The 136346-nt window shown below is 41.2% G+C and overlaps 10 protein-coding genes and 47 non-coding genes across 58 annotated transcripts; 11 read left to right on the forward strand and 46 right to left on the reverse strand.

The window, feature by feature from the left end:
• The first annotated feature begins 8689 nt into the window (after positions 1 to 8689).
• Positions 8690 to 10219, forward strand: LOC128255114 (general odorant-binding protein 56a). Its single transcript, XM_052984626.1, has 2 exons — positions 8690 to 9314; positions 9759 to 10219. The coding sequence occupies exons 1-2, from the start codon at positions 9255 to 9257 to the stop codon at positions 10116 to 10118; spliced, it is 420 nt and encodes a 139-aa protein (XP_052840586.1). The 5' UTR covers positions 8690 to 9254; the 3' UTR covers positions 10119 to 10219.
• Positions 10220 to 10828: 609 nt separating this feature from the next.
• Positions 10829 to 11330, reverse strand: LOC128255115 (general odorant-binding protein 56a). Its single transcript, XM_052984627.1, has 2 exons — positions 11261 to 11330; positions 10829 to 11201 (listed from the first exon to the last, which is right to left on the reverse strand). The coding sequence occupies exons 1-2, from the start codon at positions 11318 to 11320 to the stop codon at positions 10848 to 10850; spliced, it is 414 nt and encodes a 137-aa protein (XP_052840587.1). The 5' UTR covers positions 11321 to 11330; the 3' UTR covers positions 10829 to 10847.
• Positions 11331 to 12120: 790 nt separating this feature from the next.
• Positions 12121 to 13337, reverse strand: LOC128255112 (uncharacterized). The gene is made up of 2 exons (XM_052984622.1): positions 13158 to 13337; positions 12121 to 12853 (listed from the first exon to the last, which is right to left on the reverse strand). Exons 1-2 carry the CDS (start codon positions 13224 to 13226, stop codon positions 12215 to 12217), a joined length of 708 nt encoding a protein of 235 aa, XP_052840582.1. The 5' UTR covers positions 13227 to 13337; the 3' UTR covers positions 12121 to 12214.
• A 2209-nt stretch (positions 13338 to 15546) lies between these two features.
• On the reverse strand, positions 15547 to 16238 carry LOC128255117 (general odorant-binding protein 56d). The gene is given in 3 exon segments (XM_052984629.1): positions 15547 to 16033; positions 16036 to 16090; positions 16156 to 16238. Coding segments are annotated over 3 exon segments (393 nt in total). The 5' UTR covers positions 16204 to 16238; the 3' UTR covers positions 15547 to 15743.
• An 8977-nt stretch (positions 16239 to 25215) lies between these two features.
• Positions 25216 to 26600, forward strand: LOC128255113 (general odorant-binding protein 56d-like). 2 transcript variants are annotated; one of them, XM_052984623.1, is made up of 3 exons: positions 25216 to 25366; positions 25424 to 26227; positions 26280 to 26600. In XM_052984623.1, exons 1-2 carry the CDS (start codon positions 25310 to 25312, stop codon positions 25787 to 25789), a joined length of 423 nt encoding a protein of 140 aa, XP_052840583.1. In that variant the 5' UTR covers positions 25216 to 25309; the 3' UTR covers positions 25790 to 26227; positions 26280 to 26600. The 2 variants fall into 2 exon arrangements, with proteins under 2 accessions (XP_052840583.1, XP_052840584.1); XM_052984624.1 differs by having other exon boundaries at positions 26283 to 26600.
• Positions 26601 to 28323: 1723 nt separating this feature from the next.
• On the forward strand, positions 28324 to 28987 carry LOC128254713 (thioredoxin, mitochondrial). The gene is made up of 2 exons (XM_052983963.1): positions 28324 to 28601; positions 28661 to 28987. Exons 1-2 carry the CDS (start codon positions 28426 to 28428, stop codon positions 28908 to 28910), a joined length of 426 nt encoding a protein of 141 aa, XP_052839923.1. The 5' UTR covers positions 28324 to 28425; the 3' UTR covers positions 28911 to 28987.
• Positions 28988 to 30066: 1079 nt separating this feature from the next.
• Trnai-aau (transfer RNA isoleucine (anticodon AAU)) lies at positions 30067 to 30140 on the forward strand. The gene has a single exon. It is a non-coding gene; the product is annotated as a tRNA-Ile (tRNA).
• Positions 30141 to 33016: 2876 nt separating this feature from the next.
• Trnam-cau (transfer RNA methionine (anticodon CAU)) lies at positions 33017 to 33088 on the reverse strand. The gene has a single exon. It is a non-coding gene; the product is annotated as a tRNA-Met (tRNA).
• Positions 33089 to 33469: 381 nt separating this feature from the next.
• On the forward strand, positions 33470 to 33541 carry Trnam-cau (transfer RNA methionine (anticodon CAU)). The gene has a single exon. It is a non-coding gene; the product is annotated as a tRNA-Met (tRNA).
• A 567-nt stretch (positions 33542 to 34108) lies between these two features.
• On the forward strand, positions 34109 to 34180 carry Trnam-cau (transfer RNA methionine (anticodon CAU)). Its single transcript has one exon. It is a non-coding gene; the product is annotated as a tRNA-Met (tRNA).
• A 233-nt stretch (positions 34181 to 34413) lies between these two features.
• Trnae-uuc (transfer RNA glutamic acid (anticodon UUC)) lies at positions 34414 to 34485 on the reverse strand. The gene has a single exon. It is a non-coding gene; the product is annotated as a tRNA-Glu (tRNA).
• A 1307-nt stretch (positions 34486 to 35792) lies between these two features.
• Positions 35793 to 35864, reverse strand: Trnae-uuc (transfer RNA glutamic acid (anticodon UUC)). The gene has a single exon. It is a non-coding gene; the product is annotated as a tRNA-Glu (tRNA).
• A 294-nt stretch (positions 35865 to 36158) lies between these two features.
• On the reverse strand, positions 36159 to 36230 carry Trnae-uuc (transfer RNA glutamic acid (anticodon UUC)). The gene has a single exon. It is a non-coding gene; the product is annotated as a tRNA-Glu (tRNA).
• A 195-nt stretch (positions 36231 to 36425) lies between these two features.
• Trnae-cuc (transfer RNA glutamic acid (anticodon CUC)) lies at positions 36426 to 36497 on the reverse strand. Its single transcript has one exon. It is a non-coding gene; the product is annotated as a tRNA-Glu (tRNA).
• A 183-nt stretch (positions 36498 to 36680) lies between these two features.
• Positions 36681 to 36752, reverse strand: Trnae-cuc (transfer RNA glutamic acid (anticodon CUC)). The gene has a single exon. It is a non-coding gene; the product is annotated as a tRNA-Glu (tRNA).
• A 185-nt stretch (positions 36753 to 36937) lies between these two features.
• On the forward strand, positions 36938 to 37009 carry Trnae-cuc (transfer RNA glutamic acid (anticodon CUC)). Its single transcript has one exon. It is a non-coding gene; the product is annotated as a tRNA-Glu (tRNA).
• A 738-nt stretch (positions 37010 to 37747) lies between these two features.
• On the forward strand, positions 37748 to 37819 carry Trnae-cuc (transfer RNA glutamic acid (anticodon CUC)). The gene has a single exon. It is a non-coding gene; the product is annotated as a tRNA-Glu (tRNA).
• A 153-nt stretch (positions 37820 to 37972) lies between these two features.
• LOC128255230 (5S ribosomal RNA) lies at positions 37973 to 38091 on the reverse strand. Its single transcript, XR_008267602.1, has one exon. It is a non-coding gene; the product is annotated as a 5S ribosomal RNA (ribosomal RNA).
• Positions 38092 to 38443: 352 nt separating this feature from the next.
• Positions 38444 to 38562, reverse strand: LOC128255241 (5S ribosomal RNA). The gene has a single exon (XR_008267613.1). It is a non-coding gene; the product is annotated as a 5S ribosomal RNA (ribosomal RNA).
• Positions 38563 to 38914: 352 nt separating this feature from the next.
• On the reverse strand, positions 38915 to 39033 carry LOC128255253 (5S ribosomal RNA). Its single transcript, XR_008267624.1, has one exon. It is a non-coding gene; the product is annotated as a 5S ribosomal RNA (ribosomal RNA).
• A 352-nt stretch (positions 39034 to 39385) lies between these two features.
• LOC128255265 (5S ribosomal RNA) lies at positions 39386 to 39504 on the reverse strand. The gene has a single exon (XR_008267635.1). It is a non-coding gene; the product is annotated as a 5S ribosomal RNA (ribosomal RNA).
• Positions 39505 to 39856: 352 nt separating this feature from the next.
• LOC128255271 (5S ribosomal RNA) lies at positions 39857 to 39975 on the reverse strand. Its single transcript, XR_008267641.1, has one exon. It is a non-coding gene; the product is annotated as a 5S ribosomal RNA (ribosomal RNA).
• Positions 39976 to 40327: 352 nt separating this feature from the next.
• Positions 40328 to 40446, reverse strand: LOC128255231 (5S ribosomal RNA). The gene has a single exon (XR_008267603.1). It is a non-coding gene; the product is annotated as a 5S ribosomal RNA (ribosomal RNA).
• Positions 40447 to 40797: 351 nt separating this feature from the next.
• LOC128255232 (5S ribosomal RNA) lies at positions 40798 to 40916 on the reverse strand. Its single transcript, XR_008267604.1, has one exon. It is a non-coding gene; the product is annotated as a 5S ribosomal RNA (ribosomal RNA).
• A 352-nt stretch (positions 40917 to 41268) lies between these two features.
• LOC128255233 (5S ribosomal RNA) lies at positions 41269 to 41387 on the reverse strand. The gene has a single exon (XR_008267605.1). It is a non-coding gene; the product is annotated as a 5S ribosomal RNA (ribosomal RNA).
• A 352-nt stretch (positions 41388 to 41739) lies between these two features.
• LOC128255234 (5S ribosomal RNA) lies at positions 41740 to 41858 on the reverse strand. The gene has a single exon (XR_008267606.1). It is a non-coding gene; the product is annotated as a 5S ribosomal RNA (ribosomal RNA).
• Positions 41859 to 42203: 345 nt separating this feature from the next.
• LOC128255235 (5S ribosomal RNA) lies at positions 42204 to 42322 on the reverse strand. The gene has a single exon (XR_008267607.1). It is a non-coding gene; the product is annotated as a 5S ribosomal RNA (ribosomal RNA).
• A 350-nt stretch (positions 42323 to 42672) lies between these two features.
• On the reverse strand, positions 42673 to 42790 carry LOC128255263 (5S ribosomal RNA). The gene has a single exon (XR_008267633.1). It is a non-coding gene; the product is annotated as a 5S ribosomal RNA (ribosomal RNA).
• A 350-nt stretch (positions 42791 to 43140) lies between these two features.
• LOC128255236 (5S ribosomal RNA) lies at positions 43141 to 43259 on the reverse strand. Its single transcript, XR_008267608.1, has one exon. It is a non-coding gene; the product is annotated as a 5S ribosomal RNA (ribosomal RNA).
• Positions 43260 to 43610: 351 nt separating this feature from the next.
• On the reverse strand, positions 43611 to 43729 carry LOC128255237 (5S ribosomal RNA). The gene has a single exon (XR_008267609.1). It is a non-coding gene; the product is annotated as a 5S ribosomal RNA (ribosomal RNA).
• A 352-nt stretch (positions 43730 to 44081) lies between these two features.
• LOC128255238 (5S ribosomal RNA) lies at positions 44082 to 44200 on the reverse strand. The gene has a single exon (XR_008267610.1). It is a non-coding gene; the product is annotated as a 5S ribosomal RNA (ribosomal RNA).
• A 352-nt stretch (positions 44201 to 44552) lies between these two features.
• On the reverse strand, positions 44553 to 44671 carry LOC128255239 (5S ribosomal RNA). The gene has a single exon (XR_008267611.1). It is a non-coding gene; the product is annotated as a 5S ribosomal RNA (ribosomal RNA).
• Positions 44672 to 45022: 351 nt separating this feature from the next.
• On the reverse strand, positions 45023 to 45141 carry LOC128255240 (5S ribosomal RNA). The gene has a single exon (XR_008267612.1). It is a non-coding gene; the product is annotated as a 5S ribosomal RNA (ribosomal RNA).
• A 352-nt stretch (positions 45142 to 45493) lies between these two features.
• On the reverse strand, positions 45494 to 45612 carry LOC128255242 (5S ribosomal RNA). Its single transcript, XR_008267614.1, has one exon. It is a non-coding gene; the product is annotated as a 5S ribosomal RNA (ribosomal RNA).
• Positions 45613 to 45964: 352 nt separating this feature from the next.
• LOC128255244 (5S ribosomal RNA) lies at positions 45965 to 46083 on the reverse strand. The gene has a single exon (XR_008267615.1). It is a non-coding gene; the product is annotated as a 5S ribosomal RNA (ribosomal RNA).
• A 352-nt stretch (positions 46084 to 46435) lies between these two features.
• LOC128255245 (5S ribosomal RNA) lies at positions 46436 to 46554 on the reverse strand. The gene has a single exon (XR_008267616.1). It is a non-coding gene; the product is annotated as a 5S ribosomal RNA (ribosomal RNA).
• Positions 46555 to 46906: 352 nt separating this feature from the next.
• Positions 46907 to 47025, reverse strand: LOC128255246 (5S ribosomal RNA). Its single transcript, XR_008267617.1, has one exon. It is a non-coding gene; the product is annotated as a 5S ribosomal RNA (ribosomal RNA).
• A 352-nt stretch (positions 47026 to 47377) lies between these two features.
• On the reverse strand, positions 47378 to 47496 carry LOC128255247 (5S ribosomal RNA). The gene has a single exon (XR_008267618.1). It is a non-coding gene; the product is annotated as a 5S ribosomal RNA (ribosomal RNA).
• Positions 47497 to 47848: 352 nt separating this feature from the next.
• LOC128255248 (5S ribosomal RNA) lies at positions 47849 to 47967 on the reverse strand. The gene has a single exon (XR_008267619.1). It is a non-coding gene; the product is annotated as a 5S ribosomal RNA (ribosomal RNA).
• Positions 47968 to 48319: 352 nt separating this feature from the next.
• On the reverse strand, positions 48320 to 48438 carry LOC128255249 (5S ribosomal RNA). The gene has a single exon (XR_008267620.1). It is a non-coding gene; the product is annotated as a 5S ribosomal RNA (ribosomal RNA).
• A 352-nt stretch (positions 48439 to 48790) lies between these two features.
• LOC128255250 (5S ribosomal RNA) lies at positions 48791 to 48909 on the reverse strand. The gene has a single exon (XR_008267621.1). It is a non-coding gene; the product is annotated as a 5S ribosomal RNA (ribosomal RNA).
• Positions 48910 to 49261: 352 nt separating this feature from the next.
• LOC128255251 (5S ribosomal RNA) lies at positions 49262 to 49380 on the reverse strand. The gene has a single exon (XR_008267622.1). It is a non-coding gene; the product is annotated as a 5S ribosomal RNA (ribosomal RNA).
• Positions 49381 to 49732: 352 nt separating this feature from the next.
• On the reverse strand, positions 49733 to 49851 carry LOC128255252 (5S ribosomal RNA). Its single transcript, XR_008267623.1, has one exon. It is a non-coding gene; the product is annotated as a 5S ribosomal RNA (ribosomal RNA).
• A 352-nt stretch (positions 49852 to 50203) lies between these two features.
• On the reverse strand, positions 50204 to 50322 carry LOC128255254 (5S ribosomal RNA). The gene has a single exon (XR_008267625.1). It is a non-coding gene; the product is annotated as a 5S ribosomal RNA (ribosomal RNA).
• Positions 50323 to 50674: 352 nt separating this feature from the next.
• On the reverse strand, positions 50675 to 50793 carry LOC128255255 (5S ribosomal RNA). Its single transcript, XR_008267626.1, has one exon. It is a non-coding gene; the product is annotated as a 5S ribosomal RNA (ribosomal RNA).
• Positions 50794 to 51145: 352 nt separating this feature from the next.
• LOC128255256 (5S ribosomal RNA) lies at positions 51146 to 51264 on the reverse strand. Its single transcript, XR_008267627.1, has one exon. It is a non-coding gene; the product is annotated as a 5S ribosomal RNA (ribosomal RNA).
• Positions 51265 to 51616: 352 nt separating this feature from the next.
• Positions 51617 to 51735, reverse strand: LOC128255262 (5S ribosomal RNA). The gene has a single exon (XR_008267632.1). It is a non-coding gene; the product is annotated as a 5S ribosomal RNA (ribosomal RNA).
• A 352-nt stretch (positions 51736 to 52087) lies between these two features.
• Positions 52088 to 52206, reverse strand: LOC128255257 (5S ribosomal RNA). The gene has a single exon (XR_008267628.1). It is a non-coding gene; the product is annotated as a 5S ribosomal RNA (ribosomal RNA).
• Positions 52207 to 52558: 352 nt separating this feature from the next.
• On the reverse strand, positions 52559 to 52677 carry LOC128255258 (5S ribosomal RNA). Its single transcript, XR_008267629.1, has one exon. It is a non-coding gene; the product is annotated as a 5S ribosomal RNA (ribosomal RNA).
• Positions 52678 to 53029: 352 nt separating this feature from the next.
• Positions 53030 to 53148, reverse strand: LOC128255260 (5S ribosomal RNA). The gene has a single exon (XR_008267630.1). It is a non-coding gene; the product is annotated as a 5S ribosomal RNA (ribosomal RNA).
• A 352-nt stretch (positions 53149 to 53500) lies between these two features.
• Positions 53501 to 53619, reverse strand: LOC128255261 (5S ribosomal RNA). The gene has a single exon (XR_008267631.1). It is a non-coding gene; the product is annotated as a 5S ribosomal RNA (ribosomal RNA).
• Positions 53620 to 56935: 3316 nt separating this feature from the next.
• Positions 56936 to 59018, reverse strand: LOC128254805 (odorant receptor 56a). The gene is made up of 6 exons (XM_052984115.1): positions 58718 to 59018; positions 58079 to 58509; positions 57799 to 58014; positions 57636 to 57737; positions 57172 to 57324; positions 56936 to 57119 (listed from the first exon to the last, which is right to left on the reverse strand). Exons 1-6 carry the CDS (start codon positions 59016 to 59018, stop codon positions 57063 to 57065), a joined length of 1260 nt encoding a protein of 419 aa, XP_052840075.1. The 3' UTR covers positions 56936 to 57062.
• Positions 59019 to 68744: 9726 nt separating this feature from the next.
• On the reverse strand, positions 68745 to 69566 carry LOC128254710 (general odorant-binding protein 56h). Its single transcript, XM_052983958.1, has 2 exons — positions 69433 to 69566; positions 68745 to 69343 (listed from the first exon to the last, which is right to left on the reverse strand). The coding sequence occupies exons 1-2, from the start codon at positions 69490 to 69492 to the stop codon at positions 69026 to 69028; spliced, it is 378 nt and encodes a 125-aa protein (XP_052839918.1). The 5' UTR covers positions 69493 to 69566; the 3' UTR covers positions 68745 to 69025.
• Positions 69567 to 91180: 21614 nt separating this feature from the next.
• Trnak-cuu (transfer RNA lysine (anticodon CUU)) lies at positions 91181 to 91253 on the reverse strand. Its single transcript has one exon. It is a non-coding gene; the product is annotated as a tRNA-Lys (tRNA).
• A 588-nt stretch (positions 91254 to 91841) lies between these two features.
• Trnak-cuu (transfer RNA lysine (anticodon CUU)) lies at positions 91842 to 91914 on the forward strand. Its single transcript has one exon. It is a non-coding gene; the product is annotated as a tRNA-Lys (tRNA).
• Positions 91915 to 107029: 15115 nt separating this feature from the next.
• Positions 107030 to 107685, forward strand: LOC128254647 (general odorant-binding protein 56h). Its single transcript, XM_052983841.1, has 2 exons — positions 107030 to 107135; positions 107198 to 107685. The coding sequence occupies exons 1-2, from the start codon at positions 107082 to 107084 to the stop codon at positions 107546 to 107548; spliced, it is 405 nt and encodes a 134-aa protein (XP_052839801.1). The 5' UTR covers positions 107030 to 107081; the 3' UTR covers positions 107549 to 107685.
• A 12216-nt stretch (positions 107686 to 119901) lies between these two features.
• On the forward strand, positions 119902 to 126025 carry LOC128254665 (toll-like receptor 7). Its single transcript, XM_052983868.1, has one exon. It carries the CDS (start codon positions 120254 to 120256, stop codon positions 124649 to 124651), a length of 4398 nt encoding a protein of 1465 aa, XP_052839828.1. The 5' UTR covers positions 119902 to 120253; the 3' UTR covers positions 124652 to 126025.
• Positions 126026 to 136346: the final 10321 nt, after the last annotated feature.

Here is a 136346-nt window from a genome sequence, read left to right on the forward strand (position 1 = left end):
CAAAAAGCTTAGGCAGGTCCTGTGGCTTAGCTCACGCACAGGACCTCTTTTCTTTTTTGCGCCACGAAGGACCCGACAATGACTACACTTTAGCGGCAAATTTGTGCGCATTGTCGCCGTATTATTTGCTATTATTTATGCCTTTTCCACTATTTACTTCCTTTCTTAGCGCCCGCCACGCCATTTGCAGGGGGGAGGTATGCAAAAGTGGCCACTCCTAGGCCAGGCCGCAAAAAAACCCACATACACAGAGGAAAATACACTGGGAAAACCACATGCCATGGCAATCCTGGCTGGCTGGTTGACTGACACTTATGGCGTGCTAGGCATTTGCGCTCGGAGAGGCTCGCGTGGATTTTAAACATTTTCACACAACATTCTCATATTTAGACGTCGCCCATCAGCCGGCAGCTGAGTGGAAATTCCCTTTTGCCAACCCGGCGATAATGTAAGCCCCTTTAAGCCCGAAATAAAGGACGCGAAAAGCGGACGCGAATGCGACCGCACCAACAACATGCAACGGCACACGCGACCCCAAACGAAAATCTGTGAAATGTAATTGTTACCATGAAAGCAGGGCCAACCAACTCCCAACTGCCAACTCCCCGCCCATTGTGTTAAAAAAAAACCCTCCTTTTTGAGGGCATTTTAAGTAAGTTTCGCAGTTTGATAATCGTCGGGCCTCAACCGCCAACGCTGATATACAAATTGGCTTTCGCAATGACTTTATACATTTTACGAGCTGCGGTCCTTTTTGGGGAAACGTCCTTTGCCGCTTTTCCGTTTCGCATGTGAGTTGCCCTCTGATGCGATTATAAAGGAAAACTGATGCAGATAAAATTAATTGAATTCAAAAAGCCAAGCCATTGGTCTTTCTCCGTTCGCTTTCTTGCAGAGTGCCTGCACTTGGCTGCCGAATTTGCGCATTACTCTTCTGGGTCATGTCATGAGGAAAGTAAATAGTTACATGGCCACGACTGGCTTAATCGCGAATTAAAATCAAGTTGTTCCACTCGCATTGAGGCTTATGCACTGTACCTATCTTTATTGGCAAATTGACAAAGTTAGAAAAGTAAAATAGTTGTATTGGTAGAACATTAAAGTAGTAAATAATCTTCTGTTGAATTGAATAGAAAAGGCAGTAAAATGAAGTACAATTCGGGTATGATTTCAGAAGAAATCTAATAAACCAAATATTCCGGGAACATTTTAAACATTTGATAGGGAAACCCTTTCAATTTGATCGATTTTTTATAAAGCTTTGAGTTCCGCGTAATTTTTAACAATATGGCAGCTTTATCTTATCGTCTGTTCATCCAACCTTTCATAAAATTGGGCGTACCTGCAAAAAGATTACTTTGTAAAGTATTTTACTTTATCTTAAGAGCTTACTGTAAAGGGACTAATTTTGTTTCAAAACATCATAACAACAATTACCACATTGGAATCCTTTGAAGTAGTGGTGATTTTATTGGGTTTTTTTATAAAGCTCTGAATTTCCATATATAAATAATTTCGGTAACTTTATCTTATCGTTTGCTCACTAAACTTGTCATAAAACTTGACGCACCTTGAAATAGATTAGTTTCAAAATAATATGCTTTAGATGCTTATCTTTAGAGAGAACCTTAGAGGGTTTTCCTCACGTTATTGGCTATGACTAACTCTGCTTCAGGTAATTTACAAGGTCTTACTCATCGCTATGGTCATCATAATATTCCAATATTTGTACTAACAATCACGTTTATCGATTAGCAAGTTATACAAAGACAGATTAGATAGGTGGTATCTTTATAAGCATAGTCTCGATAAGATTTGCACTGCCAATGGTGGATTTAGTTGCCTATAAGAGTTGGCTCCATACGCTCGTTGTTCGAATTAAGCGCAAATATTTGAAAAATGCCACCACCACACGGAGGACCCGGAGGACATGGAGGACACGGGCACGGAGGACCTGGGGGTCATCATGGTGGACCACCGCATCATGGAGGACATCATGGTCATGGACCACCGCATCATCATGGCCCGCCACACCATCATCACCATGGACCTCGACGACCCTGCTGCCTGTGCTGCACAATTTCATAGGAATTTAACAAGGAATTTACCAAAGAAAGTAGTTTTAAGGATTCCCAAGGAATAAATACATATGCCTTCAGCAAATTCGTCTGTATCTGTGTGTGTGTGTTTCAGGATAATAGGCCGCCTAATTAGTGTAATACAGTGCCTCGAGTGCTAAGCAATTAATGGCTGGCTAATCATTATGTGTCACCTCAAAACGCTTTAAAACCTCAAAAGCCGCTGCCACACGGCGTCTGCTTTCCAATACAATTGTACCAATAGTATCTGTGTGCTTTGTTGCGTGACGAGAATGTATATGTGTGTGGGAGTGGGTGGATAAATGGAGGAGGAGGAGGGGGGGTGGAGATCCTGCAGCCACACACACGCACATCGCATTTAAGGTCGGACTGGTCGGCGCTCTAATTTATAGCAGCCAAGTGGATGCCGAAGACCAGAAGACATACAAGTGCCATAAATTCTGGCAAAGGAACACATTATTTATACTGTCAACCGGTCCATATTTCGGATGGGAAATACTCCAGCCTAACCATAAATAAGTGCATTGCCTCGGCTCGGCAGCGAAATAAGTCTTCATTAGCGGTTAAAAGGCTGACTGGTTGACCCACAATGGACTTCTCAATGCTGGTAAATCGCTCCTTCACTCATCACTCTCCAATCCCCTTATTCGTATTCGCAATCGCATTGAGCTGTCGCCCAGCCGCAGAAATGGGCGCCGCATTAAAGCCGGAAATGCCCAAACAACAACAAGGAAAATGCTTAAAGTTCAAATTAAGCACAACAGCTGGCGAAAAATTGAATTGAAAGCAGGAGGAGAGTGGCAACAAAAGCAACAAAGAGTCGCTGCTCCCGGTCACCCAGCCCCGAAAAACCCCCCAAACCAAAATAACGAACCCAAAACTCAACTCAACCCAAGGCATTTTCCCAAGAAGGTAGGGGAAAACAGTCAAGGGAAAACCTGAAAGGAAAAACCGAAGCGCGCTTTCAGGCGATGGAGGCGCGATGTTAGCCCAAACTTCGGGCCATCAGCTGGCCAAGTAAGAGTCTACAAAAAAGAGAAATTATAAGGACGAAAGTTAAAAGTACCAATAAATTGAGTTTTCCCGAGCACACTGCCGCCACTTTTCCCTATGGTGCTCATTTGATGTACTAGGACGCGCATGCGTCGCTATGTTGAGTGAAAAATCGGAAAACCCAAAGAGCGAATTCTGAGGTTTAGTTAGTGCTTCGAACAAGGCTCAAGGGTTTGGTTGTCAATACAGGAACATTTTGATTGTTCTGCCCCACCGATGGCCATAAAATTTAAGGTTTTGCGAAATTGTACTATTTGAATTGCCTTTCATGGCCAAAACAGTTTGGTTAAGTGCTGATAAGGCATTGCGATTATTAAATCAGTATAACAAAGGTTCCTTAAAACTGATTGTCAGTCAGTGTTGTTAAAATTAGATAGCTTAAAAGTTTTCCCACCAGAACTATATCTTAATGTTGGGAATTTTAAGAATAACAATCTAAAATGATAAATGAAACCATGCCCCTTGTGAAACATTTAAACCAAGACCCTTTAAATTAAAATATAATTTTTACAGCATGTTATATTATATTCATGCTCTTCCTAGCGTTAAAAGATTGCAAGATATCTATGAAAGGTTAAGGAATCAAAATACATTACTTTTTCACTTTTATTGCACTTTCCCACACACTTAAATCTCAATATGTATTAGTTGCATTTCAAATCAATCTTAAAAGTTATTTAAAAGTCTCTTATTTCGCAACACCTGAGTTGTTTTTGATGGAGACACAGCGATAATTCCTTTTGTTGGCTCTTGTATACAATTTCCTGGTTTTATTTATTCAGCATTCTTGATTGTTTTTTGCCTTTCCTGCTTCATTTCCTGTGCTTCACATTCACAATGATGGAAAAGTGGCTGCCACTAAAGCTCCGACATTATCCCAAAGTGTGTAATTACGTATGCTGCTAGACGGCCGCCACGCCCCCTTTCGCATAGTTTCTGTCTAGTTGCAGTGCATAAATTATGCTAGGCCAAAGTGCAAGCAAAGTTATGTAGACGGACTACGTTTGTTGGAAAGATTAACGCCTTCGTTTTGTTTTTTATGCGGCACTCACATCGGATGCCCATGCCCCCATACTCGCACACATCCACTGTGCCACAAACAAACTGCAGCGGAAGCTGCACCTCATCGTCGAGCTTTTCCCTCACTTTTCCACCGACTCTGTCACTTTTGGGCGAATGTTTCATGGTGGCCACTTCAGTGCCAACTACAGCGACAATAATACCACCAAAGCAGCACCGAACAGCAGCACTGACAAAAAATAAGTAACCCATCTAGAAGAAAATCAAAAAATGTATAAAATAATTTAAATTTTCTCGAATTGGTAGTGTTACAAAAATATCAACTTTATAAAGCATAACTTTTGCATATTATTTCAAAAGGATTGCATTTTATATTTTATATTTAAATGAATTTTGGAAGTTTACAAAATATAGTTGAGACAATCCACATCATCATATCAATAATATTTCTTGATTCAAACATAAGGTTTAATACATTTTTAACACTTACTAAAAATGATTTTCTTGAGAAACTGGTTTCGTTCAGTGCTATAATCTCAGAATAAGGTGCGAAAGCGAGTCGGGTGTGTGTGTCTGTTAATGATAATGATGACAGTCTGTCGCTGGCTGCACTGCTGCACTTGCTCCTTATGCTGACGCTGTAGGACACTCGACGCGCTAGTTAAAGTTTTAATTTGGCATATTATAGTGGCTGAAGTGGCACAGCAGGCGCTCGTTAAATATGCCCACAGAACACATGGAATTAGAGCCACAAAAACACTGTAAAAAAGGAACCACCGACTTATGGCATTGAACTTAGCCAAAGGAAATGGGTATGAGTGTGTGTATCGACATGCCCGAGTGGCTCAAAATGAATAGTTGAAGTGGCGCTAAGGCTGGGAAATGCAACTGGCTGCAGATGGCGTTTTATGGGGATAATTCTGACTAACTAATTGCGGAATCATAGAATTCAAGATTAATGAAGGTCATTAAAAAGCAGTATTATTTCACTTTTAATTTCTGGTGCTACAAGATTAAGCGGGGAACTAAATAAATAAATATATCTAATATATCTACTCTCTTTGGAAACTGTTTATTTAACCATTGAGTTAATTAAAACTTGTTTATACTTTTTTTTCATGTGCCCCTATACTTTTACTGTTAAGTTCTCTCTCATATCATTGTTTGTGTTTGTTAATCTTGCACAGACTTTTGGTACCTAATTAGATAATAAATAAATAAGAAGTTATGCCAAATATTAAACTGATTTTGAACTTTATACACAAAAACTGATAAGATAATATGGGAATCACAACTCTATTAAGTATTAGGTAGACGCATTCAGCGTGTTTTATTTGTCGTGACAACTCAACTAACTTAAATTGGGATTCCCTTTCAAAACAGCGTACTCATTCAAGTAGTTAATGTAAATTTAATTGCATTGCTGGCAATAAAGTTAGAAAACACGCATCAGAGCGATGCAAACTTCCCCAATTAGTCTAGACTGAGATTTTTGGCCAGAATTAAACTCAAAGTCCAGTGTGGATGTTAATGTTTTTGAGGCTTCCGAACATTTCAATTCGGCCAGTCACATGCTTTAAGCCATTTAGCAAATTATTCGAAACGTGCCTCAACCCTTGAATATAAAACGAGCAAAAGAGGAGGCGGAAATGTAGACGAGAACAGACAGCCATCGAAGGCGAATGGAAATTTTTTGGCAAAACATTTTCAATTCAATCAAACGCCCCTGCACACACACACACACACAGTCCACACATGCTGGCATTTAAATAAAAATAAACAAGGCAAAGAAATACTTTGAAACACTTTTAAGCATCATTACATTAGCAAATTTCACCAATGCCAGGGGATAGGGTGATTTCGATTGAGACGATGGATCCCCAGGACTGCCATAAAAGGACTTGGCGTGTGTGCGGGGGCGTGGCAGAGGCAGAGGCGGAGGCAATAACAAAGCACACATTGCACACCAGCGCGAAGTTCGCTCACTTCCGTTTCCTTTCCTTTTCGGCATTTTCTAATTTCCATTCGCTTCTGTGCTGAGGAGTCGTGGGAAATGTAATTATGGCCATAGGAACCCGCAGAAAACCCTCTGACGTGAGCTGTTGGCCAGCGTTTGGCGTAATTGTCGTTATAATAAATAACTTCAACTGTCCGACACTTGACACTTGACATCAACTGCAACGGAAGCGGCAACAGGAGCGGCAAAAAGAAAATTCCCAGCCCGGCTTTTCCCGTCCCGTTCATGGGTGCATGCAAAGTGCCAGAAAAACATTTACCATTGCCGCATATTTCAAATGCGGACACATGTAAAAATGCTGAAGCGCTGATAAGGACATTAACATTTGGCCAAACACATAGACACGCGGAAAATGGGGCTGGGGGATGGGAGCTGGGGGTTGGGGAAAGCTTCCTTCCGCATATGCGAAACATCAAAAAAAGCGGAAAAACCTTCACCTCGTCGCTTTTGACACGCAAATTTATAACGGCAACGGTGGCAACAAAAACTTGCTGTGGCCAAAACACACAATCCCTAAACCTCCTGCCCTCAAACAAAATGGAGAAGCACAAATTTTGAACGCATACAAATGCAATTTAAATTTACTTATTTAGAACCCCTGGGAATTTCAAATTATTTGCCTTTTCACGCAAATTTAGCGACCATTTTTCTCACAGAAATAAAACTCAGGCAGGTGGGCCTTCGTCGGCCGGGAGTTTTCATAGTTGGGGGGGTTTTCAAAACCCCCGAATCCCCCATTCAACAACTGACATGTGTACACGGGCTGATTCTTGGGCGCAACTTTTTCCAACTCTGTGTTTTTTTTTTTTTTCTATGGGGGCGATTAGAAAATGCTCTACCCCGCCGAAGAAAGTAACCCAAAAGTCTCTGACAAATGCTCTTTGGCCAGCATGTTGTTGCTTCTGTGGTGATTAATGACGGCGAAAGCTGAGCAGGAGCAGGATCTGCGCTGTGGGGATGCCGTGGCAGCTTAATTTAAAATGAAAATTGTACTTAATTTCTAGCTGAAGGGGCGGACTTCGACGGGGGTTTGTAGACTGATTATGCTCTTCATGGTTTTGCTTTGTGCCCTATTGGGAAAGCCATTCCAATGTCAGTTATTGTTCATTAGAAATAAGCTTTAACAAATATTAGATTTTGGCTTGTTTAATGGTTCCGGAAAGTTGTTGCAAAACTTTGTACATGAATTTTGAGCACTTCATTTGGCGTGCATAACTCCGCACTTATTTTTTTTAAATGTTGCCAGCCTTATTTATATATGTTATTTTTAATACAAAATTTGTTAAGAAATAATTTAATAATCTAAAAAAAATCAAACATTTCCTATTCAACATTTAAGATTACCTAAAAAAAAACTTATTTATTTTGAATAATTTAATTTATATTTTGAAAAATAAATTTTAGAGATATAAAAACGGATATCGTACAAAATACTGTTTAAATTCTGCTATGCAGTGAGGAATTAAACATGATCCTAATGAATTTCACAAATAAAGAAAAATATCTTTAGCAATGCTTGGTTTTAAAACAACCAAACCACAGCAAAAATATTTTTCTTTATACCTCGTGCAAATTTAATCATTGCATGTCGAAAAGATGTGATTCCCACCTGTAAACATTTGTAGAATGCTTTTATCATTCGCTCTCCTTCAAAATCATTATTATGATAAAGTTTTCAGATTAAATTTCCTGTTTTTTCCTTGGTCGCATCACTTCTTGCATGTGTAACGCCAGAGTTAAACACCCAAGTCGACTGTCCCCACCACAAGCAAATTGAATTAAGATTACCACACAAGGATTTCAAAGCATTTGCAGAGAAGTCAAACAAGCTTTAGTTTATTATTATTATTGCGTCAGAGCGAAAAGTTTCAGTCACTCGGCTGCGGTCAGGGGGTGTGGGGGGCTGCTTGTGGGTTGGAAATTTTTCAATCGCAATCTTATGGTTTATTTCTTTTGCTCCAAAGCTACTTTATTTTGACAGCAGACAAACAAATGTCAGAATTGAAATTAAAAGGAAGGCGGCGACAGGCAGCAGCAGCAGTCAGTGGAAAACTTGTGAAAAACACGCCCAACTCAAAGCAGTAGACGAAGGTTTTTCCAAAAAGGGGGCTGGGTGTGGCCACCACAGTACGCACAATCCCAATCAGAAACTCCGGATCCGGACCCGGTCCTTGGCTCCGACTCCGACTCCGGCTCCATTTCGATTCCATCACCACCCACACGCAGTGCTTGGCTGACTTTCCTGCATTCCCTTGTTTTCTTTTTGTACACTTCACACAGCGTGAAATTTTCTAAATGTCATTTTGCTGTCATCTCGTGGATAATAAGATTACAACTACGCTGAAATAATAGGATTCAAATGAAAAAACTTTGCCGTCGTCGTCTGTCTCCTTGCGCTTCTCAACTTTCAATACGCGCCACACCTCGCCGCCCCCAGATATATATATTTATATATATATACGTATATCTGAATCAGAATCTCCTGGCTCTTGGCTTTAGCATTGGCTTTGGCTTGGGATCTGCCACCTGGAATGAGATGGGACGTAGTGGAAAGTTTTTGATAGAGTGCCGCGATAATGAGTGAGCAGCCACAACCCCAACTCCCAAACTCCAAGTCCGTCTGCGATTGTAACTCGAGCGACCTCCGATCTCGAGACCACTTGAGGCGTCCCTGTCTGTACCACGTCTGCGTTCTATTTGTATAATTGATTCGATTCCCCCGGCCGGAGAAGGCGGTTTAATGAACCATGCTTTCATTGCGACCATAACTTCAGATTGTCTACCTGGCCGCAGGCCACAAATAGACGAAAGCACTCGCCAAGATGGCAAAAAAAAAAAGAAGTAGCCCCAGCTAGACCAAAGGGAATCACAGAATTACAAAACAAAACACAAAACCAAAACAAAAATCAAAACCCATCAGCTGGGCTTAGATGGATCACTGCCCGGGGCCATAAAGAGAAACCGGCTTCTATTGACCGCGAATGCGGCTATAAAAGCAGCGATCACATCCCAGACCGGTATCAGAACTTCCCCAAACGTTCTAGCAAGTCATAGTTATTCTCAATATGAACTCCTACTTTGTGATTGCTTTGAGTGCTGTCTTTGTGGCTCTGGCTGTTGCCTCGGTAAGTTTGCATCTGAGCTAAGGAAGTTAAAAGGAATTGTAAATTCCTTTCCTCTAAAAATAAGTTGGAGTCTAACCCTATCTTCGAAAAAATAAAATATCAATTGGTTTTTAAGAAGTTTTTGCATACCCCTATAATATACCCATATACCCTTATAACACTTAACTTAAAGATCTTTGATTCGATCATCATAAAGTAAAAAACATGTCTTACTGCAAGCGAATATTGTTTTTTGACGTTTTATTTTATTGGCTTTTCGGTAACTTTGAATTAAAGTTAAGGAAATAAAAAAAGTTCTGAATTCCAATCACATATTTTTCCTCTAATAATAAAACAGATACCCTAATCCTTAACTTCAAAAAAATCAAATATTAATTGGTTATTTTATTTTAACAAACGTTTGAGATTGTATTAACATAATATAACATAATATTTTTATTTTAGCCCATTGAACTGAACGAGGACCAAAAGGCTTTGGCCAAGCAGCATGGTGAGCAGTGCGCTGCCGAACTGAATTTGACCGAAGAAGAGAAGGCCAAGGTCAAGGCCAAGGACTTCAAGAACCCCACCGAGAACATCAAGTGCTTCGCAAACTGCTTCTTCGAGAAGGTCGGAACCCTGAAGGACGGTGAGCTGCAGGAGTCCGTTGTCCTGGAGAAATTGGGTGCCTTCATTGGCGAGGAGAAGACCAAGGCCGCTCTGGAAAAGTGCAGATCCGTCAAGGGGGAGAACAAGTGCGAAACCGCCGTGAAGCTGCACGAATGCTTCGAGAGCTTCAAGCCCGCCGCTGAGGTTAAGGCCTAAGGACGAACAGGAGTTGAAGTTTGGCAAATTGTGATTCATTTAAGAGAAAAATAATTTAAACATTTGTATGCTACATTCGAATATATGCTTTGTCAAATTAACCCATCATTGTTGTTTTACTACTCTATTTTGATTCGCCGTGAAAGAAAAAACTAAAAAGAATATTATGAAATTGATATAAGAGCTAAAAAGAAAATTATAAAATGGATTTACTGTTTCAAATGTGAAACATTTTTTCGGGTCTTGGAATGTTCAAAATTATTATATCTTAAAGGACAATTAAAATTTTATCTTCATGTCTTCAACAGTACTTAGAAGTGTTCTAGCAAACACTGTAACTAACATATATACAGTATAATATTTATATATATAATGTTAAAAAATATTTCGTTTGTAAACTAAATTTACTCAAAATTCAATTAGCGAGAGGACCCAAAAACTTGTAATTTTTCAAATCAAATTTTTAGGTGTCAAAAACAGATTTTTGTTTTGAGCTTATGAGTGGTTTATTGCCTTTGAAAAATAAGTTCAGTGTGCATCAGAAGGGGAAGCCAAAATTTGCCGCTGGTTAATGGCGGATTTCGGGCCCTGATTTGCGTAAGCCGCTTATAATCCATATTCATGAGTGTGCCAGGTCATTCGGCGTTTTCAATTTGCATAATTAAATGAGACCCCCCAAAAGGACGATTAACCGTTGTATGCTTCGAACACTTAAAATTACTTTATTGTTTAGGCATTAATTCCCTTGACCACACATTTTTCGTAGTTGTAGACAAAGTCACAGATATTGGTCGATTTGGTAGCTCCACAGCTAGTGAGAAGGGCCTTCAGTTTGTCGATGGGCAGGCTGCTAAATCGGATCTGGGCGAACTTGAAGATCTTGTCGGCATTGGGCTTTCCATCGTCTCCAAGGAGTCCGAGTTTTTTGTAGACACAACTATGATAGCACTTTACCGACTCCGAGGGATTTGCCACCTCCTTGTCTGTGGTTAGCAAATTGGCATCACCGGCAGCAATGTTGAGCTCCTTGATGCAAGTCTGTTGCATTTGCTTGTAGGCTGCCACTTCAGCAGCAGTCTGACCCTGTTTAAAATTAAAAAAATTAATAAAAAGGATAATCTGTCTTAAAAACACACACTAACCGCTGCCAATTCGCACAAAGTGAAAATGAGGAATACTACCACCAAACAGTTAAATTTCATCTTTACAAAGCTATCAACACCGTCTAACTGAATTCAGCTCAAACAAGTGCTGCTTAAATACTTTTAAAATGTGTAGACTCTTGCCTAACAATTAAGTTATTAATATTATTAAAATTCAATTATTCATAGTTTGAAATTTTTGAGTTGTTAGACCAATTGGCTGTTTTTAAATTTCGTACGCTAGCTGCGTTAAATCATCCCCTTCTCAACTGATCATTCGGGTCAGTGAGCTTTAACTTTGCCTTTATTTACTTTATTTTGTTATTTATTTTGCCCGGTTTGGTCTTTGTTTTCAGATTTTATTAATTTTATGTCAGAGCAATTCAACTAGCATATTACTTTTTTATTTGTTTAATTTAATTTAAAATAATATATATATATATATATATATTTATTTATTTATTTTAGGTTATTGCTTCTTTTCATGTCTTTGTGTTTATGTTACAAATTATTAAATGTATCTGAACAAATGTAATCAATATTTTATATTCCATTTTAATATACATTTTTACATAAACAAGGTTTTTTTACTGAGCCTAAAACTATACCTTACAAATTTTAAATTTCCGTTAAAACAGTTTGAGCCCAATGATTGGCTTTATGTTTTATTAACCGTTTTTTAAGTTAAGAGATTTAAAAGCTAATATACTAACATTTTTATAATAAATTATTTGATATACTTCAAGTGTTTTAAACAATATTTTGTCTATTAAAATGCTTTAACACGTTAAAACTTATATTGTTCAAGACACAAATTTTGTTTATAGTTTAAGAGTCTCAAAAACAACACCAACTTATAGTTTGAATATTTTTTTACACACACATTCGTTTAATTACTGTTTTTTTTGTAAAGCAGACACCAATAAGAAATGGTTTACAAGTATATATAGTTAGCTACTCCGCTTTGGTGGTGGTCACCGCTTCGCCGGAGTGCTGGACGCCGTCGATGAAGTCGGTGCCATCCGGACCAAGTCCCTCGCTCTCCGCCTCCGTCTTCTCGAGGATCTCCCGGATACGCTGCTCCGCCTCCAGGGTCTTCAGGTGGTTGTAGCACAAGTGCAACTTGTAGGCCGCCTCGCACCGAGTTTTGCCCTGCAAATCACTACACTCCTTGATCTCGGCCTTCTCGTGCTGGATGATCGTCTGCACCTGGCTCTTGAAGGCCTCCTCCAGCAGGACATTGTATCTGTCCAGATCCAGGGTCTCGTACAGGCAGCTAACGAAACACTGCAGTGGCTCATTGTGCTTCAAATCGAGAAACGGCATCTGCGAGTTGCCATTAAAGTCCAGATCGCCCAGGTTATTGACATCGCCGATGGATTGCACTGGCGACGGAGCCACATCGTTCTCGCTGTTGTAGTCACTGTTCAGCAGGCTCATATGGAAGAGCTTCAGCTGCGACATCGAGATCTCGGTCTTTCGCATACAGGACCTCAGCATATCCTGGCTGAGCTTGGTCTCTGTCCCATTTGGTGGATCTGGGACCAGGGTTCGGGTCATCGACATGTTCAGCGAGACAGTCATTGAACGGGTCTATAAATCAAAAGAACATCAAACAACCGAATCCAAAATAAATTTAAAACTAATTTTTAAGGAATATTAGCACATCTTAAAATATTCAAAATATAAAATTAGACTTTAAAATTTTGAAATAAATTGAAAGAAAAATATTTAACAATCTTAAATACTTCGTAGACTATAGAAAATTAAGTCTACTTTGTATCTAAATTCAAAAAATTGTTAGGACTCAAATCTTGGCAGCTATTTTTATTGAATTTCGAGTATAACCATGTTGTTGAATGAGTGAAATAATTGAAAAAGCTGGACAAAACATTACCCATGCCACTGGCAAAAGATCACTGAGAATCAGGCAAAGCCATGGCAGCAAATTGGCTTGAATGTGCATCTAAAGAACACTTAAGAAATGTGTATTGTCAAATTTAAAATACTTCTGGACTATAAAGCCTGTTGCGGCTTAACAGACCGCTTTTATAGAAATAACTTTACAGATCATATCTCCTTTTTAATTCCTATTTAATTGTTCTTCAAATCGATCAACAAATCATTTTTATGCCTGACTGGATGCTTTCATTCCAGATACAGAGCAAATAATTCGCCATGCATCAATGCATTGCCAAAAGCATTTGGAGGTGAGAACCCAAATTAGCATTGGCCAAAAACATTCATTTGTCATATACGTATGTTATATACGTTTAATGGACTCTATAATTACGCCAAAAAAAAAATGGCTGGGAAAAAACAACTCAAGCTCAATTTGGTCGATGAATCTACAAAACATTTAAGTGCCGTTCCATAAATCTGTATTAAAAAGCGGTCAGGCAATGGTCTGACTAAGGTTTATTCTATATTGTTTGCAAATTTAATTATAATAATCATTGTAATTATTGACTAAATTGCTTTTATAAAAAGCTTTTCAAAAAACTAAAAAAATGTCTAAATTCTAAATAGATTCTAGAAAATAAATTTTATAAAATAGAGCTGAAAAACAAAGTAAGTAATATTATTTTGTGTAGCAAGACCGACCAATCGACCATCATCTCTGTAAAAGAGTTTATATCTCTATTCCCTGTCAGTTCTATTTACCTATAACCAATTTAATCACATTAGTTTCAACCACACCAACTGGTTTACTTTAACTCCAACTTTCAGTAGCCCTCTCTAATTGACGGACTTAATAAGAGTCTTGCTCTGATAATCAAGAACGAGACCGCAAAATCCCCGACCACATCACATATTGGTCTTTAAGATCAAAGGAACTCCACGTGGACGGACGGACAAAAAGCGAGAGACATCGAACCATGAAACAAGACAGTGGCAGTCACCCCGCAGCGTAGTTTTTATAAAATTAAATTACATTAATGTGAGAACCGCAGGCAGATACCCCATCAGACCATCCAAGTCAAAGCATCGGGAATCAACCCCTGCCCAGGCCATATTCTTACTCCTTGGCCGCCATTGAAAGCCAACTAACAGGAGCGAGACAAGTCAAACAAGGCGGCCAAGACAAAGGCAATGGATGTCGAGCATCAATGTGCTTCTATGTCTCGGTCCATCGCACGCGTGTTGTTTTCTTTGACAAGCCGCCATGGCTGTCTACTTAAATGCATTAGCCCAAGTGGGGGTGGAATCCGGCGATTGGGCTGCCCTTTTAATAGACATTAGTAAACGCATCAGTGATTGCTGGCAAGGCTCGTGGGCAGACAACTGCAACTGAAACGGATGCTAAATGGAAGTGACATGACAGCCCCAGCAGACCAGACCAGACCAGACCAGACTGTCCCCAGGAAGTGACGAAATGAATTATGGACGCCAAGTCCACCCGGGCTACGCTTCAAAGTCCCCAAAGTCAAAGCAATTGTCCCTTATGTCCCACCTGGCCCAGGTTTAACTCGTAAATGCAATTGCGACACGTGCTCAATGAATGTTTAATGATTTGTTAATTGGATTTGGGCTTTTAAAAACCCGGCTCCTTGTGTCCAACTCATTTGCTCAGCCCTCACGCATTCATCCCAGCATTCAGGATCCAGAATTCGGGATCCAGGTCTTTGTGCGCATAAGTTTGCCGTCGCTCATCAATATTTATGCCAAACATGAGCGGCCAAATGCCTCTGGGATCGGTGCTCTGGCCAAGGACTTAAGCCCCTGACGACGGTCTGACATTGGGCCTTAATGATGGCCCACTGTTATGCAAATGGGTGCGTGGCCACCACGCAAATGGGTCATACAGTGGAGCATCCCATCCATTGACAAGTCGAATATGCATAAGTAATTATGTATAAATATTTCGCTCTTATTTCCACTGAGATACAAAAAGAGAGTTGGCTGTGAGGGGTTGAAAAAGTTAGAAAAGTAACTTGATTCAAAAGTTCGTGTAAAGTTCACAGACTTCAAGAAGATAGAGTTTCGGAACCGTTAAAACTGATACATTCTGTTTATACAAGAAAAGGTGTTTTCCATACATTTCATCATTTTACTTATTTATTTTCCTATTGCAGTGTTTGGTCAGCTTTTCGATGTTCTAATTCCATTTTATATATATTTTCATATATATGTCATTCATTTAACATTTTTACCCCGCTGCTTTAATTGCCTACAAAAGACATTGCAAGATAAAAAACAACAATTCCGTTTAGTTTAAGATAAACATTTTTGTAATGCAATTTTTTTTTATAAGTTTTTTTTTTTAATTTAGATAAACTCGGGTGTAAGATTAAGCCACATACTAATTTCTCAACACACCATTATTGGCAAAAATACAATTTAATATTTATACAAAAATTTTGCTGAAGGCAGATGCTTCTATAAGGATTAACATTGGATATGTGTACTTGGTTTTGACAAACTAAATAACAAGTTCACAGACAGATTATCACATATAATAAAAAATTCGCCAGTTGTGGGCTTAGATTTGGGCGCGGTTATTGTGGTAGCACTGGAATAGCTGATAGGCGGTATCGCACTTATCCGACCCCTTAATACCATCGCACTTGGCTTGAACTGCCTTCACAGTGTCCTCTCCGCCCAGAGGGCCCAACTTGGCCAGAACAACAGCGGGCTGCACCTGCCCATCGATCAGGAATCCGGTCTTCTCCAGGAAACAGTTAGCGAAGCACTTTACCTTGGGATCGGTGTCCGCAAAGTCTCCTGCCTTTAGGGCAACGGCCTGCTCCTTGGTGATTCCCTCCTGCTGATACAAAGAGCTCCATTGGCCTGGGCCACCGCCTTCTGTTCATCCGATAGCTGCAGCTCCTATACAACACAATCAAATTATACTTTCAGTACTATATCCCCACAGATCAGTTGAGTTTACTCACGGCAGCAGTGAAGGCCAAAACGGCGGTCAGAACGATCAGAAACTTCATGGTGGAGATGTAGTTGGAAACCCTTTGGTATCGGTACTGCTGGCTTTATTCTCTCAACACCTGGCTTTTATACGATTTTGAATGCAGCTTCGCTAGAGTTCTGTTTTGATTATCTCGTTTTGTTTTCGCTCTACTCCGCTGATCACAGGGTATACGTAATTAAATATATACACGGCCATATATCGGTTAGTTTATTTAAATCGCCGTTTTTATGATTCTCGGTGTTTCGTTGTTGGTTCAAGCCCTCTCCGGCTCTGACTCACTTTTTTGTGCCATTTCGGTTTAAAGTTCACTCAATACTCGGCTCGGCAAACGTAAAAAGTCCATTGCTACTTCCATTGTATCGAAAATTGGCTTTAATGCTCCAGACTCGAGCTCATTATATTTTTGGTTTCTATAATGTAAGTGCTAATTGCAATTATAGATTTTCCACCGATTAATAAATGATGTACTTCCCAAGGGTCGAAGTGCTCAGCGAAGCGTCAACGTCAACCAATTTGGTTTAACAATGCTCGTAACTCCCAAAACCTTAAACTTGAATCACGATTTTACGTTAGTTTTTATGAAGGTGTTAAAAAAATGTGCAGTCAAAGCGTGAGTGGGCAGTTTTTATGTGCTATAAAAAGGTAAAAAAAAGGTTCTCTCTCCATTAAAATTAGATAGGTGTCTAGAAAATTAAATAAATCATCAAAGAAAAGTAATTGAAATATTTGTAGTTTAAACCGACTTTATGGGATCACAGATTTGACTTCTTTGAAACTGATAAGCTTGTGTTTCATCTAAAAAAAACATATTTTTACTTGTTTGTTACAAACAAATTTAAGCCAAAGTCGCTCTTATACTTGCAATTAATTTCCAGTCTCTTAAATTAAAAACTAATTTAGTGGTTAGTACCTAAACCTTTAATTACATATATATGAAATAATTGCTGTCTGATGATAGTTTTGATTCATCAAACCTGTTCTCACTTTATAACATTTTCTCTTACATCTCTCTTTTTTTCTTGTTTGTTTTGGCCAAAGTTTGAAGTCAAGTGCCGGTATCAAAGTCTAAAAAATCCAAACGAGTCACAAAATCTCAAGTCCATGCGGTGAATCTGAACTGGTTTGCTAATTAATTTGTAGCACAGATATGTCTGCTGCTGATAAATAATTAAAGTGGCATTCAGATGATTGGCTGATGTATGTAGATTTATGCATAAGTTTTAAGCGGAACCGTTTAAGTGGCCCAACTATCCAAATTATGGTAATAGAGGCTGTTAGAAAAGTTGATGCTTACGTGCCACAACTTTTGATCATATATTTTATCAATATTTATTGCTGACAGCATCGATAATTCATGACCTACTCAAACTGTGCACCAGTGCCTGGGCTCCGACAAAACTTACCGGAGTAAACTCGTAAATAGTTACGCACGCCAAGGAAAACAAAATGTCAGAGCGATTATTGCGGCCCATCGTCGCCTGCCATAGCAGAAGTAAAATATTTAAATACTAATAAATTCATAATGTCATCGTGTATATTGCTACGGCTCCTATCGGGCGGGGTCCTCCCAACGATTTATAGACAATAATAACTGCAAACACGAAGCAGCGGGTGACTCCTCAAGTAGTTTGATTCTAGTTCAAGGAGCTGGAGTAGTGCTGCCCCCAGCTTTTTTGCCTGCTGCAAAAGTTCGCTGTCCCTAAAAGTTGCCTTATAAGAAAGGAATAAAATTGTTTTATCGCAGACATGATAGAATGGGAGGGGCTGTCGCATGTGGCTCATATATAATATGTATATATATAAATATTAAATACTATATGGCATGCTATAAAAATATAAACAGCACATAAAACAACAATGAAAAACAATGGCACACGTTATTATGTGCCCGAAGAACTGGCTGAAACGGCTAATGAAATGTCATCGGACCCGAGGGCTCAACTCAACCGAACTGAAATGCAAATGTCACGCGAAAAACCATTTGACGACGACATTACGTTGACATAATAATAATGCCGTCAACCGTTGAAGGACTCCGACTTAAAGCCCAAAGCTCTGTTAACAGTCATATGCAAATTTTACGAGCTTCTCATGACCAGTCATAAAAGTCAATTTATTAGCTATGAGAAATTAAAAAGAAAAACAATTAAATAGGTTCAAAGCGTGAATTTGATTACGGTCAACGCTTAGGGAGTTACAAAGGCCTCAATGAGATTCTCTACAGGATAGTTACAAAAAATTCCCCAGTTCTTTTTCAACTGATACATTTTTTGTAATTTTAATTAGACCACAAGCACTTTGTTATTTTATTTGTACACGAAAACTTTCCAAGAGATTTTCTAATTAACACATTTTTGAATGAATGGCAAAGAGGCATAGCCTTTGGTATTTCTTCTTCTGCGAGATCTCTTATTTAATCATTCATTATAATTAATTTATTATATTGCTGTTTATTAAAATAATTATGGTAAGCACAAAAAACAAAATGACTTTAAAAATATTCCAAATTTTATTTTACACTTTTGGCAGTAGTTCAACAATAACCAATTTTAGAATCAGTTCAGCCACCCTGGCCTAACAGTTCCCATTGAAATATCAGGTACATTATGCTCTTGCCCCATTTTTTATGTTTTATAATTACCAAATGATAAAAATCAATAATTTAAAGATAATAAATGCAATCGGTCTCGTTAAGTGGCAGCTTTGTAATTAATTATATCCAATAGCGAGATAGGACCTGCCCATCCCGTACCCTCCGCTCCTGAATCCGCCAGCCTAGTAAAAAGCTACAGAAATTCAATTAGGCTTATCCCATGCAATAACAACACCGCAAGCAACAACAAGAGCTACGGAACAGCTGCAACACCTGCGCAATTAATTAGTGTTTGCCGCATTAATTTCAGAAAATAAAAAGAGATGACCGAAGGTAAACTAAAGCCAAACAGGATGGGACGATGGGATAGGCACCCTTTAGGGTCAAACCCTAGCGAGGCTAATAAATTCAAAAAAACCTCTTGCCAGCGTCCTTGGATTCTCCACAATTGGGGCAGAAATTCTCAATGGGCCGGAAAGGAAGAGAAACACTAAACCAGGTAAATCAAATAAAGCAAATTCAGTTAATTTAAATTATTATGGGAGCACGGCGGAGTGGGCAGTGTATACTATTTGTTGATGAAAAGATGAAATGGAGACTGTAAGCCTGTACAAACAGTGTGTACTCATTTAAGTAAACTAGGTGGATTTTGTACTTATAAACTATTCTTCGTGGGGTTTGAAATAAAAGTTAACTAAAAGTCTTCTATAACAATTTTAAACTAAGGTCTAAAAATATTTTCCAGCTGTTTAAAGAATATGATTTGAAAGTAGGAACCCATGTTACAATATATCGGATAATCTTTTCCCAGGGCTCGCAATAAAAAAGAAAAAGATATCATAATTTCCACTTCTATAATTTGTTTATGATTATGGCCGCATGCAAAATAAAACGCATTTAAGTAATTAAGTCATAAAAAAAATGGCGTGCTGAGTTCGCTTTCCCATAAAAAGCAGTCCGCCTGCAATAAAATGCCAAAAACAAAACAATTAGGCAATTAAATGTCTTGGTATTACCAAAAATTTTCATTTTGGTAACAAAACGCGTCATAAAATAAGCCAAAATATACTCAGCCTGGGGACGGCGAATCATGGGAGTTGGGATGGCCCTAAAAACGGATCACGGAGGGGGTTGGGAAATTATGTGAAAATGTCTGCTCTGGCCTTTTCCAGTGGCATCTGATGTTGTTGTTGTTGTCTCCCTTCTCATGCTCAATAAAAACGCAAAAAGGAAAAGGCGAATGCGTATGCGAGTGTTTTAGTAATATTTATTGAATTCCAGTTAACGAACCCAGAACCGATGGAGCGTTGGATAAGGGACAACAGTGTGCGAAACAAAAGAAAAGGGGGAAAATAGGGAAGGGGGTTAAGAGTCAAGCAAAGCTTACAAAGCTTTTCAACGCACAGTTGCCGAGAATACGAGGACCTCGAGAACCCCTATTACGCCCCCAAACAGCCGGAAAATTCCGAGCTCTGCAAAATGAATTCTTTTGTGACAAGTTCAATTCGGTTGAGGGGCCAGTGGCTGGGAGTTCATATGGAACTCCGCTGCCCCTCCTGGCATACAACGCATCAAAGACGGCCAGGTGAAGGAATGCAGTGCTCGTTCTGTAAGAAATTGAAAATCCCAACCGAGGGGATGTCGCCGGAGCCCGTGGCTCGATGATGGAAAAATGGAAAATCTCAAGCTGCGAAAATCAGCAGAGGCAAACGCGCTGCTTTCGTTCGCATTATTGTCAGGGCGATGTAGAGGATATTATCTTGTGCGCTTGGAATTTTTAATAAACGTTAAAGTTTATAACATTCTCGGTCTGCGTAATCTGTATGCCACATATCGACGAGGCAGGCTATTCCTTACAGCGAGAAAGAGAGACTTCTTGACTCGCTAAACTGCAAGCAAAAGGTAATCCTGGGGCATAAAGAGTCTCACATAAAACCGACTAATTAGGCAAAGCATCTAATTAGACGCACAACAAGGACATGCGTCCTTTGTGCCGCCTCGTAAAAGCCAAAGCCCCGAATGACAGTGTCGCTAAAAATTCTTATCGCCGGCACCAAAATTAAGCCCCAACTGGGGAAGCAACATCAACAACAACAAAAACGACCGAAAAGAACGAGGAAAACCCGGAAAAAATTTATTGTGGCAAAGGTTAAAGACGCGCCATGTTGAATGTGGAAATTGTTTAATCCACTCCAATCCAGCCCGGCAATTACAATTACAGGGCCCGACATCGTCCGTGGTCAGCTGCATGAAATTGGAACTCCGACCGAGGGATACGGGGCGGATGAAGAGGCAGAAGTGACCCCGCCGCTCCCAGAAAAAAAGAACAAGCTGAAAAGATAAGGAAAAACCTATTTGCATTTTATTTTCTTTGTAATTTGATGCTCGATTGCTTTTTTTAGTGTGTAATGAGGTGGGCTGCAAATAGGTTTAATATACACATTCCACTAACACAAGACAAGAGTCCGACGACAAAGTTAAAAGAACTTATCCCACGCATGGTTGGTCCTTTTCCCATTAAGCCACCGCGAATACTTTTGATATGTAAGTCTTCCAAGGCTAAATCGATTTAATTGTTTCTCTATAATGAGATTTGCATCAGTAATTTGAGGCTAAGATTAAAAAATGTTTGTCTATTTAATTAGTAAATAGAATGATGTTCATTTATAAATTGTGTTTTTGAAACTATTATTTCTACAAAGTTTCAAGTTATGATATGTTAATTCATTCCCTTTATATTTAATTTCGCAATTAGCATATTAAAAAAATCAACAGCAATTCAAAAAGAATAAACCAAATATCGTTCATTACCCTTATGGTTTTTGTATTTGTACTTGTCCAAAATAGCCGTATAATAAAGCAGAGCCTGTGGCTGCCATTCGGAAATTTTCATTCCATGGCACGCACGATTGCATTCACAGCAGCCGGAGAATATTTAGGCGCCCTTCGAGGAAGCTGCCATTGCGACGTGCAAATTGATCAAAATAAATTGCATAAAATATTCCATTTACGTTCCCATTCCGAGTGGAGCTGGCCCGAAAATTATTGTAAGCATCTAATGCAATCAGAAAGTGTTGCAACGCCTTGGGGCAGATGGGGCAAAACAATGCGCATCTACATCTACCCATTAATTTGCCTCCCAACTGGCCGAGCAGCGTTTCTGTTTTGAGTTATGCCCGGAATTTGTGATAAGCTATGCGGATTACGGACTGGAAATACCAAGGAAGCTGAGCTTTCTTTTCCGGAACTTTCTTTGCCTGTGGAACGTGAAAGGGGATTTATTGTGAGGGGGATGGTTGAAGATTATTTTAGCAGTCGGGTGAATACCTCTTGCATGCTGTTAAAATAATTAGTGGCAAACGGCAGCCAGGCTGGTTCAACCCCAAAAGTAAAGCTTCGCCAGGAGCAGAACTGCCAAAATTGGAACTGCAACAAAAGAGTTGATTATTTACCCACGTGCACAAAGTTTTCCTCACGTGCACTTCCCATATGCAAATAAATCAGCCAGTCATTAAATTAATTAAAAAGAGCTCTTTCCGTGAAATGACTGTGCGAAAACTTTCATTTGTACCTGGATCCGTTGAACCGAGTATTCTGTTCAGGTATTTTCTGAACCATTTCAACTGCACCAATTGAATTTAAAAGCACTCAGCTGAATCATAAGCCCACAAACGATCTTATCGTGAACTTTCACACTTTATACGCATATTTGTAAAATAATGGTTAAATAAACTCTAATACTGATCTTTATTACTTAATTAATTACTTAACCGGAGTGCGATGAATTTGATAACCATGGTTTTCAATGTAATGACAGGCAAATAATCAAATAATACTAGATAACCGAATGCATACTATACTTACGTAAAAATATCTTTCACCAAAAAAAGTAAGTAATACCATTTATAACAGCTTGAATAAGTGTACTTGCCCTATATGACATTCTTTAACGGCGTAAAAATAATCTTAAATGGTTATCCTAAAATGGGAACAACCCTAAGATGTCTTTCAGTTCCCAGTGGTTTTATTTTTTTCACGGAAACTATCCCCCAAAATGTTGGGGAGAGTTCAACGTACTTGCCCCCAAAGTCGAGAGACCCCAAAGGAATTGCCAGCCTCCAGTTTCTGGTGTTGATGATTCTGTTTCAAATCCTCCCACATGGCAATAAACTGAAGCATAAGATTTGCTAATAACAATGATATAAGGCATTCGTCCAAATGAGTATATAATAAAGCTAATGGAAAATTATGGAGACTGGGGCTTAGACTTGGAAAAGTTTATTTCGGGGGTGACATCACACAGAAATGGATACATAACAGATTATATGAACCGTCGGACAATTAATGGGATGCTGTTTGATTATTTTGCACTCTGACATTCCTCAATATCGGTATGATTAAATTGCACACTGAAAAATTATGTCGAGTGTTGAATTCAAGGGGAAGCAATTTAGCGGGTTCGCTGGGAATGTTTGAAATGGCATTCCGACTGCGAATATTTATTACCTGCGCATTTTGCAGAACTAAACATTATCGGAGGAATGGGTCTTAATGGTCTATTAAGGTGTTTGGCCGGCGATTTAAATGCAATTAAACGGAAGGTGTTCCAATTCTTTACGGCCCTAAAAGTGCTTCAGTAGACTGGTGGGCCTGGTGTTCAATTAAAATAAATGAAATGGCCAAAAAGAGTGGCTCGTAAAAATGATAAACGCATAAAATGGGACCGGGCCGTCATCAATAAATGCCTTCAACTGACATTTATTTATGAACGCTAATAACTTTTAAAGCTTTTCATTTAACTCAAATACAAATGGCCACCGCTAACACTTGATATGAGTGTGGGGGGTGGCGAGGGAAGATGGGGCGAGTCTGACATGTTTTGGCGGTTCTTTTGCACTGCATACACACACACTTGCCCACAAACACAGGAACACAAAATGTCAACTTTTTGCCAACCGAAAATTGTCAAATGCACAGAATTTTAAGCGCCATACATTTATGTTGATGCGGTTTAAAAGTTTTTTAATTACATTTGCAGGAGACCCGAACCACCCACCAAAAAAACAACGACGACAGCAAGATCCTTTCGTCCACCCATCCGAAAAACACATCCACATTCGCGTCATTCAGAGTATATTTTACGCTTTATGATTGTATTTGGCTGTGAGAATGTTCAAAACTCATTTAATTTGAAACAAATTAGGAACGATAACACACAAAAGTGAGTCGTTTTGCTTGTTGCAGAAGCGGTACTCTTCTCCCCCTTCTGGCTCTTATTTTGGCTCTAATGGTGTGTGGTTGTAGCCAAAATATGAAAATAGCACTTTAAGTGGTTTTTTGTTTTGAATTAGTTGGCAAGAGCTTATTAAACACAACAACTATTAACTTACCTAGTTAGAAAGCGCACGTTTGAGTTCCTTGTAGTTGGCTTTAGTTTGGAGAACAATAAACATTTTACTTGTCATAAACAAGCATTTTTTTGTGTATTGGAAAAAGGGGCTTTATTTAGTAGTTTTTATTTTAGTTGTTTTTAAAATGAAATCGAGAAAAGGCGTTTGCATCAATAAACCAACCTGTTTAAGCCTTCTTCACTGAATAACTAACCCGAAGTCAAATTAGTACAGTATTTTAGTTTTATCGTAGCTTAGTAAAAAATATGATCTAGTTAATTAGTTCTTATATATTACGATTTTCCCCACAGTTTTCCATTTCTCGTTTTTTAAAGGCACTACGTAAGAAATGATCATTAACTGATGACAAGCAAAAAGTGCTTCTTGCATATCCATTAACCCATTTAATTTCAGCAGTGGATCCACATTTTCAACACCCACTCACACACACTGGCCCTCTTGTCACTTGCTTGTCAATCATCCATCAAAGCCCCACAGAAGCCCATCAGGACTGTGAAAACGCTGGGCTACTTATCTTCACATCGAATGCTCGCAGAAACAGAAACTAATTGCTAAAACGCCTTGATGCCTGTGTAAGCAGTGGGGATTATGTAAAGACACTGACAACGAAGAATCCTATCTCTAACCCTGAATCATAAAATGTTTAGACAACAAACTGAGGTTGGGCGGGTCATCATTCATTTGGCCCAAGTAAATATGGCCACGCCATCGAGTGAATGCTATCACATTTTTGGGATCTACTTTGACCCAAATGTGTGGTGGCTTGGAGCATTGCCAGGAGATGGGGAGGCCCCAATCCCTGCTGACTTAGGATAGTTTAAAGCACAACAAAAATTATTAATAAGCTGCTAAGCCTTTAGAGACTCAATCTTTGCTGAATGAAAGTGGAAAAGATGCATGCATAAGAATCTGACGAACAGCTCAAAATCGCAAATTAGCATTGCGAGGTTGTTTCGCTTCACGTATCCAAGTAAGAGGAAAATGAACCATTAACTAAAAATTGTAATTGGATTCAGGGCTAAAATCCATCATCTCGAATCTTATTAAAGCTGACTGCCAGAGACAGCGAGCAAACAGTTTCGATTTCAAGGGATTCCAAACAGCTTTCAATTAGCAACATGAATGTGTTCCTTGTTTTTGCCGCCGTTGCCGCTCTAGCATACGCAGATGCTGTGGTAAGACAATAGCTAAAGATCCAGCTCCCTTGTGAAAACCTATTTCTTTCCCAACAGGGGCTAACAAATGAAAAGATCGCCGAAATTAGGCAGAAGGCCAAGGCCTGTGTCGAACAGGAAGGCGTCACCAAGGAGCAGGCCATTGCCCTAAAGGCAGGGAACTTCACGGACATCGATCCCAAGGTGAAGTGCTTCGCCAACTGTTTCCTGGAGAAGTCCGGACTCGTGATCAATGGACAGGTGCAGCCCGCTGTCGTTCTGGCCAAATTGGGGCTGTTGGCCGGCAAGGACCTCGTGAAGGACGTTCAGGCCAAGTGCGATAGTGTTAAGGGAGCGGATAAGTGCGACACCAGCTTCCAGCTGTACAAGTGCTACAAAGCTAAGTTACCTGCTAAGTTTGAAGAACAAATTAAAATCATCTAAATTTTTTCTGAACTGCAAAATAACACTTGCGTTTTGTTTCACTTTGGTCTGTGAACAGAAGTTATTACCTAATTGTATTTGTAACAAGTGACAAAACAATTTAGTTTCGATAAATTTCAAATTTTCCAAGACCGTTTATGCAATTAAATTTATTCTTTTTTTTTATTACGTGTTAAAAATAGCATGCCCAGGATCCAAGACTTTGCTATGGCAATATGACTATAACAAAGTTTGGCTTAACTATAACAAAACTAATAAGCGTGAAATCATTCTGAAAAAAGCGTTCAATCATTAATTAGAGGCCTTTTAGTAGTTGGAAGTAATCTATTAAAAACACATCAGTCGTTTTTGTTTCTGTATAGAAACACGGTCTACAAAATGAAAACGCCGCTTGTCTGGGTGCTCTTACTTGAGCTAATAGCGCTGTCAACTTCCCAAGTAAGTAAAAACCTCTCTGGCGTTTGCTTTCTTTATTTTATAAAATTTACAGCAGTTAAAAGAATTAGAAGGACTCAAAAATGTCGTTGACTGTGCAAATGAAATAAAAGTTTCACTGGATGACGCCGTTCTATACCTAAATTCAGGAACAAAAATATTAAAAGATTACAATATTAAGTGCTTTTTGAAGTGTTACTTCAATCGAGAGACCTTATTTAAAAAGGCCGCTGATGAATTGAAAAAGAGAAACATAACTGACCCTTGTCTTTTGATCAAGGATGCTGATAAATGCGAGGAAGGCTCTAAGAAGTTTTTGTGTTATTACCAAGGAATCAAATAAAACTTCTTCATTCATTTTGAACTGCAAAGAATATTTGTGTATTCTAATCTTTCCTGGATAGCAACCAATCTGGAAAAAGCATAAAATCGTTAATAGGCGTGAAGTTTTTTGCTTGAAAAATCTATTTAAAGCACATCTGTAGAATCGCAAATCTGTATTGTATCTAGAAAAAGCATAAAATCGTTAATAGGCGTGCAGTGTTTTGCTTGAAAGAATCTATTTAAAGCACATCTGCAGTATCACAAGTCTGTATTGAATTAAAATGCACAAAATTAACGTGTCCTTCCTTTTGGTATTCCTAGTCGGTTTATTAGCGCTGTCAACTCATCAAGTAAGAAACACTTTTTCAGGCATTAGCATTCTTTATTTTTCAATAATTTCAGCATTCAATGACATTTAAACCATTCAAGCCTGTGCCTATCTGTTTTAATGAGGATAAAGTTCCAGTTCCAGTTCCAGATAAAAACTTAAAAAAAGATTCCAAAATCAAGTGCTACCAAAGGCTTTAATGTTTTACCAAGAAATAAATTAAAACATATTTATTTTTACTAAGCGGCAAAGAAATATTTGCATACTTTATAATGTTGGCTAAGTAGGAATAAATAAATGGAAAAAAAACACATAAAACCATAGGTGCAGTTTTTCGCTTGGAACAATCTATCTAAAGCACAGCAACAGATTCTGAAATTTAAATTGAACTACGTTCTACAAACTTAACGTGTTGCTTGTTTTTGTGTTGCTAGTTGGGTTATAAGCTTTGTCCACTCCCCAAGTAAGTAGAACCAATTTAGGCATAAGCTTTCTTTATTTAATGAAATTTACAGCAGTCAATGGAATTAAACCAGTTAAGCCTACAATTTTTATTAAATGACTAGTATTATACCAAATTTACAAACGGAAAAAAATAAAACAAAAATATAGAAAAAGCTTTACCTTTCGATTAAACCAATCTGGAAAAAGCTTAAAATCGTTAATAGGCGTGCAGTGTTTTACTTGAAAGAATCTATTTAAAGCACATCTGCAGTATCACAAGTCTGTATTGAATTATAATGAACAAAATTAACGTGTCTGTCCGTCCGTTTCTACGCAAACTAATCTCTCAGTTTTAAAGCTATCTGCATGAAACTTTCCCAAAAGTTGTCTTTTTATATAAGTCGAAACGATCCGGATCGGCTATAGCATATAGCTCCCATAGGAACAATCGGACAATCGAACAATGGTTAATTATTTCAGAGTTACGGTTTAAATTTCATCAAAAATAAATTTAAAAAATTATAGCTTTGCTGTATTTTAATTGTTTTTTTAGTTCTTCGACTATTAGTAATGGGTAAATACTTCAGAATAAAAATATATACAAAAATTATTTTTAAATGTAACTTTTCTATTTTGTAATTTTTTTTTAAATTCTTTTTGTCTTATTAATAATTTGACAGTTCACGACTAAGCTTTTAATTTTATTAAAATCGAAAAACGGTATCATATAGCTGCCATAGGAATCGAATAACTAAGCTGCAAATCATGATAGCTTCAATGTTTTTAAGCATTTAAGCAAGTAAATCCTAATTTTAATGTTTTCAAGAATATTTTGTTTTTGCAATAGGTGCAAGCGTATATAAACTTCGGCTTGCCGAAGTTTGCTTCCTTTCTTTTGTTTCTATAGGCTAAATTAAGTGTTTGTTTTCTTTGGCCAAGCAGCCTCTGATTTTAGCTTTATGCTACAATGGTCCTTACTGTCAATTTTTTTTTTCTCCATTAGGAAAAAAATCATCAAGCTGATAGTTCAAAAATTTTCGGATCAAAATTTATTAGAAAATATTTTGTATCTCGGTTAAAATTACAATATTTCGTTTGCGTAAATATGTCGAGCTACAGAAGAGTATTCCGGGCAGAGCGCCTTATGAATCTCCTCAAGGCCAACCGCGGAATGACCAGTACAACAGGCAGACAACCAATCTTTGATGTGGAGACCAGGAAGGACTTTGAGCAAAGGGTGATCAACAGCGATCGACCTGTGGTTGTAGATTTCCATGCCAGGTGAGTGCGTTTTCAGGCAATTCTAGGATCGACGATTACCAATATTCCCTTTTTACCAGTTGGTGCTGCCCTTGCAAGGCTCTTGCCCCACGGTTGGAGAACATTGTGTCCGAGCAGGGCGGTCGGGTGAGGCTAGCCCGCGTCGATATTGATGAGCATGGGGAGCTGGCCTTGGACTACAACGTGGGTTCCGTTCCATCCCTGATGGTCATCAGCAACGGAAAGGTGGTAAATCGCATGGTTGGGCTCCAGACCAGCGAATACATTCGCAAGTGGCTCCAAAAAGCGGTGCCCCATTCGGAGAAGTAGTTCAGGATGTCAATCGAGTGTGGGAACACGTACTTTGTAGACTAGATTAAAGTTTGATTAAACCTTGTTCGCGATAACACGTTTTTAATTAATTTTCGATTAAACAAGTCCTCTTTTAGGTGTATATCTTCTTTAGGTGTAAGTGTATGTACACAGAAAAAAAATGTTTCAGAAATTTTAAATGATTTCTTCCAATTTTTTATGTGCAACGAAATCTTACCAGTCTTAACCAATGATGATGATTTTCTACTTAGTTGAACTGGTCTACGAATCGAAGAATTAATCTTAAATTAATGTAAAAAAAAAATGGATTCCGTAGTTCTCTAAACCAAAGTACCTTAAAACAAATTTAGACACCTGTTTAAAAGTAGTTTTATGGAATTCAAGTTGCATTTCAATAAAGGCATTTTTAGTCGAAAAAATAACTTGCTCTATATTTGCAACTGCACTTCTTCCGATTTCTAAAGAGTTTTTCTCAGTGCGCCCTTGCCCAAATAGCTTCCGCTCCTGTCTCCCAGTGGCGGCAATTCAAAATGCAAACAAAGTCTCGTCTCGTGCTCAAACAATTTGCGGATCGGCGCCGGTCGACGACGGGGGAATGGGAAAGGATACCAGCAGCAACAAATACAATGTGTATCTCAATTGTTTGCGTATTTGTTTGCCAAAAACAACAAACTTATTCGCTCCCCGTTTGTGTGCTCTTGTATGTGTCTATCCCAGCTGTCTAGGAGATGGCAATGCACGGGGGAATGTCTCTAATTGATTTTGGTAATGTTGTCTTTTAATGAAGTGTCAAATGTGCTGCTAGCGATGATGCATGCGATGTCGAGCAGCATCTAACTCCCTTAGGAGCGCAAAAGAAACACAATAAATGCCGTCTGCAGTCGGTAGTTAATTATAGACACGAAATAAACTGAATGCATATGAAGAAAACACAAATTGTATAATAATATACAAAGACTGCACGTTCAAAAGCTTTCAAGGGATTGATCATGTAACTTGGAAAAAAGCTAGAAAAACTGTCTAAAATTTAATCTTGGGATAGATAAGCACCCCCTAAAAAGGCTGATCTAAGAATAGAAATTCAAGATATGACTTGCTGTAAACTCACCCCCGAGCGGTGTAAGTCAGTCAGCGAGACTGCGAGCGTCACGAAGGCCCATTAGCTCAGTTGGTTAGAGCGTCGTGCTAATAACGCGAAGGTCGCGGGTTCGATCCCCTCATGGGCCACGATCAATTTTTTATTTTTTTTTCATTCATTTTATTTTTTATTTTGTTTTCCAACCGAAATCACATTTCACAATTAAAATCGTAACGCAAAAGTGTTGACAATGTACGGTCCAACGTTAAGTTTGTTTGTCCCGGACCCACAAAATAGATTTGCCGCAATGTAATTGAGTATTTGTATTCAATTAAGACTTATTTCAATATTTGCATAAATACACCAGTGCCGAAGCGCCAGACAACCAGCAGACATGAGAGTCGAGTCGAGTGGTGTGCAGTGTAGTCCAGTGGAGTCCTCGAGCGGATATAAATCCCTCATATGCTCGGGCATAATTTGGTGAAACGAAACTTGGACAAACAGTCGAGATTCGGGTGGATGGCGTGGGGATGCGAATGCTCTTCAGCGTGGACAACACCCGGACCAAATCTCTGGGACGTCGACGAGGTGTGGGTGCATGTGTGCACACTGTCTGATTTTGACAGCCCGCATAAAGCGAGCAAAGGACTCTGGCGACACGACGAGTCCTCGCTGCCTAGGTAAACACTCGCAGGAAGGGCCGGCTAAATGCATTACCCCCTTCCACCATGCGGTGCTTGGAAATGGCGACACAAACTGCAACAAATATTAATTTTTATTATGCAAACATTGCTTTAATTACATTATTTTTGCGTACACGCCAGCCAAACAAACTTTCCCCACTTCACGTGTGTGGCCAGCTCTTCAGTTCCCCTCATCGCCCTGATCAATCACTGGAAAATTGGATTTTCATATGTGCTGCACTGTCTCCATCTCTCTCTCTGTTTTCCCCATCTCTTTCGGTCGGAGTCTATGCAATTTCCGTTGCCTTGTGGCGGCAAAAATCAATCGCTGCCCATCACCCAAACAGCAGGCGTACATCGTTTGACAAGCACAAACACAAACTTAATCAGTACCCATGGATTGGTCAATAATTTTTAAATACAAATCAAGTGTTAACTGGGGGCTTAATTGTGGGTTGGCCACGGAACATGCGAAAAAACACGAATTCACCTATGGAAATCGACTTGTGTGGTTATTTTTTTTTTGATAAGTTAAATTTGTTAAAGGCTTACTCAAAAAAAAGTTCGTTGATTTGGTTCAGCGTTTTTTGCTAAGTTTTATTGAACAAATATACTTTGATTTATTGCCTGAAAAATAAGGTTTCCTCATTAAAGAACACTTTTAAATCAGATCAAAGGTATTTTCTAATTATTATAAAAATTATATAATATTAAAAAATCGAAAAAAAATGTTCTAGATCGATTTTGCAATTTTTATTTTTTTTTAATAAGGTAAAAAGAAAAACTAGTGATTTTATTTTGGTTTTTAAACTGAAAATCGGAACTTAGAGAAAGTACAAATACCTCCCTGAAACGCCGACAACGTGGGATTTTAACACTCGCCAGCTGAATGCGTCAGGCTCTATTCAGGCGAAACCCTTTTGCTGTCTCAATAGAAAAACCGGTGGATACAACGGCCAGGAAGGGAAAACGGAGGAAATGTGTCCAGTTTATTTTTTTTTGTTTACTCGTGCCGTCTATCGAATACGTCGGATGCCCGGCTGACGGAAATTCGATTTATTTTCATCAATATTCAATGTCATTGCAACATCTTCGTGGGCAAAACCAAAAGCGTACATCAAGCATGTCAGCCAACAACATCGCCACAAAACCAACAACAACATTTGGGAGCAATCCGCAAGGAGAACGTAACCCCTTTTAGTGGAATGGAAATGGACTTTGTGGCTTGAAACTTTTGGGGGTTTTTGTATTAAAATTTGATGCGCATGTTGTTGTCTCGTTGTCGCAGCTGCACGTGCAGCGGGAAGTGGACAAACCGACAGACCATCCCAACAAATAAAATTCCGAAATACTCCACCATTCCCAGGTGAAAATGTCGCAGTCTAGCGCAGTTTTTGGCCATTTGTCCATGGGGGCTGTGCCAAACTTGACGCGCTCTGCCGTTGCATATTTAAACAAATTTATTTGCAATTTAGTGCTTGCGGTTGGTTTCCATTGGCCCGCAACCCCACGAGCCGATTCCAACCGAATGGTTTTGTGCAATTTCATGGCGCGCTTTTAAGTGGCGCGAAAATTAATTAAAATTTTTGCCATTTATTGACAAATATGTCATTTTGATTGGCAAAAGAGAGAATGGTAACTTTCTGCCTGGCTGAAGATATTTTCTACCATTTTCCACATCATACTCTTAAAATTGTTCACCGTGATTTATAAGGATATGAAAACTAATTTTTAACTTCTTTAAAGATAACTTTTCAGAAACTTTATTGTCCAGCATACTGGGCTCCTGCTTCGCGGCCATATCGCATATCTTAGCAATGTAAACAGAAGTGCAAAAACCAACAGAGTCGCACTCGGTGAGTGGTTATTAAAGCCGTATCTGTGCCAGTGGGCAAAAAATGGCGACAGATCCTCAGCAAATGTGTGGGAGCGAGCTGCAGGTTTGCGATAAGCGCGGTGGCCGCCACGGCGCCGAGTAAACACATAATCCACGTGAGCCGAAGACATGCATGGTTGAAATGAGCTAAAGGCAACTTCAATTATCAACTTGCAACTTAAAAAAATAATGCAGCTATCAGCTTTAAGTCGCTCGACAAATTAAATCTTTCTAAAAATAGAATTTTAAATTATTTATCGGCAAAAAAAAATAATTTATTTCTTTAACACATTTTTTGCTGGTGTAAAATTGTTTCATTTATTAAATGTTGCGATATTCCAAGAAAACATAATGCTATTTTTTCTTGAAAAACTTTCTATTTAGGTAACAGGAATTTTACTCTCTTCACTGCATTTTGTATCATATTCAAAAAGAAAAAAAAAAACGCACTTGCGAACTTACTTCATAGCAGAGCAAGGTTTCGATCCTCGGACCTCTGGGTTATGGGCCCAGCACGCTTCCACTGCGCCACTCTGCTTATTGTTGTGGAAGCGCCATGTTCAATGTAACCCAACAGAGGATAAGACAACGAATTGCCTAAATTCTTAAAGGAAATAAACGGTTGATATAATTGTAAAGGCAATTAAATTCGCAAAGACAAATATGATTAGAGATGGTTAATAGGAATTACGAAAACCCACTTTACTATTGATATCTTAAACACGATAATTAATGAAATAATCAAGCATTTTACCAAAAATTAACCATGCACATTCTTTTTTACTTATTTGCTTCTAACCTATCTAACTTTCCCTGTTTATTTAGACTAAACGTCTAGTCGGTTACCCAACTTCTAACAAGAGTTAGGTTCTTTTTTGTTTATTCAGTCATGTTAAACATGGCGCACAATGAACTTATGAGCAGAGTGGCGCAGTGGAAGCGTGCTGGGCCCATAACCCAGAGGTCCGAGGATCGAAACCTTGCTCTGCTATGAAGTAATTTCGCAAGTGCGGTTTTTTTTATATTTTAAATAAAGAACAAAATGCAGTGAAGATTAAATAAAAGTATAATTCCTATTACTTAAAAATAACTAATAATAAAAAGGACATTTTCAATTAAATTTAAATTTTTCTGAGGAAAAAATATATTTCACTACGCCACTCTGCTTATATATATTGAAGCGCCATGTTAAATATAACCCAACAGGGGATAAGACAACGAGGCTGCCTGAGATCTTAATGAAAATAAACGGTTTATATAATTGTAAAGTCAATTAAAATCGCAATGACAAATATGATTAGAGGTGGTAAATATGAATTGCTATAACCTACTTCACTATATAATTTTATTGATATCTTAAATACAATAATTAATGATACTTGATTACTTTACAAAAAAATTACTATGTACATTCTTGCTTACTTATTTGCTGTTAACCTGTTTAACATTACCTTTTTGTTTAAACTAAACGTCTAATCGTTTACCCAACTTCTAGCAACAGCTACGCCCATTTCTTGCCTATTCACTCATGTTAAACATGGCGAATTTCAAACTTATAAGCAGAGTGGCGCAGTGGAAGCGTGCTGGGCCCATAACCCAGAGGTCCGAGGATCGAAACCTTGCTCTGCTATGACGTAATTTCGCAAGTGCAACTTTTTTCCATTCTTGAAATAAACAAATTTTGAACAGATTTACTTTTTATTTTACAAATTTGTATAGCAATCCTGGCTCTAAAAAATAAAAAATATATTATATTGCATCTCGTAAACCAATTCAAAATGCAAAGCATTAGTTTCGTTAGTTTCCAATGAAACGTAAAAGAAATTGCTTGTTAACGGTATTTGCTTAAGATAAAAAAAATTTTTCCCATACCGGGAATCGAACCCGGGCCTTCTGGGTGAAAGCCAGATATCCTAGCCACTAGACCATATGGGATACCAAAGTACGGTGGAATAAGTGTCATTTTTCTGAATGAAAGCAAAATATAATTGAATTATTATTATGGTGTTCAGCAACAATAAAAGCTACTGGGTTTAAAAGACGTTTCTTTACCCTTGTTACAAAATCTTTTGTTGTGCCCTTGCAGAGGGCACTTTAACTGTCAGATGTATAGCTTATCAATTCCCGTGAAACTTCAACTCTTGGCATAGCAACTGAAAATATATAAACCAACTGTTTTTATAAAGTGGCAACATTTTCGGACACAAACATGTGGGATATGCGCCCGCCGAAAAATAGATCGGCCCGCCCATTTGCAATTTCCCTTTTTTTTTACAACGCAAACTGTTTTTGGCTTGGTCCTTTGGCGTGTGCTTTTTAATTTAATTTTTGTAGGCCGCCATGCACTTCAAACCGCTTGCACAGCCAGCTCGCACATGAATAGCGAACTCCCAGCTTCCACAGCCAAAACAACCATCCACATCCACCCACATTGAGCTTCGGCTTACAAAAGCACATTCGAGAGCCCAAACCACGTGGCGCCCGCTTTCATGCGCTTCGTTTAGCAAAGTGGATGTTAAGTGTAATGCGATTTTTATGTAAATTTTCGACGAAAAAAAATAGCCAGAAATACTCGTACACAGACGAAGGGAAAAAGCAGAGCCAACTGTTGGACGATTTTCGTTGCCACGGTCAGGGCCAGCTTTCAGCCAAACAAACAGCAACTGCCCCCACATTCTCCACATGATACGTGGTAATAGACACACAGACAAGTGCCAATATTCCATACAGGAAGAAGGATTCTGACATCCTAAAAGTAAGGCACTTAACTTTTATACTTGAAACATATTTTACAAATATAGTCCCAATGACTTTCCGCACTTTATTCAAATTAATTAGTTAAAAACGTTCATTAGTGGAAGACCATCAGTTAAACCGACAATTCTAGGCAGGAGCAACCCCGTCAGAATCGTGGTACTAAATTATAATCACTCAGGAGTCATAATTTCGTAACATCAACTGGCCTTTTAGTATTTGGGTAGAACGTCAGTCTACCTCTACTAATGACAATCGTTTCGTTGGCCTGACTCAATTCTAAGGCAGCTCTGCGCGAGAACAGATTGGGAATTGTAAGCGGTGAAAATAAAATAAAAATACGATAATGCAAATTTAAGACTTGTTGATAAAAGATGGCGCCAGAATGTAGTTAGGTAAAATTCCAATAGGAGCGCTCTTAGACCAAGTAAATCGAAATGAACACAAACAGATCGATCTCATATTAAAAGAACGAACAAAAAAAGATCTTCCCATACCGGGAATCGAACCCGGGCCTTCTGGGTGAAAGCCAGATATCCTAGCCACTAGACCATATGGGATACTGCTTAAGTCGTGTCAGAACGCTGTTTTGTTATTGGAACACAAAATAACTGATGTAAACGAATCGCTGAAAAAAATCGATCACGTCGCGCTAAATCTTTTCGTTCCGTTATTTAAAGCCAAATTACTCCAGTGCCTTTTTCAGCGTTTACTATAATTTTAGATGTGTCTTAAAGTAACCGCTAACACAGACAATGCAAATCCCATCGACTAACTATGGGTAATAGATTTTCTTCATATACTTAAAATTAAAAGCAAACAAAAAGACTAAGAAAATTTAAAAAAAAATTTATTTCCCATACCGGGAATCGAACCCGGGCCTTCTGGGTGAAAGCCAGATATCCTAGCCACTAGACCATATGGGATATGAGCGTTGGCTGTCAAAGTCACGTTTTCTTAGCAATATAATTTCTTATACCATAACAAATAAAGTCCCATGAAAAGTGAAATTAAATAATTAATTCTTATGTAAAACGTTTAGGGTTTAAAAAATAAAACAAATAACTTTAAAATGGTGTAAAACGGTATCTAAAATATACTATAAATAGCTTTGTACACATTTCCCATACCGGGAATTGAACCCGGGCCTTCCGGGTGAGAGCCGGATATCCTAACCACTAGACAATATGGGATGCTATTTTGCTGTGTCAAAAGCAGGTTTTGTATGCCGTTCATAAAACTGTCATAATTATAACTTAATAGAACTCAAAGAAAAATAATAAAACTATTTTTGTTATTGGTTCTTAGCATTAGTCAAGTTATTTGAAAAGGTATACAAAAACAAAAACAAAAAAACAGTAGCGTGAACTTACTACTTCCCATACCGGGAATTGAACCCGGGCCTCCCGGGTGAGAGCCGGGTATCCTAACCACTAGACAATATGGGAGATAGAGAAACGAGTACCAAATAGACCACATCTGCGAGTGAGGTTTAAAAACAGGTGTGATATGCCCATGCACCATAAGCACATTTGTTTGTGAAATGGCCACTGTATAGGAAGATGTCGGGGCCGGCACTGGGCTGACTTCACTTCTTCTCCTTTTAAGGTGTTTTGCCAGCTGTTAATTAACTTCCCATATTGTCTAGTGGTTAGGATACCCGGCTCTCACCCGGGAGGCCCGGGTTCAATTCCCGGTATGGGAAACATCTGATTAATTCTTATGTTTGTTTTTGTTGTTTTCTATCATCATCTTTAGGATTAAGATGAACAATTTTTAATTTCTATTATAATGTTTAAATTTTTTGTTTCTTTTGGTAAATATTGTCTTCAAAAATGGATTAATGAATTTATTTCATTTCAAATAATATTATTTTTTTAACTTTTTTGTTTCCTATTAGTGAATATTTTCAATTGAAATGCATTTATTAAAAATTTTGATTTTAATTTCAAGTCTTAATATATTTAAAAGAACACAATAATTATTATAAAAGACCTACGGAATTTATATAAGACTATATATAAGAAGATATATTTGTACGTGATTTTTAATGTTAATTTATACATACAATTTTAGATCTTGGATTTTTTCTGAGTACAAATACTCTCAGATTGATTGCACATCTGTGTACATATATATATATATAATATTAATTAGTTTTCTAAAAAGAAATCATAAACATTATTGTGTGCGTGCTTGAACTTATAAATGTAAATACAAAACGAACAAATAACCGTGTAGATTTATGAAAAGCATTTTAGTTTTGATTCAGTAAGCTGCCTTCATTTATTAGTAAGTAACGAGACTTATTTTAGCCCTGCTCTTTAGCTCGGGAGAAATTATATTGCAACAAGTTCTTCTTATGTCTCGCTCTATCTTTTTACTCAAGTTCGGCCCGAAATTTGAACTGTACAATTGTAAAATTAGACACGTAACTTTCAACTCCCATATTGTCTAGTGGTTAGGATACCCGGCTCTCACCCGGGAGGCCCGGGTTCAATTCCCGGTATGGGAAACATTCTTATTATTTTGATATTTCGTACTGCCAAAGACAGAGACTGCCATATGTTTCTTTTTATACCAAGTATACGTTAAATAAAAGCGGGAAAGGCATACGGCATACGGCATAAGGCAAAAAGTTGTGGCAAAAGCAAAAAGTTGTTGACGAGGCCAACAACACGCGGTGTTCCCAAGCGGTCCCCCATCTAAGTACTAACCGCGCCCGACGCTGCTTAATTTCGGTGATCGGACGAGAACCGATGTGTTCAGCGTGGTATGGTCGTTGGCGAAAGTCGCAGGGCTTAGCGTTGGCCTTATACTCTGATTTTCGGTCCTGCCCAGATGCAGATACAGTCATTTGTTTCTATTCACACCTAGCACAAGCCTTAGGAAAATAATGGAAACGCTTTTATTAGTAACAAAAACATTGCAAAGGTTTTGAACGTATTGCTGTGAAAAGCAGTGCAATAAGTAATTTTGGAATAGGCGACAAAAGCTTGGACTGAGTTTTTATTTGAACTGGCTGGCCAAAACGCTTTTTAAATACGTTAAATAAAAGTATAAAAGCGGGAAAGGCATACGGCATACGGCATACGGCATAAGGCAAAAAGTTGTGGCAAAAGCAAAAAGTTGTTGACGAGGCCAACAACACGCGGTGTTCCCAAGCGGTCCCCCATCTAAGTACTAACCGCGCCCGACGCTGCTTAATTTCGGTGATCGGACGAGAACCGATGTGTTCAGCGTGGTATGGTCGTTGGCGAAAGTCGCAGGGCTTAGCGTTGGCCTTATACTCTGATTTTCGGTCCTGCCCAGATGCAGATACAGTCATTTGTTTCTATTCACACCTAGCACAAGCCTTAGGAAAATAATGGAAACGCTTTTATTAGTAACAAAAACATTGCAAAGGTTTTGAACGTATTGCTGTGAAAAGCAGTGCAATAAGTAATTTTGGAATAGGCGACAAAAGCTTGGACTGAGTTTTTATTTGAACTGGCTGGCCAAAACGCTTTTTAAATACGTTAAATAAAAGTATAAAAGCGGGAAAGGCATACGGCATACGGCATACGGCATAAGGCAAAAAGTTGTGGCAAAAGCAAAAAGTTGTTGACGAGGCCAACAACACGCGGTGTTCCCAAGCGGTCCCCCATCTAAGTACTAACCGCGCCCGACGCTGCTTAATTTCGGTGATCGGACGAGAACCGATGTGTTCAGCGTGGTATGGTCGTTGGCGAAAGTCGCAGGGCTTAGCGTTGGCCTTATACTCTGATTTTCGGTCCTGCCCAGATGCAGATACAGCCATTTGTTTCTATTCACACCTAGCACAAGCCTTAGGAAAATAATGGAAACGCTTTTATTAGTAACAAAAACATTGCAAAGGTTTTGAACGTATTGCTGTGAAAAGCAGTGCAATAAGTAATTTTGGAATAGGCGACAAAAGCTTGGACTGAGTTTTTATTTGAACTGGCTGGCCAAAACGCTTTTTAAATACGTTAAATAAAAGTATAAAAGCGGGAAAGGCATACGGCATACGGCATACGGCATAAGGCAAAAAGTTGTGGCAAAAGCAAAAAGTTGTTGACGAGGCCAACAACACGCGGTGTTCCCAAGCGGTCCCCCATCTAAGTACTAACCGCGCCCGACGCTGCTTAATTTCGGTGATCGGACGAGAACCGATGTGTTCAGCGTGGTATGGTCGTTGGCGAAAGTCGCAGGGCTTAGCGTTGGCCTTATACTCTGATTTTCGGTCCTGCCCAGATGCAGATACAGTCATTTGTTTCTATTCACACCTAGCACAAGCCTTAGGAAAATAATGGAAACGCTTTTATTAGTAACAAAAACATTGCAAAGGTTTTGAACGTATTGCTGTGAAAAGCAGTGCAATAAGTAATTTTGGAATAGGCGACAAAAGCTTGGACTGAGTTTTTATTTGAACTGGCTGGCCAAAACGCTTTTTAAATACGTTAAATAAAAGTATAAAAGCGGGAAAGGCATACGGCATACGGCATACGGCATAAGGCAAAAAGTTGTGGCAAAAGCAAAAAGTTGTTGACGAGGCCAACAACACGCGGTGTTCCCAAGCGGTCCCCCATCTAAGTACTAACCGCGCCCGACGCTGCTTAATTTCGGTGATCGGACGAGAACCGATGTGTTCAGCGTGGTATGGTCGTTGGCGAAAGTCGCAGGGCTTAGCGTTGGCCTTATACTCTGATTTTCGGTCCTGCCCAGATGCAGATACAGTCATTTGTTTCTATTCACACCTAGCACAAGCCTTAGGAAAATAATGGAAACGCTTTTATTAGTAACAAAAACATTGCAAAGGTTTTGAACGTATTGCTGTGAAAAGCAGTGCAATAAGTAATTTTGGAATAGGCGACAAAAGCTTGGACTGAGTTTTTATTTGAACTGGCTGGCCAAAACGCTTTTTAAATACGTTAAATAAAAGTATAAAAGCGGGAAAGGCATACGGCATACGGCATACGGCATAAGGCAAAAAGTTGTGGCAAAAGCAAAAAGTTGTTGACGAGGCCAACAACACGCGGTGTTCCCAAGCGGTCCCCCATCTAAGTACTAACCGCGCCCGACGCTGCTTAATTTCGGTGATCGGACGAGAACCGATGTGTTCAGCGTGGTATGGTCGTTGGCGAAAGTCGCAGGGCTTAGCGTTGGCCTTATACTCTGATTTTCGGTCCTGCCCAGATGCAGATACAGTCATTTGTTTCTATTCACACTAGCACAAGCCTTAGGAAAATAATGGAAACGCTTTTATTAGTAACAAAAACATTGCAAAGGTTTTGAACGTATTGCTGTGAAAAGCAGTGCAATAAGTAATTTTGGAATAGGCGACAAAAGCTTGGACTGAGTTTTTATTTGAACTGGCTGGCCAAAACGCTTTTTAAATACGTTAAATAAAAGTATAAAAGCGGGAAAGGCATACGGCATACGGCATACGGCATAAGGCAAAAAGTTGTGGCAAAAGCAAAAAGTTGTTGACGAGGCCAACAACACGCGGTGTTCCCAAGCGGTCCCCCATCTAAGTACTAACCGCGCCCGACGCTGCTTAATTTCGGTGATCGGACGAGAACCGATGTGTTCAGCGTGGTATGGTCGTTGGCGAAAGTCGCAGGGCTTAGCGTTGGCCTTATACTCTGATTTTCGGTCCTGCCCAGATGCAGATACAGCCATTTGTTTCTATTCACACCTAGCACAAGCCTTAGGAAAATAATGGAAACGCTTTTATTAGTAACAAAAACATTGCAAAGGTTTTGAACGTATTGCTGTGAAAAGCAGTGCAATAAGTAATTTTGGAATAGGCGACAAAAGCTTGGACTGAGTTTTTATTTGAACTGGCTGGCCAAAACGCTTTTTAAATACGTTAAATAAAAGTATAAAAGCGGGAAAGGCATACGGCATACGGCATACGGCATAAGGCAAAAAGTTGTGGCAAAAGCAAAAAGTTGTTGACGAGGCCAACAACACGCGGTGTTCCCAAGCGGTCCCCCATCTAAGTACTAACCGCGCCCGACGCTGCTTAATTTCGGTGATCGGACGAGAACCGATGTGTTCAGCGTGGTATGGTCGTTGGCGAAAGTCGCAGGGCTTAGCGTTGGCCTTATACTCTGATTTTCGGTCCTGCCCAGATGCAGATACAGCCATTTGTTTCTATTCACACCTAGCACAAGCCTTAGGAAAATAATGGAAACGCTTTTATTAGTAACAAAAACATTGCAAAGGTTTTGAACGTATTGCTGTGAAAAGCAGTGCAATAAGTAATTTTGGAATAGGCGACAAAAGCTTGGACTGAGTTTTTATTTGAACTGGCTGGCCAAAACGCTTTTTAAATACGTTAAATAAAAGTATAAAAGCGGGAAAGGCATACGGCATACGGCATACGGCATAAGGCAAAAAGTTGTGGCAAAAGCAAAAAGTTGTTGACGAGGCCAACAACACGCGGTGTTCCCAAGCGGTCCCCCATCTAAGTACTAACCGCGCCCGACGCTGCTTAATTTCGGTGATCGGACGAGAACCGATGTGTTCAGCGTGGTATGGTCGTTGGCGAAAGTCGCAGGGCTTAGCGTTGGCCTTATACTCTGATTTTCGGTCCTGCCCAGATGCAGATACAGCCATTTGTTTCTATTCACACCTAGCACAAGCCTTAGGAAAATAATGGAAACGCTTTTATTAGTAACAAAAACATTGCAAAGGTTTTGAACGTATTGCTGTGAAAAGCAGTGCAATAAGTAATTTTGGAATAGGCGACAAAAGCTTGGACTGAGTTTTTATTTGAACTGGCTGGCCAAAACGCTTTTTAAATACGTTAAATAAAAGTATAAAAGCGGGAAAGGCATACGGCATACGGCATAAGGCAAAAAGTTGTGGCAAAAGCAAAAAGTTGTTGACGAGGCCAACAACACGCGGTGTTCCCAAGCGGTCCCCCATCTAAGTACTAACCGCGCCCGACGCTGCTTAATTTCGGTGATCGGACGAGAACCGATGTGTTCAGCGTGGTATGGTCGTTGGCGAAAGTCGCAGGGCTTAGCGTTGGCCTTATACTCTGATTTTCGGTCCTGCCCAGATGCAGATACAGTCATTTGTTTCTATTCACACCTAGCACAAGCCTTAGGAAAATAATGGAAACGCTTTATTAGTAACAAAAACATTGCAAAGGTTTTGAACGTATTGCTGTGAAAAGCAGTGCAATAAGTAATTTTGGAATAGGCGACAAAAGCTTGGACTGAGTTTTTATTTGAACTGGCTGGCCAAAACGCTTTTTAAATACGTTAAATAAAAGTATAAAAGCGGGAAAGGCATACGGCATACGGCATACGCATAAGGCAAAAAGTTGTGGCAAAAGCAAAAAGTTGTTGACGAGGCCAACAACACGCGGTGTTCCCAAGCGGTCCCCATCTAAGTACTAACCGCGCCCGACGCTGCTTAATTTCGGTGATCGGACGAGAACCGATGTGTTCAGCGTGGTATGGTCGTTGGCGAAAGTCGCAGGGCTTAGCGTTGGCCTTATACTCTGATTTTCGGTCCTGCCCAGATGCAGATACAGCATTTGTTTCTATTCACACCTAGCACAAGCCTTAGGAAAATAATGGAAACGCTTTTATTAGTAACAAAAACATTGCAAAGGTTTTGAACGTATTGCTGTGAAAAGCAGTGCAATAAGTAATTTTGGAATAGGCGACAAAAGCTTGGACTGAGTTTTTATTTGAACTGGCTGGCCAAAACGCTTTTTAAATACGTTAAATAAAAGTATAAAAGCGGGAAAGGCATACGGCATACGGCATACGCATAAGGCAAAAAGTTGTGGCAAAAGCAAAAAGTTGTTGACGAGGCCAACAACACGCGGTGTTCCCAAGCGGTCCCCCATCTAAGTACTAACCGCGCCCGACGCTGCTTAATTTCGGTGATCGGACGAGAACCGATGTGTTCAGCGTGGTATGGTCGTTGGCGAAAGTCGCAGGGCTTAGCGTTGGCCTTATACTCTGATTTTCGGTCCTGCCCAGATGCAGATACAGTCATTTGTTTCTATTCACACCTAGCACAAGCCTTAGGAAAATAATGGAAACGCTTTTATTAGTAACAAAAACATTGCAAAGGTTTTGAACGTATTGCTGTGAAAAGCAGTGCAATAAGTAATTTTGGAATAGGCGACAAAAGCTTGGACTGAGTTTTTATTTGAACTGGCTGGCCAAAACGCTTTTTAAATACGTTAAATAAAAGTATAAAAGCGGGAAAGGCATACGGCATACGGCATACGCATAAGGCAAAAAGTTGTGGCAAAAGCAAAAAGTTGTTGACGAGGCCAACAACACGCGGTGTTCCCAAGCGGTCCCCCATCTAAGTACTAACCGCGCCCGACGCTGCTTAATTTCGGTGATCGGACGAGAACCGATGTGTTCAGCGTGGTATGGTCGTTGGCGAAAGTCGCAGGGCTTAGCGTTGGCCTTATACTCTGATTTTCGGTCCTGCCCAGATGCAGATACAGTCATTTGTTTCTATTCACACCTAGCACAAGCCTTAGGAAAATAATGGAAACGCTTTTATTAGTAACAAAAACATTGCAAAGGTTTTGAACGTATTGCTGTGAAAAGCAGTGCAATAAGTAATTTTGGAATAGGCGACAAAAGCTTGGACTGAGTTTTTATTTGAACTGGCTGGCCAAAACGCTTTTTAAATACGTTAAATAAAAGTATAAAAGCGGGAAAGGCATACGGCATACGGCATACGCCATAAGGCAAAAAGTTGTGGCAAAAGCAAAAAGTTGTTGACGAGGCCAACAACACGCGGTGTTCCCAAGCGGTCCCCCATCTAAGTACTAACCGCGCCCGACGCTGCTTAATTTCGGTGATCGGACGAGAACCGATGTGTTCAGCGTGGTATGGTCGTTGGCGAAAGTCGCAGGGCTTAGCGTTGGCCTTATACTCTGATTTTCGGTCCTGCCCAGATGCAGATACAGTCATTTGTTTCTATTCACACCTAGCACAAGCCTTAGGAAAATAATGGAAACGCTTTTATTAGTAACAAAAACATTGCAAAGGTTTTGAACGTATTGCTGTGAAAAGCAGTGCAATAAGTAATTTTGGAATAGGCGACAAAAGCTTGGACTGAGTTTTTATTTGAACTGGCTGGCCAAAACGCTTTTTAAATACGTTAAATAAAAGTATAAAAGCGGGAAAGGCATACGGCATACGGCATACGGCATAAGGCAAAAAGTTGTGGCAAAAGCAAAAAGTTGTTGACGAGGCCAACAACACGCGGTGTTCCCAAGCGGTCCCCCATCTAAGTACTAACCGCGCCCGACGCTGCTTAATTTCGGTGATCGGACGAGAACCGATGTGTTCAGCGTGGTATGGTCGTTGGCGAAAGTCGCAGGGCTTAGCGTTGGCCTTATACTCTGATTTTCGGTCCTGCCCAGATGCAGATACAGTCATTTGTTTCTATTCACACCTAGCACAAGCCTTAGGAAAATAATGGAAACGCTTTTATTAGTAACAAAAACATTGCAAAGGTTTTGAACGTATTGCTGTGAAAAGCAGTGCAATAAGTAATTTTGGAATAGGCGACAAAAGCTTGGACTGAGTTTTTATTTGAACTGGCTGGCCAAAACGCTTTTTAAATACGTTAAATAAAAGTATAAAAGCGGGAAAGGCATACGGCATACGGCATACGGCATAAGGCAAAAGTTGTGGCAAAAGCAAAAAGTTGTTGACGAGGCCAACAACACGCGGTGTTCCCAAGCGGTCCCCCATCTAAGTACTAACCGCGCCCGACGCTGCTTAATTTCGGTGATCGGACGAGAACCGATGTGTTCAGCGTGGTATGGTCGTTGGCGAAAGTCGCAGGGCTTAGCGTTGGCCTTATACTCTGATTTTCGGTCCTGCCCAGATGCAGATACAGTCATTTGTTTCTATTCACACCTAGCACAAGCCTTAGGAAAATAATGGAAACGCTTTTATTAGTAACAAAAACATTGCAAAGGTTTTGAACGTATTGCTGTGAAAAGCAGTGCAATAAGTAATTTTGGAATAGGCGACAAAAGCTTGGACTGAGTTTTTATTTGAACTGGCTGGCCAAAACGCTTTTTAAATACGTTAAATAAAAGTATAAAAGCGGGAAAGGCATACGGCATACGGCATACGGCATAAGGCAAAAAGTTGTGGCAAAAGCAAAAAGTTGTTGACGAGGCCAACAACACGCGGTGTTCCCAAGCGGTCCCCCATCTAAGTACTAACCGCGCCCGACGCTGCTTAATTTCGGTGATCGGACGAGAACCGATGTGTTCAGCGTGGTATGGTCGTTGGCGAAAGTCGCAGGGCTTAGCGTTGGCCTTATACTCTGATTTTCGGTCCTGCCCAGATGCAGATACAGTCATTTGTTTCTATTCACACCTAGCACAAGCCTTAGGAAAATAATGGAAACGCTTTTATTAGTAACAAAAACATTGCAAAGGTTTTGAACGTATTGCTGTGAAAAGCAGTGCAATAAGTAATTTTGGAATAGGCGACAAAAGCTTGGACTGAGTTTTTATTTGAACTGGCTGGCCAAAACGCTTTTTAAATACGTTAAATAAAAGTATAAAAGCGGGAAAGGCATACGGCATACGGCATACGGCATAAGGCAAAAAGTTGTGGCAAAAGCAAAAAGTTGTTGACGAGGCCAACAACACGCGGTGTTCCCAAGCGGTCCCCCATCTAAGTACTAACCGCGCCCGACGCTGCTTAATTTCGGTGATCGGACGAGAACCGATGTGTTCAGCGTGGTATGGTCGTTGGCGAAAGTCGCAGGGCTTAGCGTTGGCCTTATACTCTGATTTTCGGTCCTGCCCAGATGCAGATACAGTCATTTGTTTCTATTCACACCTAGCACAAGCCTTAGGAAAATAATGGAAACGCTTTTATTAGTAACAAAAACATTGCAAAGGTTTTGAACGTATTGCTGTGAAAAGCAGTGCAATAAGTAATTTTGGAATAGGCGACAAAAGCTTGGACTGAGTTTTTATTTGAACTGGCTGGCCAAAACGCTTTTTAAATACGTTAAATAAAAGTATAAAAGCGGGAAAGGCATACGGCATACGGCATACGGCATAAGGCAAAAAGTTGTGGCAAAAGCAAAAAGTTGTTGACGAGGCCAACAACACGCGGTGTTCCCAAGCGGTCCCCCATCTAAGTACTAACCGCGCCCGACGCTGCTTAATTTCGGTGATCGGACGAGAACCGATGTGTTCAGCGTGGTATGGTCGTTGGCGAAAGTCGCAGGGCTTAGCGTTGGCCTTATACTCTGATTTTCGGTCCTGCCCAGATGCAGATACAGTCATTTGTTTCTATTCACACCTAGCACAAGCCTTAGGAAAATAATGGAAACGCTTTTATTAGTAACAAAAACATTGCAAAGGTTTTGAACGTATTGCTGTGAAAAGCAGTGCAATAAGTAATTTTGGAATAGGCGACAAAAGCTTGGACTGAGTTTTTATTTGAACTGGCTGGCCAAAACGCTTTTTAAATACGTTAAATAAAAGTATAAAAGCGGGAAAGGCATACGGCATACGGCATACGGCATAAGGCAAAAAGTTGTGGCAAAAGCAAAAAGTTGTTGACGAGGCCAACAACACGCGGTGTTCCCAAGCGGTCCCCCATCTAAGTACTAACCGCGCCCGACGCTGCTTAATTTCGGTGATCGGACGAGAACCGATGTGTTCAGCGTGGTATGGTCGTTGGCGAAAGTCGCAGGGCTTAGCGTTGGCCTTATACTCTGATTTTCGGTCCTGCCCAGATGCAGATACAGTCATTTGTTTCTATTCACACCTAGCACAAGCCTTAGGAAAATAATGGAAACGCTTTTATTAGTAACAAAAACATTGCAAAGGTTTTGAACGTATTGCTGTGAAAAGCAGTGCAATAAGTAATTTTGGAATAGGCGACAAAAGCTTGGACTGAGTTTTTATTTGAACTGGCTGGCCAAAACGCTTTTTAAATACGTTAAATAAAAGTATAAAAGCGGGAAAGGCATACGGCATACGGCATACGGCATAAGGCAAAAAGTTGTGGCAAAAGCAAAAAGTTGTTGACGAGGCCAACAACACGCGGTGTTCCCAAGCGGTCCCCCATCTAAGTACTAACCGCGCCCGACGCTGCTTAATTTCGGTGATCGGACGAGAACCGATGTGTTCAGCGTGGTATGGTCGTTGGCGAAAGTCGCAGGGCTTAGCGTTGGCCTTATACTCTGATTTTCGGTCCTGCCCAGATGCAGATACAGTCATTTGTTTCTATTCACACCTAGCACAAGCCTTAGGAAAATAATGGAAACGCTTTTATTAGTAACAAAAACATTGCAAAGGTTTTGAACGTATTGCTGTGAAAAGCAGTGCAATAAGTAATTTTGGAATAGGCGACAAAAGCTTGGACTGAGTTTTTATTTGAACTGGCTGGCCAAAACGCTTTTTAAATACGTTAAATAAAAGTATAAAAGCGGGAAAGGCATACGGCATACGGCATACGCCATAAGGCAAAAAGTTGTGGCAAAAGCAAAAAGTTGTTGACGAGGCCAACAACACGCGGTGTTCCCAAGCGGTCCCCCATCTAAGTACTAACCGCGCCCGACGCTGCTTAATTTCGGTGATCGGACGAGAACCGATGTGTTCAGCGTGGTATGGTCGTTGGCGAAAGTCGCAGGGCTTAGCGTTGGCCTTATACTCTGATTTTCGGTCCTGCCCAGATGCAGATACAGTCATTTGTTTCTATTCACACCTAGCACAAGCCTTAGGAAAATAATGGAAACGCTTTTATTAGTAACAAAAACATTGCAAAGGTTTTGAACGTATTGCTGTGAAAAGCAGTGCAATAAGTAATTTTGGAATAGGCGACAAAAGCTTGGACTGAGTTTTTATTTGAACTGGCTGGCCAAAACGCTTTTTAAATACGTTAAATAAAAGTATAAAAGCGGGAAAGGCATACGGCATACGGCATACGCCATAAGGCAAAAAGTTGTGGCAAAAGCAAAAAGTTGTTGACGAGGCCAACAACACGCGGTGTTCCCAAGCGGTCCCCCATCTAAGTACTAACCGCGCCCGACGCTGCTTAATTTCGGTGATCGGACGAGAACCGATGTGTTCAGCGTGGTATGGTCGTTGGCGAAAGTCGCAGGGCTTAGCGTTGGCCTTATACTCTGATTTTCGGTCCTGCCCAGATGCAGATACAGTCATTTGTTTCTATTCACACCTAGCACAAGCCTTAGGAAAATAATGGAAACGCTTTTATTAGTAACAAAAACATTGCAAAGGTTTTGAACGTATTGCTGTGAAAAGCAGTGCAATAAGTAATTTTGGAATAGGCGACAAAAGCTTGGACTGAGTTTTTATTTGAACTGGCTGGCCAAAACGCTTTTTAAATACGTTAAATAAAAGTATAAAAGCGGGAAAGGCATACGGCATACGGCATACGCCATAAGGCAAAAAGTTGTGGCAAAAGCAAAAAGTTGTTGACGAGGCCAACAACACGCGGTGTTCCCAAGCGGTCCCCCATCTAAGTACTAACCGCGCCCGACGCTGCTTAATTTCGGTGATCGGACGAGAACCGATGTGTTCAGCGTGGTATGGTCGTTGGCGAAAGTCGCAGGGCTTAGCGTTGGCCTTATACTCTGATTTTCGGTCCTGCCCAGATGCAGATACAGTCATTTGTTTCTATTCACACCTAGCACAAGCCTTAGGAAAATAATGGAAACGCTTTTATTAGTAACAAAAACATTGCAAAGGTTTTGAACGTATTGCTGTGAAAAGCAGTGCAATAAGTAATTTTGGAATAGGCGACAAAAGCTTGGACTGAGTTTTTATTTGAACTGGCTGGCCAAAACGCTTTTTAAATACGTTAAATAAAAGTATAAAAGCGGGAAAGGCATACGGCATACGGCATACGGCATAAGGCAAAAAGTTGTGGCAAAAGCAAAAAGTTGTTGACGAGGCCAACAACACGCGGTGTTCCCAAGCGGTCCCCCATCTAAGTACTAACCGCGCCCGACGCTGCTTAATTTCGGTGATCGGACGAGAACCGATGTGTTCAGCGTGGTATGGTCGTTGGCGAAAGTCGCAGGGCTTAGCGTTGGCCTTATACTCTGATTTTCGGTCCTGCCCAGATGCAGATACAGTCATTTGTTTCTATTCACACCTAGCACAAGCCTTAGGAAAATAATGGAAACGCTTTTATTAGTAACAAAAACATTGCAAAGGTTTTGAACGTATTGCTGTGAAAAGCAGTGCAATAAGTAATTTTGGAATAGGCGACAAAAGCTTGGACTGAGTTTTTATTTGAACTGGCTGGCCAAAACGCTTTTTAAATACGTTAAATAAAAGTATAAAAGCGGGAAAGGCATACGGCATACGGCATACGGCATAAGGCAAAAAGTTGTGGCAAAAGCAAAAAGTTGTTGACGAGGCCAACAACACGCGGTGTTCCCAAGCGGTCCCCCATCTAAGTACTAACCGCGCCCGACGCTGCTTAATTTCGGTGATCGGACGAGAACCGATGTGTTCAGCGTGGTATGGTCGTTGGCGAAAGTCGCAGGGCTTAGCGTTGGCCTTATACTCTGATTTTCGGTCCTGCCCAGATGCAGATACAGTCATTTGTTTCTATTCACACCTAGCACAAGCCTTAGGAAAATAATGGAAACGCTTTTATTAGTAACAAAAACATTGCAAAGGTTTTGAACGTATTGCTGTGAAAAGCAGTGCAATAAGTAATTTTGGAATAGGCGACAAAAGCTTGGACTGAGTTTTTATTTGAACTGGCTGGCCAAAACGCTTTTTAAATACGTTAAATAAAAGTATAAAAGCGGGAAAGGCATACGGCATACGGCATACGCCATAAGGCAAAAAGTTGTGGCAAAAGCAAAAAGTTGTTGACGAGGCCAACAACACGCGGTGTTCCCAAGCGGTCCCCCATCTAAGTACTAACCGCGCCCGACGCTGCTTAATTTCGGTGATCGGACGAGAACCGATGTGTTCAGCGTGGTATGGTCGTTGGCGAAAGTCGCAGGGCTTAGCGTTGGCCTTATACTCTGATTTTCGGTCCTGCCCAGATGCAGATACAGTCATTTGTTTCTATTCACACCTAGCACAAGCCTTAGGAAAATAATGGAAACGCTTTTATTAGTAACAAAAACATTGCAAAGGTTTTGAACGTATTGCTGTGAAAAGCAGTGCAATAAGTAATTTTGGAATAGGCGACAAAAGCTTGGACTGAGTTTTTATTTGAACTAGCTGGCCAAAACGCTTTTTAAATACGTTAAATAAAAGTATAAAAGCGGGAAAGGCATACGGCATACGGCATACGCCATAAGGCAAAAAGTTGTGGCAAAAGCAAAAAGTTGTTGACGAGGCCAACAACACGCGGTGTTCCCAAGCGGTCCCCCATCTAAGTACTAACCGCGCCCGACGCTGCTTAATTTCGGTGATCGGACGAGAACCGATGTGTTCAGCGTGGTATGGTCGTTGGCGAAAGTCGCAGGGCTTAGCGTTGGCCTTATACTCTGATTTTCGGTCCTGCCCAGATGCAGATACAGTCATTTGTTTCTATTCACACCTAGCACAAGCCTTAGGAAAATAATGGAAACGCTTTTATTAGTAACAAAAACATTGCAAAGGTTTTGAACGTATTGCTGTGAAAAGCAGTGCAATAAGTAATTTTGGAATAGGCGACAAAAGCTTGGACTGAGTTTTTATTTGAACTGGCTGGCCAAAACGCTTTTTAAATACGTTAAATAAAAGTATAAAAGCGGGAAAGGCATACGGCATACGGCATACGGCATAAGGCAAAAAGTTGTGGCAAAAGCAAAAAGTTGTTGACGAGGCCAACAACACGCGGTGTTCCCAAGCGGTCCCCCATCTAAGTACTAACCGCGCCCGACGCTGCTTAATTTCGGTGATCGGACGAGAACCGATGTGTTCAGCGTGGTATGGTCGTTGGCGAAAGTCGCAGGGCTTAGCGTTGGCCTTATACTCTGATTTTCGGTCCTGCCCAGATGCAGATACAGCCATTTGTTTCTATTCACACCTAGCACAAGCCTTAGGAAAATAATGGAAACGCTTTTATTAGTAACAAAAACATTGCAAAGGTTTTGAACGTATTGCTGTGAAAAGCAGTGCAATAAGTAATTTTGGAATAGGCGACAAAAGCTTGGACTGAGTTTTTATTTGAACTGGCTGGCCAAAACGCTTTTTAAATACGTTAAATAAAAGTATAAAAGCGGGAAAGGCATACGGCATACGGCATACGGCATAAGGCAAAAAGTTGTGGCAAAAGCAAAAAGTTGTTGACGAGGCCAACAACACGCGGTGTTCCCAAGCGGTCCCTCATCTAAGTACTAACCGCGCCCGACGCTGCTTAATTTCGGTGATCGGACGAGAACCGATGTGTTCAGCGTGGTATGGTCGTTGGCGAAAGTCGCAGGGCTTAGCGTTGGCCTTATACTCTGATTTTCGGTCCTGCCCAGATGCAGATACAGTCATTTGTTTCTATTCACACCTAGCACAAGCCTTAGGAAAATAATGGAAACGCTTTTATTAGTAACAAAAACATTGCAAAGGTTTTGAACGTATTGCTGTGAAAAGCAGTGCAATAAGTAATTTTGGAATAGGCGACAAAAGCTTGGACTGAGTTTTTATTTGAACTGGCTGGCCAAAACGCTTTTTAAATACGTTAAATAAAAGTATAAAAGCGGGAAAGGCATACGGCATACGGCATACGGCATAAGGCAAAAAGTTGTGGCAAAAGCAAAAAGTTGTTGACGAGGCCAACAACACGCGGTGTTCCCAAGCGGTCCCCCATCTAAGTACTAACCGCGCCCGACGCTGCTTAATTTCGGTGATCGGACGAGAACCGATGTGTTCAGCGTGGTATGGTCGTTGGCGAAAGTCTCAGGGCTTAGCGTTGGCCTTATACTCTGATTTTCGGTCCTGCCCAGATGCAGATACAGCCATTTGTTTCTATTCACACCTAGCACAAGCCTTAGGAAAATAATGGAAACGCTTTTATTAGTAACAAAAACATTGCAAAGGTTTTGAACGTATTGCTGTGAAAAGCAGTGCAATAAGTAATTTTGGAATAGGCGACAAAAGCTTGGACTGAGTTTTTATTTGAACTGGCTGGCCAAAACGCTTTTTAAATACGTTAAATAAAAGTATAAAAGCGGGAAAGGCATACGGCATACGGCATACGCCATAAGGCAAAAAGTTGTGGCAAAAGCAAAAAGTTGTTGACGAGGCCAACAACACGCGGTGTTCCCAAGCGGTCCCCCATCTAAGTACTAACCGCGCCCGACGCTGCTTAATTTCGGTGATCGGACGAGAACCGATGTGTTCAGCGTGGTATGGTCGTTGGCGAAAGTCGCAGGGCTTAGCGTTGGCCTTATACTCTGATTTTCGGTCCTGCCCAGATGCAGATACAGTCATTTGTTTCTATTCACACCTAGCACAAGCCTTAGGAAAATAATGGAAACGCTTTTATTAGTAACAAAAACATTGCAAAGGTTTTGAACGTATTGCTGTGAAAAGCAGTGCAATAAGTAATTTTGGAATAGGCGACAAAAGCTTGGACTGAGTTTTTATTTGAACTGGCTGGCCAAAACGCTTTTTAAATACGTTAAATAAAAGTATAAAAGCGGGAAAGGCATACGGCATACGGCATACGCCATAAGGCAAAAAGTTGTGGCAAAAGCAAAAAGTTGTTGACGAGGCCAACAACACGCGGTGTTCCCAAGCGGTCCCCCATCTAAGTACTAACCGCGCCCGACGCTGCTTAATTTCGGTGATCGGACGAGAACCGATGTGTTCAGCGTGGTATGGTCGTTGGCGAAAGTCGCAGGGCTTAGCGTTGGCCTTATACTCTGATTTTCGGTCCTGCCCAGATGCAGATACAGTCATTTGTTTCTATTCACACCTAGCACAAGCCTTAGGAAAATAATGGAAACGCTTTTATTAGTAACAAAAACATTGCAAAGGTTTTGAACGTATTGCTGTGAAAAGCAGTGCAATAAGTAATTTTGGAATAGGCGACAAAAGCTTGGACTGAGTTTTTATTTGAACTGGCTGGCCAAAACGCTTTTTAAATACGTTAAATAAAAGTATAAAAGCGGGAAAGGCATACGGCATACGGCATACGGCATAAGGCAAAAAGTTGTGGCAAAAGCAAAAAGTTGTTGACGAGGCCAACAACACGCGGTGTTCCCAAGCGGTCCCCCATCTAAGTACTAACCGCGCCCGACGCTGCTTAATTTCGGTGATCGGACGAGAACCGATGTGTTCAGCGTGGTATGGTCGTTGGCGAAAGTCGCAGGGCTTAGCGTTGGCCTTATACTCTGATTTTCGGTCCTGCCCAGATGCAGATACAGTCATTTGTTTCTATTCACACCTAGCACAAGCCTTAGGAAAATAATGGAAACGCTTTTATTAGTAACAAAAACATTGCAAAGGTTTTGAACGTATTGCTGTGAAAAGCAGTGCAATAAGTAATTTTGGAATAGGCGACAAAAGCTTGGACTGAGTTTTTATTTGAACTGGCTGGCCAAAACGCTTTTTTAATTTTTTAAATTTAATTTTGAATGAAATCTTACAATTGCAATGTATCAGTTTTCACATGAGTAGTTTGGCTTTACAATAGCATCAATTAAGCCAATTTAAAGTTGGCCCTCGTAAAAATTCCAATGTCAGTGCAAACTTCATAAATCAGTAAAGTAGTTTCGCCCCCTTCGAAATTCTTGGAAAAAGGCGTCGAACTATTCACAGGTCCCCACTCTTCCAGCAGCTAAATATTTCACTGGCTTACGTGTCTATTTCGGAAGGGGTAGCTCCAGATCCACAACCCTCCGCTATAGCCCCCTCCCACCACGAAGATGTCATGCAGGATGGGCGTGGTGGGGGCGGGTCAGTTGACGCTTTTGTTTTCATAAGTTGTTGCCATTGTTGTTGCCGCTGCTGCATTTGTTTTGGCATGTTTATTGCACTGTCAACGGCAATGCATGAAAAGTTTTAGTTAGCCAAGTTAAGTTGTTGCTGGTGACAAACCCTCTGCGTGCAGGACCCGTATTTGCTCCCCGGGAGTTATCCGGCTCTCCTCTGACCGTAACTGTTAATGTGTTTGAAGTCAAATTGTCGGCAGTCACGTGACCAGCAGTAGCAACTGTGACCTGCGACGGCAGAACAACTTTATCCATGATTAATCAGTTGCATTCAAATGTGTATGATATCCTGGGCAGGGCTGGTACTCTGGTGACAACTGCAGTTCTCTGACTTTCGACTCCTCCATTTGGCCAAGCTCGAGTGCTCATATCCGGCGAGCAGATGGGAAAACTGCTTATGATTAATTTAATGCATTCAAAATTTAACTACAACTTTATTTCGCGTTATGGCGCCGGGCAACAAATCGCCGTGCGTTAATTAATTTTAATAACCATTTTTATTCCCACCTAACAGCTGGCCAAGTCACGCGTGTGTGCTGCCTTAACTGTGCCATCGTAAATGTTTAATGGCAAAACACTTAGTTGGCCAAAGTGGAGTGCTTTGGTAGCGCAACAAACGTACACCCACGTATTTAAGTGAAAAAAAGAATTATACTTGTGAATGGCTGCATAAATAAAAATGTTTCTATCAAATGGCTTCCACCTAATTTCTAGGAAATTAATTTTGTTGTGTCCCCATTTAGTTTTAAAGGTAATAGTTATGAATGGAACACTTTCTCATTTTGAATAGGTATAAATATAAACTCAATTATGAATAACATCAGTTTCTTTAAAACGAGCAAGCATGTCACTCAGTTCACTTTCAGAAAAGATATATTCACGGAAGTCATTTTCTGCTTCACAGATATGTCTACGCATAATCGTAACATACGACAATTCTTTGGCTTCATTTTTTGCACCACCCATAAGGGTAAGGAGCGAGTGGGTTTTGCTTTCTTAAAGGGGGTTTTCCTTTGTGGCCCCGTTCCGAGAATTGCTTTCCCTTTGAATTCATTTCTTTTGTGGCGGTAGGGCAGCAGTGTATTGTAAATATTCATTACATGTGTGCAGCAAATTTTAATTTTTTCGCAAAACTGCAAAACCCAAAGAGGGTGGCTTACACACTTACCATACCGCATCATACAATATACTCGGGCTCCCAACGCATTTTCCCTTTGAGGGCCGAGGGTTGACACTGAGTGCACGACATTCATTGTGCTTAATGAACACTCGCATCCATTACGCTTGCATTATGTATGTAATGTCATAAATAATCAACAAAAAACGTGCGCAACGAAAACCATAAAAAATTTGCCAATATTGCTTAAAATACCGGCAGCAGATGCCAGGAATTCGCTATGCCAATGCCATGTGGTTTTCTATTTTTGCCAAATTATATTCTGTGTTGCGGTCTAAAAATATGATCTAGAAAAAAGTCCATCGTGACTTTCAGCTACTACAAAATTAAAATAGCCTACGTATTAAGTAGTATAAGTTTTTATTTTTTTTTTATCAAATAAATTGGTTTAAAGTTTTTCAAACGGCAAAGTCATGTTTTTGTGTTGGGAAATTACAATTGACTACAAAAGATTCGAAGTAGTCATCTTTTGTAGTTTAATGTCAAATTAACCCCCATAGTAAGTTTGATTAATCACATTTGTTTATTTTGAAAATATTTACGTATTTAGTTGGAGTTTAGTACTTCAACATGATCACTAAATGGTGAATAAAAAAGCACCCCTTCAGTGTGTTTTGTTTGTTTGAACAAATGTGAGCTACAGATGCCGCTGAAATATAAAAAAGTATATGTATCTCATATATCAGCGCATTCTTCCGTTTTTTTTTAAAGGGGTAACGCTCTCATCAGAGAGATTTCAATCGAGTGGTTCACCAACAACCCTTTTCACGCTGTTAACCAACTATCTGTGACCCTCGCTTTTGTCACCCTCCGAGGACTCAGATGGTCTGGCTCTTGCTCTGGCATACCTGCCGCGCTCGTAACCCGCCATTAATACTCATTAGTAGCCGAGGTTCGGCGTGTGCCTTTATCAGCCATTTAGCCACTTTGTGTAATCCCAGGGAGCACAACAACCGCAACAAAATGCGTGTTTATTTGGGTGTGGGTTCGGTCTTGGGTTGTTTTTATTTTTCTACTTTTTGTCTATACTCTTAATAATATTAAAAAATACACCCAGGGGGACAACGATTCGGTTTGTTTGTTTGGTTAGTTTCACTGATGTTTGGTGGTGGTGGTGGCTTGATGTATCTGACCGTTTGCTGGAGCAGACGCATAAATTTCCTTTGTCTAAACCCCCAAGACAATTAGAGGCACGGCAGGGAAATGCCAGAGGCGGGAGGTTTGGTTTGGTTTGGTTTGAGTCGGTATTTTAGTGGTTCGTTGGGTAAGAAGTGCAAAAATCGTTTTATATCCATTGAGAAAGACAATATAACAAAACACATACAATGCCAGTGACATGCGACGTTCCACAAGTGATAAATGATGTCGCCCGTTACTTGCATTGGCTTTTTGAGTAGCAGGCGTCTCTTCACTTTGAGGCACGTTTATTTGCGCTGTAAAATGGCTTAGCATTTGCCTTCATTCTTTTTCCACATCACCGTCTGACTTCCGTTTCCTTAGTTTTATTTTTTTTCGCCCCTTTTTTGTGTGTGGGCCGGGCAAAATGAATTGCATGGCTTGTTTACTGTCATGTTAGCCAAACGAGTTGACAAGCGCAATGGCATTTGATTAGGCCCGGGGAAAGGCTTGCCATCTAATACTGGTGGGAGCTACGCAGCAGATTGAAGTAGCTATAGGCCCCACGCATAATCTGCAAAGGGAATGGTTTAAAATCAATGAATCTAGGCACACCATATCCTTACGTCTATGAAGGTCCTTAGATTCAGTTCGACCAGCAGGGCGCGCATGTTCATCGGCCGCTGGGCATGCATCATCACAAAGAGCAACGTCCGCTGCAAAGGGACATCGAAGTTATACCATCCACAGGAAAAGTAGGCAAAAGACAATTTATCGTTCTGAAAATGATTCGAAGGTAAATCGAGTTGTCTAAACGAAAAGGAAGTAAACAAAAATCGTCTGGAAAGGAGATAAATAAATAAAACGACGAAAGATAGGCATAGATTTTGTAAATTCATACGGTTTCATGCGATATGTGTAACTACCTCTTTTTTGTGCAATGCAATTAAGTCAAAAAAACAAACAAAAAAATACTCTTACATATAAGTAACCGATAATATTAAAGAAGTATTATCTATCTGTTACAAACAATACATGAATGATTTCACAAAAATGATGCTTAAAACTAAATATTTAAAAATATACTCACATATTCAACAATTAAAGTGGCATGCCAATGATACATCCACAGTATGGCAGCCATCACAAAAATATATATACCGATGAAGAAGTAATCCATCTTGCTGGAAATCTGAGAAACCATTTTTCCTAAATTTTCTTTAAAACTTAAGTTTGGGAGGTTTCAAACTTACGCCGAGTGCCAAGGCATAAAAGAGAAAGCACATGGAAATCGAAAAGATAATAAAATCTACCATGACGGGCACGCGGATCAGATGCTGTATCTCGTAGACCAAATTCCGAATCCTTATCTGTTCCTCTACAAAAACCCTAAGGAGTTGCTTTCTCCAATGCGATAGCTCAGTTGGCGCTAGACGATCTATTACCAATCTCGGATTCAGTCGTGTTATCTACTTAGAAGTAAATAAGAAATATAAATAATTGTAACTATCCTGATGGGTCAAGGATACTTACATCCATCTCCTCCACCCGCTTGTTGAGTATCTGCAGCCTGAGGTTTACGTACTTCATGAGGCAAGTGATAAAGGTATGCCACATGGGGATGGCCGTCATTCCGAGAGACAGAGCGTACCAGGCTCCAATATAGCCCACTACGAAGTTGTCACACAGCTCTTTCAAGGGAAACAGTTGGAACATCAGGATGGGCTGTTCATCCCCTCGTTGCACCGCCGAACTGTTAAATACCGATTTCGGTAAAAACACAGTCCTATAGATGCAGTCCAAATATGCCATCGATCCAGCAATGAACGAGGGTCCACACAACGTCAAGGTAATGTTCCGCGTATACACCTGGGTGGCGGCCAGGAGCTCCATCTCCCGATCGTCAGCTTCGGAAATAAGGTTCTGGATATCCGCGTGGGCCACTCGTAAAAGTCCAATTACTCCTGTGTAGGTATAAGTTTAGATTTAGAAGAGTCGGCAAATTTTTAAAGGGAAAATTCAGATTGAAAGAAAGTCAAATGTCTTAAAATATGTTTTTTACCTAAGACTAGGCATCTATTGTTTATATAATCCTAAAATATATAGATCGGGACCACTAAAATCGGGGCAATCGATTATATCGTTCCTTTTTGTTTTAGTTTTTAAACTTACTATCCCTTTGCACAATGGCATTCAGAGTGGCAATGGACATCGCAAAGTACTGGACAGCGGTGGCCCAGCTTGTGGCACCATCGTTGAGGTTTTCGTAACCCCGGAAAACCCGGGCTAGCATTAGAGCGCAGCACATCCAGAGCGAAACCGTGAAAAATATGCAACGGACGAGGCTAAACCAAGGCCTCTTCTGGTCCGTGGATGCCACATACCCGTACAATCGAAAGCCACAAAGGTGGTTTCTAAAGATCGGATCGTCGAACGTCTCCGGCGCGAGCAGTAGATCCTTAACTCTGAACATTATGACTGTTTGACTAGCAGCACTTTCGATGGTCTTTTATAGGGCCATAGGGCCATAGAGCTAGGTGTCTTGGTGCTAATTGGAATAATTATCAAGGGTTCCGGACGAGTGCCAATAATTGTCAAATAATTGTTACTGTTTACTGATTTACCGACAGGTGCTGCAGTTCTGCATAGACGATTTGGCAGTGTGCAAAGTGTTTGTCCTCAGGCAGATGGCCTTCAAATATTGTTGGCAATGTTGGCAAGTTTAAATTTGATTTGCATGTTACGCTCTCCGGCACCCAAAACTTTGTCCACATCCAGGAGCTGTAATGTCAAACGTAATGTTTAGGCAGCGTTGCATGCGGGTGAAATTTTACTATAGTGAAATTCAACTTTTTCCTAACTTTTTCTGCTCACTTTCCGAGAGTGTCCTTCCCTGGCAGCCAGGCCAGAAGGTAATCAGGTAATGGAAAGCGAATAAATGGGGTTCTGAGAGCCATTCCTCCAGGCTTTAATAAAATTAATTTTTGATCTCTGTTCGTCGGATCGAATTCCAGAAAGGAGCAAAATCCGGCAACCAGGTGAACCAAACGAGGTCCGGAGTCAATCAAGTGGTCAGATTGCGTTGCCAACTATAGACTATCGACCCACGCAACCGCACATGGGGGCCAAAGGTCCTCCCAGCAAAGGGCATTCAAGGAAATCAAATGCGAGGACCAGAGGCGAGAGTCGGAAATCGGAGAATCTCGATTCGTTTTTGCATGTGACAATCATATGCAGGAGCTGAGTAATTCGCCAATATATACATGGGGGCATGGGCATGGGCATCATCGGATATTGTATCTGTGGAGCGGAGCGTGTGCGGCACGAGTGTGTCGTCTATTTCACAATTTGCATTTAATATCCGTGTGTGAATAATTTACAAATGCAATAAACGTAAATGCGTTGGAGGGAACGCACTCAGACATGACTGGGTGCGAACCGATCCCAGTCCAGCACCGAATCCAGCATGGATGTGCTTCACAAGCTCCAAGCTCCAAGCTTTGGGAAAATGTCAGGCAATGGCGATGGAGCTGGAGGGGTTTTTGGGTGGAAAACTCACAGCACGCATATTTGTATGTTGCATGTTTGCAACTGTCTCTCTGATGTTTGTGTTTGCAAATGTGTAAATGCATTCGCAGCTCTCCGTATTTGTCTGTCTGCTGGCGTGAAATTTGCTGTAAGCAATAAGCCTGTGAGGATATTGAAAGTCACTCGTTTCTGGTATTTACTTATGCGTTTGTTTCATGCTCGGTTACCAAAGTGCAAGAGGAAGAGGAAGGATTCGGAGGAGTATCTGTCTGTATTGGCTTGGCTTGGCATTACTTGGCTTGGCTTGGCGCTTTTCACGCCACATTTGCCGGGGCAGAGTAATCGGATATTAGCTCGCCTTGCTTATTGTTATGGCATATTTATTGGCAGTCGGAATTGCACACGATGCTGCGTTCAGTTTTGTGGTTAACTTGCAGCTTTAACTGCCCCATAACTAAGGGGATTCCCATCGAAAGTTCGTGTGGTCTGACTCCATCTCCACTGACATCTTTGTGGGTTTTGTGGCTTCCGTTTCGAAATGGTATTTCCATATTTACTACGATTGCTGTTCATTTACAAGGCTAAAAGGTCAGCTCAGAAGCGGTGGCAAATTGTCATGATATCTTGTAATATTGCAGTTTTGTTTATTGATCACGCTTTGAGTCTCCTTTTATTGGTTTGTATTGTACCCATATTTAAAAAAGGCTTTCGCCTCCGAAGGTTTATAGATTATAATCCATCATCAAAACTATATTAGTTTGCCATTAAGTTCGCAGCAAATCTTTCAAACTTTCGTTTGTAAAGAACTTCAAACTATGCAACTTTGCCGCTTGTTGTTGGCCATGAAATATAGCCATATTTAACCTTAAATAAAGTCTTTCAAAACTCCATAGACTTAAAGAACGGGCGGAGTTTACTTGGGCGTTGGGCGCCAACCAGCCACTAAATTGTTTACACGCAATTTCATCAAAACAATAAATCATGCAGTTGAATCGGCACAACAAAGGCGGCGACAACGACGACGTCCGCTTTCCCGCTTTTCCGCTTTCCTTCCAGACGACGTGACGTCAAGTTGACATTTGGTGAAAATCAAATCAAAAGTATTTTTCCGCACAGCGGAAGTGGCGCAAGTAGCAAGTCAAACTTGGCAAACACACATTTATAACTCGGAGGTTAAAGTGGGACCGATACCCACAAACACAGAAATCCTTAACATGCTCCATTGTACACACAAAGGTCCTATATGGAGCATAAGTATATATTTGCGCTGACTGCCTGACGCCAGGTCATCAATCGTGCGGCTGAAAGAAGAGGGAGCAGCCCAGGCAGCTTCAGTTGCGCCATTTTATTTAATTTATAAGTATAACATTTAATATTAATTATACGCCACGTAAGCTCATTGCGCACGCCGCTGAAAAGCCAGGCCCTTAAATATGTACGAATGGGTGTGCGATGTGCGATGTGTGTGTGTTCTGTGTGTGTGTGTGTGTGTGTGGCTGAGGGGCCACAGCTTTTTATTTCGCTCATTAACTATGCATGTTTGTTGGCACTGCAATGGCCACAATGGTCAACATCGGTGGGCGACCGAAGGGGGCAAGGCCCATGTAGCTCAAACAGGAACAGCAGAAAATTCCCAATTTAACCCTTTTCTACTTTTTCCTTGGCAATGCGCAAGAAAAAGAAAAACAAACGTGAGATTGCAGTATATTTGGGCGACAAGTTGAAAGCGGTACACCCTTTGTTGGAGTTTCTTTTGTTATTTGAAATATTTGACGAGATTTTTTTTTTTGGAAATATATATATAATGCACAAAACTGTGAAAGAAAAGAAATTTCTAACATTTCTTAACCTTATTTAACCTTTAAGTTATCTAGCACAATACATGTTACTCTAAAAGTGTATCTATATTCAATTAAGTTTTTGTAAAGTTAAAATTTTTTCTTTTTAAAAACTGAAAAATGGAAAAACTTTGATATTATGCTGTCTATATACTTATACATCCACATTAATTTATTACTTCGATCTTTAGCTGCACCTGTGTATTTTAATGAAGCCTTGAGACCCACTATCAGATATAGGGCATTACCACAAATGAGAGAGCGTGCGCGAAGCGTCCAAGTAAAAGTCCATAATGTTTAAATTGTGGTTCTCTACAAAAGCGAAAAATCAGCACAGAGAGTTTTTATTTGCATTAAGAAATTATAATTATGGCAGCTGCTGCCCCTCCTCCACCCACTGGTCCCCTCGTCAGCGTGTTTCCACCGCTTTTGGGGTTACTTTTGCCCTTTGCCGTAGTTTGTTGGCTTGTGTCTGACGGGTCTGCTGGTGCCTGGTTGCCTGTTTCCCTGTATGCCTGTTTCCCTGGCTCTTCGGGTTCTTCTGGTTCTCCGAACACCCTGGCTGCGTGGGGTGCACACTTTTTTAATTGAAAAGTGCAAAATAATGTTAAAGAAAAGTAAAAAGTAGTCGTGGCACAAAGTATACGCCAAGTATCCCGACCCCGTTCTTGCCCCTGCCCCATCCCCGTCCCCAGCCATTTGGAATCCCGAGAGGCACGCCATCGTTTGTTTGTACTTGTGTTGGTAGCGAGCATTGTGAGCGGATGAATGCAGTTTGTGCTGCCTCAGTTTTTATCCTTTTTATTTCATTTTGCCCCCGGGCTCGGAATGCGGGGGCTGGTTTGCGTGTCCCGCTTCGAGGAGCGTTTCGAGGCATAAATTGCGGCCAGAAGCGAGCGTGAGGATAGCTTGTTTTTCCCGGTAGCTAAAAAATACTTGGGGGTTTATTTTGCGAAAGGTGGGCCGTACATCGGCTAAGGGTGGATTAATCGTAAGGATACAGTGGTCAGCAGCGAAATCTTACAAGTTTCAATCAGAAAGTCAGTTTGCTGGTTTTAATGAAAAGCTAAAAAAAATTTTTAAATTTTTACCCAATTGTAACGATACAACAGGTCCAAAAGTAAAATTTTTATTGTTCAAATGTAAATTTTAATTAACTTATTTAATTTTTTGAAATAAATATTAATATATTAATATTGCATTACGTAGATAAATGAATAATTGCTTCTTTTATATACCATTTCTAAAAGCCTTGAGGGTATATATTATATAATGATCCTTTTATTATGCTGACTAAAGTCACAGCTAAAAGCTCAAAAACTCGTAGTTTAGTTTACAGAGTAACAGACGGACTAAATTTCGAAAGCATAAAAACCATTTAAATAAATTAGTTCACCCAAATCACTGGCCATTGAAGTGCAAGTGCAGCCATTGATGGGCAATCTTGAGATATTTCCTGTGGGTAATCAGCTTATATAATAAGTTGCCTTTCCACACTCTGCCAGTTATCTAATTTGCAGCGTCGGGGAATCAACACTTTGTAAAGCTGCCATAACAAGCGTTAAGTGGATGAAAGCCAGCTTCCATTTATCGGTAATTGCGTCGCTCGCTCCGATTGTCGGGGCGTTCCATCGAAATGCATACAATTTGCGCTACTTATGCTAAAATCGCAGCTGCATTCCAGCAGCCCAGCAGCCATGGAGTCATGGAGCTATCATCGAGCACCTGGCTGGTTTCGAACTCAGTGCCCAAAGAAGAGTTTGCCATCTTCAATCGGCGGCAAAGGCCCAATGAAGCATGTAATTCGCCCAGCACTAGCGCGCTACAAGTAATTCCAAATTGATGGCGCGAAAATTACGACAAGCGCTTTGAGCCAAAGTTAAGAAGCCAGCCAGCGCGAAGAACCGTTAGATGGCTATGGCTAAAGCTAAATAGCTTTAGCCAGCTCCAGCTCCAGATACAGATACAGTCAACTGTGAAATGCAACTTGCTGGCGAAATTGTAGCATGCTGCATTTTATTTCAGGCCCGGCGGAGTTAATTGTGTGCGCCATCGACGTCGGGCGAGATTGGCGTAATGGGCGCCAAGGTGTGTGAGTGTGTGTGTGTTTGTGTGTGGCGCTTGCTAGACGGTTTAGTTCGCAAATTGGCCTACAAACTTGTCACCATTTATCTCACTCAATGTCAGCGGCATTTTGAGAAAGCGGCCACGAAGAACCCAGATCCGCATATAAGCAAACATATTTGCAAAACTTTGCCAGTCTGCGCTGCCATAAAATGCGTGTCGAGAACACAGAATGACACTTAAGCGGTACGAGTCCTGAGCCCCTGCAAATATTGAATGTATGCCGGGGCAAACACTCGCCGGCACACTCAATCAGGTATCATTTAGGAGGCAACCATCAATCTTGGCATCATCCTCCCTCTCCCATTCCGAATCTGACTTTATCTCGAGTGACATGCAGACGTACGCATAGATACTCGCAGGCGGCGCAGGCAAATGTATTCGGCAATGTTTGCCATTGTTTGGCCAACAATAACAATCGATGTCACCAGCAGGAGCATCACAAGCAGCCCCAAAAGAGCCCAAAAAACTAAACCAAAAGCGGGAACACTTGAGAAAAATCGCCCTTTAGTAATGCATACTTTTGGGCGCCAGTGAAAATCGCTATAGCAACAGCATCATCTCACCGCTCATAATGAAAATGATGATGACGAAATGGAATGGCGGCTGGCTGTCTGAAGAAAAATGAAAGTGTTGTATACACAGTTTTGGAATAAGGTGTGATGTTCGACATGGCCATCACACTGTCAGTTGCACTCACCTTTTTTCACCCGGTTTTCGTTGAGTGAAGTAAACTCGGTTCCCACTATAAAGTTTAAACTCCAGAAAAAATTTATAATTGAATGGAAACAATGGAAACAAAAAATACTGTAAAATAAAAAGATAGTCGTGACTAAATTATTAATTATAGTTGCCAATGATAAAACAAAATCTTAAGTTATTTTGAAAATATTGCATTTTAGAATGATGTACTTAGCACTTTAAAAGAACTTAAGTCCTCTGACATAAAGTGTTCTACTTATGATTAATTAATTTAAGAACAGCTTGTTTTTATGAACTTAAATAGATGCTGTGGTATTTTAAAGTTTTTATCCGTAAATGTAAATGTTCACATATCCAGTTGATTGGATGAATTTAATATTATATTTACTTCCCATTTACGAAACCCCTCTTAAAAAGTTTTTAAGCCCAGAGCATTGACACTGACTCTGGACATTTTGCATGGGTCACGCCCATGGAAACGTGCAGGACCTCCAGAAATTTGTGTGCGCTAAGCTCCCACAAGCATTCGAATTAACCCTTTGAGGTCGGTGGGCATTGACATTGCACAGCTAGGGGCTGGCACACCATCAACGCCATCCTCTCGGTTCGGCACGCGCTTTTGTGCGAAAATATGCAATTGAAATGTTAAATAAATAAAGGCGTAAATACTTGAAGGGTAAGCCAACAGAGCAACAAGAAGTGTGCACATTCAAGCGCTGTTGGATCCGGCAGATACACAAAAGTGCAAATACATAAGGGGAGTACACAGCCCGTTATGCATTCCATAACTTTGCAGTCGTCGGCAGACGTTGACGTTGAAACGAATGAATGAAAATATGCAGGCAACGTGATTCCGCCACAGCTAACGGGCCACCCACTCCCGATTGCCACTCCCACTTTCACCGCCCAGCAACCGAACAACCCACCGCCCACAACCCCATTTTGAATCCTCGACCTCGACGGCGACGCCATATTGTTTGCGCGCCATTGGGAAACGTTACCGTTAGCCATCGCCATCTCCATTGCCATCGCCATCAGCATCCGTTACCTTCTTCACAGTTACCTGTTACACCTTAAGAATCGTAGCTCCATTTTTGGATAAACTTTTTGTAAACACGCCATTACAAAAATTATCCGCCGGATATGATTTAAGTGTTCAAACAAACATAACATCACCTTAAAACAAATCAATTTTTCTTTTAAACATAAATAAGTAAACAGAACTTTGTCTAGTTTAGAAAACTTCAATCGAAATCAAATTATGCAAATGAAATATAAGGTAAATCTATGATTCTTCATAATTTTATAATTAAAATTATAAAATTTCTATAAAATTCCGTTTGTATTATTTCACTTGTTTTATCCATTTAGCTCTGGAAAATAAGTAAATAAGGATTTACCCAAAGAAACAAACAACTTGACTATGATAAGCATGAAATTTAAAAAGGGGTGTTAATTAAAAATAAAGTAAATAATTGTTCATAACTTCATGCTACTTCTTTTCCCTGTGAAAATAAAAGTGTACACAACTTCATGGATAGTTTCTTTATGTGTATCTGTTACCTGCTCGGGAAAACCGGCAACAGCAAAAGCAACAGCACAGCAAAAGCGATGGTAACGGCAACATTCGTTTGCTGGTATTTTCTGTCGAGTTCAGCGTAAATTCATTCATTCCACTTGAATTTACAATTATGCGAAACTGTTGTTGAATGGGTTTTGACTTGGCTGATGCCGAGCTGGGATTGGATTGGACCGGAGTGGTTGGTTTGGGTCTTGGGTTTTGGGGGATTCTGCATTTCCCTTAGTCTATCTCGGTTTATGCATATTTCCTGCTCTTGCCATTGACAGCGGCATCAGCAACTTGGCTGTTTAGCTTTTAATAAACTGCGGTTGGGCGGGCGACGTCGTCGTCGGCGTCGGAAGGTGAAGTCGATGCAAAATCTGAATGTAAAGCGGAGCTCTAAATGTTGTCAACAGCAGCGGCAAGGTAGCTAGTGAAATGCGTGTTGCCGTGGCAACGTCTAACCCAGGGATCGTGCTCGCTCAAAACCCTCTGGAATGTAATTAAGCTCATGGCTTTGGGTGTGAAACTGACGGTTTCATGGTGGGAGCTCTACACTCTCAAAAAAAATGTATTTATTATTTTTATTTTACAACTTTATCCTGCATTAAACATTGTAGACAAAAGAGAAGTTCACATAGTTTTATTTTTTTTAACATCAACTAATCAAACAACTAATATTCTTTTCATATTTTAACCCAATAGCATATAGTTAAACCAACTAAATCATAAAATAAAAAGTAGTTGAAAGAAAATATTAGTTATTATTATTATTAATCTTAGATTATTAATTATTATTATTATTATTAGAAAATGTTAGAACTTCTGTCTCAGTGCACTAATCTAAAAACCTTTTAAACCCAGTAAGAAGTCAATTATAAATATTTTATGTGATGAAAAGAATCTGCGCTTTATTTCCAGATATCTTCTTATCCAGATAAGTTTTCGATAGGTTTCGAGAGCTCTTATCCCTTTCGCAAAGTAACTTTTTAGCAACAACTTTTTCCGTCCCAGGCCCAAACTATTGCCGGATGCAAACTTTTGCCATCCTGCACTTTCGGCTGGTAACCAGTGCAATTCAATGTCATATCCTTGAAAAAAAGGGGTGCATAGAAGGCAAAGCGAAGGAAACCCGGTGGCCATAAAAAATCGGCAGGCTAAAGTTCTGTTATTGAAAGTTCATCGATGAATGTGAAAGGACAACATCCAGCTCCTTGCCCCCTGCGGCAGATGTCCTGGCTTGTTGGCTCCTGCTTGGCTTGCGGCGGCTTACAGCCCATTTCCTACTGCCTTTTCAACATGTTCAGCTCCTTTTTGTGCCCAAGGTCTACTAATTTCCTTGGCCATTCCTGACAGTCCAGACATCGTCAGCGCCGTATCCTGTAGCCTGCTGCTTAGCCAACATTTGTATGTGGCCGATGCGTCGGCCGGTTGTTTGCATTTTATTTGTATTTCATTTTCAATTGACTGGCAGGCGAAGAGCCCGGAATTTCCTACCTGAGGCCACCTGGAAGCCCGGCCGGCCGGTCGGCCCTTTGTGCAGTTCAGCCATTCATCAGAGTTATTTACTTTTTAACGAGTTGATTTCATTCAATTTGTTTGCCCAGGTTTCAGTGGCTATTACCGGAGCTGTCCAGTTTTCATCGTGAATCGTGCCCCGTGCTACGGACTTAACTTTAAACTGCAACTGAGCTCCGTTAAAGTCACCCACCAAGCTCCAACCCAGCATCCAGCATAGCTCCCAATCTTGAGATTTTCCGATACCATTGAACTCCTCGAGTTGCGCAATTTTCGGGCTCTTGTTTTTCTTTTGTCCCTTTTCGTTTGGTGCGAGTGCTCCGTCAACTTTTCGATGCCTTCGGCGCTATTCGGTTTCAATAAATATTTTCACAATGAAGAAATTAAAAATTCCTCGGAATACAATATGTACCCAATAGCCTGCCCCCAAAATCGCAGAGAATCGGGCCACAGCGCTTCCAGCCGGCAGCGTCTATTTATATATGAAAACTTAGTTTGTCTTCGATAACAACAACATGGAGTTGGGCCATCGCAAAGAGTGTCCCGACCCTGACAATTCGATTGAAATTGTTGCCGGTGGCTATGATTTTATGAGTGGCTCTGTTTGCCTTTTCGCCAAAGCGGTTGGAAATAATTAAATTGCTGGCATTTCACAGACGCTTGCGAGAATATTTCCCAAATTAGCCACCGAAAAGGCTATCGGGCTCAAAATGAAAGAAAGATGTTTAAGCACTGTTGAAATAAAAAAGTTAGTTTAGAGCTCAGACTAATCTTTCTTAACTATCACTAATCATGTAGCACATCTTCAGGATCTAGCATTTGATTTGCAAATAAGTTAAACATTTAAATAGTCTTATCAGGATACATCAAGATCTTACCTTATACAAATTCAAATTAGAGGCAAACCACTAAAGGCTTTCAGTTTTTGTCCACATATATATTTTAAAGTTGCTCTTCTTTAAATAATTAGTTTCCGAATAATAATTTTCTAGAAATGTTAGACGCAATAACAAAAGCAGACTTGCAAATTGGATATATCCTCTTCAAGCCAAATTCAATAACCTTAAAATAGCGCTAAACCCTTTGATATAATTCTTCAACTGATGTTTTGGCACATTTCTTGAATTTATGGTTCTGCTCCATATCTGCTGCTTGCCTTTATTGTTCTTGAAAGTGTCATGCTCCAAACTTGTCTACCGATTGGTAGGATTATTGGCCGTCCTGGAAGCAAGCCAATATCTGGAATGCTGAGTCGCAGGCATTTTCCCCCTTGACGTTGCTGCACCTTTCCAACTTCTTGTCGATTTCAGCCTTTAGGTTGGTGCTGGCATAGTGGGCCTTGATCTTGTCGGTCAGGAGTTTGCCCGTGGAGTCCATGAAGCCGCTCTTGACCAATATACATTGGGTGGAGCACTTGACGTTGTCCTTCGCATCATCGGCTTTTACTTTCCCCGTTTGTAGGTCCGCCAGATCCTGTCCAGTGACTCCGTTCTCCTTCAAGCATTCATCAACCATTTCCCAAGTCAGCTGGGGATCCAAAGTGTGATTGTGCATGGGAAGAGGTTTATCCATTTTAGTGACTTACAAATTATAGCAAGTCCTAAGTCCTAACTCACCGACAGAATGCCTGTAAGGCAGCAGCTGAGCAGCAGAGTCAATGTCAGAGTAGCCCTCATTTTGCTTCGGTTTTTTGTTCACTAATCGCTCGCTAAAACTGCATCGGTTTTTATAGTTCGAACAGCACTTTGCGTGACACTTTGCGTTTTGTCAATTCTTTTTGTCCCGCATATTGATTATCACTAAAAGCAGAGACGCATCGGTCACGCTGACTGACTAATTCCAAAAGTTAGAGCCAAGGTCGGCAACCTGTGGGTCGGGCTAATTACTGATTTGCAGGTCGTAAGCTTAGGAAGTCGCTTGATGACGAAAAACTACTCTGAATATTAAGCAATGAATTCTCAGAAAGCTTTCAATGAAAGCGGGAAGAGCTTAGAAAAACATAAAAAATTTGTAGTAGCTGCTTTTTATAAGTAACAATATACAAATATAAGTTAAATATTTTTTTAAAGTTTATTATTTTAGCTAGGCCTCGAGCAATAAACATTTAGTATAAAAAAATATTTTTTGTCCATTTTTAATAATTAAATAATTTTTCAAATTAATTGATGAACAGATAGAAAATAAGATTAAAGGTCCTCTCAACACCTACTTTATTTTGTATATTTGTATTACTTTGATAGTTTTAGGGATAATAAAATTTAAAAAAAAATATTTTTAATTACTTGGCAGGGCAGTTGAATGTCAAGCTGAAACAAACGCGTTTATTTATTATATAATTACTATTGCTATCTTCTTAATTATGCATAATTTGTTGTTCATTTTCGGATGAATATTATCGGAATGCATTTGTTTAAAATGTGACATAGCTATTAACGGATGGGTATACTGAATAATTTGCACCTTAATCCATAAAACTTTGTGATATAATTGCGATGATTAATTTGCACGTTCAATCGAGAGCACATTTTAATTGGAAAGAAGTTCTCTACACCAATGACGATTACATAATTCGGATATTTTGTAATTGCATTTGTATGGAATTACGGTAATTGGCTTTTTTGCGCAAGTGCTGCGGCTAATATTTTTATAATTCCGCTTAGTATGAATATTATTATGAATGTATAATATAGTTCAAATTATTTTTATGTGGTGCGCACATTTTCATTTAGTTTAATGCGATTTCAAACGCTAATTGAAATCCTTTTAGAGTAATTGCAAAAAATTTAATGGCCCTAAACGGGCAGCCAGAAGAGCGGAGGGCAAGGAGCTGCCATCTCATAGTGGTAATTAGAAAAACAAACTAATTTAGTAAATTACTATTTAGTGGCCCCTTTCGCTTGGGCCAGCTGGCCACAGCTTCTACAGCCCACAAAGGTCATTTTCGGGCTTTGAAGTTGCTGGCTTTGAAATGCGCCAAAGGACATTCGAATAAATGGCATCCTTTGACTGTTTGTGTGTGTATTATCGGCCGCTGTGTGTGTGTGTGTTTGTGTGTGTGTGTGTGTATCTGTGTGTATCCGTGTGTCTACATTGCAATCCCTGTCGAAACATCAAAGCTATGCGAGTTTTCCAGTTGACTTCATCAGTAGATTGTGTGAAGTATGCCAAAAATGTGTTGGGAACGCTCGAACCGTTTTTCCTTTTTCCTCCGCCCGAGCGAGTAGTTGGCCAACCCGCCTTAAAGTTGCTCTTTAAGCCCGGACGGAATGTCGGGCAAGTTATCCGGCACTCTCCGCCGGGCACGTGCAGCCAAACCGGAAGGAACACGCGCCCAAGTCCGGACTTCGAAACGCTAACACGATTGCCCCGCGATGAAACTCAGTGCGCATGGTAAAACAATATTGGCCAAGCTTTTAAAACACATTTTACATCTACTTTAGTGTAATTGACGCGTGGCCTTTGTGATATCGCCAAGTGAGAGGAAATTTGAGATCGAAAGCCCATCACAAAGTGGTCGGTGCGCAGGCAGGCATGCCTTTCAATTAGTTTAACGCCCCCAGGGAATTAGCATTATTGCAAAAGAAACGAGCTTCTTCTTACATTACAAATATTAAAGGCATTTAAATTTGAGTATTTAAAAAATGAGTCAACACAATACTTTTATTTTTCAATTTTTCTTAAATATAAAATCTAAATTCATCCAGATTAGAACCTAATATTTGGTTTCTACAACATAAGGCCTTTGTACTGCTTTAAGTTTAAGGGGGTTATTAATACTCTCTCTCTTCTATTTGCAATATTGTTCAGAATTTTTTCAAATTGTTTAAGCAACAATATTATGTTTAGATTTTTTATTTTAATTAAGAACATAGACAACAGCCCACAATGAACATATCTTTAGTTCAGATTTGACTTTCTCTTCTTTGAAAATGAATTTCCCCTGGAGGGACGCTCCATTTCAGGAGCCTACGCAAAATTGCGCAATCCAAATTACATAAAACACCTGGAAGAGGACGAACTGCCCACCCACCTAACTGCTCCTTGGCTAAAGCCACAAATGCTGGCACAGGATAAATATAAAATGCAGCCAGGCATAAGGAGCCAGCACAGACCATTGACAGCCCGAGAGTGTGGCAAGCTAAGAGACAAAGAGGGCAGAGTTATGAAGTCGGGGGCTTCCCCCGATTTGTCCTGCTGTTTAAAATAGCAAACTAGACCAGTCCCGTAATATGTCCTCCGGCTTAGCGCTCATGTGTTGCCAATGCCGGCTATTGTCTGACTACGGCTTTACAACTCATAAACAGCAGACGGACCACGACCCACTCCTTGCTGGTAATAACAGTTTAAGCTCGGGGCTATGCCCGAAAATTGTCCACATCTCGTTGTTTAATTTTTTTTGTCGGCCCCCCCAAAGGCGGGTGTTTTGCTTTCTCCCTTCTTGATAACAAGAACAACATTTTTACATGTGCTAAAAAAACAGAAACGGCCAAAAGTCGGGCCAGATGAAGATGGAACCGGCCCCGGGCTCATCCCCAATGGGCTCTTCCAATTTTTGGCCTGGCTGCATGTGCGTTTATGACTTCATAATGGGCAGCCAGAGCGGGGTGGGATGTGGCTTCGGGGAGGCATCATCGCCATCTCCATCTCCACCACCATGGATACACAAGATGAATGCAGTGCATTGCGGGGGTGGTTACCCCACGATTCTGTTCCTGATGCTGCTGCTCCTGTTATGGATTTGCGTAGGCGTGGCGTTAACATGCGACTAAGTCCTTTTATATCCCGGAGCATTCGCTTAGGCTTACGGCTCAGCCTCAGCCTCAGTTTAAGCGTCAGCTTCAGCTTCAGCCAGGGCTACATATCTTGGGCCTTGGACTATCATCAATTGCCGTCCCCATGGTGTAGTTAGGGCCATGGCCCAAAAACCCCGGACCGGGCTTATATAGGCCAGCAGCCGAATTTAATGCCGACCTCTGGGAGCTATTGTGGCCAGCGCTCCAGCAACAGGAGCCACCATCTTGGTATGCAAGTTTTATGCTCATGTGTGCGCCGCCTTGTGTTTTATAAACAATTTTAAATTGCCGGCCCCCGCCCCCCTCCGAAAATGAGACTCTTTTGTAGGCAAATTGTTTTATATGTGCGTTAGCTGCTTGCTCTGCACTTTATTGGCCAGATTGAAGGGCAGTCAGGGGGCTGCCGCATAACTTTGCATAATCCCAGCGAAACTCAGAAACTATGTGGCTACATAATGCGCCACATTAACTTGCAGCCCCCAGGAACACTCACACTTTGTATATTGGGCATAAATCTCGGCAGGAGATGAATAAAACCCGAGATGATGCAGAAAAAATTAGAAATAAGCGCAAAATAATAAACCATCCAGCGCGCAAAAGTCTTACAAAATAATAATATAAATAGCAAAAAAGAACAGAAAAGATGAACAAAACATAAACAAAGAGGCAAACAAACAGTCGTCGTAGCCGTGGATACGGCAATGCGCCATGTGGCACACATGCTGCACCACTCAACCACTCAGCCAGGCAGTCAGTAGTCACCTATCCCTGTCCCAAATCCCTGCTCCACCTTTGGAGGCACTTGCCAGACCGCATGATTTCATCTTTCGCTTTCGTGCAGACAACTTACGCGAGGAATCCACGGACCAGGGAATGTGAGAATACTCTTCTGTAAAGGGAAAGTGAACTGGAATATTTGATATTGTTTAGTCCTCGGAGTCTTAGAAAATGAAATGTTAAATATAAATGAACAAAACTTAAAGTAGGCCCATATAATGTACTGATTGCAATTTAAAAGCTAATTAAAATATAGTAAATATTATCTGCAACTTTTGTTCAGCCAAAATTAAGCTTAGTAAGTGAAAGTGTAAATATTTATGAACAACCACATGAATATTTAAGTACCTTTAACAAGTTTTGAACAACTGTAATAACAAAGGAACAATAATGTATGGGTAAAAGGATATGGATTTTTATTTCCATTTTATTCCAATTTCGCTGTTCTTTGTAGATTTATTAAGTTGTTTTAAAAAAATGTTCTTTATTATTTTTGCTAGAGAGTATTCCTGTTTCGTTGTTAAGCCCATTGGGAATACGAAATTCATTTTTTCATTAAATTCGCCTAAGCAAAATGCTAGCCCTGCCATAGAAAAGAGTATGGGAGAGATGATTTATGGAGCAGACTTCATAAAGTTCATAAATGTCGCGGCAAGCAGGCGGGTTGTGTGTGCGTGAGCAAGTGCCAGTGTGTGCGTGTGCATGTGTGTGTGCGTGTGTGTGAGACAGACACTACAACAACAAAAGCAACATTAGTAACCACATTCATGCATTTGACACTTTCACCTAGCTAAAAAAAGGGGGAGGAAAGCAGAGGCGGGGTCTCATTTTTGCGCATTTAATTAACTAAAATGCTATAAATATGATTTTAAATTAATTTACTTGCGTGAGTTATTAAATTACAAAATGCACGGCGTGTTCGCATTGGAGTGGCTAATGGAAAGTGAAGAGGGTGAGGCCTGATGGACGATGTTTGGCTTTGGGTGGCCGGCCTAGATGATGGCTGGCAAAATGCCATCTTGTGTTCCAGATTTCTAGATTTTGGCAAATTTATTTGCGACATATATTCATATTCTCTAAGGTCCAATGCTTTGCGCAATAATTTATATCGAAACTAGTCCGTTGATCTCTTTATTTTCCTTGCCTGCTCACAAGGCGTTCTATTTGTTCTGTGCCGCATCGTGTTTTCCCAGATTCAATATCCATCTCTCAGTGTTATGGCAGAGCCCCAGTAAAAAGGTAGCAACCATCAGAAACTAATTTCTTGTTGCCCCTGGATCCTGGCACCTTGCACACTCTGCCTGTCCCCAGACGAAAGCGACTGCGGAAAGCTGCCAACCGCATTTGAGCCGCCGTCGGGCTTTTCGGAGGGTATTAAATTGTCTGGTCGCATATCGTGGCGTAGTCAAATTTCCGCCGTGCAGCAAACACTCCGGCAAACACACGAACACTCACGTGAAAAGCCAGGGGCACAGAGCCGGGGCAATTGCAATCTCCAATTTCAATCAAAAAACCGCCGGTTGGTGGATCCAAGCCGCCCTCAGTTGCAGATGCAGCTGCAGATGGAGGTGCACTGGGAAAACAGATCATCGAATCGGCTCTAAGAAGTAACTATACGAAACTTATAAATTCATATAAGGTAGTATTTCTTGATATAATCTTAGGAGTCACATCTGATTTATCATTTAAAGTTTGGTCACATTTTGCTTAACAATAAAACTTGTTCTCAAATTGTAAATTTCGAAAAAGAATTCCGAAACTGTAAAACTTTAAGGAAATAATAATAACTTATAAGACTTAAATATTTATTGACTTCTTAAATACTTTTTATTTTAATGTTTGCAATTACACTTAAAAATTATTAATTAGAAAGATTTTTAAAACAACTAAAATGAAACGTTTTTCTTAGTTCGTGCCTAAAAGCCTATACAAATTTATTTTACATATAATTATCCTAAAATTTATGGGCTAATTTTATTTTGTAGGTCTTTTTTTAAATTGTCGACCAACTTGACATCATTTTAAGGTTTTTTAGTTTTCTGGGTCTTTAAAAATCCCCTCTTTTGTTTCAGTGTTTAGTTGCAGGTGCTTCGAATGCGACGACCCCAAAGCTGCTCCCGAAACGAAAGTCAATATTAAGGTTGATACATTGCGCGGCGGAACAGAGTGGAGCGGAACCTTTGACGCGATGCATCAGCCGGCTGCTGACATACGGCCAAGATGATAAGCCGTCGAGCAGTCGATGAAATGGCGGATTGAGCTTCTGCTCTCTTTTTTGGTCCTTCGGATCGGTAATCCATCCCTCAGTTGGGGGAGAGGATGGAAAAAAAGCGTCAATTTTGGGAATTCGTCGACTGCAACAGAGCATTTTATTAGTCAGCCCGAAAAATAGGGACTCTGCAATATATTCTCCCCGTTTTTCTGTCGGGCTTATGGGCCCGTCAATTTGGCCTGATTTGTCAGAATTGATTGCACTAGTCTTGGCTCAACCTTCTCAGCCTGATTGGCAGTCGGGCCCATAAAATGAGGAGCTGATGATGATTAAAACCTAATTATACGGCGAAAAGAAAGAATTTTCAATGTGTTTTGAATATTTATGAATTCGTTAGGGAAGCAAAAACACTTGCCAGCCACACCCACAACAAAAAGTGTGTAAAACTTTGCCATTACAAAAAAGAGCGATATCAAGGAAAACGCGAGAGTTGAGAGTGTAGAGGCAAGGCGAAAAATATTGTCAACAAAATTGTGTTGTTTGGCGAAAAAGGAAGCGTGTAAAAAATTAAGCGGAAAAGGCAGCAGAAAATATCACGTAATATAAAAACCACTTTGATGAATACGCCGTGTGCATATAAAGCAGCTTTCAGCCCTAAGAGCCGCCCGTCTGTCAGTCAGTCGCTCGCTTTGACAAAGGGGCGCGAAAGTGTCCTGGGGGCGTGGCACTGGAGGCGAGACTTGGCGACGCCTTTGTAAGGAAAATGACGTCGAGACGATGTCCTTGGGTGTACTTGTTGTTGTGCTTGCAGGCAGGATGTTGTTGCGGCTTACGCGGCGTATGCGTAACACCATTGATTGGCCCTGGATTGAAGTTTGGCGCCAATGAGATAAGGAATTATGTTCATATATGGGTAGTGGAGTTAGGCTGGCATCAAGTATGCTTATAATTGTAAGCAAGCAAAGACTGTCAAGGATTATGCCATGAGATGAGAAGCTGCACAAGCAGCAGATAAGTTCAGACGTAAAACGCTGGTCCCCTTCTATTAATCACTAAACAATTTGTCAGTAAATGTAATACTCAGTAAAGACAATTAAATTATATCACCAAGCACTTAATACGTTTTCTTATTTAATTCTAAACTGGTTTTTGGATAGGGCATAAAAAAGTATTTGCAGTAGGAGCTGCTTACGAACAGTAAGCTAAATTACCATTTTATACACACTTTTTAGGAAATTGAATATCTCAACTTTTTTAGCTTTTCGAAAAAAATAAATAAAAAACTTGGAACAATTATACAATGAGATAAGAAGTTTTGCTGCTTAGAGAAAGAGAAAACAATATTTTGAAGATAATAATGATATAACCAATGTTCTAATTTAGGAAAAAACAAGTAAAATGGTATATTAGTACAAAATATATGATTCTGTTTTAACTTTTGTTTTTAAAGGAATTAGCTTAGGATATGTGTTAATTTAATCGGCCTGTTTACCCAAAACAATTCGACTTCAAGAAATCAGATAAAATATTTATTTCTAGATGGACTATGAAAGTGAATGAGAGATCAGGCCTAAAAGGTAAGTAAATGGATAGCTAATTTTTGATTTCGAATTGAACCCATCATAAATAAATAAACTGTTATCATTAGAGAGAGATTTGCTCGCCCACTACGATCGTTATTTTCATAATCAAATTGCCTCATCCACATTTTGCTATCCCAATAAAACCGAATGAGTTCGGGGTTCAGCATAGTTTAGTGCGATATGCACATTTAGCTCGCCAGAACGCAGCCTCATCAAAAATTCGAAAGCAATCAGCTCAGAAATCACCTCCACGCCAACCTCCCTGGAGGCAACACACACTACTTAAAAATTCCACCTGCTCATAAATTGGCGTGGCCGCACCCCCCCAGAGAAAGGATATGCAGTGGGGGAAAAGGACACGAGCTCGGAAGGGAATAGATGGGGTGCTCCCTTCACCATTTCGGGTTTCAGAAATATGGCAAACAATTATGCGCTTGAGTTTTATTACAAATGCCCGGCAGTTAAATAAGCTCCTGGATGGGGCGCCATTGCAGGCGATAATAACCACGTTCCACATGCATCCTGAAAGCACCCAGTCAACCTCACCTCAACCCCACACAAATGACAGGCAGCGGAAGTACAGGAAATTTGTACCCTTTTTCTTTGTTGCTCGGCAGCATTATCTTAAAATAAGTAAGCTATATAAGTATGCATATCGGGTGGCTTTGGAACGGGTACCGTTTCGTATTACGTCTTGGCCTGGGTGGACATGTGACTACATTCGACTTTTCCTTTGCCTTTGGGGCTGTCTTTCCCCCCCTCCATATGCGCATATTTCAGCATGATACGACAGCTTGACAACATTAAATTTGCATTGCTCTTGCCGGAGTTTGTTTATGGAAAAATGGGGGATTGGGGAGGCGGGGAACAGCTAACATATGGCAGGGAAACCAATACTCCGGCGTACGTAGACCAATGCAATTTGATGTCTGGCACTCAGCCCCACGGCCCATCCTTTGGGTTTGGCTACAATTAAAGTGATTGAAAAATATTTTCCAAGCCATTTTGTGCGCCAAAGAAAAGGCAAACGAGTTTATTTTTTTTTCAGCGGAGTTACCCTGTATTAGGAGGGGTTGTTGGGGATTTTTAAAAGCTGTAAGAAGAGGGATAAAGTGCTCAGACATCTGAACATTATTTTGGCAGAAAAAAACTAAACAAATTCACAGGCTTTGTGACCGTATTTAAATACACTTTGTATGTTAACATAATAACTGATGCCGGATACTGAAACTTTTTTAAAAATGCAAAAGGTCTTTTCAAAACTTGTTAAATTTTAAAAATTATATAATGATTTAAAATATTCTAAAAAAAAACGAAATTTCTTAAAGATGAAAGTACAACACAAACTTAAGTTATTCTTTCAAGGATATGCCTGGATAGACTACTCTTCCAACATCCTCATAATATGATTTTTTCAGTTGCCTTTGCGAAATTAACTTGCCGAAGTGCAGCCACGCAAACACAACACAACCAAACTGGCCTGTTCTGGGTTCTGTTAGTCGGAATGGATCGGATTTTGGTGGATGGAGGGGCTGCGATGATTCGCATTGGGGTATTGGGATTGAGATGGCAAATGGGTCTGGAGAAGTTGCATGCATTCAAGCGCAAAGTTGCAGATACAAAATTGGTTAGCGAGTGGTAAAAAGTGATTGCCGAGCGGCCTTTATGACATAAAGGCCAATTATGTTAAAATGTTGCTGGCAGAGAAAAACGAGAGTTTCAGCAAAGTTGAGTCGCGTCGCGTCGCGACAATTCCGTTTACTGACAGCTAATAATGCGGCAATAGCTGGAAGGGTCTTTTGACGATGTACTGCGTATGTCCTGTCGCGATTCCGACCCCACGTTTCCCCTCCTTCGGCTGCATTGTCAACGCGTTCGCCTGATGTACGGCGCTTCCTGTGTCAGTTCCGGCCGTGCACGCGACAACTTTCCTTTCCAACCTCGGTCTATTTCCCTTTTCACAACCCACTCCCATTTCCACTATCCATTTCCCGCCCGTCACTAAAAGGCCGGGGCGCAAAAAGTTCGCGTCACACTCGAATGCATCGAAGCCCGGCGACAATAACTCAAATGCCAGGGGGTTGGGTGCACATCCAGACGGGAGTCCTTGTTCCTGCGTCCTGGTTCTGGTCCTATCCTGCAGATGGACCTATCGCTTAGCCAATGACCGTGATTTCCAATTTTTTCTGCCGCATTTGAGCCGAGTTGAGCGAGTCCGAGTCCCGTGATTAATGTTGTGGATGCATTGTGGTAGGAGCAATTAGAGCACTGACAAGCCCTCCAAGTATCTCTACAAGCTCTGCTCCCAAATGGGATCAGAAATGCTAACAGCTGTGCCGACAGTCGATGGTGTGTCAAATGCGAGTAAATGGTATGTAAAATATGATCACATGATTTGGAAAATGAAATTTACGCTAGACATAAGGGGATTGCAAATGCGTACAATTAAATTCTTCCTTATGCTTGCTATACCTAATTAATTAAAATATTTGTCAATGACTTTGATTTGGGTTTATTTTTTCAAACATTCTTTAGCTAAATTAACTATAATATATCATTAAATAATAATAATAACAATATTACAGCAAATTTAAAGAACAAAAATTTGATATTTATTAAAAGAATGCTTATATTTTTTCTGAGTACAACAAACATCAATCAAAGTACTCCTTTTCAAATGAAATATATCTTTTTGCCCCTGTGAAAATTAAAAAAAACTATGATGATTTGCAGCTCAATTATTTGATAGTTATTTTATATATTTTTATTATTTCTAAGGGAGCTATATGATATAGACGTCCGATTTTGATAAAATTTAAACCATAATTCTGAAATATTTAACCATTGCTATATGTCGAAGAACTAAACAAAAAATTAAAAAACAGAAAAGTTATAATTTTTTTCATTTATTTTTCCGATTGTTCCTATGAGAGCTATATGATATAGTCGTCCGACTTTGATGAAATTTAATCCGTAAATCGGAAATATTTAACCATTACTAAATGTCGAAGAACTAAACAAAAAAATAAAAAACAGAAAAGTTATAATTTTTTTTCATTTATTTTTCCGATTGTTCCTATGGGAGCTATATGCTATAGTCGTCCGATCCGGCTCGTTCCGACTTATATACTACCTGCAATAGAAAGACAACTTTTGGGAAAGTTTCATGCAGATAGCTTTAAAACTGAGAGACTAGTTTGCATATAAACGGACGGACAGACGGACAGACGGATAAAATGCACCCAAAATTAAATAGTTTTAGTCGTGAAGAAAAATCTAAAAAGTATACTTTGTAGCTTTTCTTAAGAACATGATTTTTAACCAAGTAAATGTTAAGAATCCATTTTAATTATTAAAACTTTATTCCAACATCAATTTTTAATCGTTGTCTTGTTTTTGTAAAAAGAATTTAATTATTAAAGCACATAAAATAATTAAAGCCTTTTAAAATGATAATAATTTTCTTTATTCAATACTTTGAAATGATTTTTTAATGCCTTAGAAAATAGATGAAAATTTTAAGTGCTAGGCGAGACGCGAGCCAAGCGAAGCTGCAATTCCCTTTGCCATCATACACAACTGACACTTTGGAAAAATTAAACTACGCCAATATTCATGCTGCATAGGGCACAACATAGAGCAGAGCAAAAATGAAAACACTGTTGAACCATTGAAAAGCCAGAACCAGAACCCCAAAAATGCAAAACCCATTTGCGAGGACAACGAAAATAACAACAATGGCAACAACACGACTCGCATTATTCCCTTGGCATATTTTTGGTGTGTGTATTTTTTAATCAAAAGCCGCAAATTGCCGCAACGCAAAAAATGACAATCAACCACCCCCAGGATGCCAGTTCCCAGTTCCCCGAACCCAGAATCCAGAATCCAGAAACGGGAACAGGAACAGGAACAGGAACAAGAACAGAAACAGGATCTAGAGCCGGAGCCAGGAACAGGACCAGACCCAGACAAAGTGCCAGGAACACCGAGTCCCAGACTGCTGTCCAATACATTTAACGCCTGGCCCAACTATGAAAAAAGGAAAACGAGAGCGGGCACCCAAACAGAAAACCGAGAAACACAAAAAAAAAAAAAAAACACAAAAATGACGAAAGAAAAGCGTTGGAAATGGCTCTGACATGTTGCCTTTGACATGCATTTGACATTTGACAGATCGCGCAAACTGAGGACGAAGGGGCGTTTCAAATGAAATGACTAAATTATGTGCAAAGTGGTGGAAAGTGGAAAATGGAAAGCGGGCAAAACTGTAAAATTAAAAATGCGTTTCCCAGGTAAAAGTTAGAAATTTGTGCAGCCACTCGAGCGTCAACATTTAACTGTCATAACTGACAGGTGAAGGGCCGGGGTTTTGGTTTTGCTATTGAGCATAAAACTGCGACTTGGGGAGCTTGAAGATTTCCCTGGGGTTGTAGTTGTATCTGGTGCGTCTTATTTCTTATCTGCCGAATGGCACTTGAGTCCCTTGGCTTATGGCAACCCTTCTCTGGAGCAGTTTGATTGACAGACCGCAGCAACCACCAAAGGCAGCCGCATCATCATCCTCGTCCTTCGAATCGGATTTGAGTTGCATATTTGCTCATTAATACCGATAAGCGCGTTAAAGTTGCCGTTAATGCGCACCACAAAGATCTCTAAGCTCCCACTCCGAATCCACAGTGGTCTAGGGCAGCAAAGATAACTAACTAAAATTCATTGTTCCATTTTCAGAGTACTTAAAATATTTAACTATGAAATAAATAATGTTGAACTACCATTACTTCCTAAGAACTGTACATAAATTCATAAATAAAATGCATGTTTCCATTTTCTGAGAGAGAACAAATATATTACTATGAAACAAATAACGCTGCACTAACATAACTTCCTTATAATTTTACAAAAACTCTCAATTTTGTTACAGCAACAACGTAATGGGGTTTTGGACATTTCCTTCCATACAATCATGTTAGTAAATTTAATCTAGATAATAATAATTCAGAAAAAATAGTTATAATCTCATGGTCTTAAAATTGACTTATAAATCAAATCAAATATTTTATACTCATTTAATTTATAACGTATTACAAAATGTAAGCTGGTTTTAGTTATAATAAAATTATTTATTAAAAATAAAATATTAGTATTTAATAAATTGTGGTTATTATTTGGTTATTCTTATAGTTTGGATGCAGCCCACCTTGCTCATTAACCCACTGTGCACTGAGGCAGCTTTCACCCCCCGCTTAACCCTTTGTCAGCACGTACTCCGCACGCAATTCATTAAATTGAAATATTTTACAGATCGATCATTCTGGTCGGCAGAAGTCGAGGTCCTTTAAAAGCGGCTATCCTGCTGGCCGCCCATCCTTTTCTCTCTCAAACAAATATGCAAGCCTTTTAGGCACCAATTATTGTATGTGGCCTGGCAGCTTACCCCTTTACGAATCCAGAACCAGAACCCCGAGTCATTCGCCCCTTTCCCGCATGTCTATTAATCTCTTTTATTGTTGTTCAAAGCGCACAGAACACTTGTGCAAATAGGAAAGACGACTCCAGTTTTCGGGCATGTGCAAAGTCAATGCACAAATATAATGAGAGGTTAGGGGGGGTGGTAGATGGTAGGGTGTTAGGGTGTGGGGTCTTAGGGTTTTTGGTTCCCGGAGAAGGGGGAGTGGCAGGCCCAGTTTCCACAGCTCGCAAAGATGCCGCGCGTGTGTTTTGGACACGCGTGCAACAAAAGGGGGTGGTGTCCTTGGTGGGAGGACTGGCAAAGGGGTTGAGTGCGAGCTGCTGGGTGAGTGATGTACCAAGTGGGGTTGGCATGTGGGTGGGCATGGCGGCCTCTCTGGCATGCACATATTTGCTGATTGCATTCCCCGCTGCTCGGCCTTGCCCACTCACCTTGTTTGTCGCACAGCAGGCCTCTGCCCATGGCCATGCTCCTACTCCTCCTCCAGATTCTGACTCAGATCCAGCTCCTCATCCTGCTCCATGCCCATCCCCATGTCCTTCACCACGTGCAGCGACTACGTGCCGCCGTATCGATGTGGGTTATTGTTATAGTCCATGCGCCGTTATTAACGTTGGGCACAAATTGGTTCGAATGCTGTGAAAATGCAAGCGGGAGCCGGTTGCAATGGCCGCTGCACAGAGAAAAAATAGCAGAAAGCTTAAATTAATAGTGGCTAGTTAAAACTATTTTAAAATCTCCATAACTTAGACTTTCCTCACTCTGCGGATCGAGTAATGCTAGGACACGGAGAGCTCATTTATAAGCAATTTTTATTTATTTTTTGTATTTGAACAATGATATGAAAAATGGGCAATTTTAACAATATATGGTATTTGTACATGTGTGTTTTCAAAACTATTTATAAAACATTAATTAGAACCCGTTTTCTTCTCCTCATGGTAAGCTTTTAGTAGGTTAAAACTCATAGTGTTACTTTTTGAACCTAAGTGTTAAGCCTAATTTAAGGCCTTTTAAATTGTATGCTTAGCCTAGTTGCTTAAAAAAAAGAAATAAATAAATTTCATTAATTGTTATAATCAATTAATATAGCATAATCATTCTTTTTAAAATTTCAACCAAAAGTAAATTAGTAGAATGCAATCTTTGCGTTAATATTTTTTCGTTTTACATGCTTGTAACACTACGATGAGAGAGTTGCAGATTTCAATGCTGATGATATCAATTTGGTATTACTAGTAGAGTTGCGGTTGTCTACGATATAACTTGTGAATACTAAGCTAAGTTATATATTTTTTCCGTGTGCCGCTGAGCCCTTTGGGGTTGATAAATGAGCACCCAGAATGTCCTGGACTGAGGTGTGCATCATACGCTGGTGGAGTGCAAAGCATACGCAAAGATGTGTCAAGCAGCAAGCAGCAAGGGGTAAAAATATGGCTTGGAATCTCTCCAAGGGAGGTGGATCCATTGTCGCCATTGGCCTGCCTCCCTGAAATAGATGAAAATGACATAGGTCTTTAAAAATCCCTCACGAGTTGGATTTCATCTGGCTTACATCTTAGCAGCCACTCCCAACTTGGAGCAGCCTGCGTCTTTAACCATTAATTACGTTAAATTGGAAAAGACTGTGCTTATTATACATATTATGGTACTGTGCCAGCATTAACCCGCCCATGGGCAGTGATTCTTCAATTTATTCCCGAATACCACATGCCAGGATGGCTAGGATTACACCAGCACTTCCTAGAGGCATTTTCCCACAGGCTGGCTTGACATTCGTTAAGTCCCCATATGGAACTTAGGTGAAATGTGCTACGCCCTAATTTCCAATTCCATTTTTTACGGATCTCTCACAGCTCAGTTCGAAATTTTCAAGTGATTTAGTGCAATTAGTATAATTAACACAGCGCGTAAGATGAGCCTAAGGCGGCATCTGACAATGACAATGAAAATGAGAGCGGGAAAAGGGAAAACGAAGGAGATGCGGGCCACATGTCCTAGGATGGATTCGAAGGATATTCTTAATCCGACATATGTTGTTGCCTTGAACGGCTAATGATTCTCTGGAAAACGCAAGTAAGTGGAGAATTGTTGAAAAAATAGTATCCTATTTGTATTGCCTGGGAAAGGTTCCTTTTAAAACCGTTGAGTGAGTGTTTTAAAGTAAAGTGCTCTCCCAACAAACTTAATTTTAAAACTCTTTCACCACAAACTCTGGCCTGCCAATGCATAATTGAATGTGCAGGCCAATCACTTCTTCACCTGGTGTCCGAATGGAATCAAAACTTCTGGGCTTTCCGCATTCATTATTCGCATGCAGTGCGAGCTTTCAGTTTCCTGGGCGGCACAAAAGTCAACACACTTTAGTGCAATTCTGTGCAATTAACATTGACAGTAAATATGGAATTCGAGCAGAAATGCCTACGGGGCAGGAGAAGTCGTAGGCACCTGACACATCCTGCACCCAGTCAACTTAATTTGCATGAAAGTCGAATGGAACAAGGGAAACAGGATGCAGAGCAGCCTAGTGCGGGAATCGGAACTCTGCGACATCTCCTCTAGTAGTTTTCGAAGCTGCAGGGCGAACTAAAGTTTACCCCCGTGCGAGTTTCAGTTGGATTTGGGAAAGTATGTATAGGAACTGGGCGTAGAGGAGGAAGTTGCCGTGTGCGTGCTCGTCAATGACAACTGGAAATTAGTTTAATAGTCCGACTCGATGTCGATAGCAAAGGTAAATACTCAGAGGGCCAGCGTTTGTTGATAAAGTTAGAGCGATATTTTTTACGTACTCACATGCGTGTGCGGCAGAACCAATAAATATGAGACGTGCAACTGTTAAATTAAGTTAATCACACACGCTGAAAGTCACTGCGACCCCTTAATCAAAATCGACTTCGAAAACCAGACAAGAGTGAGTTGAAATTGGCCTAATAAGTTAGAGCGCATAGCTGGAAACAAAGTAATCATCTAAATAAACAGAGGATTTCAAGGACTTAGAGCTCTGACGGAAATCATAAATCGAATTAAGCTTCTGCTAACGATTTGCAGCTGCCAAATAATTGTCATTTCGCCGTTTGTTTGCCCAACTTTCAATCTTTTATGCCACAGAAAGACTGCAGTCCAACCCAAAAATCCCATTTGAAAATCCAATTTGATAAATATAAACCAATAAATTCAATAATGACAGAATCGGAACGGGTAAAAATCCAACCGAAAGCCCTAACCAAATATTTCCGCATTTGTGCAAATTTAGAGCACAAATTAGCAATCTGCCCGGATTTATGAAATATGTGGAAATCGTGACAACAATAACAGCCACATTCAGGCGAAACCATTGGCAACATTAACCCCTGCAACAGTTGCTGCAACTCTCCATCCCCTCTACATTTCGAAAAAAAAAATTGGAAAAAAAAGAAAGAAAAGAGAAACAGCTGAGTAACTAAAAATGAAGCCAATATAAGGCAGAGCCGCAATAAAAACTGGGCTTGGTCCGAAAAAGTCATTGCCCAGAAAAGGGGGAAGTTTGGCTGGTCTCAGGGGGTAGTTGGGTGATGGGTGGGTGGTTTTTCGGCTGGGCGTCATAAGTGCATGAAATGTTATTGTGCCCCGCGCACAAAAGCGAAGCGAAAAGTTTAATTTTCTCCGAGGCGATTGGCAAGTGTGAGTGCCGGGTAACCAAATCCGTTTAGATCGAAAACACTGAGAGCAAAGGCAGCAGCAAAAGCAACAGCAGCACACAAAAAAAAATAAAATGTATAATAAATGTAACAAATGACGCACACGGTGGGTCGCCCAAAATGAATGGCTTTTTTTTTTTTGTTGGTGGGTGGTTGGGTGGTTGCTGGGTGAGAGGCTGTGTTCGCTCCGGTTTCCACGACGAAGGGCGTTTGCCATTTCAGATTAATGCCTGGCGGCGTCATATGAGAAGCGATCGGCCCCGTGTGTATGCACTTATTTGACTAATGTCTTTAATAAAAAATTACACAAATTGCATAGGAAAGTGAAAAATTGGCAGTAGGGTAATGCCGATGCCTGTAATACTTGCGGCTTACAGAAATTTAGCATTTCAGTGGGCGGGGCAGATGGGCAGCAACCCGAAGAGCAACCCTTACACGTTTTAATATTTACTAATATTGACAATACTTAAAAATTTCGTCTGGCCAGGGGTGGAAGTTGAACCAATGGGCCATGGTAACCAGAAACTTTGACATATTTATAGTTGAGTAGGAAATGCCCGGAAATAAAATAAAACCCAACCTTGACAATTGTAAATGCGATGGTGGTGGTGGGTTGCGAGGGGATTTACACAACATTTTCAAGTGCTCGCAAAACGACCGCCGCCCAGGGTCCCTTGGTGACTTATTAAGGGTTGCATTTAGCGGGCTTTGTGTCATTTCATATGCAAATTGGATTAAAAATGAATCGCATTTTACAATCCCGTATCTCTGTCTGTTTCGCTATATTTGGTGGGCTTTTTTTTCTGGCCACGCGCTTCCTAAATTAGGCCTCGTCTTATTGGCATAATGCCATAAATAACATTTCCTATTGCCCATTTATTAACTGGGAAATGCCTTTGATGTTGACAATTTTCATGGAGGCGCGTTGCGCATTTAGCCCGATGGCAACCCTAAGCCTATCAAGCGATTAAGTTTTCCCAGATGCTGGTAGAGTCTGATTTGATTAGACGCTTTGTTTAAGGTTGCTAAGCTCCTGTTCTGCAATTAAATATGGAAAGTGCAATCGGTTGCTTTTGGCATTTTCTAATTCTAGTTTCAGGAATCGATTTTTTGTACTAAATATTTAAGTGAGGGTTTTCGAAATACAATAAAGTAATAGTTCCTTAAAAGGATTTAGTAAACATCACTTATAAACAAATAAACATAAATCAAAAATCCTTCAAATTCCTTTTTTCTCGTTAATCCATGAAAACACATATTTTAGATCGGCAATACTACCAAAAAAATCGTTATCAATTGAAATGGCGTTGGCCCGTTTTAGAAATTTAGACTCATATTATATTTTTAGTTTATAAAGCTTTGTTTTCCGAGCACAATACTTTTAACCGCCCTTATGTACTTTAACCACCACCTTCCACACTTCACTAACTGTGAGTGACAAACCTCTTTCAGTTCCGTATCATGATTTATGCATCCTGGTTGCTGACAGCGATTTCTTGGAACACGGTATCGATCTCGGACATTTATTCCATGTAAATGTCAGTGACAGGAGCTGCCTGGAGTCCTTGGCCTGCAGCTTGCGTTTCCTGCAGGGATCCTGTGCAATGTGTCCTGCACTCATTTGACTGCCGCCTGTCACAACAGAATGTTAATGTGCGCGGCCCATTAATGGTTTTTCGAAATTATCCTTTTCCCGCATTGTTGGCCAGGGAGATTTATTGTCGGTTATTGTTATTGGGGTTTTGGGACTGTCTGGGGTTGCTTGACTTTCACCTGGCCGGCGAAATGCACAAATTTGTGGGCAGGGCCCTACAACAATGCTAATCTGAATGTGGATCTTCGGAGCGGGTAACTCGAGTCGTCTCGGCGATTTGTCAAAGGGATTCAGACATTCAGATTGTAATTCTATATGCCACATAAACCCTGTTCCTACCCCTGACCCCGATCTCTGATCTGATGTAGCGCGTGTTTTCAACAGTTTGTTGCAGATTTTGTGCATTTGTCATGAGTGTGTTTCTCCAACCCCCAAAACATTTCGATGGGAATGGGAAATTGGAACTGAAACGCGTGCCTGGGCATGTGGCTTGGGTTTTAGTATTAAATTGTTTTGCGGTTGCGCTGATAATCAGACAATAGTACAATATATTTTATTGGAGTGGTTTCGGACTGCTCGGGGGATTTTCCGGGGTCCCCCGAAAAGGCGATTTTCTATTTACTGCTTATGTATAATTTAAATGAAATATCTCAGCCAAATGCTGGCATTAATCAGACAAAAGTAACTCACAGTTGAGAGGTGATGCAAATTACATTCGTTTAGTCCTGGCATTCGACTTTTTCTCTGTCCCAGTGAAACCCGGACTTAATCAGAGCTATGAAAAGACAGCTTCCTGTCCTTTCCCTTTCCACTTAGCCCATCATTCTATTTCACTTTGAGGCAGATCAAACTTCCCCCTTACCAAAAACCGAAAATGACTGCACATTTGTTTTCCCACAGAGAGCCCTCCACTTCCACCTCAAGCGTTATTGATCACATTTTTGTGTGTGTCCAAAAATACATATTTTCGAAACCTTTTGGCCACTCATAAAATGCAAACAGAGAGTCCTGTCGGGGCAATGATAAATTCGGAGCTTCCGCTTTGGGTAACTAAGACATCGGCAGGCAAATGAAGAGTCAGCTCCTCCGAGAATAAGAGAAATGGCTGCAATGCATACGTCATTTAACCCCTTTGCGCCATATTTTTCATAAGCTGCCCCACTTTGGGTGATTTCTATTTTTTCGGCCCAGCCAGACAGAGTCTGGCAAACTCAGAGACACAGACACAGACACAGACTCGGAGGAAGGATGCGTATCGTTCGGGTCCTGGCGCTGTACTGCCGCCGATAAAATATGTGAGGGGGCGGCTGGGACGCACATATAGAGACATTTATTGATAGATAGCAAACGCATCGCTTGAACCCTTTTACATTTGATGAACGTATCGAATTCCCCACATATTGCCAAAAGCGGCAAATTTATGGCTGTTTGATTTATTTTAACTTTTAACACGCCCAAACAAAATGCTGCCAAAGAGGCGTGCCGAATCTGAGTGGCCAATATCGGCAATGGATTTGAAAGGGGCTAACTGAGTTCCTGATTCATGCATACGGGGTGGCTCTCCTTGACCTTTGCCCTGAGCCCCACAAATCTTTTAATAACTTCAGGGGTGCTCAAGTCTGGGTCTTCAAATTGAAAGCCATTATTGAAATATGTGCTTATTGCGGATATATAAAACGAATTATAAACTCTTTTGATTAAACGACTTGCCTTTATGTGTCCATATAAATAGAAAATTGAAAGGAAGAAGCTTAAGATATAAACAATTGGTGGGGAGAAGCAGTAGATAAATCTGTTTTAGGGTATCAGTACCGCCATGTTAATAAATTTAAATTAAATATATCTAAATATTTAATGGCTTTTATTATTTTCAGAAAAATGTATGTGTGTCGTACGTTTTCTGACAGAAGTTGTTAATAAATATTATATATTTTTTTAGCTAGCACTTCACCTATTTTAATTTTTTTGTATTTATTCATACACTGTTACCTTTATTTGAATTAAGACTGTGTGCAGAGTTTAGAAGGTTTTAAATTCCTGTATTTCGTTTACACACGATTGGCGGATTCTCAAGATATACAGGGCTCATCAGCGTTATTAAACTCTGCACTCCTTCACCTTCCGCCTACCTCAATTTGCGGAATCCGGTCCAATCACAACTCCACACCATTTGCGTATTACGCTTCATTATGCAGATTTCTTGTCGCCGGTTGAGTTTCACTGAGTTCCTTTATCCCCGTTCAGTTTATTTGTTATTGTTGCATGGCTTGCGGCTTGAAAAAATATTTTTATTTAATTTATTTATGAATGAAGCGAAGGGCGACGGGATGTTCTGGGTGGTTGGTAGGCCTGGCAATAAAGGCGTTGCCACACACTCCCCGAAACCCATTACCATTTTGCTTGTGGTGCCTACCGCATTGTCACATAGATAAGCCGCGTCTGGCTTAACTCATAAAAAAGTGCCGGCAAAGGATAATAAACCAGCGAGACCGAAGAAGAGAATGCGTGCGGATTTAAATTTCACAAAAATAAACAGCAAATAGTCATAAACGAGGGAAGCTGTAGTCGAAGTTGAGCCCGAGGTTGAGTCGGAGATTATATGGCCATGGTGGGAAATATTCCGGATTCCTTACACTCACAAACCATTCTCAAGCGCTTTCAGCTCTAGTTTTGCCTCAATAATGACAATAATCAAAAATTCTCAGACCCGGTTACCCGTTTCGGCTTTTGTTATTTGCCGCCCCACAGGCCGAGACTGAGAAATGAATTTAAAATCAATTTGCGGTCAGCACACAAAAGCAGCCATGAGGTAAACCGCAAAGACAACAATTAAGCGTAACAAATGATTATGAATAACCATTTTTCCACGCATGGTATGTTCTTCTGTGAGAAACGGAACGAAAATGTAATGATATTTTTGACAGGGCTTGGTCGGCGAGATGCGCTGATGAATGAAACTGAGGAATTTCAAATACTACAATAGACAGAATGTCTGGGCCAAAGATTTTTCGAAGGCTAGCTAGAGTATAAATTCAGCAAAGTTATATTTATCATAAAACTTAAACGCTTTTAAAAGTGATTTTTATACATAACTAAATAGTTAAGATTTTCATATAACAAATAAAAGATGCAAAACTCATGAACTATTAGAGCTAAAGGAACAAATTAATGAAATTAATTTTACTCGCATTGATTAAAAAAAGTTTCCGGAGCTGAGACATCAAATATTTATTTAAGAGAAATAAAAAATAGCTTCGCCCAACGTGGGGCTCGAACCCACGACCCTGAGATTAAGAGTCTCATGCTCTACCGACTGAGCTAGCCGGGCAATGAGTGTGATGAAGCAAATGACGCACAAGACCTCACTGCTGCCACTGTAGGGATGCTTATGTTTGAATCGCTTGGCAATAGGTTCTTGCTTGACGAGTTTTTTCCAATGCGTCATCAAATAGTTGGTATACCTTTTGATATTTCCACGTGCTAACATTGCGGTTATTTTTAGATTTGTGTAGCATTTGGTGATGAATGGAAATACATGTGACTGATACACCCTACAGTTTGTTTTTTTAATTAGACTTTTGTGTTTATTTATTTGTTGTTGAATTTAAAGCATTATTTTCTTTTATTGTTTTACATATGTTCGAATAAGATCATGAAAAATAGGGTATACATTATTAAGTATTTACTTAATGCCACAATATCTAAGGGAATTAAGACAAGGTAAAGAAAGGGATCACTTCCAGTTGCTAATTTTTAGCGATGTTTACAACGTTTATTGTTCCTATGTATATAAACGAAAGATTCCAAAAATACTCCTACCAAAGAAAATAAGGCAACTGCTTTGGGCAACCAATTCAATCCTCCCTACGGCGGAGGGTCTGTGCTCATTTGCGCATTTTGCTGACGACCATTATGTGCCCGGCTAGCTCAGTCGGTAGAGCATGAGACTCTTAATCTCAGGGTCGTGGGTTCGAGCCCCACGTTGGGCGAAACGACTTTTTTTTGTATTTTCCTTTTATTTACCCCTGGTTTCTCTTAAGCCACAGAAATAATAGCAAAAAAAAAAAAAAAAGGAAATGCCCAATTATTGCTGCAGGCACTTAACCAATTTATTATTAAAGGATTTTGTAAATTGTATTAATTTAATTTAGCAGACAAATATTTGAAAAGCCAGTACAATAAACGCGTTTGCATAATTGTACATTCATTCAGACGCGTATGAAAAATTCAGAAAGTGCTCTAAAAATTGAGGATCCCTTTCTAGCCTGACGCTTTTTAACCAGCCGCAGGACAATTTATGAATTTAACAAAAAGCTGAAAAGCAAATAAGGAACACAGTCTATGGGTTCGCCACTCGTTCGCTCTCCCATTCATTTTTTTTCCGTTCCATGGAGTATTTTCAGCTTTTCAGTTAAAATTAGAGTGGGATACACAAATACATCTATTACATGCGAATACAGCAACAAATCCCAGCCAGGTTTTATTGTGCGTGCCACGCCCCCACGACCAGAAAAAGGGGCCGGGGTGCACAAAACAGAATTGCCAGGGGCGGCAGGCATACACGTGACTTTAAAGCTCATGGGATTACGTCGAACGCAGTTTTGTGTGGGATTTTCGTATGCAAAAAGCTTAGGAAATTAATGCGCAGAAGGAAATGCATTTAAATTATGTGGGTGACTGCTTTGCGGTGGAAAGAGGTGTTGTGGGCGGGGCCCTCTGCCGAGGTGTCCGCCGTGATGGAGGGACAACAGACAGCTGCCAACCGCCAACCGCCAAATGAAACGCCGCCCGCCCGCATTAATTTGTAATTTTGCCAGAGGGGGGTTTACACATTTTAATAGCAATGGCAGTGGCCGTAGCTTACAAATGAATACAAATTGCAGTTTGAACTTTGAGTTTTACAATTTTGTAATTAACGGTTTACATTTTGCATCATAATTCCCGGGAAGCGAAAAAGTATTTGGGAATTTAATTAAGTTGCATTGGCCACGCAGATTTATCCACAGCAGGGAGGATGCCTCGGTCCTTCCAACCCTTTGGCCGCAATTTTCTTGAGCAAAAGTTTTTTAATACCCCTGACAGACGACGTCGTCCAGGAACACATAAATTTTGTCGGCTCGGGCAAACAAACATTATGCAGCAATTTTTACACTTTATTGTAAAGAACAATGTTCCACAGGGTCATGGGCTGTAGCTGTATACAGAGGTCAAATGGTGAAAATGTATACCGATTACATGATTTGCTGTTCGGCCACATTTTCAAATTTCAAGCCCCGGTTGATGAGTACACAGAAAAAATATTAATTACCTCTTATGAGAAAATTTAAATTTAAAACAGATTTTACGCTATATTTTAAAAAGAGAAACATATGATTAATATTAATGCATTTTGAGATCAAAGTTTTTTCTCAAGAGCAGCTTTATTATTTTTTTTAATTGTGCTTAGATAAATTGTGCTTAAACAAATTAAATATAAGTACTCTCTCAAGTAGATAATTTTCTTTATGGTTTCAAAAAATGTATTCGGCTTTTAAACAAGATTTTGCCCAATAATAATTTTTATGATAAAGGTTTTTTAACACTCCTTGAAAATTCATACATTTAAATTTTGTATAACTAAGGGCAGTAATAAATTTCTTGCTGTGTTTTTATCAGGGCAACCCTTTCGTAATCGCAATACTGATTTGGCTCACCTTCTGCTGACGTATGACATTGCAGCATCAATTGCTCATGAGTACACGTAATGAAATCGGTTGGAGATTGAGTGTATGGAGGTGGGGCAGGGAAAGGGAAGGGCAGGACCAATATTTCTGGGCCGAGGTTGAGGGCTGTGCCGCTGTTGCCCTTGGTCATTAACAGCGTTAAGCCCAGGACCAGACCGCGCCGGAAGGATGTCGTGGCTGAGTGACGTGTGTGTTTGCACCAACCAGCCAAGCAATCCACACACCCATCCTTCCATCCATCTATCAGTTTGTTCAACCCGACCCCATCATCCTACTCCATTCCATTTTTCGTGTCCATGAGCATTGTCATTAGCGCTGCTCGTGCGCCGTTATCCCTTTTTAATAAGGTTTACTCAGCATTTTTTGCCGCTTTTGCTTCGTTTTTCATTGTTTGTTTGTCAGCTTCTCACCCTCAATTTCATTGCAGATATGTTGTGTTTATTATGCGAGATTTGCGAGTAATTGAACAGGGTATGGCCCTGGGCTTAAGCATCAATCAACGGTGAGATTAATACTGCTAAAGTTCAGAAAACTCTAATTGTTATTTATTGCAACTTATTGAGCGAGTATAAACTGAATAGTTCATACCTCAAAGAGACTTTATAAATTAGCTAGAAATAGGTTTTTGTTATAATAAAATCTTTAGTGCTTAAAGCAACAATATAACAATATACATATCACATTGTAAAAAACAAATTATACCTTATTCAGATTATTGGCCATAAGTAAATACAAGCAATAATCATAAGGATACGTTTTCCTTATTTTTATTGCAGAAATATTTATGTGAAAAAGTATTACTGCAAAGGTGAATAACTCCTTTCTTACAGCGCAGTAAGATATTTCCAGGGTGTGATAGGCGTTCCGATGGCAGAAATCCATATTTGGCCCGAACGAGTTCATTTGATTCACACTCACGCGCTCCTTGGACAGACACCTTATAATTCTCTGCTCCGTTCGATGGCTTTATTTCAGCCTTTTACGGATTGTTTCCTATTGAGCAGAGTGTCATCACAGTGAGCCACCATGAGCCATTAGCCATTATCTAACCAAATATGTAATGCACTCGCGAATGCAATCACCCCCCTTTTCCCCCTTCGTCAATCGACTAATCTGCCTACGTGCCTTGCACACCACATCGCAATGCCGCTTAATACCCGCAGTAAAAAAGATTTAATAATGGGGCAAGAAACCTTGAGCGTGCACTCCAAATTAAATTGTTATCAAATCGATCAAAGCCACAGCATCATTATCTCTGCATTAGCTGCAGAAGCAAAAAAAAAAGAACCTTGAGGAAAAAAGACGGGCAAAAAAAGGCTGGCGAGAGAAAAACCCGCTTGATAAGCGATTTAAAATGCAACGAACCAGCTGGAAAATGAGGGGTAGGGTGGGGTGCTGTGAGGTAATGATGGTAATGGAAAGGGGTTTTTCCACGTTGACCTCCCACTCCGCTGATTTCCGAGGGCTGAGTGCTGAGTGTTGAGTGGCCGAGTTCCATGTCCGGCGCCTGGAAGCAGCAATAACTTCTAATTAATACACGAAGAGCATAACGAAAGCTAATTATGAAACTAATGAGCTTGTTGGCAATGCAACAGCGTCAGCAGCAAGAACAAGAAGCACGAAACAGGCAGCAGCCGTTCAACTTGGCCAACTGAAAGGGGCGGTGGGAGGAGCAGGAGGGGCAATGCTTCAAGTGTTAACGACGGTGTGCTCAACATGCCGAGCGCCGCTTCAGGTGCGAAATACCACAAAAGAGTGAGCGCGAAAAATTCGCCGCGGTCACTCGTACAACGAAACACACACTCACACCGGTGCACAGAGAGAAATTGCGACACTTGTATTGGTTCTATTATATTTTCTTTTTCGCCCCTTTTCTTTACCTTACATTTAATGCAAACAAACTTTTAAATCTCAAATTTTTTTTAAGTCGAACCTAATTTAGTCGGAAAATTAAGTAAAAATTCGGGCTATATTGATTCTAAAACTCGAGTTTCTATTTTTTCGGTGGCAGCTGGTTCTCCGCACTTCTTAATTAAATAGCACAAATTAAAAATCGTTAATATTTTTATCTGTGTACTAGTTTGTACGCAGATATTTCATTTCAATTTCCTTTTTGGTTAGCGCGTCTTTTTAGCATACTTGATTATGGTCTTTGGCCGGCAGAAGGAAAGAAGGAAAGAAGGGGGCTGGTCCCTGGACGTCGCCGGCCATCAGTCACTTATGCTCACGGCCCGTCACTCAAAGCCGGCTCACACACACGAACTTCCAGAGTCGGTCCACACCTACCTCCACTAAATAACAGAGCGGGACGTGAGTTCCGTGGGTGAATTGGGAACGGAGGGGGCCGAGACCACGAAGACGATGACTTCGTTCCACGGACTGAGGCTAGCCCGGTCGATTCGTCCGGTAAGCCGCCGCTACTGTCATTATCTTGTTAACTTGTTGTTACGTCAGCCGGCCTGCGAGCTTGCATGTAAGCAGTCGCCGTTCGGAAGGACAGTGCCAACCCATCGAGTGGAAACTTTGCAAGAAACTTCGCTAAATAGGTAGAATAAAATATATTTTAAACAATTATATGTAAGATAGTCTATAGGTAGATAGGGTTCTATCATTTTATCTTTGAAAATCTATTTTAAAATAAAATTTTAAAAATAATTTTTTCTTATTATAATACACCCTTTGGACCGAGATAAACAAAGTTTTATTTGCTTTCCAATTTGCCTTTTTATTCATTCTGTGTACAAAAGTTAAATAACTTTTTTTAAACATAATACAGTAGTTCTTTAAAATTTTAAGTCTCAAAGATTCTGTCTTAGGTGCCTTTTTTTTTTAGTTAAAAAAAAAAATGTAAAATGATAAACTAAAATGTTTATCAGTTTAAAAATGCTCTTATGTTTAATTTCAATTACTTTATCTTAAATATAAAAGCATTGACTATCGATTATTGTACTTTAGTTGCTTGATTAACTTCCTATTGTATTGATTTTTCCCTTTGTTAAGTATTTGCCGTTAATGTTACATAATTTAAAAATTACATTACATTTTTTTTGCCGTAATAATAGCAAGAAGAAGGGAAAGTATGTATGTAAATTCAAGTTTAAAAATAAATATATTTTCTTATTCGAATGACCGCAACTGTAAAATGCCCTGGACCCACATTAGTGTTCACTTACAGCGTCATCGTGTGTATCTCGCTTAAATTCGTCTGGCCAAAACCCGCACTTTTGCGCGTACTTGTATCCATTCCCAGTCCAATTGCCATTGCCCATGCCCGTGCCCGTGCCCGTGCCCGTGCCACTGCCCTCTTCCCCCTTTCGGTCCCCCCCCCTCGCCGCCCATGGACGATGTGTAATAATAATATACACACAGGTGTCCCAGGCACTTTCGGCCAGGGGGCTATGCCAGCTTCGTACCTCATCAATAAGCTCCGGGGATGGGGCATCGGCATCGGCATCGGCGCTGCATGTAGCACATGTAGCGGCGATTACGCGTAATAATCATCATAATCAAAAGTCGCAACACGAAATGAGTTTCGACTTGTTGTGCCGTGGAGGATAACCAGTTGGGGATTGTGCTGGCTCTCGCGCTCCACATAGAATTGATTAATATTGGCCCTGGCCATCGGAAATGCGCCAGCGATTTGGCCGACTTCATAGCCCGGCTGATTACAACACGACTTTGGCCCGGTGGAGAAGCTGAATCAGTATCCTTTACGCTTTACGCTCAAACCTGGTCAACATCGTAACTCCGCTCCTGACCCGTCAAACTAATTTGGCGGCTTCAATCTGCCGCTCAATGGGAATAACATTGGCGCAGGCTCAGAAATGGATTAGGTCCTGGCCAGCGATAATTAACATTTGGCCGGCGTGCTAAAAACTTTCTTCATCATATGCGGAAATTATTTCAGTGCCCGGCCGTAATGCTGTGTAATTAAGGGGTTAAGGAATGGCATAGTTGGGTGGACCATGCCTTAATCTAAAAGGCTTTTTCATTTGTTTTTTTTTCATTAAGAACTAAGAAATATTTACATCAATTTTTTTGTTAAGAACTGATTATGATAACACACTTTTACTCAATTCTTAGTGGACCGAAAAACTTTTTCTCTTTGAAAAAATTTATATTTCAACAATGCTTATAAAATATTATGAATAATTTAAAATTTTAATTATTTGAAAATTAAATTTGTAGAGATTTAAAGTATGTAATTAGTAAGTTTGTTTCTTATACTTTTTAAAAATGAATATTTTTTTCTCAATAAATAAATTCTAGTAGGTAGAAGCCAGCTCTGAAAAAGCATTCAAATGGCTGACATATTTTGAAATTCAAAGTCGTAGATAGCGACTGCTTATTATTATTTTACTCGCCGCCTTCTTTATCTGGTGTTGTTTTTTGATCTACTCATGTTCAGTCACTTTTATGGGGCTGAGACACTTGGTAACCCAGCATGCATGGCCGCAATCTTGGCTGGTCCAGTCAGACGATCAGACTCTAGACGGGGGCTAAAAGAACCATTTCTGTTCGGGCTTCGGCCCAGGTCGTGTTTCGCCGCAACTCTATAAACACAGAAAATAATAATTAACTGACCATCAAATCAACAGCACGTACTCCCTACGTGAGCATAATTTCGCTGCCTGCTCACCTTGATTGCTGATTTCGATATGTTCGTCCATCGGCTACGTGCGAGAACGAGAACTAAAACTAAAATTTGACCTGCCGCCTGCAAGTAATGCCAAAGTGAGCAGGCCCCGTTGAGGGGTAAATGGGATTCTGGAGACATTGGCTTAAGTGCCTTCCCCCCCCCACATAATTAATTCGGCGAAATGCAAGCCGCAGACTAGCGGACAGGACAGTGCTGTCATTGCACTATGGCCCCTGCCCCCTGGACATTTGCATTTGATTTACGCAAGAGCCAGGACGATCCCTCAGAACTCAGGGCTCAGAACTCAGGGCTCAGAACTCAGTGCTCGGGCTCTGGGGAAAGTCAGGCCATAAAACTTGGCTCAAGTGCAAATGCGCTCAAATCTGCACTTAGACGGCCCTCCCGCTGGAAGTGTGAGTGTGTATTACTATAATTAAATTGAAAATTACTGCCAAGCAATTGCAATTGTCCACCCGAGTGGACAGGGCCAGGCAACGTTAATAATAGGTTTGTGTGTGGCCCTAATCATTGTCTGTGCATCTGTCTATGTCTCTGCTGCTCTTGCCTTTGCCTTTGGCTTTGCTCTGGCGAAATGTTTCGGGGGTTGGACGAACCACGCATAAGTTATAAATTATGCATAGATGCATAATTTACAGCCCGTAAGGTCAGACAGTTGCATTTGCCAGTTCACTGCCAGCCCCCAAAGCAAAGTTGAAACTCCCAGAATTGCGTAAGTGGCCAGAAAACATTTCATTTCGGTGCCTTTTGCCTGGCGGTCAAGATGGTCAGGACATTATATTGCAATGGCATAGAAGTACAATTTTTAAAAGGGACTCGAAGACAATGCTGATTGCTCAAGCGATTTTATTTATTACTTTTCTAGGGGTTATTTATGTCACTCAAAATTCAGCTAGGACCAAAACATATGAGTACTTGTGAATGGAGGCACAAGGGAACATAAGTAGAATGTTCATCCTGTTGTTCTCTAAGCACTATCATTGCAATTTTCTAAGTTTCTAAAAAAGATTTTATAAAATACCTTCCATAAGGCTTATAAGCAAATATATATATAATTTTATTATGGTTAATTTAAGAGTTTGCATATTAAGATATCATTATCACGCCCAAAATAATTAATAGTGTTTTCGTATGAATTTATTTTTAGGTGATTTTAAGTTCTAAATGTTTCCTTTGTTATCACCCTTCTTATATGATTACAACTCTTTTCTGTTTTACTCGTAAAACATAGTTTTAAAGGAAAAATTAAAATTAAGAAGCCACTCCATAGGGTCAGATTATACCACTCAAAAGGCTAAAATAACATCCCAGAATTCAAAAAAGTGAATAGTGGACTAAGTTGGCCTGTTATCGCAAACTATTCTCAGATACATTTGTCTAACTTTTTGCACCGTACTCGGCAACCACTTGAACAGTCAACCACTTCGACAGTGGTTCATTGTACCATGCATGAGTCCTCGTCCGTTGCCTTCCCTTTAACCCCCTCTCGCCCTGATTTACTTGGTATGAGCGGGTTAAGAGGGGGGTCGGGAGCACTCGAGAACTTGTTTTTTGCATCACTTTGCAACCGCATCATTTTGATGTATTTTGTGGTTTGGTTGTTTAGCAGCGTAGTTTTTAGTGTATCATCATCACGAGTTTACACGCACGAGCTGCGTTGGGTATTTTTGCATACACTCCATATACACACACCTATAAATTAACATGGGTATATAGTTGCGGATGCGGATGCGGGAAGGGCAGTCCCAGTGCCGACAGCCGATATTGAGGGGAATGCATTGTTGTTGATGCTGCCCCGGCTTGAATTATCATGCATGTGTGTTTGTCTTATTGCATTTTATTCAAATTTCCTACCGTGCGGTTTTTACGTTTTGCCCATACAGTACCGCCGTAACCGCCTTACCCCCATATCGCTGGCATCGATTTGCAATTCGCAATCGCAATCAGCTCCAGAGACCTGGAGAACAGCAGAACAGACCGGGCCTCAGGAAATGTTGATGAATGTACAACTGACTGTATACGTATGTATACATATTTATGCCGCAAAAAACAGATGTTCGGGGGGCGGGGTATGGGTATCCCCCTAAAACGTGTCCCCATAGAGTTGTCTGTTGCATTTCAACAACTGTTAGTGAATATTTATAATCGGCTCTGTTTTTCTCAAATCGAAATCGATAGGAGGGCAACACAGAACAGCAAACAGCCAATGTAAACAAATAATTCGGGTGTCTGATAAGCGGTAAACAAAACAGAAAGCCACGGGAATGATACGGTGTAGAAAATTTGGTGAATCGCCAGAGAATGCTATTTAGCTATGTGAATAGTTTGCATTTTCAAAACTTTCAATATTTTCGATGAATCCTTACATACGCAGATAAATGAGGAGAGATACCCTTTTGACCCTTTTAATTTGACCACACATATGTATGCAGACCCGAAATTCCTTACGTTTGGCTACCGCATTATTCTCCGGCGGTCACGTGTGCTGGCCTTGCCCCTTTCTAACATTTCTCTCGAGAGTTGGGGACTCCGATCAAAAAAAAAACCCTTTGTCTTGTACTTTATGGCCACGTAAGGGTCGACAGCTGTGTTTGTAACCAATTTGCTACTGTACAGCCAAAAATACAATAAAACAAGGATCGGAGATGAGGGGACCCGGCCACGAAAACGTAAAGAAAACATCTTTTACAGCCATGTAACTGAACTTCAACTACGGCTTATGCTGGGCATATTTTAAAGTTTTCATTTGCATTTCGTGTGTCGGGCTGGGGTCACATACAGGCCACCTTTCATAACCATTTGCACCTGTCCCCCGGGTAAGAAGCAAGAGCAAGCGGCACAACAGTCGGGCAATTAGGCTCTTAAAACAATGAGACGGGTACCAGCAGGCAAAGTCACCTCTTGAGGGCCTGAGTTTGGGTATCTTGTATCGGAATCTGCATTGATTTGGGCGGCCTTAATTTGATGGCTATCGCAGGGGATGGGGATGTGGATAGGCATTGACATTGGCATCTGCGTGTTGGCGACACACGCACCCCGAAATTCCCGGCGAGGACGACAAAGACGACGTTCAAAATTGCTTATCGTAGTTGCACAATCGAAAAGAAGAAACCAGTGACGCACCAGCATAACGAGATACTCGCACTGAACCGATCTGAGTTAAAATGCGGGAGGGTACTGGGTGCTGGGTTCGCGTTCGGGTTCGGGTTCTTGGGGAAAAGAGCAGTACGTGGCGTAGACAATCAGACGGTAATGTGTGCAAAACAAATCAAGCAACTGGGCCTTGTGATATAATCAGGCTGCGAATAAGCCAGGGTTGCGTCAAGAACTCTCAAAAAAGAAAAAAAAACGACGCAAATCAGCTCTACCCGGTATTCCCAAGTGTTGCAATGGAAAATTGGAAAATCATGTTCCTTATTAAAATTGATGGAATGGCGTTAGGAATACAGGGTGAAAGTCCAACCTGCACAGCTGTTGTTAAACTCATTTATTCGTTGGTCCATCAAATGAAAATTAAATAATGATTGATAATATTTGCCTAACCAACGCAAAGCACTATTCAAGTAAGTACTTTACAAATACTGTCCTTTTGGAGTTTCCGTCTGTACAGTCTAAGCTCCATTTAATAAACTTTATTTTTGCAATTTTCTGGTGGCTTTTGCGCACTTATACCATTTCGAGTGTTTGCTGCATCCCTGCATGAAATCACTATAGATCAAACTAATATCACATATCAGTCTCACCCATCCCTAGTCCATATGCAGACGAAACACACGCACATAAGTGCGACGAAGGGCTTGTCAGCAGGCCATCGTTGTCGCCGCGGGCTCTCACACATGACTGCACTGAAAAAATCAATGCCCTTTTAGAAAAAATAAAATATCAACTTGAAAGCTGATTGCTTTCAAAGAAAGTATGTGGAAAAGTGATTTTAAAAGTTCAAGTACATTTCACGGATAAATAATAGCAACAAGAAAGTAAAACGATACAATCTTTTTTTCAATGCGATTAAATATAAAAATAAAAGGTAAGTGATCAGCCGCAAATCGTAGCAAAACCCTGGTACTAAATGTAAGGTAAATTAAAATCTTTCTAAAGAACCTCGTAGAAGAAGTCGTTTCTGATCTCTTTATTTAAAAAAAATTTAGTTTCTCTTAAATACAAAATTTTATAAATTATATCAAAATATGCTTAATATAAAAGGGTACATTTAAATTTATTGAGCGGGATAGTCCCAGATGGTAATTTTTTCCAGCACATCATTGTTTAGCATTCCTTACATTTAATTTTTGTCAGTGTACATATGCTAGTTGGGTTTTGAAGCTGCAGTCGTTGTCGCCGTCGCCGTCTCCTTCTCACCATTTTTCATTTCATTGCGCCGCTGCACATGGCTGTCAACTGCCAGGCCAAGACGTATTTGGAGAAGGAGGTGGAGATGGAGATGGAAGCGGAGTCTAAGCCGCCCGCCATTTCAGCTGCATCTTCCCCTGGGCTGAGTCCTTCGAAAATGCGGTGGAAGGGGGAGGAGCAGCAAGCCCGCATATCGATTTCAGCGCATTGTGCCTGTTTGCATACAAATATCCTAAGGACATGTCACAGAGACGCACTCTGCCGCCCGCTGTCCCCTCCCCAGCCCCCCCTTGGAAGCCACCCCCTCCCCGCCTGTGGCACACGTACGCATGTAAATTGTATTTGTGTGTGAGACACACTCGTATTTAGAGCCCCCTGCACTCCTGCCCCCGCTCCTTTTTAGACTTACATCCTTGAGCTGCTTGTGCTGCTTGATTTCAGTTGCTCGGGCAATTGTCTTCGACGGCGTCTGCTTCGACTTTATTTTTGCCAAAAACTTCCACACAAATTCGAATTGCTCGCTCTTTGGCAACTTGTCAGCCAGCCATTTTTTGTTCGACAAAAAACTTGTGATACCACCCCCTCCCCCATCCCCCTCCCCCCCAGCCAAAATCCTGGTGCATGTGGAAGGACCTTTGTGCTTTTGTGCGTCTTGTCCTCCTTTCACTGCCACAAAGCGAAGACAGCGAATTGGCCTGCGTTGGTGCCTGCCTGTGACATTTGATGTTTAATTTCAATAACTCTGTGCGCTCGCATTTTGAATTTTTTCCCATCATCTGCTTTCATTTCGGAATGCGAGTGTGGAGTTGATTGGCCATGGGACTGAAGGGCCATGACTCCCGATTCCAATTATAGCTGTCCAAAATGAAGACGAGTGCAAATTACACAGATTTTATACCCAATAGAGCAGTCAGACAAAAAGCCTTTGCACTTGAAATGTGCTTACGGAAAAAAACTTGTCTTTAAAGTTGTCAATTAAAAGGGTGGTTTAGGTAAAAAAGGCCCAAGGTGAGATTTTAAATAAGATGAGTATTTAAGTTTATTAAAAGATTTTTTTACAAAAAAAATACTCCAACTGCTGAGTGAGATTGAACAATTCAAAATGGGTATTAAAGCTTAAAATATATCCCCTTTAATGACCTAAAATCTTTTAAATATATGAAAAATAACAAAATGGCGTTTTTTTAACAAAAAAAATTAGTTTTTGTTTTTCAAAAAGTACATATATAACATTTTAAAAAGTGTTTCACTGGCACAGACACTCAATCACTTTTAGTTCAATCTTAAGTTCTTACGTTGGGTTGAAACTAATGTTATTAATATTTTTTTCTCTTCTCTTTTCAGAGCTTTCCAGTTTCTCCGAATTGAGTGTTTTAAAATTATAGAAAAAATATGATGCTTTCAATGGTTATATTTGTGCTTAGTAAAGAAATCTGAATTTCAAACGTCTCTTAGCCACATTTTGGTATTGATTTAAGTTCTATTCCAGTTATCGCAACCAAAAATTTAACTGGATTTGCCTGGATTTGTTTTCAAATTTCCCTTTGTTCCTCTCCGGTTATATGCATTCCCCCTGCCATTGTTATTGACCGAAATTCCCTCACTCACAAAATTTCCAATATTATAATAAATGCCTCAAAATCCAATTACTTTACCACAATGTCCGAAATATATTTTGATTTCGTATACCCTCCCTGCCTTTTCCCATCCCGTTTTCGGGCCCTTGGCTTTTGTGGTCAACGTTTGACCGCTGGTGCAGCATTTAAAAACCCGAAAACCCGAAAACCGTAAAACGCAAGTTGCAGCAAACAAAGAACTCATGCGGCTTGCAATTGTGAAAGGTCAATATTCATTTTCGGAGGGGGTTTTCACTTTTCCTTTTTGCCCCATTATTCGGCTCGGCGGGATATCGAACGCGAAGTGAGGGAAAATTTCGGGGGGTGAGGTGTGAAAATGCCAAAACACACGGACATGGAAAATGGGAAGCAGCATATTTCATTGACTGACTGCTGTTGCTGCTGGGAATTAATTGAGCCAGCTTGACAGCTGCCATGGCCCCTAACCGGGCCCAAAAAACCATCCACCTTCCACCTTCCATGGACAAGCCGCATCAAATGTTCCGACCTGGCTTAAAGCTGCCCTTAAAGCTTGGCCAACCAGCAGGAGGCTCCGAAACAGAGTTGTCAGCCTGAGCCCCGTTGCCAGCTGTTAATGAGCATTCAACTGGCTAATTAATTTTATACATTTATTAAACTTTGCCCCTGCCTCGTGGCCATCCCACAAACTATTTACCATACAAATCTAATTTTATCAACTTTGTCTTTGGCCGCTTAACTAGCTGAGTTGTCCTCTGTCCGACTCGTCCTGCCGACTCGTCCTGCTCCCTCCATTTCCATTTCTATTTCTCTGGCCCCCAACTCCTGTCAAAACATTGTGACACAGTTCTGCTTTCTTACAATTTGCCCCTCGCTCTTTATTTAGCCATGCACGTTTGTTACGGCTTGCGCCATTCTCTTGGCTCATTAACGTTGGCCTTTGTTTCGTCCTGTCATCGTTGTCGTCTGCTGGCAAAGCAGGACCAAGTCCAGGTCCGGGAAAACCCAGAAAAAGTGGAGACAGGGAGAGCCGAGCCAGGCATCCTGCATCTATCGCCTTTGTGCGGTGGCCTTTGTAATTTATAAAAGTCCACCGAACGGTCTTCAGCCATTCCTAATATCAGTTGAGCTGGCTGACTGGCTGGCTGGCTGGCTGGCTGGCTGTCTGGCTGGCTGGGGCATGTAAATCAGGTCAAAACAATGCAACTGACAGTGAATTGTGCTGGGTTGTCGGAGCCCCAGTTCAAGCAACCCAGCAGCCAACCTGCTGCCACAATGACACATTCAGAACTTGAACAGTTTTACTTCATTATTGGTTACTCAGCAATTCATTCAGAGGACACACCTTGTGTCTGTGCAAGTGGCCCTGCTCGGGCGCCTCGCATTGCCCTTTTTATGGCCATGTCCTTTGCTTATCCTTCCTGACTAATGACAAGCAGTGGTAGTTGGCCATCCAATTCGCCGTCTCTCCGTGCCCGTTTTTCACTCGGCCTTTTGTCAACCACTTCGACTTGGCCTCCTCTTTATTTGTTTCTTGGCGCAAAAACCCAACCTACATGGAGGGGCACAGGACAAAGTGGGCGTGGCTCGGTTCGGCACAGAACACAGCTTCGACTTGGGCAGGTGCGCTCTTTCTCTCCATAACAAAGGCATAAATTATTTGTGCTGTCAACATGGCTTCCTTAGTCCTGTAAATGGCAGTTGGCCTGCGAACTCGAGCTTATTGTTTGTCTATTGATTTGAATTTGCCCAGGAATTATGCAAGTTATTTTATTTCTGTATACCATCTTCTCTTTAGCCAGCAAACAAATGTTTGTTGTTGTATCATGGCCGGGAATGGGGACTGATGGATGTTTAATTGTTATAGATAGTCACTGCGGACTTGTGCAATCTGTAACTTCGATTAAAACGTCTGCAAATGAATGCGAAAATATATTAGATCTCTTTTCAGGGCGTCAATGGTTTCTGGAACTTAAAACTACTACTTTTTATAAGTACTCCCAATGTAGATATAATTAAATTCACATGTATTAAATATAGAATTGTAGTTTTTTTAGATCAGCTTAATCTGCCATTATTTTAAGCAATGAATAGATTATAGATTTAATCGATATAAGCAAAGCAAAGCAAATAAAAAAATTTGTCAATGACAACGCAATCTATTTATACAAAATTACTAAAAGTAATGAATTTTTGAATACATTCACAAATTTACTATTTTAAGCTTTACAAATGGTCAAATTTATGAATTGTGTGGAAAATTGGTTTCCAGAGCTCTGCTAATTTGGTAAATTATTCAGAGGCGACCTTCGTCTGGTGTAAGCAGACTCGGAAATTTGGCCGTGATTATGCGAGATTAAATGCCTTCGAAAATATCAATTGGGGATTTGCAACTGGCAATGGCCGGGCCAAAACAAATGGCATGCAAATCAATTGAGCAAGTGTGAATGGCTTAAACAAAGGCCGAAAATTGTCAAACTCTGACCGCATTTAAACACAATAAATGAATAATTGATACGTTGTGGGGGCCGGCAACTAATTGCGACTAACTTTGCTGATTTGTGTAGCACTGCCCCCTCCCAAACTCCATTCCCCGAAATTGCGAATGGTCTGATAATGGAATATAATTACATTCGAAAAAGGGAAATTCTATTGTGGAGTAATTGTCTGTATTGTGCGTAATCAAATTCTGGTTCATTTCGCAAAAAGTTTAATTGCCTTAATTGCATTCCCTCGATGTGCTATAAAAGCCGCAGATTTAGAGCAAATGGCCAACAGTCGAGGCTCTCGAGTGAAATCGGAAAAGCCCAAGCAAAAACACAAGCACCAAAATGAAGTTCATCCTGTTCTGTGCTGCTCTCGCTGTCCTATTGGCCGTGGGACAGGTAAAAGGAGCACCCACTGTACCAAGTTTAAATGGTTTTTAATCACACAAACCTTTTTTTAGTGCGATCCGGACTTCAGGCAGATAATGCAGCAGTGCATGCAGTCCACCCAGGTGACCGAAACTGATCTCAAGGATTTCATGGCCAGCGGAATGCAGAGCACGGCCAAGGAGAACATGAAGTGCTACACCAAGTGCCTGATGGAGAAGCAGGGCCACCTCACCAACGGCCAGTTCAACGCCCAAGCTCTGCTCGACACCCTCAAGAATGTGCCGCAGATGAAGGACAAGATGGACGAGATCACCTCGGGCGTGAATGCCTGCAAGGAAATCAAGGGCTCCAACGACTGCGACACGGCCTTCAAGGTGACCATGTGCCTGAAGGAGCACAAGGCCATGCCAGGACATCACTAGGCTTCCCATTTGGCATTCCATTTGCCATAAACAGTTGATTAGCTCGATTTCTGCACATCTCAGGTGAATGTTGTGAAATAAAGTGGTTCAAGTTGCACTAAAGCAAAAAGCAAGGTAGATAAATCACTTGGGTTGGCGGCATACTACTAGGTACCACTGGGTTCTACTAAACTAGATTTTTTACTTTACTAAAATATTATTGAAAAGTGTAAATGACGCTAATTACGACTATTCATGCCTTCTTTATTGTGTATATCTCCAGTTCTGCTTAATCGATTTCTGATTCGATTAGAACGTTTTTCAACATTCCAGTTCATGGTTTAAGGATAGGTTTACCAACATAGATGCTAAAGTTCGACAAAGTTGGAAGAAAGTGATACAATTGAAGTTCCGAATCTATAATTTAATTCTCAAAATTACATTACTAAAAACCGAAAATAATGAAAAAACCATAACCGAAATTGGTTAGGCAAACAACCTGAGATAAATAAAAAAAATTTAAAAATAGGTGAGAAACTTTTTTTCTAACTAAGATATTTGAAATCCACTAGAAAATAATGGTTTGATCAGTGAAGAATTTTGACGATTTAAATTTGTAATCCCGTGATATAGAAAAGTTTTTTTTAAAGTGACAACTTAAAAATATTTTATTTTCAGAAAACGAATAAAACTTTAAAAGTTACTCAGACTTCAACAATTCAGAAAACTATAAAAAAAACAGAAGCTATTAAAAGTTTTCAGAATTACACAACAATAGAGACAGCTACATTTTGAAAAAGCCCCATTTATAGAGAAGATTATTCATCAATATCTAATCGGCATACCAATCGATACATGACCAGGTATGTCAACTTGAACAAGTGTGAGCTATCCCAAAAACCCAGCTCAAACCGAATCTCTGGACAGGCCAGAATGATAGGCCAAGAACTAAGAGGCAGATAAAAAGAGGAAACTTGGCTGCCACATTCCATGATTTATCAACTCTCGGCATTCCGGGAAGCAGCCATTGACAACCTGTTTCCCCTTGAGCCACCACAGCGTTGTCTACGAATATCATTTGTCAAATTTAATAAGTTTAAAATCAAGATAATTAAAAGAGAAGTTCGAAACAACGGGTGCTCGGCAACTGGCAACCGAGAGTGCGGGATGAGAATCCTTTCCTTTTCTTTGGAGCACGAGCACTGTGACACCAATTACCGCTAATAAATCATTTCACGTGTGAGAGTCTCCCTCCTCCGAGTCAGCATCCTGTACCTTTGGGTAACATATGAGCTGCGCTTAATGGCGCAATTCGTGGATGGCAGGGGATCGAGAGCCAATGTAACCATAGAAGATGTAACATAAATCAACGCCGCAGCCTGCAATGGAAGAAGACAAACGCGGTTCATTGCACTTGTCTGCCGGCGGAGAGTCGTGGATTCGATTCCCGGGGTTTGGCGATGGCGATGGCGATGGGTTTTAACTGGGCTCCAGGGTGTGAGAGTGAGGAACTACGGGACCCGGCAGGTTGACAAGCCCCAGCGACATGAGACAACAGAATCTGAATGTGAACGCTGCACGTCGAAAGAAAGCCAAGAATTCTTTGAAGGACCAAGCCCAGCCCAGCTCAGGCCAGCAATGACAATTTGAAAAAGAATCCCTGCTTCTTGTTTGAATTGAAAGGTCGCAGTTGGAGTTGTTGGTGGGCTGGAGAATAGAGAAGGAGTGGGGTCGACCTGGACGATGGGGCGTTGTCATGGCAGCCACATGCATACAAATTTTACCCACTTCAAATTGTGCAGCCCGGCCATGCATATAATGGCCTGGCCTTTTATCAACTAACAAATACCAGTCGGCAACAAAAAACTTTCCAGCGATGGATGACTTCAGTCGCAGACGAGGCGAGGCGAGGCGAGGGGTACGACTGGCAGTTGCACTGGAAAACTCAATTTGAATATTGTTGGACGAAACAAGAAAAGAGCCGAGAAGCGGACCAAGACGGGCTCCAAGACGTACCACCACCACCACCACATGATGAAATGCAGTCAAGTTAAAAAGTGTCACTTGAGTTATGAGTTCATTGTTTGGAGTTACCAAGAGAGACCGACCAGCCAGTCGAGAGGGGTTGGCTGGATGGCTGGATGGCTGGCTGGATGGATAGATGGATGGATGATGATGGAGCAGGCTTCTTTTCAATAGGATATTTGCTGGATAGTTGGCTTGGCCTGGCCGAAAGGGTTGCTGGGCGACGCCCAGCCAAGAAACTGGATGACTAAGAAGTATGCGGTGGCCGGGAATATATTGTGGCGGCTGGGTAGTTTATTGCCAAGTCAATCTGCAGATACAATATAGTTCGAATGGCTTTGTTTCTGCAGGGTAGTTTCAACTTAATTTGATACCAGAGCTTCGATAGACCAGCCTAAAAGCTAGAACTAATTTGAAGATAAGTTGCAGATCCAAGGGAAGCATGTAATACCGCCCTCAGGCCGCACAATTGTCACCCCAAATATTGGGTTATTTTCAACACTTGCTGGGTTTTCGTTTTCCCGGTGCCACTTCTATATTATCGCTGGCAAACGATCTCATTTGCTGATTCGCTGTCACAGATAACGGGTGTGCGATAGGAAAATAATGGATATGGAAGCATAGACAGTCATATGAAATGAATTTCAATTTTGAAAAATTGCTTTCAAATGTGTGTGTGAAAAACGGAAATGCTGCTCTGTTGTTTCCTCTTTCCGAGGAGCGTGTGCCCAAATTAGAAAGCAAATACAAGAGGGGTTCGTGTAACATTTACGGCCCAAAAAGTTGACACTTTAGTTGCATTATGTGCGGGTGCACGTTTCCCGCTCGGAAAACTAACGGCATAGTCCCGCTCAAGATGCACGGGCACGGCATTAGCGATCAGATCCAGGTCCCAAATCGGCCGATCCCTTGATCTCTCGATCCCTCGATCCCAGACAGCAGTTCACACCAAAGTGGCAGTCCCGCGAGGGCACTCGGCCAGCCCCGATGAATTTACATATGCAAGAGTTTTAGTGCTAAATCCTTATTATGTGGGAACTGTGGCCCAGTGTCGCTCATTGTCGGTTCGGAATTTAATTATCGGTTGCATGTCAACGCCTTTTCAATACCTTCATTATGCTCCTGGGTCGCACTGTAGGGTCATAATTAAGCGCGCCTAAATATACATTTTTTGGTGAATTCTAATTTTAATTGCCGCCACCGTCTATTTCGGTTTCTATTCATATCTACCTACGTTTGTTGAATGAAAAAGCAGATACACGGCAACAGAATTTTCTGTATTTAAATTACCCGGATGTTAACAATTTTCTATCCATGCTCTCTGATCGCCCAGTAGCATTTGATTTATGAATATAATGGTAAGTTTGTAGCGAATTGAGGTGGGTCCAACCAGCAACTGATCAAAAATAACGGCTAAACAAATGCCATGGGAATTGACTATTTAGTTTCCAAATGATCAAAATGGTTAAATATATAAATAAAGATGTGTTTCAAATACGATTAGAATTTGGATTTTCTTTGGCTTTTGTTATTTTCCCAAGGTTTGTTTATTTAAAAGAAATCTTGATCATTTATTTTGTGCTGAAATAAGGATAACTAAATATGGATTAATTTTTCTCCTTTTCGTAATTAAATAGCAAGAACAAAGCCAAATCAAAATTACATAAAATTATCTCTGTTGTCGAAAACTTTGCAGCGCAATGAAATATCTCTGTTATATAAATTCAAAAAGCTGTTTGCTTAAATTTCAAATAAAAGGCTAACAATAATACAACTTTCCAAATTCTTCTGAAGGTAACCACTCAATTGGCAACGTTTTGATCTAACTAATAAAGAGCATGGCTGTTGGCTCTCCAAAGATTTCTTTGCGCTTTTTTTCCATCCAAGTGGCTTAGAACAAAACCAATTCCCCATGCCATATCAATGGCAATCATGTGTATATATCTCTCTGCCATCTCTTGCCACATGGTATAGCTGGAAAAATAAAAAACTCGACTAACCAACTCAACCGACTCAACCGACTCAACCGACTCAACCGACTCAACCGAGGGGGTCGAACTTAGTTGTCAATCAAATTGTCGCAAGGGCCACACGCAAATTTATTAAATCGATATGCCGTCAAAATTGAAAGTGGTTGGTATGGCAGGTCGGGGAAATGTGAAATGGGAAATGTGAAATGGGAGGAAGCCAAGGCAATTGGTTAACTGGGAAATCCCCGCGATGTCAGACAGTCGAAAGCCCAGTGCAAACATTTGCCTTGATTGCACTCAATTCGACAACTGACGATTCTCTGACGATTGGCCTTGGCAATGCCGAACAACAAATATTTGAATGTCGTGAAAAATTGAACAGTTGTGGGTGGAAAACCTCTGTGTGTAAGTGTGCAAGAAAAACGTCTGTGGAAAGTGGGTTGCATAAATTTATTGTTATTACAAGCGATTTTCTAAAATAATTAATAGCAAGTGTGCGAGGCTGTCACCAGCAGAAATTACAATTACTAGAACAGTTACATTGGCGAACAAAGGGCCATTTTCTGTGGGGTAAGGGGGTCGGTAAAAGCGGCATGGTGTCCGGCAATTGTGCATTTTGTCAATGGGAATTAAATTGGCAGTCGTCGACTCTCGGAACGTCAACTCACACCAGCAGGAACTGACAGCACAGAAAATTCGAGGGGAGTGGGAATGGGAACGGGAATGGGATGGCGACTACTCGAAACGGCAGGATGTCAAAGTTCCTAAAGGACCAAGTTCGGGTGGTTCAATTGTGGGCATGTTGAGCGGTCTGTCCGCCGCACAGGATTTAGGATTCAGGATTGAGGATTCGATCGTTCAGTTGACTGGCCATTCCCATCATTAGCGCCTGTACGTGTCAAATTGATGCTGTTATTGTTCTCCCCCAGCGATAGTGTGCGTTTGTGTATGTGTGTGTGTGTGTGTGTGTGTGCCAGATACTATATATCCTGGAATGGCCGTGAGCACTATTTGACATTTAGCTTAGCCGCGGGTGACAAATTTAATGGACGCACCAAGTCCGCACATCTTTTGTCCGCTCACGAGGCGAGAGGCAAAGAGGGTGCGGGTGCTATTGATTTTCCTGCCTCCACCATTCAAGCCATTCAATTGTTCGATTGTCTAATTACTGTTCTATATTCCAGACATTTGGCATAAATATTTTGTAAATACCAGTCAAAAAAGGGCATAGCCCATCAGCTGGCAGAATTCCAACCGCAAGATAAAGGTATTAACCATTAACCCTTTCCCGTAAAGTCGCTAATCCGCAAAGCTGGCATGTGTTAAGGTCCTATATTCTAGGTCGTGACAAGTCGATGTATATATGGAATTCCATAAATGGTAACCGCTACAAATTTGAATTCTACAGCAGTATAGCTCGATGGCTCACACTTCTGGCATAAATCAATTAGCCATGGACACTTTTCCCAACCCAACCGAGCTCGTAAATTATAAATGTTTCGAAGCACACACAAGTTTTGAATGAACAAGTCCAGCAGTCTGAATGCAGAATGCATTTTGGCTTCGAATGACCTGCGGTATGTGGCTATCCTACGTGTCTTGGCCATATCTTAGATGGCCGAGCTTTGGGCCCGCTCTTATATAAATTATTTTTGATTGATGTGGCTCGCAGAGACCAAGCACGTGCAAGCGACTCGTTGAAATTCGTCAAAGAACTCAGTTCGGGAGATCCCAAAAAAGCAGATGATTAAAATGCAGCCAAGGTTACGTGTGGCGTCCATCGAAAAAAAATATCCAGCACAAGAAATAACACGGAAAAAAGAACAAAAACATAAAGAAAATATATATGTTTTAATTGTCTCGGTTTTTGGGCTTTTGTTCTAATGAATGCTTTTTGTGTTCCTGCATAAGCAATACATATGATTTTTGAGTTCTTCGAATTAACGAGCTATGGACGTGCACGGCATTCCTCCGGCAATTATATCTCTGCCTGAAAATTCTGAGTAATTTATTATACGCTGACTTAGTTCGGTGTTTGCGGCAAACTAGTTAAGTGACGCCATTCTTGGGAAAGCGGTCAGCCAGCCAGCCAGAAAGTCGCTAAATGAAAACTCTAAATTCCATCTTCGGAGGGGGTCAGACCTGCACGTGTCCAAATTGAAGGCACGCTCTATCTCCCAGATCCATTTCTCCGCCTTCTCCTTGATTGAAGTACAATTTCGGAGGGTTCTTAAAGTGCCATAAATGCGATTCGAGTGCGCCCCATTATATGTGTTCTATCAAGTTGGTGGTTTTATTGGCCCGGTTCGCTCGTATGTAATTGCTATTATTCTGTCTAAGGCCTTCTAAGAATTATGGTTTATTCTTGCTGCTTTCTCGGTAATACCAACCTGGCTGGCTTTCCCTGAACGAGTATGCAGTTGGATAGAGGGGTTTTAATCATTGAACGCAAGTTAATGGAGGTCGTACTTGGCTCTAGTTTATGCCCATCGTTTTACACCGTAACTGGGCAGCTGCAAGCCATTCGAATCGCTTTCCCACAGAGCTCGTTTTACTGCAGTCCAAGTTCCAGACTCAAATTACTATTTACCAGTAGCATATTATAAAACTTTGTGCAATAAATTCCTGTAAAACCATTCTGCCGAAAGGATATAAGAGTTACAATAAAAAGTGTTTAATAGCAGGTACTTGTTGAAATAAATGTTACTTGGCTTTCTTTTGTAATAGATACCTTTATTACGAACCCTATAAAATATAAACGTATACGTTACTTCCGCCTATCAATAGAAAATTGTTTTACTGAAAATCAAAATAACTGAGTAAATTGACATTGGAAAGTGGAAAATATACAATACTTTAGTTATCTTTCTTTAAGCTGAACAAAAATATATATTATAATGGAAATTAGCCTGGCAAATTACAATAAATTGAACAGCACAAAATATGTATGAATCTAACAAATTTAGGAGTTGTACAAATGAAAATGGATATTTCAGCTAAGTCGCGCTTAATCTTCTTTAATGGTTGAAACACTAAACTTTTCCAAAAGCTTTCCCTGTCGCCTTTTCGTGTCCTTCTTGGCGAGAGTCGCTTAACACTTGGCCACACTGTTTCGACTCACATTCGACACATTCGCACAGTCATCGCACGAAATCCCCAGAGACAAAAGGCTTCGAATCCGGCTTCGATTGCTCGGCGCTTGTTCAAGTTTAATTGGAAAACGCAAAATGCTATATTTGCTTACGCTGTAGACCGGCGATTGGAGAAGCCATCATTCGGGGGCGGAAATTGTAGGGCATGGCTGCATGGCGGCATGGGTAAAACAATCAATAGATCAAAACTGCACACGAGGCGCAGCGTTTGTGCATCCAGTTGCAATCATTGAGAGCAAAAGGGAAGCGGCACAAGAAACAAAATATGGCGAAGCAAACGCGGCCTCAAAAATCAGGCAACACCAGGACGAGGACGAGGACGAGGACGAGGACGAGGACGAGGACGAGGACGAGGAGGCGAAAGTCAACAGAAGGCTGAAAACTGGCTCAGAACCTGAACCAGAAGAACGAAGCCCGGGCGATGACTAAACAAAGTTAGACAAGATTGTGCAACAAACAAAACAGAGGCAGCAAAAACTGCAGCTCGCCTGCATTGTTTGGTACCCGATTGGACTGGAGTACCTCCAGTACCAGCCCCAATCTCCTCCTGCCAATTCAGAGTCTTCTTCAGGCTATCCCATGCCATAGTATCCCATCCCACTCACCTGTTAGTGCCAGCTTGTTGGCACTGCCCTTGCCACTACCACTTCCACTTCCAGCCGAGTTGAGTCGAGTTGCCCGGCGAGTTTTGCAAACTTCTTGCTGGTTGGCCTGTTGTGATTGTGTGCGGCATAATTGCATGCGATTATGCTGCCCGCTCAGCTGTGCAATTTATATCATGGGAGCAGCAAACAAGTGAGCAGCAGACTCCCCAGCAACACTTCCCCTTCAATCTTCACACTTGTTGGCAGCTGGCGAGCAACTTGGCCAGATCCAACATCCTGTTATCGTCCAAAACAAAACTGAGTTGTCTGCCACCACACCGATACTATATTTGAGGAGTTTAAGTTTATGGACTCGAAATCATTTGCCCAAAAGTTGACTTAGTGCAACGAATTCATGAAAAACTTTTAACATATTCCGAAAATATTTTAGCCATAGTGAAAGTACAAAATAATGTCATTTCTAAAAGGTTATGCGTAAATTACTTGCAAAAAGCAATTGCCTCAATTACTTAAATGGCCTTACATGTTTAAGAGAACTTACAACGTTTTGACACATCATTAAAAGCGTTTAACTATGTTTATTATCAATTAAATCAACTAAACAAGTTGAAAGCTAAAGTGCTAAGCAACAATAAATTTGGCCAAACTCTGTTGTCAAATGTAAGTAATTAGTTTTACGTTAATACAAACTACAGGCATATCCGATAACATACCTTTGCTTTAAATGCCTGCCATGGGTCGTATCCTAATTCCAATTTGAGAGCAAACGAGCCGAATAACGAACTGCATTTGGGGCCAACATTGATCCGATTAACTTGCTGGACAAAGTTTGTTGTCATGTTGCGTTTGTCATGGCAACCCCATCAATAAAGGCGAGTAGATGCAATTTGGAGAATTTCATCAATCAGGGCGATTTCATTTCATGCTGCATTTTTGTGCCCTGGCAAACGAGTCCGTTAATGAACAAAAAGGAGACAAAGGGAGGTTCCTTTGTCAAAGCCCCATCGATTCGGTGCGGATGGGGCGGCTCACATGATGGCTAGTTGTTTGCAAAAATAAAAGGCCAAAGCTTGGTGTTCCACTGTGCGGTAAGCGCTTCGAATTCGTCCTCCCTCCTTCCAAAATCCAAAATCCAGGAATCCTCCATACCCCAGACTCTGTCTGTCTGTCAATTTCAGCTGCTGCTGCGGCATCAGAAATTTGTTTTTAGTTCGGCTTTTGGCCAGCAATCCTGTGTCCAGCCGGCATATTTTATATCGGTCCATGCCAGCGATTGCCATTTCACAATTTGTTTGGCTTGCCATCTCTCATTCCCCATTCCAGAAGTGTGTGTCCCCTTATTTTTCGGTTGTGATAACAGAATGGTCCATGGAAATCGACTTTGGCCGCTCCACTAATCGAAAAGTTGCGCCACGCTCGTCGCATTTTAGTAATTAAACTTTGCCAACTCATTTTATTGTCGCTCTCTAATTATTTATGCATACATCAGCGACTGAGATCCCAACAATCAGCAGACAATTTATCACGCAATTTAATGCATATTTGAATGCACTGTGTTTCTCGGTCATAAATGCGCACTATAAATCGAAATACAACATTCGAAATTAAGAGAGATATCAAAGGGATAACCTCTGGCCTGTGTGCAGGCATAAATATTATAAATACATTCCGAACATTGCCCCCCAACATTGAGACATCTGAGAGATACATGACTTCATGGTGGCATCGCAGAAGATAAGCCTGTTTGAGCCACAGAACTCCCTGATAACCCTTGAATAATAGGAAATAACTTTGCTTCGTTGTTTTACACTATCACTTCTTTTAGTTACACACAGAAAAAAATATTTTAAAATTAAAATAGTTTGTAAAAAGAATGTTTTATTGTTCAAAAATCATTTGCGATAAAAGGACACCCACTAATAAACAGCTTTTACTGCCCTTCAATGCGTCTGCATATCTATTAAATATGTTTTATAATACTTAAAAGAACAATACAAATCTTTGACTAATGTATCTTATTAAAATTTTATTTTATAATGCATACTGATTTTTTAAAAAAATACTTTTCCCATTACAAGTTATATTCCTTTTATGAATGAATTTATTTATTTTGTTTTCACTTATTATGAACTATTAATAAATAGCATATATTTTTTAATATATCATTTGACACATTGGTTGTATATTTTAGAATACATTTTCCTCTATGTTTTATTATCCTTCACCAGTTCTTTTCGTACTCCATTTCGAGTTAATACTCCTGTAAGTACCGGACTCCTTGGTCGATAACAAAGTGTCCTGCAGCATTCCCAGAAGCCACTCACACTTGTGCTGTGCTATTTCAGCTTCGCAGCATTCACACACTCGGCCGAGAAGGAGATGTGAAAAAATAGTGAAATGAAAACAAGTTGAACAAGTTTCCGACACCTAGGAAAAACAATGCCCAGGCTGTGTGTGTGTTGTGTGTATTGTGTGCTGTGTCTTCGCAGGGAGTCAAGTCGGAGCTCAAGTCGGTGGTACTAACTCAGTTACATTCGCTTTCTTTGTCACTGCGGATGGACATCGAATGGGGGTGTGGAATTTCAGGGGTTCGCCTCGACCACCTTGGACATTTGTTTCGGCACCAGGAGTCATGTGCCGAACCCAGTCTTCTAATGAAAAAGTTCTTATGAATAATAAATGCATTACAGAAACTTCCACATACAAACAAAAGTTCACATTTTGGTGGGGGGGAAAGATGGGGCCGGGCCCGAAAAGAATGTTTTATGGGTGGTGCCTGGGCATTCATAAATATTACATTTCTCGTACGCAACTCCAGAGGTGGCAAATGATTCACTCGCCATTCGCCACTCGAACTCGAACTTCTGCCAATCGGCCTTGGCCTTAGACAGCGCTTAAGTATCCCGAGAATCGTCTAAACACAAACAGCAGTCAAGGCAGGCTAAACAATCGAGCTCTATATATAGATGCATCTTTCGGATAGTGGATATCCATGCATCCAGTCCAAAGATCGGGGCAATGTGTTAAACATCTTTTAGCGTTGACAAAATCGCATGGCAGGCTGCCTGATTATCTGCTGCAGCTGCGGCAATTAGAAGATGCCGAGATGCGAGATGCAAGATGCGAGTTGTGAGTTGCGAGATGCAGGGCTCTGGGAAAGTATCCGACGGATATGCATGCGGCGTTTGCTGTTGGCGGCGCGTGTGAGTTAATGGTAACAATAACAATCTCGGTGGATTGAGGAGGGTTTTTGAGGGGCGGGGAAGTGTATCTCGTTCTGCGAGAGTCTCTGCTTAAACTATTGAGTGAAAGAGTGCCAGGAGGGTTTTCGGATACGAGATACAAGAGATTGGATGAATGAGTTTCAGAGCGAGAGTGCGTTGAACAAAAGTATGGGATTTAAATAGTTTCGGCAATTCACAGAGTAATTTTCATTGCTGTTATTTTAGGTTCATTTAGATTCATTAAAAACGCTTAATCAATGAAACTTATTTAAGAACAAATTGTATAATGTACATGTTAATAGGAACCACTTCTTGGAGATGGAATATGATTTGTATTTATCAAGAGCATTGGGGAAACGGCTTTACAAAAGAATAACTAAAAAGTTTTAAATTTATATATATTTTTTATAAAAAAGAAAGTATTAAATACATAGCGACTAAGTTATTTTAACCAAAACAACTTTTTGTATTATTATATTATTCATTCATAAGGTAAAATTATATGTATATTTTCAATGGTACTGTTTTATTATTTCACAAAGTAACTTTGTTTAGTTATTTTCACAGCTTCACAGCTTATTTTGTTTTGGTAATGTAAAATTATGAAAATAAAACCCTTTCTCTTTTATTTACTAAAAAAATAAACAGTTACCTTTTTCAAAAAAAAGTTAAAAACAATTTTTTGGTAAGACTTTGTTTTGATTAAGCAATTTTTGAAACCATTTTAATTGAAACCATTATTTGATTAAATATCATCTAAGTAATTAACTATTCCATTAAGTTCGATGTTCAGCATTATATAAATAGTACAAATTGCTGCAAAATTATTGATTTGATTTGAAAACATACATAGACATATTAGTTGTTGGAACGTTTTATTTTGACATAGTCATTTAAAATATTTAAAGATAAAGCAAATCAAATTTCTCAAAACGAAAATACTGTAGACATAAAAATTATAACTATCTGTTGTCAAATTGCTTAATGAATAAATTTCTCGCCAATGCCTAATTTGTGTGATTATTACTTATTGACAAAGTCAATTTTATTCCCAATTGAATTTGAAGTTTCTCTATTTGTTCGTTGTCAATGTTTACGTTTGATTCACAAATTCAAACAGCTACTTCACTCAAACGTATCTCTCTCTTTCACTCAACGCGACACTCGCTCATTTTCTTCAACTCTCCGGCGAACAGTGGCGCCATTTGGCCACGTAGCGGCTGAGAATATAACTAGAAATGCTCTCATTTCGAGAGAGCCGGAGAGCCGGAGAGCCGGAGAGCAGCACTCATGCGCATTCGCTCGTCTTAAGCGCTCGTCGCTCGTATCCGCAAGATACTTTGCCATCCGCGAGATACTTTGCTGGGGCGAACTCAAATTCGAGGCTCAACCGCCAGTGGCAGGCAGAACGGAAGACAGTTCGAAAAAGAGTGGCGTACTGTTCGGACGTGTGGCCACGCACAATTCAAATCGACAATTTCGCAGGGCTAACAAAACACAAAGAGAAACCAACAACTGGCTGAACAAGTGAAAGAGAAATTAAAGCCGAGACGGGGAACCGTGAAAATACACCCGAAATCTATAATAATGTGCGCTTAGTGAAACAGCAGTGGCTAAACGAAACCCCAAACAAAAAAAAAAAAAAAATGTCAATTCGCAGTGACCAAGAGTGAGAAATCCGAAAAAAACGCGAGCAACAACACACCTCTGCCAAAAAAAACCCTCAGACCCCGTACCGAAAAGCCCAACTATGGCGGCCATCCTGCTGCTCCTGGTCGGCTTATCCTGGCTGTGCGGCTCCAGCTCCAGCGTTGCCCTGGCCGCCCTGGCGCCCAAGCAGAGCGCTGGCGAATCGAGTGCCAGTGCGATAATGGGCGCCGGATCGGGAGCCGCGGCCACCGTATCGCTGTCCGGCGACTACTCATCCCTGCTGTCCAACACGGCGCCGGTGGCCGCGCCCGAGCCGCCAGCCGCCTCTCCGCCGCACAGTGGGCCGGCCAACCAGTGCTCCTGGTCGTACAACGGCACCAGTGCGGTGCACTGCGCCCTGCGACTGATCGAACGGCAACCGGGACTCGATCTGCAGGGCGCCGATGGCAGCAGCCAGCTGACCATCCAGTGCAGCGAGCTCTACCTCTTCGAGTCGTCGCTGCCGGTCGCGGTATTTGCCCGGCTGCAGACGCTGGAGGCTTTGCGATTGGACTCGTGCAAGCTGCAGCAGCTGCCCAACAACGCCTTCGAGGGTTTGGCCACCCTGAAATCGCTCCGTTTGAGCACCCACAACAGCGAGTGGGGACCGACGCGAGCTTTGGAGCTCTTTCCCGACTCGCTGGGCGGCCTGAAGCAGCTCACCGACTTGGACTTGAGCGACAACAATCTGCGACAGCTGCCCGCAGGATTCCTCTGTCCGGTGGGCAACCTGCAGGTGCTGAATCTCACCCGAAATCGCATTCGCACCGCCGAGCAGCTGGGCTTTGCGGACATGAACTGCGGTGGCGGGGGTGCCGGGAATGCCGGGAGTGCCGGCAGTGAGCTGCAGATCCTGGACGCCAGCCACAATGAGCTGAGGTCCGTCAGCGAGAGCTGGGGCATCTCGCGGCTGCGGCGATTGCAGCACCTCAATCTGGCGCACAACAATCTGTCGGAGCTGTCCGGCGAGGCACTGGCCGGACTTGCCTCGCTGCGCATCGTCAACCTGAGCAACAACCATTTGGAGACGCTGCCGGAGGGCCTGTTCGCTGGCTCCAAGGAGCTCAGGGAGATCCATCTGCAGCAGAACGAGCTGTACGAGCTGCCCAAGGGACTGTTCCATCGGCTGGAGCAATTGCTGGTGGTGGACTTGTCCGGCAATCAGCTGACCTCCAATCACGTGGACAACACCACATTTGCCGGCCTGATCCGACTGATTGTGCTGAATCTGGCCCACAATGCGCTCACACGCATCGATTATCGCACCTTCAAGGAGCTGTACTTCCTGCAGATCCTCAATCTGCGCAACAACTCCATTGGCCACATCGAGGACAATGCCTTCCTGCCGCTGTACAATCTGCACACCCTCAATCTGGCCGAGAATCGGCTGCACACGCTGGACGACAAACTGTTCAACGGACTGTACGTGCTGTCGAAGCTCACGCTGAACAACAATCTGATCAGTGTGGTGGAGCCGGCTGTGTTCAAGAACTGTTCGGACCTGAAGGAACTCGACCTGAGCTCCAACCAGCTAAACGAGGTGCCCCGAGCTCTGCAGGATTTGGCCATGCTGCGCACCCTCGACCTGGGCGAGAATCAAATCAGGACGTTCGACAACCAGAGCTTCAAGAATTTGCATCAGTTGACCGGCTTGCGGTTGATAGACAACCAAATTGGAAACATCACCGTGGGCATGTTCCAGGATCTGCCGCGCTTGAGTGTTCTGAATTTGGCCAAGAACCGCATCCAGAGCATCGAACGGGGTTCGTTCGACAAAAACTACGAGCTGGAGGCCATTCGGCTGGACAGGAACTTCCTGTCGGACATCAACGGAGTGTTCGCCACCCTGGTCTCGCTGCTGTGGCTAAATCTCTCCGAGAATCACCTGGTGTGGTTCGACTACGCCTTCATACCCTCAAACCTCAAGTGGCTGGACATCCATGGCAACTACATCGAGGCGCTGGGCAACTACTACAAGCTGCAGGAGGAGATTCGGGTGAAGACGCTGGATGCCTCGCACAATCGCATCACGGAGATCGGACCGATGTCCATACCGAACACCATCGAGCTGCTGTTCATAAACAACAATCTGATTGGCAGTGTGCAGCCCAATGCGTTTGTGGACAAGGCCAATCTGGCGCGAGTGGATCTGTATGCCAATCAGCTGGGCAAGCTGCAACTGCAGCACTTGCGAGTGGCCCCCGTGGTGGCGCCCAAAGTGTTGCCCGAATTCTATCTGGGCGGCAATCCCTTCGAGTGCGACTGCACCATGGACTGGCTGCTGAGGATTAATAATCTGACCACTCGTCAGCATCCCCGGGTGATGGACATGGCCAACATTGAGTGCGTGATGCCTCATGCCCGCGGCGCTGCAGTGCGTCCGCTGAGTGGTCTGCGTCCGCAGGACTTCCTCTGCCGCTACGAATCGCACTGCTTCGCCCTGTGTCACTGCTGCGACTTCGATGCCTGCGACTGCGAGATGACCTGTCCGAGCAACTGCACCTGCTACCACGACCAGATCTGGTCCACCAATGTGGTCGACTGTGGGGGTCAGCAGACCACGGAGCTGCCGCGTCGCGTGCCCATGGACTCGAGTGTGGTCTATCTGGATGGCAACCACTTCCCGGTGCTGAAGAATCATGCCTTCATCGGCCGGAAGAACCTGCGCGCCCTGTATGTGAATGGCAGCCAGGTGGCGGCCATACAGAATCGCACCTTTGCCAGCTTGGCCTCGCTGCAGTTGCTCCACTTGGCCGACAACAAGTTGCGTACGCTGCATGGCTACGAGTTCGAGCAGCTGTCCGCCCTGAGGGAGCTATATCTGCAGAACAACCAACTGACCACCATCGAAAATGCCACTCTGGCGCCCCTGGCTGCCTTGGAGCTCATTCGGATCGATGGCAACCGACTGGTCACATTGCCCATTTGGCAGATGCACGCTACCCACTTCGGCACAAGATTGCGCTCCATCAGCCTGGGCAGGAATCAATGGAGCTGCCGGTGTCAGTTCCTGCAGGCCCTCACAGCCTATGTGGCGGATAATGCGTTGATTGTCCAGGATGCCCAGGATATCTACTGCATGGCCGCCAGTTCGGGGGGAAATGGTGGATCTGGTGCGCTGGAGGATAGCTCTTCGGCCGTGGGATCGCTGGAGAAGCGAGAGCTGGACTTCAATGCCACGGGAGCTGCATGCACGGATTACTACTCTGGCGGTTCGATGCTGCAGCACGGCATTCCGGAATCGTACATCCCCCTGCTGGCCGCTGCCCTGGCCCTGCTCTTCCTCCTGGTGGTCATTGCCATGGTCTTTGCCTTCCGCGAGTCCCTGAGGATCTGGCTGTTTGCCCACTACGGCGTCCGTGTGTTCGGACCACGTTGCGAGGAGTCCGAGAAGCTGTACGACGCCGTCCTCCTGCACTCCGCCAAGGATTCGGAGTTCGTGTGCCAGCACCTGGCCGCCCAGCTGGAGACGGGCAGGCCGCCGCTGAGGGTGTGCCTGCAGCACAGGGACTTGGCCCACGATGCCACCCACTACCAATTGCTGGAGGCCACCAGAGTCTCGCGCCGAGTGGTCATCCTGCTGACACGCAATTTCCTCCAGACCGAGTGGGCCCGCTGTGAGCTGAGGCGCTCCGTTCACGATGCCCTGCGTGGCAGGCCCCAGAAACTGGTGATCATCGAGGAGCCCGAGGTGGCCTTCGAGGCGGAGAGCGACATCGAACTGCTGCCCTACCTGAAGACCTCGGCCGTGCATCGCATCCGGCGCTCCGATCGCCACTTCTGGGAGAAGCTGCGCTACGCCCTGCCCGTCGACTATCCCACCTTCAGGGGCAACAACTACACGCTGGAGCTGGACCACCACAGTCACGAGCGGGTGAAGCAGCCGGCCAGTCCGGGCCTCCTCTATCGCCAGGCCCCGCCCCCCGCCTACTGTGGCCCAGTGGATGCCACCCAGGCCCCGGCTGTGACTGCCTCCGCTCCGGCGGAGCAGAACTACTCGACGGCCACCACGGCCACGCCCAGTCCCAGGCCACAGAGGCGGGGAGATCAGCAGCAACAACACCAACAGCAACAGCAACAGCAACAGGGATCGGGATCCGCAACTGGAAACCTGCATCACCTGCATGCCCAGTACTATCAGCAGCATGGAATGCGGCCGCCCTCGGAGCACATATACTCCAGCATCGATTCGGACTACTCCACGCTGGACAACGAGCAGCACATGCTGATGATGCCAGCGGGCATTGGCCTGGAGGCGGCCCAGCGGGCCCAGACCTGGCGGCCCAAGCGGGAGCAGCTGCACCATCAGCACGCCCAGGCCGGAACCCTGGGCTCCAAGGCAAGCCAGGCGGCTGTCGTCCAACAGCAACAGCAACAACAACAGCAGCAGCAGCAGCTAAATCAGACAACCGTATCCGGACAACAGCAGGGACCGCATGTCCAGGCGTATCTGGTGTAAGCGGGGGGCGGGGTGGCATGTAAAGTGGCAGTGATTTCTTTAGGGACTGGTTCCTGTGCATAATTTTAATTACTAAAATATGTGCGAGTTAAGCTAAGGCAGGGAGGGGGGGACAGTGGAAGATGGCCAGCTAGATTTTAACGTATATTATTTTGTTTATCCAGTGTAAAGTCATTTTAGATGCACTAAACAAACACAGCCCCAGGAACAGAGCATACACATACACAAAAGACACAGCAAAAGATACAGACATAAGATACAGATGCAGTTGGGGCGGCAGCAAAACGAATGACGAGGGCCTTGGTCATGTCAAGTGTGTGCATCCAAGGGGGGACACACTACACTACATCCCACACAATGCCATTTCAAAGTTTCCAAACTTTGCCACAGCAAACTTAGTTTTCTCCGCTCACAAGAGCATGAGCAGCACACGAACTTGTTCATCTTCTGGCATTTGCTTAGCCCAGAATGGCCCGAGGGGGAAATTTGTGATAACTTTTTAATATGGTTTTAATCAGTTGGACCCCAGAACCTTCAGAGCCTCGACTATAAAGGTGCCCGACTTGCGGTGAAGTTGGCAAAGGGGCCAGGCTTATGTGCCCCACCAAATTGAATGTTCAATAATTGACTTGATAATTGCCAGTAATCCGGAATAGGGCCCAGCCTCAGCTGCATCTCCATTTGTAAATAGCTCTCAATACCGTATTTACTGCCCAAACATAGATATACACACCATACATTCACCTTTATATAGATACAGATACAAGCGTATGGGGATAATTCAATAATCACATTCAAGTACACATGTAAATTGTATGCCAGAGCAGCCACAGTCACAGCCACAGTCGTAAAATCGATAAATGCATTTGTCAAGCAATGTAATCTGTATGTAAAAAGCATAAATAATTAGTTAGCACAGCGGTCTCGGCAAAAGATTCACCGTGACTAACTCCACATCATAGTAATATGCAAACAAGAGCCGAGAAACAGAAACAGAAACAGAAAAGCTCATTTTAAACACTTACGCTTACCAAAACTAACGATAATTGTAATAAAAGTTTCGCAAACTGGCGCGGCGCATACACAATATGCATAGCTAATTATATATGGTACATGTGTACTGTACGTATATTCATGGATATATCAATGTGCGTGTCTGCATGTACGTGACTGTGTAAAGTAAAGTAAAGGAAAGCAAACTACTGATATTAAAGAACTACTATGTATGAGGTACCCTTTATATGATATATATATATATATATATATTTGCCCGCAAAGTACGTATATCTACGCATATATATTATACGAGTAAATGTTTAACAACTGCCTATAGAACGTACGAAGAGAGAGCATTTATTTCAGCACACTCGCCTACTCGTCATTAATTAAGCAAATCAGTTCGAAACTATTCGAGATAGAAAACCAGAAAAAAAAAATTCTGGGGTGGGAAACGAACCCCAGTCCGCCTCACATAAGACACTTGTACCAGTATGAAAGCCCAAAACTGTTATTTATTTTTATCATTTTGTAATATACGAAGATCAGCCCTAAGTTTAGTTCTAAATGCAGCTCTACGATAATGTATAACCTACGGATAATTCAATTTTGTGAATACAACTATTTATATACTATATACATTTAAATCTATGTACGATTACGATTGAAACAACAAACAAAGATATTTTTCTGTTTCGCCAGCGAACAATGCAAATGAAATGAACAACTTTTTTAAAACAAAAACCCAAAATTGTGTCGATAATGGTTTGCGGGCATTGCGGGCAGTGGGTTTGGGTTTGAGTTTTGGTTTGGTATTCCAATCCAGCTGGCTTTTTGCTAATTTAATTCATCATGCACATGAGTTGCTGTTTTGTAATCCTCACGCATTGTCAGGGGCGTCGAAGGAGGGGGGGGGGAATGGAGATTGGTCGGCGGCCCGTCAAAGTCAACGGACAAACATAGCTCAGAAACAAGCCGCCATCCAGCCAGCCAGCCAGAGTGATAAATCATTTTTGGTTTTTCTATACAGCGTACAGTATATATATGAAGCGGTACACAAATGCGCAGCAAAGCACCCCCCTTTTTCTCAATCCAGTTTTAGGTTCATCATCATCCTCCGTAGCGCCTCCACTCGGGGCATACCCGACTTCCCTGTCTATCTGTCTGGCTGTTAAATGATGGCTGTTTCCATTTGAAGGGTAACTGAAACACACTCGTACCTAGTCGAGCATTATACGCGTCTGGAGTGGATTTCTATGAGGCTTTTGGCATTTATGCCAGGCCAGGCCAGGCCAAGCTGAGCTCACGAGGGCCAAAGAGTTGGCTCTGCAGATGTAAATAGTGGTGAAACAAATCGAGGAGCTCCATTCTCCACTCACCGTTCTCCACTATCTCAAATTCTCACATCAACTACAGTCGATTTCGATTGCCATATATTCCGACAAAATGCTGGGGGAAAACGTTTTAAAAGCCAGCAAGGAGGGGAGTTTCGCTTGCAACTGCAATTGCAAAGTTTTTTTAATTTGCTTTCACTGAGGTGGCTCCCACAGCAAAAGCAGCTTCTTCGCACTGCATACAACTTGTAACTAATAGAATTACAAGCCCAGGAAAAGAAACAATGCCACACTCTGTGTATCTGGCTAGTACTGAAACAGAAAAGCATTTGGGGGGGGGGGGGGGGGGGGGAGGTGGTGGCACAAATCGGAAGCAATCTCTGGGGCGAAGCACTAGTTGAGGAATTTTTGGGAAATTTCATTTAACAATTTCTTAATTGTTTGCAGATACGCATCTGCTGTCGAGTGGCATTTTCTCCGGGGAGGGTTTTGCCCCCAACCGCTTTTCTAGGGCATTTCCCGTAAAATCAATATAGCCAGCTCTTTAAATCAATGCTCTTGTCGGCTCAAGGAAGCTAGGGCCATAGTCTGCTGAAAAAAAAGATATTTCATATTGCCTGATCAAAATTCAATACGTGTTGCAAATATCGAATTTCCATCAAAACAGAAACAAAAACAAAACAGTCGTAAAAAACATCGAGGGTTGCTGCCGCCTCACATACGTGGCTGTTGGGGGAGGTGAACAAAAAAAAAAAAAATATATATATATATATAGGACTCATCGGCCTTTGCTCGCTTATTATGATAATAAATTTTTATGCTGTAAGAAATAAAAGAGAGTGCAGAAAAAATTAAATAAAAAAGTATCAGACGCCCACACAAAAAACGAAAGCTAGCAAGGCACAAAGTGAATTAAATTGAATTGAAAACTGTTTCCCGATAAAGGGTCCAGTTCAGGGGCAAGTTTAAATGCTTTGGACCCGACACGGATCCCCCTGCACTTGCAATCAAATTATTTAAATGTAATAAAAAAGGTCCGGCAAAATATTTGCCTTGGCCCTGCAAAAGTTTGCCGAGTCAAATGTGGGCCAGTCATTCAGATTTCCTCAATGTCAGGTTTCAGTCAGATATTCGGTCGTTTTTTGTACACATTGCTATACATATATACCCATATTTTTTTTCTTTTGGTGGGGGAAACTGGGAAAACGCTTTTCGTCACGTTTTCGTCGGTAGAGCGCACAGAAATAGGCAAATAAATCTGTGCGAGCAGCGGGAAAATTGAAACGAAATGCTTGGTCAGGCTTTTCCATACACCATGTAGCACCACCATACATACACCTACCTACTGTATATACTATATACATATATTAAAAAGGCGGCAGTTTTCATTTTCTAGCTGATAAACAACGACGCCAAGGTGATAAGTTCATTCTGACAGCTTGCAAATCAAAGTGCCTCCTGGCTTTTATTTCTTCTTTTATATCTTTGCTTACTTTTACTTCGGGGAAAATCAATTTGGGCCAGACAATGATTGAAGTTTTTGCGTGGGCTTTGCTCACACATTTTATTGTTTTTTTATTTGAAGAAAAAACACACGGAAGTCATCTTTAATTATATGTGTCCAAATTGAGCAATGTTTTGATGGTGAAATTGTTGGTAAAACAAAGATAAAATACATGGTCAATTGATTGCTATATATGATGCCTTGGAAACCAATGAGTTTTAACTTACACTCTATTAGTTTTAGCTAAAGTGAGCGAAATTAACCTTTTTCAGCTTTTATTGGTGGGTAAGCCAACTTTTTGCCTGTACTTATAGTAAGCTCTATATTGCGGCCAAAACGTAAATGTCACGAATGAATTGCTCCAGCAGCTGCAAGAATATATAGCCCCAAGAATGTATGTATGTGAGTTTGTCATAATTTCACGACCATTGTCAGCATTTATTCAACATGGCTGGGGAACGGGGAAACGCAGGACGGAAAGGACTGAAAGGACAGCAGACGACATTTATGCTTCATCCTGGTTGGTGTGCCGCATTGTTGTTGCCTTTGCTGGGAGTAATTATTTGTTTTGGCTTGCCGGGTTCATTTACTCCACCGAAAAGAAAATACCCCAAAGGAGTCACACTCGCTGGCTGTGTGTATGATTTGCATGTGTGCTTTGGTTTTGTTTTGTGTGTTCGTGCACATGTGTTTTAATTTCTGTTTGTTGTTTTAAGCAACAACAGAAACAACAATAAAAAACTGTTACACTTGTGTCCTGTTGTCCTGTTTTTGTTACTGTTGTTCAGCCATATTGTCTGCCTTGGCGTGTGGGTTCAAACAATTACAAATTATGGCCCAGTTACCTTTTTTAATTGTTTTTCCTGTGCCCCGGTGTTGGATTTAGTCGAGGGTTTTGCGAGTATCTGGGATCCTTCCAGCGTTATGAGAACTATTTATCTTGCTCAACTCAGAGAGTTATGGGGAGATACGGCCCAGAAAATCAATATCGCGCTAAGGGCCAAAAAGCTTTAAAGTCAGAGCTTCGTTGGCCGGGAAAAGCGAGCTGGAAAAACCGGTTTAATGAGCCGGTTGCCTTTGGCTGATGGACGCCCTGCACGCAACGGCACGAAACATGTCCTGTGCTTATTAAATTTCGTGAGCAAGTGCCGAAGGACTTGGCCGGAGTTCCAGCAGAAGGAAGAAGGCAGACAAAGCAAAGCAGTCACAGGATACTAAGAACAACTGGTATTAAAAGCAACGACGACTTGGTCACGACCAATCCGATTGAAGACAATTCAATTGAAAAAAAATCACCGAGCGATCGATATCTTCACCACTGACCGCACACACGCTCTCTGGCCATCGATGGCAATGGCCATGTCCTTAAAGAGCCTGCCTCTGCTCCAGTTTCAGTCCTTACCCTGGGTATTCCATTTACATGTTTATCGGACCCACCGCCCGCCCATCTGCCTTTCGACTTCTGTGCGGTGGCAGCCTGAGCGTGTGCTTTTTAATTCGCTTTATTTAGCTCCAAGTGGCCCAGAGCACTCGAGGATAGCACAGCTTTCTTAATTCTGTTTGACTTTAGCTAAACTTTAATGATGGACCCATGCACTCATGCCGGCTGACAATGGAAGGAAGACTCAATGCGATGAAGTCGAGTCAACGCTCTGGAGAGTTATACTCAAGTGCTTTGTAATCGACTGCAATCAACACGAGCAGCAGAAGGCTTAGTTCAGGGAAAGGATAATAATGATGGGACTTCGAGCTGCGAGCAACTCGCTGAGGGAGTATTATTTAATCACTACTAAAAAGCAATGAAAAAATACCAGCGCTCGGGGAATATTACTTTAAGTTTCACTTAGTTAATCCCTATTAAAATTAATTGAAACGCTATGAACTTTATTTTTTATCCAAATTATTTCTGTTGAAAATTAAGTAATTACAATTCTGTCAAAAAAAATATTCGATTGCTAAACGAAATGTTAAACAAAAAACTGCAAAAAAATTAATTTACTTGCAAAGGTTTTTAAAGAAATTTATTCCCACCTAAGATTGACTTGCAAAACTGTAAAAATATGCATTTTATGCATGGATCATTATTATTTCTTTAAACACTTTAAATTAATTACATTTTTGTAAATAAATAATAATTTTTAAGAATTTAACTTTAGTTTTGAAAATGTTTATTAAGGCCTATTCTAATTGAATATATCTTTAAACCAAGGAGTGAAGTTTTGATTGGGATGGAAGATAAGTGTTACCTATTTCAATGGAATAATGCAGAACTTAAATTTCTCGCAAATGAGATTTTTAATGCCAAGAGGTTGTGTGATCCTGAAAGATAATTCCATGGCCCCGATGATTATCCCACACTGCAGCTCATTATCCTAGTTTGTTCTGCCGGAGGCGTTCTGAAGTACACAAATACGAGTAGAGTTTTTGAGTACACACGTGCAGTCGCTCCGTCTCTCTCGCTCCCACTCTCCCTTTTTAAATAAACAAGGAAGTAATTAACATTTTCGGGCAGTTCCTCAGTGTTTTTCGCCTCCTTCTGTTACCCAGCTCGTTTCTACTTCATTTACTTTGCTTACTCAAATTTCGGGGCCAGCCTATTTACATGCACAAAAACTTTTTCTTCTTTGTTTTTTTATGTATATATTTTTTATTTTTTTATTTTTTTGATGTTGTTTGTCCCCGGCCTGGGGCTGCACTTTATAAAGTGTTAACTTGCCGAACCTGAACCCTTTCTGTTTTCTGTTTTTTTCCTGGGACAGTGGATGGGGGGTCTGGAGATGGGAAACTGCGTGCTTTGGCCGTATAAAACTTTGATTCGATTTCCGTTCAACCCCTCTAATGCCCCGTTATGTGTCCATCCCAAGTATTTATTAATACATTTTATTAAACGATAAAACGGTTTATGGTGGAAACAAAACGTGTCCCGTCTAATCAAACATTTTATGCGTCACTCTTAAACGCCCCACCTTGCCCCGCCGAGTTGACTTTGTGTTTGTTTGTATTAAAAATGCATAAACCCATAACCACATAATTAGTTTTTATAAGCGGAGAGCTCGGCCCGGCGCTAATTTTGCATGCGCCGTGCCACAAATCCTATTCTCTAGCCCAAAATGTTTAACTATGCTTATTTTTATTTAAATAAAGGCCATAAATGTTTATACGGCCGCTGTGCGTCTGAACTAACTTTATGGGCCTCATAAAAAGTGGAGCATGGATTGCCGATGGCATAACAGCGAGTGGAGGGGGATCGGCGGGATCTATTCAAGAACTTGCTGTTGAGCCCTGTCAAAATCATCGCACAAAACTATGGCCACCATCAAGTCGGATGAGTGATATGACAAATCCGCCAGCGAAACTAGTTTTTTTTTTTCGGGTGGGACAGATCTTATCGGCAGACAAGAAGACCTAACTCAAGCAACAAATTAACTTGCCCAAAACCCGGCTGTCCCTCGGTTTCTGATTTCATAAAAAATGATATGTCCAACAAAGTTATAAAATCAGCACGCGTAGCCAAACCGTTTAAAATCAAATGCCATCTCCAGCAGCTTCATCATCGCATTTGGCTGAAGACTCGGACTCCCCCACAGAGAAATTTATTAAGTGTCCGATAAGCATCTAGGGGCCAAACAAGCGAACCGACTTGACCATTGATTGATATGGCCGATACTCACACAAGCACTGCTCAAAAACAGGCGATGGGCTATGGGCTCTTAATGGCATAGATGAGCTTACATGTCTGCGGTTCGGGTCACTGCCTTTGCGGGGCTAATAATAGAGGTTAACTAAGCTAATGAAAGTGCCTCTGCCATCTGCGGCTTGGAAAGTTTAAATACTAAATATGAAATTTTATTCGTCTTTGGTTGAGGGGAAAAGGAAACGACTCTGGTTTTTACGACCCAGGAACAACGATGATGATTTTTTATCTTTGATTTTCAATATAAATATCGATTTTGGTTCTGGCTTCTAATATTTGGATCTAAAAATTCCGTGTCAATTTTGCTTTAAATTAAGGAAAGTTTATTTTTATATTAAGGTTTTTATTTAAACATGGTTTGAATATACATTTTTTCTTTCTCTCTAAAATATTTGCGTTGAAACTTTAAAGTCACGCCTCGAGTCACAGCTTCCCCTATATTAAACACATTAAATATATATATTAATTTGATATATTAATCATCATCGCCCGCCTTGATTCCCTTCACTTTCTATTAAATTGTCTTTCGTTTTCTACAGACCTTGACTGCTGCAACGAACAATGTGGAACAATTAATATTCCCCAACTCTCTGCCATGGAATTTCTTATATCAGCAACGATATCTTAGACCCGCATAATTCCGGACTATTTCGACTGATTTGGCTTACGGAGCAGATGCAATTAATTAAATCACTTCACCTTGATCGGCAAATGAAGCAGTTTTGTCGAGCTGCTATCTACACACATATCTAATTATGTATAATGTGCATTATATTCGCTTATTTATTTTAGTTGAACATGCTGAAATACAAAACATTTATTTACCCATACACTGTGATAAAATACACCTGCCCTGCTTTAAAAAGCCCCTACCTCCCTCCGCCGCTAGGCAGCCTCATTTGTGAGTCAAAGTTGAGGAAATGTTTGAGTTTAATAGGCAAGTTGGATGATTTTGATGATGATGGTGATGGGTAGGCACTGATAAGAGCTCTCGTAATGAGCAAACATTTTAGTATTGAAATTTTAATTAACTATTGCGCAATAAAAATAAAAAAAAAACGTTCCGAAAAGGAAAACAAGAAATTATGAAAATTATGCCCGAGTTTCGGTGGCTTTTCAGTTTCGGCTCTCGGCCTGGGTTTTATTGAAATTTATGCCCGGTGACAGTTGAACCCCCTTCATGGGGGAAATTAACCAAAAGCTTGGCCATAAAATGCATTAAGCCTGGGCTGCAGCGGACTGCATAGAATTTTTCATATTTTACGATTGCGTTTTTTATTGTCTCAACATTAAGGGATACTCGTTGATTGCACGGACCATGCAGGTTGGCATTTTATTAATGAGATTAATCAATTCCTATTTTCTTCATTATCGCCATGACTGTTGGTGTTCTGGGTGCCCTATTCCGCCCTTTTCGTTTTTTTTTTTTTTTTGTTTTGGTTGGTCTCCAGTGCCGAGTGTCTCGTATCTGATGGCGTTTTTTACGATGCCTTTTCGGTCGGATCTTAATATTTATGTGGGAGTCTTTGGTATCGAGGCGGTGTGGTGCGGTGCGTTGTGGAGTTTTCAGTTGACGGCTTTTTACGATCTGTCAACGCAGGCCAACGTGTAGAATATATGAGCTCAATTGTCTTTTTTACGACTGCAGCTCATTTGCTTAGCACACCCACACCCCTGGCCCCTACCCCCTTCCCCCTTTGCTTAACCCCTGGCGTCTGTGGCACAGCCTGTCAACAGTTTACACAAACAGCCAGCAAAGGGAGCATTTTATGTGCACTACAAAATGTATGAAATGTACTGCTAATAGCAACCGACCGGTTCTCCAGGGTGTTGATATGTAGGCCCTCTGGATCAGAGGTGCAAACAACTAAAAAGGTACTGAAGCTAGCTCAGGTTTTACGACTCGCATTGCCACAACACCACATGCATCGGCATCTAGGGGTTAAGGCTGCCATTTCGATGGCAGCAGCGAAAGTACGAAAGTACATGTTTGACAGTTTATGACCCTGGGCCCAGGAACTCTATTAGGTGCAGATTTGAAAAGCACCCATCAAAGGGTCTAAGGGCAGCACGAAAGCCATCTCTTCGTAAACGTTCAGTAAATATAACACAAACTCTATTGCGAAAGCAGGTGGTATTAAACTGCAGAGAGAAAAATATCCAACATTTAACAAAAATTGGTTTTAGATTTCAGCTGAATGGAGAAAAAGGGCACAGGGCTTAACAAAATTGTGTATTTTAAATTTGGTTATTATGTACTTTTATTTAAGTCATCTTAAAAAGTAAAAGCGAAACATAAAAAAATAAATATAGATGTAATTTAAAACATAAAAAATAGAAACAAGAAAAATAATAGATCATCAAAATTCTATTAAGAATACGATTTATCATTAGTTATTTGTTTGTAATAATATTGTTGCTTCTTTTTGTCGAAAATTTATTTCATACCGTTCAAGTCTTAAAGGTTTTAAATAGAGACAGAAGGTAGGCAATCAAAAATGCCATTGCCAAAAAGTAAGACCTTTTAGCCAGTCAAATTATCTTCATGTAACGCAACAATGCACAATGATATTTTAAATCACTTTTGCATCTGGTCAAGAAATTTGTTTACCTTCAGGATTTGCGCAAACGGCAGGAATGCCATTTCTCTTTCTTTATTGATGCCAAACTCATGAATCACTCCCAACCACAAAAACTGCAACTGAAATGCTTCCAAAGATGCAACATTCCCATAATTTCTTGCAATTTCCGAGCCATTGTTTTGGCTGATCGGCCGTAAAACCTCCATACAAACGAAAACAAAAACTCTGTGGGCCATTTGCCGAAGAGCTCAGTGGGCAGGGCAATTTTTGTTGCTAGCCCGACAATTGACACAAGCAAAAGGGCAATTAAATTCCCGGAATTATCGGAACTAAACAAGCGACAAACCACAAAGGCGCAGCGGCGGCAAAAGGAAATCGCTGCTCGTAAGTAGTTCGATTCAATGCAGTCGATTGTCCCACAAAGGTCACCAAAATAAAATGAGAAAAAAACCTGGCTGTAAAGGAGAAGGCCTAGATTTTCTCAAGCAGGTAGAGCGGCGGAGGCTGAGAATTAGTTTGATGCCTCATCACGGCCATCAGGTGGCATGACAATTAAAATTAGGTAACACAGTGAAAATTGGAAAGTTGCCGCCTCCGAGAACTTTGAACTGCCGCCAATGCTCCGGATTTGTCCGCCGCCTTTGATGATGACCGCCGACCAGAGCGTTGTTAGCGCTGATGAAGTAATTCAGTTGCCGGCCATTTAACTAAATATTTTGATTAAAGCCGGCTCTGGCTTTAAGCCAAGTTGGGAGAGCGTTGGGCCACAGAAAATCAATAGACTTCCGTTTGCCGCCGCTTTATTTAAATGGCAAGTTCACGCCCGCCCTCGTTTCTGTATTCGCTGTCTGGCCTGTCCATTAAAAGCAAATTCCTCAAAACTTGGCTGTCAGCAGCAAACAATGTCAACATGCCCCGAACATGGGTTGGGAAGGATCCAGCCGAGGGTCGCTTCTCGCATTCTCAACTCCCCTCTCTGTTTCTCTGGTCACCCTCGAGAAGGCGAAATATTCATGCGAAAATTTGTTAACTTTTTCTTGGGGCCAGGGCCAGGCAAACACACAAAAGGGCTAAGCCATACAATTTGGGGCCATCTATCGCTGTCGCTTCCTACTCCTTTTTTATTCATGAGCACACAAAAATAATACAAATGAAAATAATAAAAATACAAATTGAAAGGAAAACAAAACACTTTTTCTGTCCCGGGGATGGACTTTCTCCCCATCTCCCCGTCTCCGTGTGTTTTGTGTTGGTGTTTGTGTGCGTGTAGCAAATAAAAATAAATATATTATTTTACACGCTGGCAAGACGCGCGCCAGACGCTGCACAAATCTAATTCAAATTCAGCTGAAGAAGTGGCAAAATAATGTGCGAGCAGGGCGTGCAGCAAAGTGGGTGGATCTGTGTGTGGACCTGTGTGTGTGTGGCTGTCGCCCCAATCCTTTTCGTCCTGCGGGCGGTCCGTGACGACCATAAAAAGGCAGGAAAAAGGCGACGCCGGCACAGGCCGCCCATTTGTTGTAGCCACCCCCCGGAAAGCTGCTTTCCCCCTCGGAATAACTCACTCATATATGCGATCTAACGA

This window comes from Drosophila gunungcola, assembly GCF_025200985.1.
Source record: "Drosophila gunungcola strain Sukarami chromosome 2R unlocalized genomic scaffold, Dgunungcola_SK_2 000006F, whole genome shotgun sequence".
Classification (NCBI taxonomy): Eukaryota; Metazoa; Arthropoda; class Insecta; order Diptera; family Drosophilidae; genus Drosophila; species Drosophila gunungcola.

Excerpts from the sequence above, each read along its gene's own strand:
- LOC128255114 (XM_052984626.1), top strand. The coding sequence starts at position 9,255 with ATGAACTCCTACTTTGTGATTGCTTTGAGTGCTGTCTTTGTGGCTCTG. Across the intron at positions 9,315-9,758 it reads TGGCTCTGGCTGTTGCCTCG|CCCATTGAACTGAACGAGGA; the intron begins GTAAGTTTGCAT and ends TTTTTATTTTAG.
- LOC128255115 (XM_052984627.1), bottom strand. The coding sequence starts at position 11,320 with ATGAAATTTAACTGTTTGGTGGTAGTATTCCTCATTTTCACTTTGTGC. Across the intron at positions 11,202-11,260 it reads CTTTGTGCGAATTGGCAGCG|GGTCAGACTGCTGCTGAAGT; the intron begins GTTAGTGTGTGT and ends AATTTTAAACAG.
- LOC128255112 (XM_052984622.1), bottom strand. The coding sequence starts at position 13,226 with ATGCACATTCAAGCCAATTTGCTGCCATGGCTTTGCCTGATTCTCAGT. Across the intron at positions 12,854-13,157 it reads ATCTTTTGCCAGTGGCATGG|ACCCGTTCAATGACTGTCTC; the intron begins GTAATGTTTTGT and ends TTTGATTTATAG.
- LOC128255113 (XM_052984623.1), top strand. The coding sequence starts at position 25,310 with ATGAATGTGTTCCTTGTTTTTGCCGCCGTTGCCGCTCTAGCATACGCA. Across the intron at positions 25,367-25,423 it reads TAGCATACGCAGATGCTGTG|GGGCTAACAAATGAAAAGAT; the intron begins GTAAGACAATAG and ends CTTTCCCAACAG.
- LOC128254713 (XM_052983963.1), top strand. The coding sequence starts at position 28,426 with ATGTCGAGCTACAGAAGAGTATTCCGGGCAGAGCGCCTTATGAATCTC. Across the intron at positions 28,602-28,660 it reads GTTGTAGATTTCCATGCCAG|TTGGTGCTGCCCTTGCAAGG; the intron begins GTGAGTGCGTTT and ends CCTTTTTACCAG.
- LOC128254805 (XM_052984115.1), bottom strand. The coding sequence starts at position 59,018 with ATGTTCAGAGTTAAGGATCTACTGCTCGCGCCGGAGACGTTCGACGAT. Across the intron at positions 57,325-57,635 it reads CCACTTTAATTGTTGAATAT|AACGATAAATTGTCTTTTGC; the intron begins GTGAGTATATTT and ends AATCATTTTCAG. Across the intron at positions 57,120-57,171 it reads ATCTAAGGACCTTCATAGAC|ATTATGCGTGGGGCCTATAG; the intron begins GTAAGGATATGG and ends TTCCCTTTGCAG.
- LOC128254710 (XM_052983958.1), bottom strand. The coding sequence starts at position 69,492 with ATGAGGGCTACTCTGACATTGACTCTGCTGCTCAGCTGCTGCCTTACA. Across the intron at positions 69,344-69,432 it reads GCCTTACAGGCATTCTGTCG|CTGACTTGGGAAATGGTTGA; the intron begins GTGAGTTAGGAC and ends TTGGATCCCCAG.
- LOC128254647 (XM_052983841.1), top strand. The coding sequence starts at position 107,082 with ATGAAGTTCATCCTGTTCTGTGCTGCTCTCGCTGTCCTATTGGCCGTG. Across the intron at positions 107,136-107,197 it reads TCCTATTGGCCGTGGGACAG|TGCGATCCGGACTTCAGGCA; the intron begins GTAAAAGGAGCA and ends ACCTTTTTTTAG.
- LOC128254665 (XM_052983868.1), top strand. The coding sequence starts at position 120,254 with ATGGCGGCCATCCTGCTGCTCCTGGTCGGCTTATCCTGGCTGTGCGGC.